The 143,026-nt window shown below is 50.3% G+C and overlaps 6 protein-coding genes and 2 long non-coding RNA genes across 8 annotated transcripts; 5 read left to right on the forward strand and 3 right to left on the reverse strand.

Annotated features, from left to right (window-relative positions):
- Nucleotides 1–6,399: 6,399 nt before the first annotated feature.
- On the reverse strand, nt 6,400–17,853 carry LOC144950410 (intelectin-1a-like). Its single transcript, XM_078880522.1, has 7 exons — nt 17,775–17,853; nt 16,378–16,506; nt 14,376–14,629; nt 13,584–13,742; nt 10,776–10,899; nt 8,533–8,639; nt 6,400–6,552 (listed from the first exon to the last, which is right to left on the reverse strand). Exons 1-7 carry the CDS (start codon nt 17,851–17,853, stop codon nt 6,400–6,402), a joined length of 1,005 nt encoding a protein of 334 aa, XP_078736648.1.
- A 4,638-nt stretch (nt 17,854–22,491) lies between these two features.
- NDUFV2 (NADH:ubiquinone oxidoreductase core subunit V2) lies at nt 22,492–32,885 on the reverse strand. Its single transcript, XM_078880419.1, has 8 exons — nt 32,690–32,885; nt 31,067–31,129; nt 30,352–30,414; nt 28,922–29,038; nt 27,733–27,901; nt 25,869–25,978; nt 24,772–24,848; nt 22,492–23,042 (listed from the first exon to the last, which is right to left on the reverse strand). The coding sequence occupies exons 1-8, from the start codon at nt 32,732–32,734 to the stop codon at nt 22,949–22,951; spliced, it is 738 nt and encodes a 245-aa protein (XP_078736545.1). The 5' UTR covers nt 32,735–32,885; the 3' UTR covers nt 22,492–22,948.
- A 1,922-nt stretch (nt 32,886–34,807) lies between these two features.
- Nucleotides 34,808–47,956, forward strand: ANKRD60 (ankyrin repeat domain 60). The gene is made up of 5 exons (XM_078880495.1): nt 34,808–35,018; nt 35,190–35,317; nt 36,005–36,179; nt 37,328–37,759; nt 47,829–47,956. Exons 1-5 carry the CDS (start codon nt 34,808–34,810, stop codon nt 47,954–47,956), a joined length of 1,074 nt encoding a protein of 357 aa, XP_078736621.1.
- CYYR1 (cysteine and tyrosine rich 1) lies at nt 46,819–58,181 on the reverse strand. Its single transcript, XM_078880420.1, has 4 exons — nt 57,720–58,181; nt 51,172–51,283; nt 50,387–50,562; nt 46,819–48,414 (listed from the first exon to the last, which is right to left on the reverse strand). The coding sequence occupies exons 1-4, from the start codon at nt 57,778–57,780 to the stop codon at nt 48,287–48,289; spliced, it is 477 nt and encodes a 158-aa protein (XP_078736546.1). The 5' UTR covers nt 57,781–58,181; the 3' UTR covers nt 46,819–48,286.
- Nucleotides 58,182–70,461: 12,280 nt separating this feature from the next.
- LOC144950418 (uncharacterized) lies at nt 70,462–73,215 on the forward strand. Its single transcript, XR_013640376.1, has 3 exons — nt 70,462–70,559; nt 72,429–72,508; nt 73,101–73,215. It is a non-coding gene; the product is annotated as an uncharacterized LOC144950418 (long non-coding RNA).
- Nucleotides 73,216–73,368: 153 nt separating this feature from the next.
- LOC144950380 (alpha-tectorin-like) lies at nt 73,369–99,339 on the forward strand. The gene is made up of 25 exons (XM_078880496.1): nt 73,369–73,419; nt 73,930–74,206; nt 74,820–75,058; nt 75,890–76,007; nt 81,523–81,697; nt 81,994–82,373; nt 82,998–83,231; nt 83,744–83,896; nt 84,257–84,348; nt 85,167–85,313; nt 85,949–86,247; nt 86,816–87,096; nt 87,356–87,564; nt 88,142–88,280; nt 89,035–89,264; nt 90,234–90,496; nt 91,040–91,326; nt 91,826–92,019; nt 92,691–92,829; nt 94,220–94,404; nt 95,460–95,560; nt 97,346–97,651; nt 97,965–98,055; nt 98,382–98,596; nt 99,156–99,339. The coding sequence occupies exons 1-24, from the start codon at nt 73,369–73,371 to the stop codon at nt 98,496–98,498; spliced, it is 4,707 nt and encodes a 1,568-aa protein (XP_078736622.1). The 3' UTR covers nt 98,499–98,596; nt 99,156–99,339.
- A 28,031-nt stretch (nt 99,340–127,370) lies between these two features.
- LOC144950387 (uncharacterized) lies at nt 127,371–128,702 on the forward strand. Its single transcript, XR_013640372.1, has 3 exons — nt 127,371–127,425; nt 127,816–127,920; nt 128,653–128,702. It is a non-coding gene; the product is annotated as an uncharacterized LOC144950387 (long non-coding RNA).
- Nucleotides 128,703–132,512: 3,810 nt separating this feature from the next.
- On the forward strand, nt 132,513–134,659 carry LOC144950381 (glutamate receptor 1-like). The gene is made up of 2 exons (XM_078880497.1): nt 132,513–132,701; nt 133,344–134,659. The coding sequence occupies exons 1-2, from the start codon at nt 132,513–132,515 to the stop codon at nt 134,439–134,441; spliced, it is 1,287 nt and encodes a 428-aa protein (XP_078736623.1). The 3' UTR covers nt 134,442–134,659.
- Nucleotides 134,660–143,026: the final 8,367 nt, after the last annotated feature.

The following is a 143,026-nucleotide window of genomic DNA, read 5'->3' on the forward strand; positions in this document are numbered from 1 at the left end:
CGTCATCCTGCCAGCGGCTTCTAGCGAACCATCGAACCAAGACCTTCACCGCATCGCGTGGAACTTTCAGATGCGCTTCTGTGGCCGTCTGGAACGCGCTCTTCCTTCCGATACTAGGACTCTACTGGAGCTATGCACTTTTAAATCGAGGTTGAAAGCTAATTTCTTTAGAACTGCGTTTTTGTCTTCGGTTCATTGTCATTCCCCCACACCTCCGATTATCACGGTTGGCTACGTACGGTGCGAAAGAAGTTCAACACTCCTGAGAAACCAAATATTTCGGCAGTGACAGCTCAGTAAGATGACGTCATCCCCGCCGAGCCCACCTACCCAGCGGCATTTTATGATTTTAACTTTAATATAAATGCGTCTATTGAGTAATACTGTTTTGATTGTTGAAGGGTCTGTCTGTTATTCAGTCCATTCGGCCACTATTCCTATGCCTAATAAAAAAAAAAAACTGGTCTTCAGAAAATATTTCTAAATGTAGTTTACCACCAAGCATTGAACCCCTTCACGATCTGTCGTGCAGTGGGCTTTGATTCTTAAGAGCATTCATGAGGGCATTTAGCCCCCCCCCCCCCTCCATTGTTTCCCTACAGTGGCATCAGAGCTTAAGAAGACACCGGGGGCTTGTCGAGTTTATTGAAACGGTTTATTGAAACATGCGGTTTAAGACAGCAGGTCTTCATTGCACTATAATCCTCAATGTGTGTGTTGTGCTGGTGGTCACCCCCACCCATCCCCCTTTCACATCCTCTCTGGCATTATCTACCTGAATTTTCTTGTTAATAATAAAATACTTTAGTTTTTTATTAAATCTCATCAGGCCCATGGTGTTAAGTGCAATCTACAATTCCTATTGACCACCTCTCTCTATGTGCTATGAAGAAAGGCCGCTGCTGCCCACGTGATTAGCCGATGTCGTATCCCCTCCCCCCCCCCTTGAGATCCACGGAGAGCTATCGGTCAACGCGTCGAGGTGTTCGTCACCCAGCCCATGGTGAACGCGACTTTGATGTTTCAACTTCGATGTGTTTTATACGTGGTCGTCATCGGAGGGCAGTGCATCAAAATCCATTGGACTGTATATCTATCCTGGCCATGTGTATGACCCACCACTCCCTCACCTTTACCAACCCGTACTGACCAGCGTGATGAAGTATGGCCAATTAATGCCCATGACGCACACGGCGAAGGGATACCCTCATCTAGCAGTGCAATGTCAAAAGGGTTGCACATGCCCATGAACAAATGGCAGTCTTCCTGTTAACCGTGCAGTAATGTCTATTAGACAGAGGTTCTTTGCAAGCCATCTGGCTACCATGAGAGGTTCGTTCATGAGGCTATTCACATATACAAACACAGAGACAATTTCAACCGAGAAGATGGATTCTGGCTTAGTAATCATTGGAAGGATTTGATAAACCATTTCGGGTCTTAATTGATTGTGTTCACGCTTACGGCGACTTTCAGACCGCAGTCCATGTTCTGCTCCCCCCTCCTCTTTTCCGAACATAGATGGACTCGTCCATCTGGCAAACTGCCAAATCGCTGTCCGTGGTGCTGACGTGAGAAAAATCGTCACTTTTTTCAAATTTTCTTGCTGTGGATTTCACACCTGATGATGATTGCATGTGTTGCAGTCGAAACGTCGTGATAATTTTTATTTTTTATATTTATATTATTTTATTATCTCCCTTCTACGTGACTTTCCAGAAAGAACCAAGAATATAATGTCTATTACTTAACTAAACTTTTTTTTATTTTACCATGTCAGGGCCCACTGAGCTATAGAGTTATTTTTCAAGAGCGACCTGCCACAAATGATAGCTCAGCAAAGTGGCTTATCATGTGCAAATGTATAGCAGCCAACTACTCTAAAGGCATGGTATTTAATGTGTGGGGGGGAAACGGGAGGACCTGGATAACAATCCACGCGGCCACGAGGGAAGAGAGACACGCAAACTCCAAATATACAGCAGGCGTTGGGTTCTGGATGAAACCCATGACCTCCTGTATACCAGGCGAGGTCGTTAACATCTCCCCGCCACCGTGGCGCCCTCATTATACAAATGTCTTTATTGTAAATAAAAAATACAGGTTCGTTAATAACACTGACTTTAAAATAAATAAAATACATATTCAATAGGCAACGTTTCGGCCGGTAATCCTTCATCAGAGCATATTGCCAAACAAGTGTACTATACAAGTGTATTAGAAATTGTTTTATCTATGAAGACCACAGTCTTGTTCTTGGCTTTTTGTTGTTGATCATGCAGCAGCAGCATCAGCAGCGTCACCAATTAATGTGTTTAACCCTGACATCACGACCATTTATGAACGACGAGGGGTCATTCAGTAAAATCCGTTCATTCAGCAAACCCCCAGGATACGCGGGAAATATAGCGATGAGAGAAGTGGTATCGTTTAATAATATATCAATTTTATTCGCGCACATTTGCAACGTAAGCAACATAAACAGGTGGCAATGCTGTCACATAATGCTGAACCAGTGCCCCTTTCTGACAAATATCCCCCGAATAGCCTTAACAGACTGTGGGGCAAGTGCTGTTAGCGAGCACCTGTGAAGGCCAGCACGGCACACGAAGGGGTGGATGGCCAGTATCATGCCCAGTCGCCTTTGTCTCCCCAGCGGCGATGTATATACGCACCGCACCGGGTACTCATTTTCCTTAACCTAGGGAAGACCTAGGACCGGTTCAGATAATCGTCACTGGTGTCGGCCGTGAGCGGGAATCGAACTCGGGTCGCCGGGTTCGTAGCGCAGCGCGCTAACCGCTACACCACCGCTGCACGACACACACGTGCGTATTAAGCATCGTCCATCTCACACGTCAGTGGCACTGTCAATTATTTTTACATTTGATCCTCAGAGCCGCGGCAGGCCTCAGCACAGGCAAAGGAAGACGTGATACAAGAAACAACTAATATTATAAATACACCAGTTGTGTTTTTTGTGTAAGTTTCCATTATTTGCAAGCGAGGAAATGGTGAATCGATTTTTTTTATTATGGTTTACAATTTAACGTTTACAAATTGGCCGTAATTTTGCAAATAATGATGGCAATGTTACGAAGTCAAATCCTTCCCGAGTAACTTTCTGAAATTCCCCTTTGAGAGAACAAAGCAAACAAAAAAGCTCACCACCTTCATCACTGACGATGCCTTTCCACAGAAACATTTAGCACACAGACGAGGTTAACACTACAGGCAATGGCCATTCTTCAGCCGAGCTGAGTGACCTTGGCCGAGGTGACCTCGGGTGACCTCGGGTGACCTCTGCCAGCACGACCTCGACGGCCCACTCAGCGCAGGCCAGCACCGGGCAAGACCAAATGACCCTTCCGTCAAGGAAAGACCACGTGCGCCCGTCGTGGTGCGCAAACTCCAGCAGCAAATTGCGCTCACTCCGGGCGGCGGTCGACATCGTTCGAAGTGAGAGACTGCGACCCTCGTGATCCGCGGTGCATGGGCAGCAAGGGAAGTTTGTGCAAATGCTGTGGCAAGAGTTCGCACGCTAGGCGCAACGGCCGCTCGCTCGCTGGTTGTGCACGACGAATGAAGACCTTTGACGTGACTGACTTGGAGACGGAACTTCTTGGAGGCCATTCTTTAATGAAACACCGAGCACAATGGTACACACTTTCTACTGTTGCACAACGCTCCGTCTCTCGCCTACAACACGACGCTAGCCGTCTGACACCGACGGCGCTGAGCTAAGACAGCCAACTCCTGCCAGCAGCGCAATTATCAAGTGGACGACGACAGCGAGGAAGGCGACAGGAGCGACGACGACGAGGACGGGGGATCCTACTCCAAACGACGGCCCCGATCCCCCGCTCGGGGTCCCCTTTTACCCCGCCAGCGTGGCCTCGCTCCGCCCCGGCCACGTCCCCCCCTTCTGGAACCTACGAGCGGGGCTCTCGACGCCCCCCCCCGTCACCTTTACCCTCGATCCCTCTCGGGTCTGCCACGTGGCCTGCTGTCAATCAGCACTGCTTCCCTCTGCAGGTCCCCTTCTCTGCCAGCAGCCAGCGCTATGCTACGTAGTGACCAATTCTATGTCACTACACGTTGACTGATTTGCCTACAGAGTCCGCTGCCCCCCACCCCCACCACCCCCACGTAGCCCACAAAGGCCGTTGGGGCAATGTGCTTCTATACCACCGCGACACACGACGCAGTGTGTCCAGCACCATGCCCGGCCGTCTTTGTCTCCCTGGTGCTGATGTTTTAACACGTCAGCATCGGGTACTCGTTGAGGCCCGTGGTCAGTTCAGATATTCAGATGTGAGCGGGAGTGCAAGACGGTAAGCAGTCTTCACGCGGCCCACTCTGTCGGGTGAGAAATCACGACGATTGCCGTCAACGCGGCGACCGAGCATCGATCGTCGATCCCACGGTTCTCCGGAGCGACAACGCAGTGGGGTCGGCGGGTCCGTAGAGGATTGCGCTGACCACGGCACAAACACGCGCACACGCGCACACACACTCACTCATCCTGGGCAGCCATAAGGGTCATGATGACCCGACGCCGTGACCCCGGTCATCGTTGCAGCAGCAGCGGTGGATTTTGGCTGGCCATTAAACAAAGACGGTGGCGGTAACCGCATCGCGCGACGCTTTCAGATGCGCTTCTGCGGCCGTCTGGAACGCTCTTCCTTTCCGATATTAAGAAGCCACTGGGAGCTGCGCACTTTTAAATCGTCTGGATTGAAAACTGACTTCTTGAGAACTGCTTTTGGTGTTGAGTTTGTCGTCCTTCTCTCCCGCACCTCCGATTAGCAGGGTTGGCTACGTACGGTGCGAAAGAAGTTCAACGTATATGCTTAAGTCCTGCGCAATCATCCTATACGTATATCCGGTACACCGGTGTCGACATCAGACAGTCGTTGACGTTGCCGGGCACTACGCGTTGCCCGCAAGGTTAGCCGATGGTACGCCTGTGTTCAAAGGCGGCTTTGAAGAGAAAGTCGCAGAGTTTCGTTGATTCAAGCTTGGGCACCACTGTGAACGGAGATCCTTTATTTATTTCCATTTTTAAGAGGAGTTGCTATTGAGATAAGCTTTATTTATTAATTCATAACGGCGAGGTAAACATTTAATTGCCATTGTCATGGCTGTGTGCAGTTTTAAATAAAACAAAATCTGTTTTTTTTTCCTTTGCTAAATAATGTGACTGCCTCCAAAGTTTGCAATGTTCAAACCCAGGGTTAAGGCAAGACTGCAGTTTTCACCTCGATGACCAGGACAGTCCAGATGTTAACTATCTCGCCTGGTAAGCAGGAGGTCGTGGGCTCGATCGCGACCCTGACGCCTCTATATTTGGAGTTTGCGTGTCTCTCTTCCCAAGGTTGCGTGGATTTTCCTCCGCGTCCTCCAGTTTTTCCCTCCACATTTAGAATCAACGTGCGTTTCGAGTATTTGGCTTCTGCTAAAAATGTCCACGTGATAAGCCAATTCGTTGAGCTATCATTTGTGGCCAGGTAGCTTCTGAAAAAGATAACTACATAACTCAGTGGGCTTTACCTGGTAAAATAAAAAATATATAGATCAGTTTTAAATCTGTATTCGGGTGGCAGGATTGGATTCACAACCGAGATCTCGTACTGGTACTGTGTTAAACTTTATTACAGTTTACTAGACATTTCTGGTAGACCGAGACTTAGAAGTATGCCCTGCTTCGATAGACAGTGGAAATAGTGGTTATGTGTGTATGTATGTTGACCTTCTGCGCTAATTGAAGGACACAAATTTACGCAGGAGGGGGCGATGTTGCTTCTCCGTAATTTCAAGTGAGAAATTTGCAGGTATTTCATTGAGCTTTGGGATGCATAATTGGTTTAACACGTCGGCTTTCGCGACCAATATCATCCATAATACAGTTTTGTTCGCGATCTAACCCCAAAAACCTGTATTATGGACAAGTTACATTGCAAATTTGTTTGTTTTTTTAGCTGTGGGAAGAAACCCGAAGACTTCGAAAGAAACCCATGCCAGTACAAGGGGAGAACATGCAAACTCCAAATACAGAGAGGCACCAGAGTCAGGATTCCAACCCAGGAACTCCTCACTGTGAGGCCACAAGTGTAACCACTGTGCCACCCAATGACTCATCGTAAACCTGCTGAGAGAATGCCTCTCTGTCCTCTGGCCTCGAAGATATTAAGGAACTGTGGAACGGACAGTAGAGATGACCGCGAGCAGAGAGAAAGAGGAGCGGGGTAGGAAGGCAGACCCCAAAGATAAATGGGACAAATTTCACGCGCAAAAAATATGGGGGTCACGTGCGAGTGACGGCACACACCCCCTTGACTCTGGCCAATGGCATGGCACTGCGACCGATGGGAGGGCACGATCGGGCCTCCCGCCGGGTCAGCGGTAAAATATGAACACGGCGGCTTCGAGCAAACTCTTGGAGGCGCTCCATTCGACGTGCGTCCCGATGCCGCTCCAGTCGAAGGCGCTGAAGTCACCGCACTGTCTCGGAGTCTGCTCTGGGACGTAGCCCGCGCCGCCGATGCAGTACTGCAGACACGGGAGAGGCGGCAACGCGGGTCAAGAGTGCCGGCCTCTGTCTCGCCTCTCCAGGAAAGTCAGCCTCGCTCATAGGCTGATAGCAACGCATCATCGTTACCACGAGTCCTCTTTTTTTAAATCAGAAAACCGGTCACATGGCACAGATCCCAATTCTAGATTTGAAGCTGGCGTGACTGTAAGGATTCATACTCTTAGGTTTTTTTCGGTAAAGTCACGTAGATAAAAAAATAAATAATAATATTAGAAATAAAATAATAAATCACGACGTTTCGGAGGCAACACAAGTCTCCCTCCCCGCCACCCCCCGCCACTCCCCAGCAATCACATTCAGATAAGCCCCCCCCTCCCCCCCCTGACTTGTATTTAAGGGCTTGTCTCTTGGATTTTTCTTCACTTGTGTTGCCTCCGAAACGTCGTGATTTATGATTGTATTTCTATTATTATTTATTTTATTTTTATTATATATTTTTATTTTTTACCTACGTGGCTTTACCGAAAAAACCTAAGAGTACATATCCCAATGACGCCATTACTCGTGACGTCGTCTCGTGACGTCACGCGCCTTGTGACGTCGTTACCTGTACTCAAGAGCCACCGTCGTTCATTGTCAGCCACTATCCAATCCTCCCCGGATGAAAGCCTCCCCGCGACTCCACCATCCCTCGCCCTCCTGCGACGTGACAATCCGCCTAGCAGCTGCACAGCTGTTTTCATCGCCCAAATGTCCGTCTTCGGACGTGCTCCAAAGCACCCTTGCCTCCCTTGCCTGCCACTCCCTTTGCCATTCTCACCCAATCACCGTCGGTCCCTTCCAACGGCGACGTATCCGGCCCCCAACCCACTCACGTTTATGAACGGTGGCAACGGTGTTGACGTCCTTCAACAGCATACAGACAGTCTCCGGGTTACGGAAGGGTTAGGTTTCCAAGAAACGATCCGTAGCCCGAATTTTCCGTATGTCGATAACTTTACAATTTTCCCCCATAACCAACGATAAAACCCCATAGCCAAGTGCTAGCACTTGTTCGCTTTCCGGACATTATTGCAATGCAATTAAGGGTGACACTACACCGAAAGTTACGAGACGATGTGGCGGGTATACGCACGGTAACAATGTAACAGCGTGACTGTGAGTAGGTAAAGCGGCTATCTACCACCACCTTGGGGAAGATGCTGTTCGCCTTACGCCTCGCTCCGCGGTACTACTTGTGCTTACGTAACGAACGCAAAAATGTCTGCATGTTGACTTTTTTTTACATGATTTATGGGAGCATTTTCGGGTCTTATGCAACCTGGGGGTGGGGCACCTCTGATTTGCAGATCCAATGGCCCAATCGTTACACTACACAACTATGGCTGTCCGCCTGATGATGCTGGTTGTTGTATTTTGCCGGCGAAACGTCACGGTGCTCGAAGTGTAAATGTTGTAGTGGGTTTACTCTCCAACACACAACTGGTTAGTGCTGAACTAGTAACTACACTATACACTACACTATACCCTACACTATACACTACACTATAATTGTAAATGTTGTAGTGGGTTTACCCTCCAACACACAACCGCTTAGTGCTGAACTAGTAACTACACTATACACTACACTATACACTACACTACTATACACTACACTACTATACACTACACTATACACTACACTATAATTGTAAATGTTGTAGTTGGTTTACCCTCCAACTCACAACCGGTTAGTGCTGAACGAGTAACAAATTGGTGCGTTTTGTTCACGTGACGAACCTTACAAATTGGCTGTGTCGGGTGGTGGTGGCGGGTTTAACGGCACATTTATATTTATGCGATCTAACCACCCAAAAAAACCCCCCTCTATTATGGATAATATCGGTCGTGAAAGCCTACTACGTGTTAAACTGACTACACGAGATGTTCTGCATGGCACACGTGGTATAAATAACACGTGTGTAACGATGATGATCGAGTCTAACGTAAGTACTCACGTGTTCAGTGTTGCAATTGTCAAGCACCCTGAGGCCTGAGCAGAGGGCGAATGGTGCCCTCTCGTTGTTGAAGACCCTCAAGTGAACATAACCTTGAAGCGTCCCACCTGCAAAGAACACCGCTGCATGTGAGCTGAGGAACATCAACTACACAGCGTGTCTCAAATTGATGGACCCAAGTTCAAAGCAGTATATTTCACGATGTCAACATGTTGCAATTACACAAAAAGTTGCAAACGGTTTAATGAGTTATCAAGTTTTACAAACCATTTTATCATTTCTCTATGTGCCCTCCACCTGCTGTACGGACAACATCGAGACGATAGTTGAATTCGTCCCAAACGCCTCTCTTCTCACGTTTTCCTCTGAGGTGCGTGGTCACCCTGTGCTCTTCCCCTTACATCAACAGCAGCCTGCTTCCTCAAATTGTCGGTACCAACGACGAATGCTCTGACATTGGCGGATCAATGCCAAAACGCCGTTGAAACGCACGCTGCACCGCAATTACGGATTCAGTCTTGCTGAACTGCAGAACGCAAAACGCCCCTTGTGTGTTGCGGGGTCACCGTCTCGCGAGTGACTGAGGCTAGGGGCTGTTTGTGCGCTGGGAGAGGCATCTCGCGGTCATCATTTGAAACTCTATACCCCGCCCTCTCTATGCCCCGCCCTCTCTATGCCCCGCCCTCTCTATGCCCCGCCCTCTCTATGCCCCGCCCTTTCAAGTGGTAAGAGTTTCATTCATGGGCGGTTCGTGGTTGCAGAGATACTGTATAGCGATTTTAAATCGTGTCCATCTTTTTAAACACCCTGTAATTATAACAAAACTAAAAAAAAAATAGATTTGAACCAGAATAAACTCCTCCTCGTTCGAGAGACAAATATCATGGCACCATCTCTTCCTGGATTTGACATCCCTCCTTCTACTCCTCGAAGACACTTGTGGAGCCATCAACCGAATCACAATGTCCTTCGTGAATGGAAAATTAAAGACAAGCCTATGATTAAAACTATTAAAATTAACCTAAAACTGTATATATTTTTTTTATTTTACCAGGTAAGGCGCATGGACCTATATAGCACTTTTTCAGAAGCGACCTGGCCACGAATGATAGCTCAACGAAGTGGCTGATTACTGCGTGGAAATGTACATCAGCCAGATAGCCTCAAGGCACGTTTCTAAATGTGGAGGGAAGACAACCGGAGGACCCGGAGGAGAATCCACGCGACCACAGGGAGAGAGAGAGAGACTCAAACTCCACATATACGGCAGGCATCGTAGTCGGGATCGGACCCACAACCTCCTTGCATAGCGGACGAGGGACTTAGATGGAGAGTGGCGGTTGGTGAGTAAACATATTTGGGGTGGTATCGAAGCTCACGGGAGTATGGGAGACGTGACAAGTGGGTAGGTGGGAGAGAGGGAGGTAGGGTGGGGGGCACAACGAGGAGGGGTGGGATTTGTGCGGTATTATTTGAGCAGAATATTTATGCTGGAGGAATCCGATGAGCTATACAACTTTTCATAGACGTTCAGTCAGTGTCCGGGTCAGAAAGTTACAACAATAACAAAGAATAATGATAAAACACGACAGGGAAATACTGAGAGTGATGGTGAGAAAAAATATATATTACATAGAAATCGGGGGGAACGTAGACATAGAGTATGGAGAGGGGGGGGGTAGAAGGAGAGCGGGGGTAGAGAGAGAGGGGGTAGAGAGAGAGGGGGGGTAGAGAGAGAGGGGGGGTAGAGAGGGGGGGGTAGAGAGAGAGAGAGGAAAGGGGTAAGAAGGAGGAGAGCGTGAAATCTTTTGTGAAATTTTTCATTTGAAAAGGAGGGGGGGGGGCACATAAAGCAACGCATTGAAAAAAAAAAACGAAATGATGAACGAAGCAAAGTGCCAACTACACCGAGCATCTTCTTGTTTCCTCTGATCGTAAAGAATAAAAAGAGAGACAGGGGGAGAGATGGGGGGGGTTGGGAGGGGAGGGATGTGGATGAGATAGATTGGAGGAAAGTTGGGAGGGGGGATGGAGGGAGGGAGGGAGGGGGAGGGAGGTTCTGAAGAGGACACACGGATAGAGAAACGGAATGGACGGCGAGAAATCTAGACACACTGGGGATGTTGCAGCACAGGGAAGGGCAAGAGAAATGTGGAAGGGAGTCAGGGCTGCGTACAAGGTTTGTTTTTAAGCGAGACGTGTAAATGATTTGTCCGGAGCCGAAACGTAGGAATGCATTTTACCCAGACAAGCTGGGCAGACTTGAGAGGCGACGCTGATGGTGTTCCCAAAGTCGTAAACGATTGGGATGGCTGGCCCATTGCTTGCTGGACAGGTCCCTGAACCGTATACTAATGGGTAGAAGATCTGCAACAACATCAACAATCAACGTAGAAATGTTAGGCACACACGGAATAATTCCTGTTGTCGACAAGATTAAAAGTTTCAGATTGTATTGAATTTATATAGATACAAATTTCTCTACGTGAATACAAAACAAACTGTGTGTAAACCGGAAGGAGAGGGTAGGTGTTCACTAACTATCACAAATTTTCGCAAAAAATGTGAGCATAAGGTCGCTTTACCAAAATGAATTTACAACAGAGGTCGCAACCGGGTACCCAATACCCGTACCCTACCCGATACCCGGCTACCCGTACCCGGCTGGGTACGGGTACGGGTAGCCGTTTGCGACCCTGGTGCGGCCGGGTACGGGTACGGGTAAGGAATCAAAACCCGTTTGCGACCTCTGATTTACAATAACGTACTGGATTCTGAAATGATGCGAATTTGAAACAAAAGTGACTCGTTGTTGTTGATCGCAAGGGGAGAGGTCGGAGTTCACTCGTTTTCACAAACGTTCACTACAAGTGCGAGCAAAAGTCATCAAAGTGAAACGGCGCTGAGTTCAAATTAAAAGCGGATTCTGCTTCTTTATTTAAATTTCCATTCGCTGTGCAAAAATTAAAATATTGTCACGCACAAATGAACTGCATAGATAATTGATTATTATTCTGTAATGTCGTGAAAAACAAAGAGATAAAATTCAAAAAAACAGGCACGCACTTTGATCTCATCAAAAGCGGCGCTGTGATCTTTTTGGAGGAAATGTATTAATCTTGTAACAACAAACCAATAATTAAGTTACAATTTTAATAAGAAGTCTTTCGTGGCATTTAGGCACTCCCCCCTCCCTTCCCCTTCTCCTACAGGGGCATCGAAGCTTAGGAAGACGCCGGAGGCTTGTTTAAGCTTATTGAAACGGTTTATTGGAACATGCTATTTAGACAGGTTTGGATTGCACTGTAATCCGTAATGTGTGCCGTAATGTGTGTTTGTGCTGGTGGTCAACCCCCTGTCATATCCTCTCTGTGGCGTTTTGTACCTGAATCGTCTTGTTAATGAACCAAAACATACTTTTAACCCAATGTTTTTGTGGACGAGTGAGAGCGAGAGAGAGAGAAGTTCGCCAGCGAAATTTGAGGACATTTAAGCAAACGTGACGAGTCAGCCTAGAGACTAGAGACCGCTTGCAGCGGCGAAGAAAATCCGAGGCCACTGCGACAACTTCCGTGAAGCGATCGGTGGCCGCAGTGAAAATCGGTGCCGAAGGGGATTTGTGCTCTGCAGGCGAACCACGCGGTGGTGACCGGACGGGAGCGCGTGTTTTGGCGCTTCTGTCGCGAAGGCGCGCGGTTTGAGCCCAGCGTCCGCCTTGGTAAATACTGCGGGTGTAAGAACCTTTAAAAAAAAGTTGTTTTAAATGCCATCTGCTTCGCAGTGGGACATACAATATCCCGTCATGTAACGCTAAACTATAAACTGTAAAACTATGAACTTTTTTTTTATTTTACCGCGTAAGGCCCACTGAGCTTTCTAGCTCTTTTTCAAAAGCGACCTAGCCATCACAAATGATAGCCTAACGAAGTGGCTCATCATCGTGTGGGGAGTTATAGCAGTCGAATACTCTAAACGCACGTTGGTTCTAAAGGTGGATGGGAAAACCGGAGGACCCAGAGAAAAACACCACACGCCCACGGGGAGAGAGACATGCAAACTCCAAATATACAGCAGTCGGGGTCGAACCCACGAACGCCTGTATACCAGGCGAGGTAGTTAACATCTCGCCACCAACAACTCGCAAACGAATAGGCCACGTGTGCCAGCGTCACGGTCCCAAATCTTTGTCAAAATTAAAAATGACTCACAAATTGCATCATTACCATGAGTGCAACGATCTCTAAAATTAATTCGCAATATCGCCCTCCCCCCGTCTGCCATCCTATTGGCCGTCTGCGAAACATAGCACATCCTGAGAGCCTTGGTACGTTAAAGAGCGAGTGACACCTGGCGTCGTATGTACGTTGAAATTATTTCGCACCTGTGGATAACCACAAGCTGCTGAGCTTGTGGCTATCCACAGCGACAAGCGAGTGCCCTGTTCAGCTCGGAGCATTGGGTGTCGGGGAAAGCCAGCCTATGAGTAACTCTTTTTATATATAGATTGAAAACTAATTTCGTTCAAACTGCGTTTCGTTGGTTAGTTTGTTTAGTGCCTGCTCACGCCGCTGTCTGAGGAATGGCACTACCAAGGAACTTAAGCTACCACCGCTCGAAACTCTGGTCATCGTAAACCATCATCACGTCAACTCTGGCCATCATAAACGATCGTCTCGCAAACTCCGGTCATCATCCTCGCAGCAGAGCGGATTTTGGCTGTCCATCGAACAGAGATGGTCACCGCATCGCACGGCGCTTTCAGATGTGCTTCTGCGGCCGTCTGGAACGCTCTCCCTTACGATATTCGGAAGCCACTGGAACTTTGACTTTTAAATCATCTCGATTGAAAACTCAATTCTTTAAAACTTCTATTAGTGTTTAGTTGTCCTTCCCCCGCGCAACTCTGATTAGCATGGTTGGTTACGTACGGCGTGAAAGAACTCAACATGTATACATATCCACACTCCAGCCCCCGTGTCGGGGTCCTACTACAACGGTCTGGGTGCTGCTAACCCAACAGAATACCGGACGGCCGCAAGAGTGCTGCCTACCTTGTAGAGGAAGTAGAGATTGCCTCCCAAGGCGGTGAGAAACTCCGACGCGGTGTGGTAGCGGAAGATCGATGAGATCTTCCACTGGGCCAGCGGCGTCCCGTTGGGGACGTGCCACACGGAGATGTCTTCCGCGTCCACGTCGAAGTAGCCTGGGTTCTGCTCACGCACGGCAACACCACGACAGGGGAGCACGATTTTGAAAAAGAGATCGCTGGGCAGCGACCTCCTAGAGGTGGACGATATTTCTTGTTGGGCGGGCCAAGCTGACGACGACGTGCGTGGCTGGTGGCGTGTACATCATCAGTTTTACGTGTACGTCATCAGAACCGAATCAGTAGAAAACTAAAATTTAAAAAAAACTGTGCCACACACCCTCCTGCATGGCCTTGTGGGAGCCTCAGCACGTCTGCAGGTTAGAAGACGTCTTCAGGTCGGAAGACGTACCCGAGGCTCCCACAAGGCCGTGCGAGAGGGCACCTGGCACAGTTTAGCGCCAGCTATCGTAAAGCATGGCAGTTGTGTCTCCGCGGTTCTCTGCTGTGAGTAACAACGTCTTTAACAGCAGCGGCACTTGCGACTCTAAATGAAAATTAACGCTGAATCACTCATGCGTTACCGAGATTCCGCGGTGAATGGGGTGGGAACCCACCGCCCTGCAACTTGCAGACATCTCAGAGCGGGTAAACTCGACACCCATTATAAGCAGAGAAATGCTAAAAACGGGGCCGATCGGACTAAATTGGCCGCGACCGTCGGTGACGCCACCACCGGTGAACCGAGGCAGCGGACCTTGTAGTCGTCGTCAGTGGCAGACTCTATCCGCCCGAAGGTGTTCAGGTTGGCCCAGCTTCTGTCCCCATCTACGAAGCCGACGGCGGGGTTGCTGCCTTGCTGGCTGGACCAGCGGTCTCCAATGGCACACTTGGCCGCGATGTTGTTCTCGTGGACGCTGGCGACCAGGGTCCAGCCCCCTCCGTTGGTGTTCATGTCGCAGAACGCCTGGTAGAACTGCCCGCTCTTCGTCTGCAGGCAGTAGATCCCGTCTGTGCGTGCGTGCGTGCAGCAGTGGGGCGGTGTAAGCGTGTCAGCGCACTGCACTAGGAACCCGGCTACCCGAGTTCGATTCCCGCTCACGGCAACCAACACCAGTCACTATTATCTCAACCGGTCCTGGGCCTCTTTTAGGTCGACTCAGTCTCAAATTAGTACCTGGTGCGGTGTGTAAACATCGCCGACGGGGAGACAAAGGCGGCCGGGCGTGGTGCTGGCCACCCACCCCCTCGCGTGCCGTGCCGGTCTTCATAGGTGCTCGCTAGCAGCACTTGCCCCAACAGTCTGTTAAGGCTACACGGGGGATCTTTGTCTTGCGACAGTGTTAATGTCTTCCGCGGGTTTTCTTTGTTTCCAGTCACGTGGTGGTGACGCGGCCGAGCCGTGCCGCGTTACCCACTCTTTGGGAGAAGTTCGTGGTTCGATGCAGCGGCCGCCCTGGTTAATACTAAAACTCAACTATTTTATTTTACCAGGTAATGCCCAATGAGCTATATAGCTCTTTTTTCAGAAGCAACCTGGCTATCACAAATTATAGCTCAATGAGGTGCCTTATTATTGCGTGGACATTTACAGCAGCCAAATACTCTAAACGAATGACGTTGATTCTAAATGTGGAGGAGGAAAAACGGAAGACTTGGAAACAATCCACGTGACCACGGGAAGAGAGAGACATGCAAACTCCAAATCTACAGGTGTCAGAGTCGGGATCGAACAAGCGACCTCCTACTCTTAGGTGATTTCGGTAAAGTCACGTAGATAGTAAAATAAATAATAGATCACGACGTTTCGATCGCAAAAACAAGCGATCGTCCCCAGGTGAGAGAAAGAAACATGCCTCTGTGACGAGACATTAGATAGAAGGGAAGGGGGGGAGGCCGCAAATGGGCGAGAGGGTGGAGATAACATTCAAAGAGGGCTTGGGTGAGAGAGAGAAATGAAATGTGACACAGAGGCACTTTCTCTCTCTCACCTGAGGACGAGTGCTTGTTGCTGCGATCGAAACGTCGTGAATTATTATTTATTTTCCTATCTACGTGCCTTTACCGAAATAACCTAAGACTATGAAATCGTGCAGTCACGAAAGCTGATAATCAAAAGCGACCTCCTGTGTACCATGCGACGTCGTTAACATCTCGCCACCGTACTAAGGTGTGCATGAACCGTAAAGATACCACGACGCGCAGTCCACTTCACCCCATCGCGATATGTACAGAGACACGTGGAGATACATCAAAGACAAGCAACAGCAGTGCGACTGTGGCCACGTAACCCAAACAGTGGGGAAAAAGAGAGTTAGCCCAATGCAGTTTAACACTTAGGCTTTCGCGACCAATATTATTCATAATCAACGTTTTTGGGTTTAGATCGCGTTATTTATAAATGTGTCGTAACCCTCCACCACCCGACACGGCCAATCAGTAAAAAAAAAGTGTCACGTTGACTTTTTGTCTTTTGTCAACGTGACACTTTTTTACTGGTTGGCCGTGTCGGGTGGTGGAGGGTTACGACACATTTATAAATAACGCGATCTAAACCCAAAAAGTTGATTATGAAGCCCAATGCAGTCTGCGCTCTCCGTTCAACGGAGGAAGAGGAGCACATCTCTAGGAACTCTCTTTTCGTGAAGCCTTCTCGTGGCTTCTATCGTCAGCAGCAGCAACAGCGGCAGACTTCGACGCATCGAGAAGAGTCGCGGCGACGAGCAGAGGTCGTCGCGCGGTGGCTGCGAGGTCCGTACCTTCCTTCGTTTTCGTCTTCAATTTAATTTCCTTGCAGGAGCGCGGCAACTGCTTGGTTTCTTCCTCGTGCTTGCAGCCACATTTCGACTCGCTTTCCTTCGCGTCCGAGCACGACTTGGTGCAACTACCTGCAGACACGACAGAGGCGAATTTAGCCGTTCTGACAAACACGCGGTTATATATTTAGCACGCGCTAGGCTTTCGCGACCGATGTGATGGCTCATAATTGATTTGGTTTTGTTCTTTTAGGTGAGATCGCGTGAATAAGATGTGTGTCGTGAAACCCTCCTCCACCCGGCAGTCATAAGCTGAAGCAGGACTAAATCAGCCATGTACGTTTTGTTCATTAACATTACCACTTTATTAATTAGCTGTGTTAGGTTGAGGAGGGTCACACGACATAATAACATTTTATTTACGCGATCTGACCTAAAAAATGTTTTTTTTTTATATATATAAAGAAAAAAATTCTGACATCACATTATTATAATGTGTGATTGATGATTGTGAGGTTAGGCCACATAACCATCTCATAAATGTGTTATCATTAATACGCTTATTTGGGTGGTTGAACCTTTCATTGTGAGCGTAGCAGCCGTAGCTGCAGTGCATGTGTGTATGTACGTTGAACTTCTTTCTTACCGTACGTAGCCAACCGTGCTCATTGGAGGTGCAGGGAGAAGGACGACAAACTTAACACAAAAAAAGCAGTTCTAAAGAAATGAGGTTTCAATCTCGATTATTTAAAAGTGAATAGCCCCAGTGGCCTAATATCGGAAGAAAGAGCATTCCAGAAGGCCACAGAAGCGCATCTGCAAGCGCGCGATGCCGGTAACACAAAAGCCGCCGCTTGCGAGAATGAGCGGAGTTCGCGTGATGATGAGGGAGGGGGCATTTGAGAAACTTGCCACCGTCCTTTCAACTGCCGCGCATGGAGACGGCATCGAACTCGCATCCTACGGATCGCAAGTCTCGCGTGATGCCACTGTGGCAGCATCCCCTGCTCCCATGAGAACCGGAGGGTCAAGCCAAAAGGGTCTCTCGGCTCAAGCAAGCAACGGGACAGCGCTCATCTCTATCAGTGGGCTGCAACCAATGTTGCAAATTACACGTTCACATTTTGGGAGGCCAAGATTGACCTGAAGGTTTTTACGATTTCTACTGTGTAAGCTCTCCGGTTTTTGGTTTTCTGGGTTGTACCACGTGTCGTTCGGCCACGGTGCCCGACGTTTCGCTCCCGCGTGCTGGGACCTTCCTGAACAATCGGAATTTAGGACCTGAAACGAAACGTCGGACGCCGTGCCAAAACGCGCAACGTGTCAACGACCCGGACAAAAAAAAGCGCTTCGGAAGGCGCGATAACCAAAACGAGCGACTTGGCGGGGAAGTTACTCACACGTAGCCGCGACACTGTTGCAGAAGAGCAGCAGCAGCAGCGGTAGCAGCAGCAACAGCAGCAGTCTCGAAGCTTCCATGGTCTCAAGTCGTCCCACGGCTCTGTGATGAGATGCACTCGCCCCTCTGCGCATCCACCGAGTGTCCCTCTCTCTTTAAATAAGCGTCAGATGCCACCCGCTAAGACCATCCCTGGGGGTGGGGGGGGTGTCAGACGCAACGGGGACGTGCCATCGTCAGCGGGCGCCGTGCCAGCCAGGAGGCGCTCGCCCGCCCGCTCTCTCGCGGTTAAACAGTCAACGTGTGTATGTTGGCGATCCCTCGAATTAACTTGTGGGGTGTTTTTTGTTGTTGTTGCAAGGCATTCGTCTGCCCGTGGCGGGTTGTGGTGGAGTGGCGAGCGCGCTCGCACCGTGGACAAAACAAACTCGAGGTTGATTCCAGGCCACGGTCAACTTTGTCTGGATCCCACCACCTCGCACTTTCCAATAATTTGCACTGACCAGGTGGAATAATCACCACGGTGGCTAGGAGATGTTAACTACCTCGCCTGGTATGGAGGAGGTCGTGGGTTCGATCCCGACCCTGGCGCCTGCTGTATATTTGGAGTTTGCGTGTCTCTCTCTCATCATTATCACGGTGGCTAGGAGATGTTAACTACCTCGCCTCGTATACAGGAAGTTGTGGGTCCGATCCCGACCCTGGCTCCTGCTGTATATATTTGGAGTTTGCGTGTCTCTCTCTCATCATCATCATCACGGTGGCTAGATGTTCACTACCTCGCCTGGTATGCAGGAGGTCATGGGTTCAAAACCGACCCTGACGCCTGCTGCTGTATATTTGTAGTTTGCGTGTCTTTCTCTCTCCCCATGATCGCGTGGGTTATTGTCCGGTTTTCCCTCCACATTTAGAAACACGCATTTAGAATATTTGGCTGCGAGAAATGTCCACATGATAAGCCTTTTAATTGCTTCTGAACAGCCTTCATGCTGGCTAAGAAGGCTGTCTCTGGTGTAGAACAATCAGTTTGAAAGACAATGCATCTATTATCAGAGCATGTTTTTGTTTGCATGTTCACCACAAATACGTGTGGCTAATGCGGACTTGATTCATTGCAAAAGGTTTCTATTTGATGTTTGAACATCTTAAACACTCCCTGTTTTATTGCCAGAAAGGGTAAAACCTCTTCTTGTTTTTTCAACTAAGCGTTGATTGCACGCAACTGTGGCGATTTAAATATGATGCTTAAGGTTACACCGTCGTCTTCAACGTGAAGTGGATCGGTATGCGAGTGGAAGATAATGAGCTATTTAAAAAACAGGGAGAAGATATTATTTTGGAGACGCAACGACCAGAGTTAATGTTTGAAGGTGTGAGACTTCAACGACCAGAGCATATTGACCGATCCTTTCGTAAGCTAGAAAAGTTGACTCTCAAACTTTTATTGAATTTAGTTTCAACCGAGTAGTTAACTTACCATTGCCTGACCCGGCATACTTCTGAGAAATAAATTTTACGAATAACGAGCATCAATATTTCAACCCAATTGTCAATTTCGTGAGGCATCTCTAACTAGTGATTAACAACTAACAAGCGAATACATTGTTTACGATCAATGAAATCTAGATTTGAAGCTTTCGTGACTGCATGGATTCATATTCTTGGTTCTTTCGGTAAAGTCACGTAGAAGGGAAATAATAAAATATTTATTTTTATTTTGTATTTCCCTTCGACGTGACTTTACCGAAAGAACCAAGAATACGATCAATGAGTTTAGTAACGGTCCTTTTTATCGTTATCAGTAACCATGTGGATTTAAATTGTATCGTAGTTATTTTATATTGGCAAATTCCTACGTGATTATTCAGTCAATGACTCTCGTGGCACGATATAATTTCACTCATTTAAAAATCATCTCACGTAACCGCCAGGGAGAAGAACCACTGCCCTGTGCTTTTGAAATGTCGACGGCAATGATCGTAGACTCTCCAAAAGGGGTTCCAAGTCTTCAAAAGCTCCAAAATACGAGTCGCGTGAACACGTCCCGGTGAGGATTGTGCACTTTGACGGAATCTGCACCGATGATCACAAGAAACGACGGCTCTCAGGTGATGTTGATGAGGATAAGCCCGATCGATAGTTTTTTGACGAGATTCCATCACTTGCCATTGTCGGCGCAACAACACAAAAAGATAACACGCCCGAATACACGATTGCGGTATTTTTAAGACGGGCATCGCCGAAAGCAAACGACATGACGGGTTCAGCTGTACCAAAGACAAAGATCCCCCGTGTAGCCTGAACAGACTGTTGGGGCAAGTGCTGTTAGCACCTATGAAGGGCTACCGGCATGGAACACGAGTAGGTGGGTGGCCAGCACCACGCCCGGCCGCATTTGTCTCCCCAGAAGGCGATGCTCACACACCACGCCAGCTGCTCATTCGAGGGTGAGTCGACCTAGGGGAGGCCCGTGACCGGTTCAGATAATTGGTGGGAGAACTCAGGGCCACGGGGTTCACCAGCGCAGCGTAGCGCCGACCGCTCCACGCCACCGCGAAAGCTCCTCCGCCACAAACATTGACCGGGCTTGCTGGGTGCCAAAACAAGCGGCGCTTGCGACAGATGTTTGACCGAGCCTGCGGTAATCTCACGCAGGGAGGTCTACGGTGACTTTTGCTGGAGGTTAGAGTCACCTCGGGCCCGGCTGCAGCCCGTCGGCCGAACGTTGCTCGAACGTTAGTCCACGTATTGTTGTTGTTGTTGATATTATCTTGAGTCTTGCTGAAACGACTCCGGGAGAAATGTCAGTTTTGCGATGTGGAACGCGTCTCGTGGGATTCGGGTTTGTTGGTGCTTAAAAACAATGCACGCACGCGCACATCGTCATTTCGTTTAACAGCACAGCAGTTCAATGTCGCTGATTTAAGCGAAACGGAATCATCCAACTTCTTGCAACTATCGATCTGGGGGAAAAAAGCACGTGATCATCGGATTAGCCATGGTCAATCGACAGTGGGATGAAGTCATCCCAAAGCCGTCAACCATCTCTCACAAGCCCGTGATATGGCAATGATAATAATGATCATAAGCAATCCATCTAGCACCTGCACACCATAATACAGGTTTTTTTGGGTTAGATCGCGTAAATGTGTCGTTAAACCCGCCACCACCCAACACAGCCAATTAGTAAGGTGTGTGATGTAAACAAAACGTGTCAATTCGTTACTAGTACAGCACTAACCGGTGTGTTGGAGAGCAAATCCACAACATTTACAATCGGAGTACGGCGTTTCGCCAGTAATTACAACTAGCATCATCAGGCGGACAGCCACATCAGTGGATGATATTATGGATGATATTGGTGGCGAAAGCCTACGTGTTGAAGCTGCACACCAGCTGATGCGATCACTCCATCTCCACGGCGGATGCTCCTCGCGAATCGCATTCCTTTCTCTGGCTGCCACCACGACGTGAAGTGTTGAACCACCGACCTTCAATGACATCTCTTCGATCAACGTGTCCCACCGCAGCCCACGGAACTTTGTTTTTTAACAGTTAACATGGCAATCTTCTTGATGGCCTTGTCTCAGCGCCAGTGTTAGACCGGAGAAGGCCAAAAGGCGACCGGCACAAACGCAATGCCAGTATAACATTATTCATAGCTCGGGTTGAGCAGACATAAAGCCAATGCATATACTATCATATCAACTTTGTTTGCATGTTTTGCCACAAGTGTGTGATTAACGCACGTGTGATACCTTGTAATTGGTATCTATTTGGCGTGTGAACATCGTAACACCTCCTGTTGTATTGCCAGAAGGGATAAACGCCTATTCTTTTTTTCAATATTTTGATACTGGATTAAATCGCGTAAATGTGTCGTTAAACCCGCCAACACCCAACACAGCCAATTAGTAAGGTTTGTGACGTAAATAAAACATGTCAATTCGTTATGAGTACAGCACGACGGTGTGTTGGAGAGTAAACCCACAACATTTACAATACGAATTGTAAATTTTGGTGGTGGCAGGTTTAACGACACATTTATTTTAAGCGATCTAACTCAAAAACATCTATTATGGATATTGGTCACGAAAGCCTACGTGTTAAACCAAAGGTCCAGGTTGATTCGTCTTTTATCGTACGTTATCAAAAATAATTATCGAGTAAAACAGCTTCGCTGATTTACAACCAACGGCTCGTTCTGCTTCGACGAAGAGGTCCGAGTGTTTTTAACTTGCCAGGAGCGTTTCTCCGTTCCCGTACTGCAAAAGGGCGAGTGGCGAGTTTAAAAGTGTGCAACGTCCGAAACCACACGCAATATTTCCCGGCGGTATATGATTTAAATTGTTTTTGTTTGCTCTACGGATCTTCAAAGAATTCACCCACCAGGTTGCGAGATTCTATCATGCAGGCATCGGCTCTCCAAGTGCCACAATGTGGTTTTAACCAATAAACTTCCTTTTGGCTTTCATTCTCCTTGATTGACAATATTCACCTGCATTGTGCACCCCCCCCCCCCCGTAATCTCATTCTTTCCCAATGGTTTCACAATAGTTCTCTGTGTATCTCATCTTTGGTTTTACATTTTCATTATTTTTTCCAATGCTCTCATTTTATTCAACAGACGATTTGCATTTCATAAAAACACCCGTGTGTATAATTATCGAGAACTAAAAAAACACCCCATTAAGTCACGCGTACACCACGTCAACACTTACAAGGTTTTATTGAACGCTTTCCCGGTCCTCACTGCAAATGCACATTTGATTCCACTCATTCATTTAATGTGTTGATATATTCCAGGATAGGTGGACTTGTTAATTCAGGCAAATATTCTCCACAGCTGCAAAACAAATACGGGGGTTTGTGCTGAAGTATCTAATGTGTGTTCACATCAGATTGCACACACCTTGAGCATAGGGAGGGGGAACTGATGTTAATATATATTTAATAATTGTACCTTCTGAAGCAGTTGCTAAACGTCTTATCATACCAAGGACAGCGTTCGCGGTGGCCACAAAGGGCAACACGTCCTCGCGTGCGCAAGGATCGACCAACTTCGGTCACCTTTCCCGACAACTCTTCCCAAACTTGAGTTGACAGAATTGCTGACAGGTGGCAGAGGTCGAGGGAAGTTGATGAGACGACATCTCCCCCCACCCACCCCTCCAATCACAGGTCAGCCCGCACGCCGAACCCAGGCCCCGTGGGCGGCTCCGTGAGGGACGTGAGGCCTCCTGCCGGCTCGCACGAGAAGCGCTCGTTCCTGAAGAGACACGCGCAACGTTCACACTCTGTGCTGGGCAAAGTTGTCGCGGTTGTTGCCGCTCTACCAGCTCTTTAGATGTTGTACCGTGTGTTCTTCGGCTCCCACACCTCCGATTAGCGCGGTTGGCTGCGTATGGCAGGAAAGAAGTTCAACATACATACGATGGCGGAGGTTTTGTCCGTCTGTATGGACACTAACACTTCTTTCGCACCGTATGTAGCCAACCGTTGCTAATCGGAGGTGCGGGGGAAGGACAATAATCTAAACACAAAAAGCAGTTCTAAAGAAATGAGTTTTCAATCTCGTGCATAGCTCCAGTGGCTTCCTAATATCGAAAGAGAGCGCGTTCCAGACAGCCACAAAAGTGCATCCAATAGCACGCGATGCAGTGGAAAGGTTTTGCTCCACGTGCTAGGAGCTTATGCAGATGAGTTCTTGAACAATCTCAGGTTCAAGCTTCCAGCACGTGTAGTGAAACGTCAGACATCGTGCTGAACGGCATGCCGTACAACCAGAAAACACATTGGAGGGCAACATTTATATTCATTACTACAGCCAGAAGGGTGCTAATACTATTGCTGCTGTGCAAAAATAATGCTATTGCCGAACAGTATTTGGTTTTGGGGTCCACTGAGGTGAAATGGGTGGACCACACAGACACCCACAGGGAAAATGATGGATAGTGTTGACCATAATAGAGGTTTTTGGGTTGGATTGTGTAAATTTCAATAAGCCTACATGTAAAACGGATAATGTTTCACCTGAAGACGACTGCTTGTGTTGCGATCGAAACGTCGTGCTATTGTTATTATTTTGATTATTTTTTCTATCTACGTGGCTTTACGGAAAGATCCAAAGAATATGAATAGGATAATGTTAAGTTGGTACATGTACAGCCTCATCATCAATCCTAGCTGGATGAAGGTTTGCCCATTCCATGCACGTCGCGGGGTCTATTTGACCGTACGTCACCACGCTTATCAGCGGGGGCTGGTTGAGACAGGCAACATAGATGTGTGAGAGTATAAAATGCACATTAGATTTGTTGCACTGCCCCCTGCTGATAGCATATCCCCTGCAGCCCGTAACATCGACAACTGCAAGCAAATAAAACGATAAAAGGTCGTGTATTCGTCAACTAACCGCCACCAACCTGCACCGAGCAGCGAGGTGAAGTCTAGTCAAACAAGCCCCATGACTGATGGACATATGAGGCCTTCATCGGTGGACTCACAAAGGGCTGTAGGTTTTTTTCATATCCCTCTTGCAAGTGATGGGTTGTCACGTGACCAATAAAATTTGAAAGTACCATCCGATTTCAATGTGTCATGCGTGCCAATCCGTTCCGATCGTCACTAAAAATAGAACTGGATTTGATTGTCCATCATATGACCCCCTTTTGAAATCCATAATAGACTCCTTAAACTATTGTCGAAAAAATACGACACGTGATCCACAATGCTACTTAAAAGATAACAATACCAAAACCACTCAAACACGTTTTGTCAATAACACTAACCCCAAAAAGAAAAAGAGCACACACAAGAGGTAACGTCTCGGGCACGAAAGCCTCCAATTCTACTTTAAAAATACGTCTATTAAGATAATGATACACATTTTTATTGAGTTTGTCCATTTTTTTAAAATATATATTTCATTTTCTCTAATCTTCTTTTACTACTCCCAAAAGTTCTAAATCCTGGACACGCAATACCATCACACTCACCTTGGGCCCGGCTTTGGAACTTTCCCAGCCTTCAAATCATCAATGATGTCATCCATATCCTTTGCAGTCAGATCCTCCTGCAATAGATTAGTGCAACATTTCAGCAGCCCCACAGAATTAACCTGAAACCCCTTCAACGTTAGGCATGGGATAAATTATTACAGGGTGGATCTTTTAAAATGTACCCAATTAACGTTTTATTGAATATAGTGTATACTTTTAAAAGACGCGCCCTGCATTAATAGTCATACAGTAATGTCAATTGAGTGCTCCTGAAAGTCACATTAGTACTTTTTTCCCCACTCACAATGCTTCAAATTAATGCCATACATTCCCGTGTACATATCTACAAGAACTATGCTCATTTGAGAAACTATATCACTTTCACTCACAGCCACATCTTACTTAGAATTTGTTTTTTACTGGATATTATTTTTTATTGTCATGCTTTATGATGTAATTGCACTTTGGGGTGGCACAACATGTTAATCAAATATAAATTAACTTAACATACTTCAATTTTGTGTTGTCTTGTCCTTTAAATCAGGGGTTTAGAACCATTTAATTCCCGAGGGCCAAGTAGGACATCCAAACGCGTTTCGTTGGGGCCGCACAATTAGCACACACCTCAGTCGCTTCTGTCACTGCGAGAGGGCCCTTCAAAGTTTTAAATGTACTTCGCTGAACCAGGTGAGAACTCAAAGACACCAGGATAGTATCATTTGCAAGAGTGTCCTTGCAGTGGAAAAACGTGGCCATTTAGTGTGGCTAAGATGCCCACAGTGATTGATGAATATCGTTCACGGACCATTAAAAAAAATTAACCAGCATATGCCTCATGTGACCGCTAGCCACGTGACGTGAACTCACAGACCAGATCTGGTCCTTTGGCTGCAGGTTCCTCACCCCTACTTTAGAATTTTCCCACGCACCGCTGCAAAGGTGAAAAGACCGCACAAACTTAAGGAGGCGTCACTGTACGTACGCGTGTGTGTTGAACTTATTTCGCCACCGTACGTAGCCAACCGTGCTAATCGGAGGTGCGCGGGTGGGGGGGGAGAAGGACGACAAACTAAACACAACAACTGCTCACTTACGAAGTAGTTATCGTTGATCTGCACCATGGGGGCATTCACGCATGCGCCCAGACATTCAACCTCGGTGATGGTGAACATCTTGTCCGGCGTCGTCTCTCCCAGCTTAATCCCTGAAAGCATTCAGAGCGAAGATGAAGAAACGCACGGAGCCAGGAACGACAGCGCTGCTCAAGAGACGCACTAATTGGCATGGGTTACTTATATCTACAGTAGACTCTCGTTATCCGCGTGCGGTCTATCCGAAATTGCGGATTAACCGCACACCTGAGATTTTGACGTAAATTAATAGCTCATGATTTTTTCCTTTAGCCTAAATTAATCATCTAAAACAGTTACACCTGTTAATCTTGGAAATGTTTATTACAATTAACGTGCTTAAACCGAACAAATATGTGCTCCGGTTAATCCGAAATCCACGTGATCGCCTTTACAGTACAGTAGTTGCATATCTTTGCAACAGTGGGCGGAGTTTGATTGATGTTGATTGGCGTGGCTCTGCTATCACCCACTTAGTGGGCCGAGTCTTCTGCGCGGGAGCAGGAAAGGATTTTGAAACCTGTTTAAGTGAATTATTGTTTTTTTGTATGGACATTTGTAATAAAACAAGACCAATATATTCTTTACTACAAATGTTGTTTTGTTCATTAACGAAATTTTCTTAATATAAATAATATCTACCTATATTAGTGGTTTTGGCATAGAGATCTGCAGAAAATGGTTATATTTTTTAATTGTTTGCGATTTTTAATTATCCGCGGCCGTCCAACCCGTAATTTTTGTGGATAATCGAGAGCATACTGTGTATATAAAATGCTTTCCAGCACACGTTTGCATTCGGAATAATTAAATGAGCAGTATGGAAGCTGATGCGTAGCTGCCAGGGCTTAAAACACGTTTGAAAACTTACAAGTAATACTTTTTTGCTTTGGTTTGTGTCTTAAGTTTTGGGCAACCCTTTAACCGATATTGCCAGTTTTCAATAGTCCCGAACAGCAACACAACATTATCCTACAGATCGGTGCATTTCGGAATCATCTTAACGAGAATTATAGTTTTCGGGTTCAAGGTGCAATGCTGCAAAAATGTATTTGGATGCACAGTCGTATACAAACTGTCAAACCCATAACTGATTATGTCTCAATGCAACACAATGTATATGTAGATGTTTCAAATAACAGCAATTAAATTATATAACAACATTACATAACTTAGAGAATGGTAAACACAACTTACCGGTTATTTTCAATACTTAAAAGTGTGTAATTATTTTTTCTATTTTACTCAGGAAAGAATCGCCGAGCCCAGTCATTAGGCGCAGCGTAAAGTAGTAACATCTCTCCTCAATTCACTCCACTGCCCAATAAATCAATGCAGCTGGGCGCTCTTGAGCACCGTGCTCGATCGTCTGCAATGCAGCATGTAAACCATCGCCTTGCGAACTCCAATAACCCTCGCAGCAGCAGCAGCGGCTTTTGGCTGGTCACCGAACAAAGATGGGTCACCGTATCTCACACTTTCAGATGCGGTTCTGCTACCGTTAGGAATGCGCTCTTCCTTCCGATATTAGGAAGCCACTGGAGCTATGCATTTTTAAATCATCTACATTTAAAACGAATATATTGAGAATAGCTTTTGTGTTTAGTTTGTTGTCCTTCCCTCACACCTCTGATTAGTACGGTTGGCTACGTACGGTGCAAAAGAAGTTCAACATAATACATCCTACACAATAATCCTATACGTACGACTGGTACGCCAGTGTCGACATCACAGTCGCTCACGTTGCCAGGCGCTACGCATTGCCCGCAAGGTTAGCCGACGGTGCATCTGAGGGTTTGCGTGTATGTTCGTTTGTTTTTTCTCGTACCCAGCTTCTTCTTGAGGGCCTCCACGATGCTGTCCGAGTTGCACAGCATGCAGGGAGTGGTGGTGCACACCTGGATGTGGTACTTCCCCATGGGCTGGCGATTGTACATGGTGTAGAAGGTGGCCACCTCATACACGCGCATCTTGGGTATCTTGAGGATCTCTGCCACCTAACGGCCACACCACAAGGGGATCTCAACTCAACATTCCAAAGAACGATCACGATTTGCAGCCATTTGTCAAACCACCGCTGCACGAGGCTCTCCCCCACGCCACGTGGGTTTGTCTCTGGAGGTCGTTTAATCATTTGCCGAGTTGCGGAGCAGCTATGCACGCCTGTAATCCAGCACTGTTGAGGTGAGGGTTGGTGGATCGTGCAAATGTTGTGAAACTTCCTACCCGTGGGCGTCGAGGTGTCACCAATACCCTGGATTACCAGGTGAAGGCAGTACAGCAAAATTCCGACTTATATCTGTTTGTCCCTCCCCATATAGCAGTTTTGTCAACTCACAAGCGTGGGTTTTCTCAGGGTACTCGCCACTGATGTTAACCGTGACCGGGAATTGAACTCAGGTAACCGGGTAGAGTGCAATGTGGCTAAAGAGGGCACACATACACTGATGACAACAGAAATATAAGCTGATGCATGGACTGTATTGCGAGCATGAACAAATGATTTCATCAGTAATTTGATGTTCCATTCATGGTTAATAAATGACAAATGACAGTTAAATTTTTAAACAAGTGCATCTTTATGCGAATAGGTTTTCCCCTTTTTTCTGGTGTGGACCAATCAGTTTCAAAGACAATGCAAATATTATCAGAGTATGTTTATTGTTAACATTCTGACCACAAGTATTACGGTTAATGCACACACGATTCCTTGTACAAGGTTTCAGTTTGGTGTTTTAACATCTTAACACCTGTTTTGTTGCCAGAAAAAAGGGGAAAACCTATTCTCATATTTTGGTACTGTCAAAGGAGGTCCCATGATGCATCTTTATACTTCAAACTTATATTGATCCATCTTACTTTTTTGTTTCAAAATACAACACGTAAGAAGAAGGCAAAGCTCAATCTTACAATATTTCATCAATGTATTACAGAATGCGCATGCCACTGGAATGAAACTCTCCTGTCGGTGTCTTCAGCCAGCCGTAACTAAAGCGAGACAAACCTGACATGCCTACCTTGTTCATCGCGGAGATGGGCAGCCAACCATGCTGCCTCTGGGCCAGGTCGAGAACTGGGATGACAGCAGCTGCCTTGTGCTCAGCAGGGTAATTGCCAACGATCACCTCAATTCGCTGCACGACACAATTACATAAACACTTTATACGTCAAGAAAAATGGTACGGTTACAACTGTGACTATTTTGAGAATCGGTCGGCCATTAACATGGTTGTACACGCAATTTGGTGGCCATGCCACGAGACTGAACCAACGGTGACAATCACTCGTTTGAATGTCTAGAAATAACCTTTTGTATGAGAGCTCCTACTCATTTCTATCCTGCACTCACGTTTCTGTCCGATGCGTTTCTCATCATTGACAGCAAGTGTTAGAAGTTGATTCTAAGTAATATGTGTATTTCAGATACATTTCTATAAAATACTAAATTATGGGCCCATTAACCATCCACTTCCCCCCCTCCCCCACTCCTACCCCCGTGATTACATGAATTTGTATGACTTGATTAAAAACCCAAATACTTTTTTATTTAGTTTGTATTGTCCTCTTGTTTTCTGTATCGTTAATTGCATCTCATTTGTTTCGTTTCATACAATTATTCGAAATGTAACATGAGCATATCACTTTTAGAAATCAGAAGCCATTCTTAAACGCAGGATTTGATTCACTGATCGTTACATGCGTACAATACAGCAAATATTTGTGAATATTTTTCTCCATCGTAATTCCATTCCATTTGTATAATCTCATATGGCAACAGAAAAAAAACAACTGCAAATCCTTAAGAGCAATCAGTGCACCACCTTGTGTCTGAACGGCCCAAAAAGATGACAATGCAAAACTATTTCAGAAATATTTTCAATGGGTCTGTTCAGCCACACTCATGAAATGCATTTTACATGTTAAACCATTTGTTTTTCAATCAAAGCAAGACTTTAACCTATTTAACCTAAACTATTTTTCTTTCATCAGGTAAGGCCCACCGATCTATACAGATCTTTTTCCCAAGCAACCTAGCCACAATGATAGATATCCCAATGAAGTGGCTTACCATGTGGAAATTTATAGCAGTTGCCAAATATTCAAAACCAGTAGTTCTTAGCCTAGGGTGCACGCATCCCCTGGGGGTGCAAGAGGCCCTTTCTGAGAACCAATGGGGTGCAGGCTGCAGTAAAGGTGAAAAACCACCACTCTAAACGCGCGTTTCTAAATTTGGAGGGAAAACTGGAGGGCCCGGAGAAAAATCCACGCGACTACGGGGGGAGGGGGGTGGCGGGGGAAGAGACATGCAAACTCCAAATATGCAAACTCCAAATATACAGGTGTCAGGGTCGGGATCAAACCCATGCACTCCTGTTTACCAGGTGAGGTAGTTAACATCTCGCCACCGTGGCACAACTCAGAGCAGCCACCAATTAACTTGGTTCACCTTGTAGTTTTCAGAGGTGAAGTCAAAGGGCGTGTTGAGGTTGTTCTCGGCGGAGTCCCTGTGCTGGATGGATAACAATTAAGTGGAAATCACATGTTAGCATTATGTCAACGACGTTAATAAAACACAAATCCTAGCAACTGCACTGTGTACAAAATGCATAAAAGACACTGCACTGTGCCACAATTCTGATGAAAAACATTAACTTCTACCTGAATATAACAACAGAGTATTGAGAGCTCGGGGTAAGCATTTACACTATGAGACATCTCCTTTACCAGTGGCTATTACTATATTTTGCCACTGGTAAAGGAGATGTCTCATAGAGTAATGGTCGACCTGATGCAACCACGAGGCTTGGTTTGTTGTCCTTCACCCACACCGCCGATTAGCACAGTTGGTTCGGTAGGGTGCGAAAGAAGTTCAACATACACTACATAAATCGTGGCTGACACCTCGGCCTCTTCCACTCACGAGATTCACAAACGTAAAACTAGTGGCCACTGAGAAACAGGTATCAACGTTGGCATGATACATTTTCATTTATATTGCAAGAGTGTCATCGATATGTGGTTGTGCATTTTTGCATAGCAATTGTACACCACTGCCAATGGAAACCTTTCTATTTTATTTAAAGAGAAAATTGTTAGACGTTTCTTGACACCGAATTCCAGCGAATGCATTTGCGGCCATCGCACTGCAGCGTTTCGCTCACCACGAAGAGACTTCCGCCACTCTGGACAGCAGCCGAGCGGCAGATCCCTCGCACCTGCTGGATCTGCCCACCACATACACAGCGCGGGAGTTAAGATCCAACTCCCCGAGGCATCGGGGGTTATTGGGCGAGATTGGTGGCCCACATAACACAAAAACACACAAAATGCAAAACAAATATAAATCCCGGTTTTTTTTGTTTACATGACATAGAATGGAGATGAAGGCGTAGAACACGTGCAATGTTTTTTATTGGTTCGTAAATTAATCGGTTTACTTGCCGAAATACGTGAGGTTACAGAGCAATTGTGACACGGACCCTGACGAGTGAGGTGCAGCTAATCATGAATTTGACAACCGTGCGTGTGAAAGGTGAGACTAATGAGCATGGTTATCCTGCAACCCTGACAAACCACCCAAAGGTATTCATCATTGTGATATTTATTTGCATTTGCTTACGTTCCAAAATTATATTCCAAATGGGGCCTCTGATCAAATCAGCAGGAATGCGCCCGAACCCGTCAATTCTCGGAAGCTAAGCAAGTTTGAGCCTGGATTTTGCTTGGATGGGTGGCCCACACATCACACAGGTGTCAAATTCTGGGGCTACGCTGTGGGCAATAAACGGCAGTGCGTTAAATCATATGTTGTACTGTACTGTGAGTCTATACTTTCATGTCTATGCTCTCCACTGCCAACCCGCAGACCAGCATGAAGTATGGTCAAATCACTCCTACAATCTGTGCACACATCGTGGGGAGGATCTAATCCAGAAGTGTTAATTAAAGGCTTTCAAAAATAATGTGAACGATTTACACAACAGAATGCATCATCACCTGCCCCTACCGGACATCTGTGAAAAAGAGCTTTATTGCTCATCGGATTCCTCCAGTGTAAATGAAGACTGCGATTCTAATTTCTGAGCAGATTTACAAAAGGCTGTATCGTACATGCACACAGTCCAATTGTACTCCCGGTAGCGTATCATACGATGACGAGATATAATTTAGGAAATCTGTCAATGAGTCGTGTGAAATGTCTGAATGGTCCCAGTGTGTGTGTGGTGGTGGAACGGTGGCGCAGTGGTTAGCGCACTCCGCTACGCACCCGGGGCGACCCGAGTTTCAATTCGAGACCACGGCTAACAACAGTGTCGAGTGAAATCGATAACCGAGCCGTAACGACCAGCGTGGTGAAGTATGGACGTCGATTACACAAGACCTACAGGGCGTGGGCAGGTCTTCATCAACCAGTGTATTGACGAGTGGCACATTAATCTTATTTGTATTTGAGTATCGTATCACTGGGCAGTCTAACCAAAGCGACGCTTGTGTGTTCAATCAGCGCAGCACTCAAAGAGTGTCAATTCCACATTTACATGGGCGGGTGCCAGTCCATCCAATATTATGAGCTAAGACGCCCAATGTTACACTCGTTATAGACACATATATACGTGTGAATTAATGCTTTTACAATGCGTGATATTGTAGTAGTAGTCGTAGTTATTGTAGTCAGTTTTATGATTATCAGTAGTAAGTTAATATTGTACACTGTTAAAGCTGTCTTCACTGTCCCGGTCACCCTGTCAACAGCAAGGTCAAACAACACAACGCATTTCAGTCACCGTTCGCGCTGCCAGACACCGCGCGGAGAACGCCGCCAATGGCATCTTGACGGCCGTGGGCGGTATTCGTTGTATGATAAAAGAAAACTAAAAAGTTGTTTAAATCTTCTTCGCTGAAGTTGTCACTTAAACGCCGCCCGCTCTAGCTGAGCGCGCAGGCCGCAGGGGGAGGGAGGGGTCCTCGCGGGGGTCCTCGTGGTCGCCCTCCTTTAGGCGCCCTGCGCGCTTCTCAGCTGCGCCTGCGCGCCTGCCTCGCGCTCTTCACGCGCTTATGATCGCATTTGTGAACGCTTTATGATATGCTAATTTTATCATAATTGAGTACCTTTTTTTATAAATCACATAGCTTTTGAGCTAATTATAAACTATTTTTAAAGTATGTGAATGGTTGCCGTGGCAACGGTCTGTGTGTGTGTCTGTGCGGACAGCTGTCAAAGGTGATGCTGCTCACTCCGTGTTCCAATCGCTAACATTATTTTTTTTAAAGCCTTTTAAGTTAACAAAGTACAACTTTTACACATTCACATTCAAAACACACACCGCGGTGTCCGCTATTGCCGTTCGAAGTGTCACTTTTGGCCAGTGTGGCATTTAAATATCCCTGTAAGTATACAATACTCAATCTTGATTTGTTTTTTTCGGTAAAGTCACGTCGGTAGTGTGCAGCTCGCATGAGTTGGGGTAAAGTGTGGGTGCTGCCTGCCAACATCTCCCAGAATGGGCGCCGCGGTAGCTAGGAGATGTTGACTATCTCGCCTGGTATGCAGGAGGTCGTGGATTTGATACCGACCCTGACGCCTGCTGCTGTATATTTGGAGTTTGTGTCTCTCTCTCATCACTCTCTCATCATCATCACGGTGGCCAGGAGATGTTGACTACCTAGCCTGGTATATAGGAGGTCGTGGGTTCGATCCCGACCCTGACGCCTGCTGTATATATTTGGAGTGTGTATCTTTCTCATCATCATCACGGTGGCTAGGAGATGTTGACTACCTCGCCTGGTATACAGGAGGTCGTGGGTTCGATCCCGACCCTGACGCCTGCTGGAAATTTGTAGTTTGCGTGTTCGTTCTCCCCGTGGTCGCGTGGATTCTTCTCCGGGCCCTCCGGTTTTTCTCTCCACATTCAGAATCAACATCACGCGTTTAGAATATTTGGCTGCTGCTATAAATTTCAATACGACAAGCCGCTTCATTTAGCTGTAATTTATGACCAGGTCGCTTCTGAAAAAGAGCTGTATAGCTCAGGGGGCTTTACCTGGTAAAATACAAATAAATTGTTTTGTTTTATAACCTCTAGAGTGCATAACTCCAAGTGGTTACCTTATATCGGAAGAGCGTTCCAGACGGCCACAGAAGCGCATCTGAAAGCGTGCGATGCGGTGACCGTTTTTGTTCGATGGCCAGCCAAATCCGCTGCTGCGAGGATTACCGGAATTCGCGTGATGGCTTATGCTCCTTAACGAGATGAGCAAGAAGGTATTGTGGTTCATTTGTGGCAAACATTTTGTGTAAAGAATGCAACCTTATTATATATTATTTTGGCAAACGAAAGCTAATGTAGCTCGGCGACCACTTGAAGGACATGGCCGGATCTGGCTGTCTCCGTCACGACACGTGCCAAAGAATGTTGTACACCCTGCAGCTTGGTAATCGTTTTTGCCAGACGTCCCGTAGAGTAGTGAGCTACAATAATCGAGCCTTGTCGATACTGTGCTGCACGAGGTGAGCTGGGAAAGCCAGGCAAGTGCAAGTCTGAATATGACTTCTTCCTTTTGGTCTTATACAAAGGCAATTCAAGTATACAAGCATTCATAGCTCGGTTTGAGCGGTTATAAAGACAATACATCTATTATCAGAGCATGTTTGTTTGCATGTTTTGCCACAAGTACGTGTGGTGAATGCAGTCTTGATGCCTTGGCGTTTGAACATCTTGACACCTGTTTTATTACCATGAAGGGTAAAAAAAAAAAGCTACTCTTATTATTGTCATACTTTGATACCGACAAAAAAAATGTCCCATAGATGCAAATGTGAAGGATCCACGAGGCTTTCAACTCTGCACTGTGCGGCAGCAGCACTCATGCAGTGGATCTGTAGCAAGGACCGCCAGCGCTGCATGATCAGCCTGAGGCCACCGCCACCGCACGGCCGTTGCTCGAAAACTCGTCGGCAAGCGTCGGAGCCGCGCGCCCTCCTGGTTGACTCCGGGGAGCTGGTCGACCTGCCGGGCTGTCACCGCGACACTCGCGTGCGGCAGGTGAAGGAGCTCCTGGAGATCACAGCCGGAATCCCGAGTGACCTCCAGCGGCTGAGCTACCTGGACGAAGGTGATTGATACTGCGCGTATCAAAGGAGAGAATTCGTGGTGGCACGGTGGCTCGGAAGACTGACATTGTTTATCTGCTTACCCACCTACGCGTATACCCACTTAATCTACCTCCTCGTTCATCACTACCCACTCATCCCTATTTGCAGCCGTTTTTTCTCATTCCTCACAGGAGACCTGGCAGATGAGGCCACCCTGTGCTCCCTGGACACGGTGGCAGGGGCAACGCTGGGCGTGCGCGTGTGGCAGCATGACGGCTGGCACCGGCTGGTGGCGGCTGCCCTCCGGGGAGACCCAGAGGTAGGAATCCACTTCCGTGGTGCGTCACCACCTGATGCACCTCGATCTTACCCGTGGACAAAGAAGAGGCGTCAATGAGGCAGTTAAGCTCTAATTATAATAACAACCAATCTCTAGCCCTACCTCGAAGCCTAACTAGCACGAATCCTACAACTGACACGAACTTGAACCCTATCCCATCCCTTATCACTTTACCCAGCCGCCATTAAAATTTTTGTACGGTTTTTTTTCTGAACCCGCGTAAAACGAGAAAAAATTTTACTGGACCAAGTCAGGGGTGGTGTGCCCTGGTATATATATAACAAACAAAACCATTGAGACAACCAAATGTCACAAGCTAATTCTTTGACGCACAATCCAATGCTATAGTAGTCTAGTTACTGCACTATACAGAACGGAATTGGGACTGCCTGGCACGTGACATTCCTGTGCAGCATGGAAAGGCAGCCAGCAGAAAGTCAGCATTGCTTTGCATGATGCGAGAAAAAAATTCCTTTGGGAGTGCGAATTATTTTTTTCTTTCGGTCCCCCATAAAAAAATAAACACCCCAGTTATGCGTGGGGACTGCATCCACCGACGTAAAATTCCGACGACACACTCGATAGCGGCACCCGCGTTTCTTTGAATACCAGCTCACTCGGCCTGCGCGCACACATTCCCCCCCCCTAATCGCCTCCCGGCCCTAGGTGCTGCGTCTGGGAGTGACGGACGACCTCAGCTACGGCGACTTCCGCACCCCGCAAGCCGCTCGTCTGGCAGCCGCCGACCTCTCGGCGTGGCGCTCTCGGCGCGCGTTCGTGGCGCTCTTCGCCGCCGCGCACCGTAACCACGCCGGCCTCGTGGGGCTCTTGCTCCGGCACGGTGAATGTCACACGCCGGCGGGGGGAGGTACAGCAAAAACCCGCGACTCCCATTCGCGCAGTTGGCTACGTACGGTGCGACAGAAAGTTCAACATACGTACGTACGTACAAGCCGCCACGCTCTGGGAAGCATAATGAGACCTGTCAAGGTGGCAAGATGATATCTCCCTCGCCTGATATCCAGGAGGTTATGGGTTCATTCCTGACCCAGACTTGTGTTTATTTGGAGTCCGCATGTTCTCTCGCCCGGTGGTCGTGTGGACTTTTCTTTGGGTCCTCCCGTTTTGCCCTCCACATATAGAAACATGCGTTGAGATTAGTTGGCCAGTATAAATATTCCACGTATGATATAAGCCACTTTGATGCGTGGCCAGGTCGCCTCTGAAAAAGAGCCAATAGCTCAGTGGGCGTTACCTGGTAATTAGTAGAAATAGTTTTTCTGAGAGGTTAACACAAACTCTGCTAGTATATCAAACATCTACATGTACAGGCTGTTGTCAATCCACTGCTGGATGAGGGCCTCCTTATGCCTTGTGGCTTGTGGAGATAATTGGACCATTCTTCCCTCTGCTGGTCTGTATGGATTGGTGAGGTGGGGTGCATAGACATTGAAGCATGGTACTTTAAAACTGTATTGTGATGCATTGCCTTCTATTGAAAACGTATATATATATGTGGACATAGCAGCGAGATAGGCAATGACATGGCCAAGCGGTAGCCCATTCGCCGCTTTTTGACTCGCGGTTGGAATCCAGCGGCCGCCCTGATTATTACGGGGGGTGTAATAACCATAATATGCACCTCGTGCCTTTGAATGGATGTTAAAGATCCTGTGATGCAACTCGCAAGAGTATGCCATTGCGTCAGGGTCCACATTATCCTCAATCGAAAATGACACGCAATGAATTAATCAATTGGGATTATCCGTAACAACCATTGCCCCCCCCCCCCTGGCCCGATTGCAGGCCAGGTGCTGAGTCATCTTGTGCCCACAGAAACATCTGTCACTTGGAGTGCCCTATTAATGTTTGAGATATGACGATGATGATGATGATGATTTGAAGGTCTGTGAGACGCTATATCAAACAAAAATAACTATAATCATTCCACAAATGCCCTTCGCCCGTCACTCCCCATCGTGCATGCAGGCGCAAGCGCGAGTGCCACCACCCCTTGCGGCCGCACGGCGCTGCACGCGGCGGCCGCCAGCGGCAGCCTCGAGGCCTTGCACAAGCTCCTGCGGCACGGCGCCCCCGCGGACGCACGCGATGCCGCGGGGCTGACGGCGCTGGAGCTCGCGCGCCGCTGGGCCCCCCGCAGCGCCGGCGCGGACCACGCGATCTTCCGCTTCGCGTGGCACGAACGGGCGCAGGCGATGCGGCCGCCACCGACGTGGCTCGACCCCGAGGAGCTCATGGCGCACCAGCGCTTCGACTCGGTGCTGCGCACCACCTTGGACGGACGGCGGGCGCAGAGGTACCAGGCCTGCCTGCCGCCAGTGTGTCCCGCCAGGGGGCCGGCGGGACAGGGACGGGGTCGCGGGGGCAGGAGGATGGGGAGGCCCACGGGGAAGAGTTCACGTCGGTGAGAAGAGCTATCGTGGGCAGGCGCGGCGAGCGTGGCTGTAACTGCACCGACTGTGTGTGGGTGTGCGTACGTTGGACTTCTTTCGCACCATACGTAGCCAACCGTGCTTATCGGCGGTGCAGGGGAAGCAGAGCAACCTAAACACAAACAGCAGTTCTCAAGAAATTAGTTTTCAATCTATATTTAAAAGTGAATTGATCCAGTCAGTGGCTTCCTAATGGCGGAAAGGAAGAGCTTTCAGATGCGCAGAAGTACATCTGAAAGCACGTGATGCAGTGACGGTGTCTCTGATTTGGCAGTGCGGTCAGCTGCACCACAACACAATTTGGAATGACACGTGGCCGCAGGTTTGCCCACCACTAGTGTAGGCCGTTAAACTCCCAAACACAGAGAAAACCCTCTTTAGAAAGGACCCTGCCAGAACATTGCAATGCAGAACGCGGCTGACCGATTTGGGCTTGAGACTTATTAAGGCCTATCAGAATGGCATATTATTGTTATACAGGTGATACATAAAATGTACCTTTCACGATTATAGAATAATTATAATGAGACAGCAGTTGGAGCTGGAGTGATACAACATGCACGTATCTCTCTTACTTTATTTTATTTTTAAAGCATGTTGTTATGTTTTGTAACTTGCGCTTGTACACACACTTGTTCGAATGATTTGTTTTCCAATTCGTTGCATTCCTCCAAACCCACAAAGCATTGTGGCGAGATGTAATTGTTTTGGGAAGTTCTGTTGTATGTTGTTAAAGATCCCTGGGGCTTTTTGGTTTGAAACAACCTGCGTATCTAAGGAACGTGTTTTCAACATTTTAAGTATGATTACCCCTTTCAAAATGCTGTCTAATGACAACTCTATAACAATCTATGATACATGTATGGACACCCTGTACGATCTAATGTTCTCAAAATGTTCGTGATATTTTTGTTTAAGAACTCAAAAGGCGCGTTACCCTTTCTCCCACAGTTTATAATCTGACAGACCAATGTGTTACAGTGGTTTGTAGATGATTGAATGAGACGACTGGCATCTCATTCGGCACACCAACACATACCTGTCAACCCCTTATCAGTGCCTACCTTATTACAGACCAATTTATGCCCTTATAAATCTCAACGTTCATCCTGCAAAGTCCCATCACAAGGGAGAAACACAAACATACTTTGAGCCTTCACATGGACACTCCCCACACCACAGAGACCTCACCAGTTTCGATCAATCTGTCTGGAATCTTGGATAATGTATCACGTGCCCCTTGTGGAGGTGGTGATACAAGTCACTTTGGGCAAGACACTGTCCCATGCTTCGACGTCAGGGGTCGCTATGCGTCTACTATAACAGCGATCGTGACGATCACGTCTCAGTGGTTCTGCTGGGCAGTAGCGGAGCAAGCATGGGGGACACGAGGTGCCTTTGCAACCCCCACCGCCCCCTAGTGGCCAAAGCTACGAGTTGGGGCCCCCGGTGTTAAATGTAAGAGACTGTGAGAGTAATGATGAGCGACTGGGCGAGACAAATCAAATATTGGGGGCCCCCACCTGACCGATTGACGCACCCCGAGCTGGTAATGTAGTCACGACGCCACTGATAATGTAGTTACATCGCCACTGATAATGTAGTTACTACGCCACTGATAGTGTAGTCACTACACCACTGATAATGTAGTTACATCGCCACTGATAATGTAGTTACTACGCCACTGATAATGTAGTTACTACACCACTGATAATGTAGTTACTACACTACTGATAATGTAGTTACATCGCCACTGATAATGTAGTTACTACACTACTGATAATGTAGTTACTACGCCACTGATAATGTAGTTACTACGCCACTGATAATGTAGTTACTACACCACTGATAATGTAGTTACTACACTACTGATAATGTAGTTACATCGCCACTGATAATGTAGTTACTACACTACTGATAATGTAGTTACTACGCCACTGATAATGTAGTTACTACGCCACTGATAATGTAGTTACTACGCCACTGATAATGTAGTTACTACACTACTGATAATGTAGTTACTACGCCACTGATAATGTAGTTACTACGCCACTGATAATGTAGTTACTACACTACTGATAATGTAGTTACTACGCCACTGATAATGTAGTTACTACGCCACTGATAATGCAGTTACTACACCACTGATAATGTCGTTACTACGCCACTGATAATGTAGTTACTACGCCACTGATGATGTAGTTACTACGCCACTGATAATGTAGTTACTACGCCACTGATAATGCAGTTACTACACCACTGATAATGTCGTTACTACGCCACTGATAATGTAGTTACTACACCACTGATGATGTAGTTACTACGCCACTGATAATGTAGTTACTACGCCACTGATAATGTAGTTACTACGCCACTGATAATGTAGTTACTACACCACTGATAATGTAGTTACTACGCCACTGATAATGTAGTTACATCGCCACTGATAATGTAGTTACTACACCACTGATAATGTAGTTACTACGCCACTGATAATGTAGTTACATCGCCACTGATAATGTAGTTACTACACCACTGATAATGTAGTTACTACGCCACTGATAATGTAGTTACATCGCCACTGATAATGTAGTTACTACACCACTGATAATGTAGTTACTACACTACTGATAGTGTAGTTACTACGCCACTGATAATGTAGTTACTACGCCACTGATAATGTAGTTACTACACTACTAATAATGGAGTTACTACGTCACTGATAATGTAGTTACTACACCACTGATAATGTAGTTACTACACTACTGATAATGTAGTTACTACGCCACTGATAATGTAGTTACTACACCACTGATAATGTAGTTACTACATCACTGATAATGTAGTTACTACGCCACTGATAATGTAGTTACTACACCACTGATAATGTAGTTACTACATCACTGATAATGTAGTTACTACACCACTGATAATGTAGTTACTACATCACTGATAATGTAGTTACTACGCCACTGATAATGTAGTTACTACGCCACTGATAGTGTAGTCACTACACCACTGATAATGTAGTTACTACGCCACTGATAATGTAGTTACTACGCCACTGATAATGTAGTTACTACACCACTGATAATGTAGTTACTACACTACTGATAATGTAGTTACTACGCCACTGATAATGTAGTTACTACACCACTGATAATGCAGTTACTACACCACTGATGATGTAGTTACTACACCACTGATAATGTAGTTACTACACCACTGATAATGTAGTTACTACGCCACTGATAATGTAGTTACTACACCACTGATAATGTAGTTACTACACCACTGATAATGTAGTTACTACACCACTGATAATGCAGTTACTACACCACTGATGATGTAGTTACTACACCACTGATAATGTAGTTACTACACCACTGATGATGTAGTTACTACACCACTGATAATGTAGTTACTACGCCACTGATAATGTCATTACTTCGCCACTGATAATGTCGTTACTACACCACTGATAATGTAGTTACTACGCCACTGATAATGTAGTTACTACGCCACTGATAATGTCGTTACTACACCGCTGGTGCTGGATAGACAACCTCATCACATCGTAACAGCACTGCAGGGACTTTCAGGACTTTCAGGACCGTGATCGCACAAAGCAACTCGTGGTAACGGCTCGAGTGGCTCAGCGGTAAAGCCAGCCGCTCGCCATCGGAAGGTTGCGAGTTCAAAATCCCGGTCGATAAAAATGATCTACCAATTTTGTGGGGAATTTGGCGGAGGTGGATTTGTGGAGAGTCTCCGGCACGTCAACCATACGAATGTGCCATTTCCACCGCTTGATCAGGGCTGTAACAACAAAGAGCTTCAATGCTAATTTAAGCAATAAAGCACTTTTGAATAAAAACACATTTTGGTGTACATGGTCATTCATGGTATTATTTGATTTGGGATCGATTGGCCTGTAGTAGTTAGGTCTTCAACAGCACAGCCAATCCAAGAATAATTTATATTTCACGTTAAATATTGTGTATCATCACAGCCTGTGCAGCGTTTGGTGGATTCTCACGCGATGGGAAATATGTCTCGGCTCGTAACTTTATGAATGCGACTGGTTACAATTTTGATGTTCGTAATTACAGGCGCATGCACGAAGATATGGCACTTGAAATCGTTTTTTTTTTTCAAAAGAATTCCGGAAAGAAAAAATACTTCATTCTGGTGTCATAATGTGTTGCATCTCATTACATAACAACAAGACGAAAAGACAAAGATCCCCCGTATAGCCTTAACAGACTAATGGGGCAAGTTCTGTTAGCAAGCACCTTTGAAGGCCGGCATGGCACACGAGGGGGTGGGTGGCCAGCAACCACGCCCGGCCGCCTTTGTCTCCCCAGTGGCGGTGTTTACACATTGCACCAGGTACTCATTTAAGGTTGAGTCGACCTAGGGGAGGCCCAGGACCGGTTACAATCGTCACTGGTGATGGCCATGAGCAGGAATCGAACCCGGGTGACCAGGTTCGTAGCGCAGCACGCTAACACACACACACAACACACTCTTAACACCAATATATATATTTTTTAATGCCAACATTTTAATGGCATCAAGGAGTGCTGCCTTAATGAATCCCAGACATCAGTAATGACATTTGACTGGTTTCGGCATTTTAGAAGTTTTCGAACTCTTTCCGCAGCGAACTCTACTCCCCACTAACTCCGGGGAAGGAAAACCCAATGTTTCATGGGCTGTATGCAAACCGCAACTTCATTTCAAAGGGTCTGCGGTCACATAAAGCCTACCGATTCGAAAGGGCCCCACAAATAATATGTATCCATCACTGCAAACATCCGAGCCACACTCAGGGGAACCTTTTCAACCTGGCAACAACCTTCTTCACGTGAACTCGGTCATCCTCCCAGCAGCTTTTGGGCCGTCTGGAATGCTCTTCCTTCTCGTGTTAGAACGTCACTTGGAGCTATGCACTTTAAAATTATCAAGTTGGAAAACTAATTTCTTTAAAACTCCTTTTGGTGTTCAGTTTGTTGTCCTTCCCCCGACACACTCCCATTAGCAACGGTTGGCTACGTACGGTGCGAAAGAAGTTCAACATAAATGCACAGAGGATGGCCAGCGCACCTTTCAGTGTTTAAGTCTAAACATTCCAACACGTTGGTGTTTACACAACTGCATCTTAGCAACACGTGGGTGAGTACATTCTTCATTTGTATTCTTAATTGTATTGCACTCCGGGCCTCCTGCAGTGAGTAAAGTGGCCGAGGTGTGTGTGTTTAAATGTATTGCCGTCAAAGGTATCCAAAAGATAAGGATCAGCCCTGCTGGAAACTCTTCACCAAAATACACAACGAGCAAAAGGCTGTAGAATCACAAGGGGAAGTGAAATACAACCAACTGGAAAAAACCTGCAATGTTATTGACCACATTTGAGGTCATTGCCACACATTTTCCATACACTAAGATTTGACTGTGGTGTCTTCTAGGCTTTGCTATGTTTTGCTTATATTATGATGCAACGTAATTTTCCAAGCCGTTATTGGTAACGCAGAACGCCACCAAGAGATAGCATTGTAATGCTGAACGCCACACTTCAATGTTGTGAGTCCAACCCTGTGCTGGTTTTTACAAGGTCCTGGGTGTTGCTGTGAAAGCAGTGACATGTGACCACACAGACAAAGATCACCCTTAAAGCCTGAATAAACGTTAGCGGTAAGTTCTGCTCGTGAGCACCTAATGAAAGCCGGCACTATACACGATGAGGTGGGTGGCCAGCACCACGCCCGACTGCCTTTGTTCCCGCAGTGCCAATGTTTACACACTGCACCAGGTACTCATTTAAAGCTGAGTCAACCTAGGCGCGGCCCATGACCGGTTCAGATAATCGTTACGGGTGTTGGTGGCCGTGAGTGGGAATCGAACTTGGGTCGCCGGGTTCGTAGCGCAGCGAATTAACCACTGCACCACTGCTCCCCACGTTACACGTGATCAAAACGCACACACTTGACCAGTTGGACATTTTTCAGGACCCGTGACATACCCACAACTCAAAGAGCAATTTTTTTTTGAGGCAGCATTCCAACACGTAGTCCATATTTTTGCTCAAGTTTGTGTTGTATTCAAAATGCAAACACCACATGGCATTTGCTAAAACCGTCAAGCAAGAGTTTGGTAGGCATATTAATAATATGATGCACACATTCTAATGGGACAATAAAACATAGTATATGTACAACAGCCAAAGCGAACCATGGCAAACACAAACATACTGAACACAATTTACAAAAGGTTCATTACGCACTTGTAAAATAACCTTTTGCAAGCGTGGAAAAATTTCGCCGCACATATGATGCCGGCTTCCCCACAAACAAACCTCATCTATTTACCCACGCGTTAGTTTGTTTCACAATTCTCTCACTCCCGCAGCAAACCTGACTGCCAACAAACAAAACAAGACTCCGTTCACTGCCCCAATCAACGAGCAACACGCAGTCCGATGACGCCAGAGCTCTCTCGTGTCCGAGCGAAAAATGTCTCGCAAAAGCTGAATATTCACGGGGCATCGGTAGGACAACTCCGTGCCGCATATCTCAATTTGAAAAAGCCACAACGCCGCTCACGTGAATGCAGGTGTCGGTTGCAGCTAGTCACGCGTTTTCAACAAACGTCAATGGAGTGCAATATTCAATGTTTTTACGAAAAATCTGCCAAGACTCCTATGAGATATAACTGTGCTTTTCAGAGGGCCGAGTATATGACCGGTGTGTCCAAGGCATATACTTTGAGTGGGCTTTGAGACACTAAAAAGATTCATTCAACTGTGGGTAGGTATAGATATTTTAATATTGATAAGGGAACGTCACGTGCCAAGCGTGTTGTTTTTTTACTATTCCAGTATAGTCTTCATAAAGTAAATCACATCGCAAGCTGTACATGGGCTTAGGTTGGTCTTCGTGGAAATAACAGCATTTGGTTGAAGAGAATGGATACAGCGGGTTACATCCCAAGCCCCTAAATTAACCAAATGCGCATTTTCTTGTACGCAGCCGCGCGTACCGTAGCTCCTTCATAGTTTGGCAGAGGGTGTTCACGTCAACGGTGGCCCCGTTACACACGCAGTGCATGCGCTTATTGCCCCGCAATGTTTCTCTTTCTGAGCCCGCCACCCGCCACCTCCCACGATCCACAAACTTGTGGGGAGGAGGAGGAGGCGGGGGTGATGGCCTTTAGTGCCACGTGTGTTACAAATGTGAGGTCCGGGTTTAAAAAAAACCACATTTTTGTAACTTCTACCCACATTTTTTGCATTCCAAGTTGGCTAGTGGGCTGCACGGCCACAAACGTGTTTTTCGGAGCCGCTTCGAACATGCCTGTATGTACACACACAAAGACAAAGATCCCCCGTATAGTCTGAACAGACTGTTGGGGCAAGTGCTGTACCTGTGAAGGCCGGCACGGCACACGAGGTGGTTGGTGGCCAGCACCACGAGCGGCCGCCTTTGTCTCCCCAATGGCGATGTTTACTACACACCGCACCGGGTACTCATTTGAGGCCGAGTCGACCTAGGGGAGGCCTAGGACCGGTTAAGACAATCGTCACCGGTGTTAGCCGTGAGCTGGAATGGAACCCGGGTCGCCAGGTTCGAAGCGAAGCGCGCTAACCGCTACACCACCGCTCCCCGCTACGCACACGCGCACACACACGTGGGTTTGTGCGACACGCGCTTAAATCACAAGGCTTGCCACGAGTGTTTCTCGCGATCCTTAAGCCCGCCGAGCGTTTCTGTTCGTGTCGTAGCAACCCAAGTACAACAGCGACTCGTCACACGCGCGTCCGGATCTACATGGAGTCGTGACCAGCACCCAGTTGTGATGTACGAATAACATTCAGAAGAATAAATATTTACGTTTCCACTGCTAAGGTTGGCCGGAATTTCATCACTCACGGTTGTGCGCATGATGAGTCACGTGAAGAAACACAACTCGCTTATTCAAGGACACATTGAGTGACCCCCCCACCCTTTAAAGTTGCTCATTTTCTGTCTGCCACTCCGTTCATCGTCTGTGACGTTACGCACACTCACAGGCGGCTCTACCTCTACGGCCTTGATGTGCCGTCGAAGAACCGTTGCCCGAAACGTCGTCCACTATATACGTTCCTTTCAACGCAGTGTCATCGATGAATGCGTTGAAGTTTTTGTTGTTGTTTATTCGTTGTGCGATAATACACCGCGTGTCAACACGGTATCGGGAAAAAAATCAAACGTTTCACTTTACATAGGCTGGGTTCATGTTTTTGATTTGACAGTTCAGTATCAACAAACACTTCCCTCTGCACGACCAACAGTTTAATTTCGCTCGCGTTTTTGGAACCTCGGTAACGTTGGCACGTCCACATGGGGAGTCACGGCGTCTCGGACAACAGCCGTCGACTCATCCCCTCTTGTTCCATTTGACAAAGACTGCCCCCCCCCCGCCTGCCTGTCCCCCCACAACAGGGCAAAGCAACAATAAGAGCAGGCTTAATGCGGCCAGCCAGCGCTGTTATCAATGCATCTCCACGCCTGAACTCCACTCTCAGCGATTAAATGACCAAAGCCAGCCGCAAGACTGTAACACTATTTAAACTATTTTCTTTTCTTTTTTACCAGGTGTAAGTCCCACTGAGCTAAGTAGCTCTTTGCTGGAAGCAACTTGGTCATCACCAATGATAGCTTCAGCGAAGCGGCTCATCGTCACGCGGAAATACATCGCAGCCAAATGTTCTAAACGCGTGATGTTGATTCTCAACGTGGAGGGGAAACACCGGAGGACCCGGAGCAAAATCCACGCGACCATGGGGAGAAAAAAACGCAAACTCCAAATGTACAGCAGCAGCAGGCGTCAGGGTCAGGATCGAACCCACGACCTCCTGTGTACCGGGCGAGGGAGTTAACATCTCTACACCGGTCATCACCACGTGGTGGATAAGCGGCAGCTTGTGCCTCAAACCAAAATGTCACCCTGGAATTGGGGCAGGGAGGATCAGTTTAGATTTTAAAAAAAAAATTTAGAACTGCTTTTCGTATTTATTCATAATAAAAAAGGGTTTGTTTTTTGGTTAGAGTAAATATAACTGTGTCGTTAGCCCACCACCATCCGACACAGCCAATTAGTGAGGTTTGTCAAGTAAACGAAACGTGTCAAATTAGGTACAACAAGCTGCTGGAGTGGTCACTAATTGGGCTCGTTTTGCTTACGTGACAAACCTTACTGATTGGCAGTGTCGGGTGGCGGTGTGTTAACGACGCATTTATATTGACGCGATCTCACGTGAAAAAAAAACCTTTATAACATCAGTTCCGAAAGCGTACGTGTTAAACTTTGTGTTTCATTTGTTGTCTTGCCCCCGCACCTCCGGCTAGCGCGGTTGGCTACGTACGGTGCGAAAGAAGTTCAACATAAATACACGCAGGATAGCCAGCGCACCTTTCAGTGTTTAAGTCTAAACATTCCAACACGTTGGTGTTAAAACAACTGCATCTTAGCAACACGTGGGTGCCATAGTGGTTGTTTTGTCAGGAGCGGGTGCGTAGATGGGTGGAGGCGCGCTTGCCGATCTCGGTCAACAATGACCGTGACCAGCTCACGTGCCGAGTCGTCTCCAGCCATCACGTGACAGCCTCCAGTTCACTCGCCGAGTCGTCTCCAGCCATCACGTGACAGCTTCCAGTTCACTTGCCGAGTCGTCTCCAGCCATCACGTGACAGCCTCCAGTTCACTTGCCGAGTCGTCTCCAGCCATCACGTGACAGCCTCCAGTTCACTTGCTGAGTCATCTCCAGCCATCACGTGACAGCCTCCATCCACTTTATAAACCACTCAGAAAATCTTAAGCACATAGACCGTGTTCCAAATCTGCATTGGGCAAACAACTTGGTTCTGCATTTCAGCATCATCATCATTAGCCACTGTCTGGATAAAGGTCACCCATTACCATGGTACCCCCTCTCCAGCGTACCCCCTCTCCAGCGTACCCCCTCTCCCACGTACCCCCTCTCTTCGTACCCCCAGCACCTTCGCACCCCTCCTGCTCCAGCTTGTCGACCCCGGTGCAGTTGCACCGCCTGCACCCTCGACAGCGGAGTCACCGCGCGCCGCCGCCGCCGCACTGCCCACCTCCTTCCTGCACGCCCACGTGACCCCCATCTCACCGCTCCATCTCCGCGGCCGTCGGCCCTCCCGGGCGCATTCTCTCTCTCCGTTGAGCCATCACGTCAGAGCGGTCTTGCCCATCAGCCATGATGCCCCTTGCAGTAGATGCAAGTCTTCTCAATCCCTCATTTTTTTATATTTGTTTGTTTAAACAGTGAAGATGAAGATTCTGATTTACATTTAACAAGTGGGGGGGGGGGGAGATGATTTTCTTTTTTTACATTAAGTACAAAAAGAGAGTTTTAAAAAAACACGTCGCTTTGGTCTTGAGCATGGTAGAGAGGAGACCGTTCCGCTTCTCTTCCGTCCCCCGTCCGCTACTTTCCCGGGTACGGTGGAGGAGGGTAGCCAGGCCCGGGGCCCGTGCTTTGGGCCGCGTAGGGAGGCGGCAGGTCGGCTCCCACTGTCGGACTGTACGGACTGTACGGCGGTGGCGGGGGGAAGCCTGCACAGGCCGGACACAGGGTCATGGGTAAGGAAGGGGCAAGTCAGGGACGGGAGGGGTTCTGCCAAAGATCCGCCCCGGGTAGCCTGGGACAGGCTGTTGGGGCGAGTGCCGTTAGCGAGCGGCGCCGACGAGGCACCGGCACGGCACGCGAGGGGGGTGGGTGGCCAGCAACCACGCCCGGCCGCCTTTGTCTCCCCCCAGTGGCGATGTTTTTTTTACACACACCGCACCAGGTACTCAGAGGCCGAATCGACCCTAGGGCAGGCCCAGGACCGGTTCAGATAATCGTTGCCTGGCGTTGGCCGCGAGCGGGAATCGAGCCCGGGTCACCGGCTCCGTCGCATCGCGCGCTCACCGGCTCCGTCGCATCGCGCGCTCACCGGCTCCGTCGCATCGCGCGCTCACTGGCTCCGTCGCATCGCGCGCTCACCGCTACGTTCACCGCTCACCGCTACGTTCACCGCTCACCGCTACGTTCACCGCTCACCGCTACGGTCACCGCTCACCGCTACGTTCACCGCTCACCGCTACGTTCACCGCTCACCGCTACGTTCACCGCTCACCGCTACGTTCACCGCTCACCGCTACGTTCACCGCTCACCGCTACGTTCACCGCTCACCGCTACGTTCACCGCTCACCGCTACGTTCACCGCTCACCGCTACGCTCACCGCTCACCGCTACGCTCACCGCTACGCTCACCGCTACGCTACCGCTCCCCCAGGGAGACGGACGGGGGTGGGGAACTCCCAGGGCACGTGCACGGAGAGAGCAGCTTTGCAACACCAGCTGCGTAGCCCCACACACCGCACCGCCACTGCACACAGACGCGAGCAAACGCCAACAGTGCAAAGGGGATCTCTGGTGAGGTTCCAGCGGGAGCGGAAGGGCTTATGGCCATGGGTTGTAAGGCCAAGACGACGGGACAGGGGTTACTTGATTAGTTGGGGTTTGGAGTAATGGTGCAGTTTGCTTGACTAACGTGGTTAGGGGTAGGGGTAGCGTTTACTTGGCTATTGTGGTTGGGGCTCTCTGTCCTCTATGCGCTGTGAAGAAGGCCCATTGCCCAACACGCTGCCTATCATACGCCTTTTCTTTTTAAGGCAGTGTTGTTGCCGAATGAGTCGGGTATTTTTTTTTCTTTGTTATTGGACGGTTGAGTAATTTGTTTACGTTGGGAGTAATGCTGAACCCTACTTGGGGTAGGCGTTTGGTTGGCTGGGGAGGTAAATATTCGGGCTACAGATTGGTTGTATGGCGTGGCTGTGGGTATGGGCAGGGTGAGCGACTGGGCCGGTTTGTTAGTTTGTTGTGGTTAGGGGTAGCTGCCGAGGAGCATTTAATAATTAAACCAGCGCACGCGTGCGCCGGATCGTGAAAGGTGCGAATGAGCACTGTTAATCGCCAATGAGGATAATCCGCCCGTAGATAAACGAGAGTCACCTGCAGAAGCAACCCAACAGAATTTCGTATAATTCGTCTTCAACTGGCCGTCGACGGAGCAGCTGATGATTAGAGCGAGCGTGTGCCTTCGAAACATTCCATTAACTCTTTAACAAGCACGCTTTATCCGCAGCCCAGATGACCTGGCTCCAAATTGCCAAAGCGTCGCTAAATTCCACGCGGTCTGCGCAAGACCCATCCGTTGCGACTTGCCTTCCCATAAAATTTAAAATGAGAAAAAAAACGCGATCTTTATTTATTATTTGTTTCATTTACTCCGTCGATTTTTTTTTTGCGCGTCCTAAATATTCGCTGCGCACGGTCGCACTTAATCTTGCCCGGTCGATGTTAGCCGCCGAGGTCGTGACAGGCTTAACTCATTCCTGTTGCTCCGTGCCCCCTGTATCCTTTCCAGTCCTGCTGCGACGTGCACCCGATGCCTACTTAATATTCGCTCCGATATCGGCACGTAAATTAAACACCGACGGACCGACCGACGCGCCGACCCGCCGACCCACCGTACTTACTATAACCCTCGCCGGCCGCCACGGTGACGGTGCTGAGCGCGTTGGAGCGCGACGGCGTCGCCATGCCCACCCTGCGCTGGCTCGACTTGAGGCAGGAGCAGATGCACACGGCCACGGCCGCGATGATCCCCAGCAGGAAGACGAGGCCCAGCACGATGCCGGCGATCGCCGCCCCCCTGCACAGCGCACGCAACCACACGGACGCGACGCGCGAGACGCTCCGCTGGAGGTCTGCGAAAAAGAGCTTTGTCGCTCGTCGGATTTCCTCCAGTGTCATGTTAATGTTTCCGGTTGCGATTCTGAAATGCTCGGGGGATTTGTCACGCCCTGCATTGTTTGTTGCCCCCCCCCCAACCCACCCCCCACACCTTTCTAGCAAATGATATTGATCCGGCTGCTCGGTCATACAAAAGACGTGGATCTGAAAAACGAAGTTCGACTGGCTGGAGGAGTTTATTCACAAACTCGTCTAACGACAAAAATGCGATTTTACATTTCATATCCGGCCCTCTACACTGCATCGCACCGCCATGCTCTCCTCTCTGCAGTTTGAACTTCTTTCGCACCCTACGTAGGCAACCGTGCTTTGCGGGGGATTAGCTTGGGCAATACTGCAGGGGGTGGAGGGGGGGTTATGGGAAAGTGGCGGTGAGGCTAAACGCATTCGGCGGAGACCTGCCCCTGCAGATGGATGCCAACTCTGAGTGGACCCTTCAGAGCGAGGCTAGAAGAATGAATGAATGGAGGGGACAAGGAGGGGACTGGCGCCGCAGGCGTGCACTCACGTCAGCACGTTGCCCACGTAGGAGAGGTACGAGCAGCAGTAGGCCGTGTCGTCGGAGCTGCAGCAGTACTTCTCCTGGTCGCACACGTCGTAGCACTGCGCCAGCGCCACGTCTGCCAAATACAGGCGCAGCGCGAGCACACCAATTAAAACGCATCGTGAGATGCGGCGCGCGTGTGTGTGTAGATATAGTGGGGGAGCGGGAGTGTAGCGGTTAGTGTACGCTGCGCTACAAACACAGCGACCCGAGTTCGATTCCCATTCACGGCTAACACCAGTGACGATTATCAAAACCGGTCCTGGACCTCCACTAGGTCGACTCAGCCTCAAATGACTACCTGGTGCGATGTGTAAACTTCGCCACTGTTGATAACGCAGCCCCGCAGCACTGTGCGTGAGCACTATCCAGGCACAATCCCGTTTTCGCCGCGAGATCCGATGAGATAGCGGGTGTGCGTTCCGTGCGATTTGGTCGCGGGAGAAAAAAACGCATTAACATGCGAATACAATTTTTTTTTTGGACAGGAACGCGTTTGCAGTGGTGTACAGGTAGACATTAAAAACACCCTTCTATACACTTTCGATTCATACGGTTCGTAAATGTGACCGCGTCTCAAGGACCGCTGTGCAAATTAAGGAAAACGCGCGCATCTAAATAGTCTGAAGAAGAGGGGGGGGGGTCCCTCCGTTTGGAGGGGCGCGGAATGCCAGACGGCAGAGAGGTACAGTTGAGATAGATACAAACGAGATGACTTCACGGCAGAAGCGTGTATGGAGACGCTTAAAAAAAAAGGGACAGAGGCGATCATAGGCGAAGAAGATAAATTCTCAAGGCCGCACTTGACCAGGGCAAGGGGTTTCAGCCACGTACACTGTCAGAGGGAGGGAAAAACACATTCACACATCCTAAACTGCGTTGTATACTGGATACACCGCACTGCCAAAGAGGCTTCATTTGGGAAATAACCCTTAAAAATTGAAATTAATAAAAGTAAAAATTAAAATAAAATAAAAATCACGACGTTTCGGAGGCAACACAAGCTTCCGTCTTCAGGTGGAACCGTCACAGCACGCTTGCTGTATCAAAGAATATGAATCCTTGCAGTCACGAAAGCTTCAAATCTAGAATTAAATAACCCTTTCTTGAATACGGAGGGCAGATAACAAGCACAACAACAGCAGCAGCAGCACACGATACACCATGGCTTTGTGCGAGTATCGTCCGAATGCGACCGTTATCTCAAGACGCTGCACAGACAAACACAGTTGGGCGTGTTTACTCTGCAGAGAGACAGGGGGCTGAGTGGGGGAGGCGGACAGTCCGCATGAAGGACGGAAAGTCTTTTTGCTCGAGCCTGGACTTGGAACAGGGCTGGGGGGGCTGGTGTTGGGCTAAGGGGGGGGGGAGGGGAAGGAGTCGAGGGCAGATGGGTGGAAGGTGCACTTCAGACACGCCGGCACGCGAAGGAGGGACACGTGAAAACGGTCCCCGCGTGGAAAACTGTTGCACGATCTTTCGCGTGTGACCTGTAGTTGAAGAAATCAGTCGATGGCTCAGCCCGCAAGCAATTGTAGGGCTGCACCTTCACCGCGGTTAGTTTTTAGCGCATTTCACCGTGACACGAGGTGCTCACACCGCACGCAAGTGTTGTAAATGCACGCGAACAACTCACGTGAATTTCGGTGACCCACTTAAAAGCGACACACGACCCGTTCCTGCTGCCAACGGCACAACGTGTGGCTCTGGTTGACGCATCCGTACGTGTAAAATGTATCAGATTAGGGAACGTTATAGCCGACTAAACTTTGACAAGACGCGATTATGGCTAAAGAGGGCGGCGATGCGTGAGAAAGCTTTGACTTTACAAAAACGGACTCCCGCTCAGTTACGCGACATTTTCAAACGATTTGTGTAAATGCGCAGGCCCTTTTTTGCCGACCCACTGCTAGATGAGGGCCTTGTCAATCCACTGCTGGATGAGGCCTTGTCAATCCACTGCTGGATGAGGGCCTTGTCAATCCACTGCTGGATGAGGGCCTTGTCAACCCACTGCTGGATGAGGGCCTTGTCAACCCACTGCTGGATGAGGGCCTTGTCAATCCACTGCTGGATGAGGCCTTGTCAACCCACTGCTGGATGAGGGCCTTGTCAACCCACTGCTGGATGAGGCCTTGTCAATCCACTGCTGGATGAGGCCTTGTCAACCCACTGCTGGATGAGGGCCTTGTCAACCCACTGCTGGATGAGGGCCTTGTCAACCCACTGCTGGATGAGGCCTTGTCAATCCACTGCTGGATGAGGGCCTTGTCAATCCACTGCTGGATGAGGCCTTGTCAATCCACTGCTGGATGAGGGCCTTGTCAACCCACTGCTAGATGAGGGCCTTGTCAACCCACTGCTGGATGAGGCCTTGTCAATCCACTGCTGGATGAGGGCCTTGTCAACCCACTGCTGGATGAGGCCTTGTCAATCCACTGCTGGATGGGGGCCTTGTCAATCCACTGCTGGATGAGAGCCTTGTCAATCCACTGCTGAATGAGGGCCTTGTCAACCCACTGCTGGATGAGGGCCTTGTCAATCCACTGCTGGATGAGAGCCTTGTCAATCCACTGCTGGATGTGCGGGCTGGCACGATACTTTGTGCGCCACACCGGTCAGTCAGCTGTTGGTGAAGGGCTAGAGTAGACCATGGAGCCATAGGGCTCCGCGGGTGGCTAGGAGATGTTAACTTCCTCGCCTGGTATACAGGAGGTCAGTGGCGAGATGTTAACTCCCTTGCCTGGTATACAGGAGGTCAGTGGCGAGATGTTAACTCCCTTGCCTGGTATACAGGAGGTCGTGGATTCGATCCCGACCCTGGCGACTGCTGTATATTTGGAGTTTGCGTGTCTCTCTCTCACTCTCCCCGTGGTCGCGTGGATTTTTCTCCGGGTCCTCCGGTTTTTCCCCTCCACGTTTAGAATCAACGCCACGCGTTTATGGAGTATTTGGCTGCTGCAATTTTCCACGTGATGAAGCCACGATTGTTGAGCTATTATTGGCAATAGCTAGGTCGCTACTGAAAAATAGGTGTAGAGCTTAGTAAGCCTTACCTGGTAAATTAAAAAAGTTTAGTTTATTTCAGCACAGAAGTACAGAAGTTTTACAATGGATTTCACTAAAACTATTTAGACTATTTTTTATTTTACCAGGTAGGACCCACTGAGCTATATAGCTTTTTTTCAGAAGAGACCTGACCACAGATGGTAGCTCAACGAAGCGGCTTATCGTCGCGTGGAAATTCATAGCAGACAAATACTCTTAAACGCTCGATGTTGATTCTGCATGTGGAGGGAAAAACCGGAGCACCTGGAGAGAAATTCACGTGACCACAGGGAGAACGAACTCACAAACTCCAAATATACAGCAGCAGGTGCCAGGGTCGAGATCGAACCCACGACCTCTGGCATACCAGGCGAGGTAGTTAACATATCCTAGCTACCTTGATGTTGATGAGAGACACACACAAACTCCAAATATATACAGCCGGCATCAGGGTCAAGATCGAACCCACGACCTCCTGCATACTAGGCGAGGTAGTTAACATCTCCTACCTACCTTGATGTTGATGAGAGAGAGACACACACAAACTCCAAATATATACAGCAGGCGTCAGGTCGGGATCGATCCCACGACCTCCTGCATACCAGGCGAGGTAGTTAACATCTCCTAGCCACCCTGATGTTGATGAGAGAGACACGCAAACTCCAAATAAACACAGCAGGCGTCTGGGTCGGGATCGAACCCACGACCTCCTGTATACCAGGCGAAGGTAGTTAACACCTCGCCACCGTGGCACCCACGACGTAATCCCCACGGCAGTCGAGAGCAGCAACCTGCTTGTGCACGTATTGGGTCACCCATCCATCGCGAGCATTCACCAGGCTCACCCCCCCCCTCCTGCTTAAGCTTCCAAGATGTAGGAAGTTCGTGCGCGTTTCTCGCGAGTTGGTCATCGAGCTGTTTATGTAGCCTCGTGAGGTCACCACGATTGAACATTCCTGATTGACACGCTCCGTAAAACGATGCACGGAACAGCCCTTTGCCGTCAAGCCACCGGTCGTACGAGGGCCTTCCCCACGCCGTGCTGGTTCCCGTCGGTGGTGTTTGAGCATACTTCACCACGCCGGTCGGTTCGAGATGAAGTCCCCGGCGTGTGCCTTGTAACCGATCTTTCACCTCGTGAATCTTACTCCTGGCACAGCGTGGTACCGCACGCGTTTGTGAGCGAGTTTTCTTTTTTGAAACGTTTCGTGGCGAGCCCCAGAGTGCGCACCAGGCGAGAGATTGGGTGCACGAGACAATTGTCAGTGAATCTAATATGGTCTCGAGTTCAAAAGTTAGTTTAAGACAATAGCAAGCTAATTCAGTAACACACAACACTAGCAAATTAATCTGCTTCTAAAGCGAATCAGTCTCGCAATGTTGTCCTTGTTTCTGTTGGGATCTCGTCTCACCACATCTCCCACACCACACCACAACTGCGTATCTTGTCTGTGAGTCCCACACCTCACCACAACTGTGTATCTTGTCTGTGTGTTCCACGCCTCACTACATCCCTTGTCCACATACTGTCGTCCATTCAATCGTCTCTCGTCGCAGGGCGGTGTCAAAGTTGAAAAGGTCCCCCAACAAATGATTCTCTGTTTCGGGGCCCCAAAGAAGACATTGGGACCGACCCAACAACCACAGTAGCTAGGAGATGTTAACTACCTCGCCTGGTATACAGAAGGTCGTGGGTTCGTTCCCAACCCTGACGACTGCTCTATATTTGGAGTTTGCGTCTTTATTTCTCTCTCTCTCTCCCCATGGTCACGTGGATTTTTTTTAGAATCAACATCACGCGTTCAGAGTATTTGGCCGCTGTTATAAATTCCTACGTCGTGAAGATAAGCAACTTCGTTCGAGTTATGATTTGTGATAGCCAGGTCGCTTATGCAAAAAAACTACTATATAGATTATAGTCTGTTTTAGTTTTTAACCACGATGACTCCCCTACACCATCCACCCCAACCACGTGGGTCATGCAGACAACCCACGTGGGTCATGCAGACAACCACGCGGGCACGGCTCTGTGACCGTGGGAACAAAAAACACAATGCAGGCAACAACTCGCAGACGTTGTCGGACAAAAAAACCCCGCGACATGGACATTTCCCAACCACGATCGGGCACAAAACAGGGACAACCAAATAGTCTTAGGTTTTTTCGGTAAAGTCACGTAGGTAAAAAAATAAAATTAATAAAATAAAAATAAAAAATATATAGTATATTTACAAGGAGTATTTACAAGGACTGTTTTCTTGGAATTTCTCTTACTTGAAATAGCAATCGTGCTGTGACGGTTCCACCTGAAGACGGAAGCTTGTGTTGCCTCCGAAACGTCGTGATTTTTATTTTATTTAACTTTTATTAATTTTAATTTTTTACCTACGTGACTTTACCGAAAAAAACTAAGAATATGAATCCTTGCAGTCACGAAAGCTTCAAATCTAGGGACAACCAGGTCTGTCCAGGCCACGTGTGGGGGAGAGCAGACGACGACACATCGAGAGATATGAGTTCGGGACAAGAAGCACGCAGAAGACACGTGGGAGAAGGCGCGCGCTTGGAGTTATGCCGAAGAGACGGCAAGGGCGGACACGCAAGACGTGGGTTATCGAGTTCAGGGGTTCTGCGTCTTCTCGGCTTGGGGGGCACGCACATCGTGGGGGTGCGAGATGCCCTTTCTGGGGGGGGGGGATGAGAGACATGGGCCAGAATTTTTGAGAAGGTAAATAATCGACAACACAAATTAAGCACGGGAATGTAAGCTACAGCTTACTTTCATAATAGAGGTGTTTTGGGGTTAGATTGCGTAAATGTGCCGTTAAACCCTCCACCACCCGACACAGCCAAGTAGTGAGGGTTGTCGCGTAAACAGAACGTGCCAATTCGTCACTAGTACAGCAACACCTATACAATGGATGATATTGGTCGCCAAAGCCTGCGTGTTAAACTGACAACTTTGTTTCATCAAACCCTATGTATGAATTTAACGTTTCCACGTCGTGTACGATTGAAACCCAAAGGGGGTGTTGTGCAAGGCTGCAGTGAAAAGGGTCGAGGGCCCCACGCGGATCGAGAGGGACGAGACCCCAGGGCACGGAGACGGACCGACTTGCGGAGAAAAGTGATTGTACGAAAGTGGCCTTGGGCTCGGCGCGTCGGACCAAAGCGACTGCTGCGATGTGCGGCGTGCGGCGAAACTTCGCCGGAGGAGGCACCGCGAACGATCGAGGGAGCAGCGCGCGGAAGATGATGGAGCCGTGAAACGAGAAGCCCGCGGCGTGTCAGACGTTTCGCGGATTGTTCCATCGCATAGACCGCGAGAGATGGCGGTGGAGTTGGCTCGCCAACCAGCAGTGGATGTATCATGGCCGATGACAGCGAGAGATGATGCCGGCTTTGAGAGGCCTCCACCCAGCGGTGAATAAGACCGCGACCCGACGCGATGGGGAACAACTCACCGACAAAGGCGACCACTGCCAAGACGGCAGGCGGAGTGGCGCGCAGACGCGAAGTCATCATTGCGCATTCCTTCTTGCGAGACAAAAGGTCTCCCTCTCTCGCAGCAGCAGCAGCGGCGGCTGATAAATCCTGTTCCGTCTCTCCCCCCCCCTCTCTCTCTCGAGCTCTCGTCCCACGCAGGGATAGCGACACAAATCACGACAGATAAAAACCCTGACCCGAGTAGGGGTGGTGGGGGTGGGGGGGTGTAAGCGCAGGGTTTTGAGAACTTTTCGGCTGAGATGCTTGGGATCAACCCCCAAACTCTGTGGTGGCGTTCCCGTTCCCCTCTCCGCCACGGAGTAACAACAACGTCAGCTGCTGATGCTCGCCTCGCTCTCTCTCTCTCGCACGGCACGGCACGCGGGCAGGAAGACTGGGTGGGTGGCTCTGCTGCTTGCTGCCTTCTCTCCACAACCACCTCCCCCCCCTTCCCCCTCCTCTGCCCCCTCTTTCTCTGCTACCCCCCACCCTCTGCCATCCCTCCCCTGCCCCTTCCCTCCCCTGCCCCTTCCCTCCTCTGCCCCTTCCCTCCTCTGCCCCCTCCCTCCCCTGCCCCCTCCCTCCCTCCCCTGCCCCCTCCCTCCCCTGCCCCTTCCCTCCCCTGCCCCCACCTCCTCTGCCCCCTCTTTCTCTGCTACCCCCCTCCCTCCCCTGCGCCCTCCTCCTCTGCCACCCCCCCCTCCTCCCTCTCTACCCCCCGACTCGCGTCACATTTGTTGGAAGAAGAAGAAACAATCGCGCACGCTTCCCCCGCCACCCCACCACCAAAGACAAAGATGCCCCGGATAGGCTTTTAACAGACAGTTGGGGGGCAAGTGCTGCACTACGCCCAACCGCCTTTGTCTCCCCAGTGACGATGATTTTACACAGCGCACCAGGAAACTCGTTTGAGGCTGAGTGGACCTAGGGGAGGACCGATTCAGAAAGCGGGAATCGAACTCGGGTGGCTGGGTTCGTCGCGGCGGCCCGCTAACCGCTGCACCACCGCTCGCCCACCATCACCACCCCCATCATCCCCCCACCCCAGACCGTCACTTTCCTCCCATGCTATGCGCCATCTCGTGGGCTGGCTCGCGTAAGAGCATCAATTGGGAGGCAGCCTTGGCTTGCACGACCAATATTGTGGTTCGGAATTGATTTCCAGTGGGTTACAATGTTCCATAGATCGCGTTGGTGAACTTCCATTCTCGAGCTACATAACCCTCCGTCACCGGACAGAGCCACTTAAATTAAATCAAGCTGTCGCCGCCCTGTAAAGTTATCGTGACACATACTCTTTGGTTCTTTCGGTAAAGTCACGAAGGTGTAAAAATTAAAATAAATAAATTAAATCACGACGTTTCGATTGCAACACAAGCAATCATCATCAGCTGTGACAACCACAGCAAGAAATTTTTTTTTTAATTTTTTTTGTAAAAAAAATTATTGCTGTGGTTGTCACACCTGATGATGATTGCTTGTGTTGCAATCGAAACGTGGTGATTTAATGTATTAATTTTTACACCTTCGTGACTTTACCGAATAAACCAAAGAGTATGGGATCCTTGCAGTCACGAAAACTTCAAATCTAGAATTATCCTGACACATTTACGCTGTCTACTCAACCTTCGGCTGTCAATCGCGAACGATGGTGGCTTGCGGAGAACACCGAGTGGCTTGGCAGCTGCTCCAGCAGCTACAGCAGCTTCAGCAGCTCCAGCAGCTACAGCAGCTACAGCAGCTCCAGCAGCTACAGCAGCTCCAGCAGCTACAGCAGCTCCAGCAGCTACAGCAGCTAGAGCAGCTACAGCAGCTCCAGCAGCTAGAGCAGCGTTATCTCCTGGGTGGGATGAGAGGGCACCAGCCCCTTGCGCAGAAGCATCGGCCACACTGTGGTCAGATGGCCGCTCCTCGTCTGCTGGATGGGATTGGTGATGTTCCCCTGCTGCTGCTCTTGCTTTTTGTTACCCGTTAAAAGTGATCGTCGTCAGGAGAAAAAATATGACGATAACTTGTGTTGTGATCGAAACGTCGTAGTTTTTTGTTATGTTTGTTATCTTCTTTGAACCTATCTACGTGACTTTACCGAAAGACCCAAAGAATATGAATTCCTGCAGTCACGAAAGCTTTAAGTCAAGATCTCAGTCTTACTCGTGTTGTTTCTTGGCCGCAAATTGGTTCGCAGCAGCAGCAGCAGCACTTGGGTTTCGCGATTTCTTGAATGTCATTCCGCCTGCGTCATCGGCAAAAAAAAACACAAGTTCTCGAACACAATGTTCTCTCACTGTGGTTTGAGCACGTTGCCTGGCCAGATTAAACACCGTGCCGTCGCTCTGGGGTTCGTGTCTATAGCTGCCGGTGTGAAGATTGACACTCGTGGCTGTGAGCACTGCTGCGAGGAAGAGAGTGAGGAGGATGGGGGGCAGCACACAAATCCCTCTTTCACTCCATGACCAAATATTAAAAAAGGGGTCTACCCAAATTTCCCGCGACCAATACCCCTGCCAATCGTGTTGTCGTGAAACTGTCCGCTGACGTTTTTGCAAAGTGCTCTGGACATCCTATAAACTCTTAGAACTTTCCAGAGTGTGTGTGTTTATTTTTTAGGCCACCCTGTCCAAGTCCTTCGAGAAATCGACAACAACAAAACCCCACAAACAGATCTTGATGCTGCCCGGCCGCTTTTTCGTGTATTTGTCTAAAGGGTGAAAAAAAATCACGTCGTTTGTTGATCTTCCTGCACGAAACCCACACTGGCTCTCGGGTAGGACTCGCTCCGCTAGGACTTTCAGCCTACTCAGGAGCATCTTGGCAAGGATCTTCAAAAGCCGTGGGCGGGAATCGAACTCGGGTCGCCGGGTTCGTAGCGCAGCGCACTAACCACGACACTCCAATGCGTTACGCTTCCACATGCGCGGGTCACGTGACAGATTTGACGTCACAGCTCACTTGCCGTGCAAAAAATAAATGCATTATTGAGCTCCCACCCCAAAAAAAAACCCAAAAGTGTATTTTTCTAATTTTTGCATGGTGTACAGTCTGGAAAGTACCCAAATGGCAAATTTCAAGTTTGTTGCATGTCGGGAAGTACGCTAAACATTTTGAACAGACACACATAATCACAACTTTGTCTTTTTTATATACATGGAGGTAATCCTGTGAGCCATGCGGCTCTTAACTCGGGTGCAACCGCAACAAAACAAAAACATCAACATATGAGCCGGAATTTCATATACCTGGGGCCCCTTGAGCTATTTGGGGGCACTACGCCTTGTCCTTTGTTTCGCTTATACCTCGTGTTCCGAGATTAGTGGGAGACGCGGTAAGGCATTGAAATAAAAACATCTAAAAAATCTCCCTCTCCCCATGTATTGGGGTATCTATAAATGGATCGTCCTGCTCGTACATTAAACGGCGCGCGTGCCATCGTGATGAATCATTAACAGCTCTCCGTTGACATGGCGACAGAGTGATCGCTATCATCTCCGTGCGCTAATTTGTTTGTCGGAGGGGGGGTTGGGGGGCGTCCTTCGCGGGTTGTAATTCGCGTTGTTCCCCCACCCACCACCACCAACCCAAATCGAAATGAGAATCGCGCGAACAAACCGCGTGCGTTGCGTTCGAGTGAGAGAAATGGGGGCAGATGAAAGTTGTAGATTACGGCAGGTGAGACCAATCACCCAAACTCTACATAAGGACCCGCCGATGGCAAATCGGGAACTCACATCCCCCTCCCTCCACGCCTTGTGGAGGCTCGGACGGCCATGGGATTCCGCGAGACATTCGCGAAGTCGGGCAGACGCTTTGTGCCTCTCTCCGTGGTTCTAGAACTGCTCGTGCTCGGGCTGCTGGTGGCTCCGAGTTGTCCCGAAGTGTCGGCGGTCCGCAAAGTTGTTTGCCCAAGCGCCGTGGGAGCCGACGCAAGCGCAGGTGTTCTTGGGGAGACCTTGCGATGGACGGTGCTGCAGGTACCCGCTGGTGCGCAGCCTCCTCCTTGTCGTGGTGATGATGATGCTGCGAGTTTGCAGGCAAGTTCGTGAAGTTTGTGGCGATTATGATGATGACTTTTGTCGTCCTGATTAATCGAATTGATGATTGTATGATGACGCCTGTCTTGCTGGTGGTGATGATTAGTCGATGGAGGTCTGTGTAAGCATTCTGATTTTAACACGAAGGCTTTCGTGACCAATATTATCCTTGATAGGTTTTACCACTAGGATGTGCATTAACAATATCCCCAACCAGTTTATTTTGCATTATTTATTTTGGTATAATATTGCAATTTTTGCTTAATTTTTTCAACGTTCCGGTTTGCTTTAGAGGGGATGGGGAGACCATTAAAAGTGTTTGCGCACGTGACAATTTAATTAATTGCCCGCCTGGCGGTGGAGGATTTTCGGTGCTAATTTATGTTATACCTGTTCGTGGTGGTGATGTGACTGGAGTGGGGAGAGGTGGTGCAGTGATTGGCACACGGCGACCCGAGGTTCGGAATAATGTATCCGAACCGGTGCTACTTCTGCTCGAACCTTTAAATGAGTAACTTGTGCGGTGTGAAAACGGCACTTTGGTGGCCACAACGGCGGCCCGGGCGGGTGAGCGCGGTGGTGACCCCACACGACCCCAGAGCTCGCTTGTGCCGGCTTCAGACGCTCGATTACAGCCCTTTGCCCCCCCCCCCCCCAGTCTGTTTTAAAGGCTACACGGCGGGGGTAGAATCTTTGGCTTTGTAAAATGTAGCGGTAATGTAGTCATTGGTGATTCTACCATCCTTCCTCAAGTTTCGACTTGCGCTTTTGGTGGCGATTTTTTGTGTAAACTGTGGTGCTGGAATTCTGATTCCACGATATTCACAGGAGGTGGATGTGTGATGGCTGAGCTGCTCGATGCGGTGTGCGAATGGCGATATGTTAACTACCTCGCCTGGTATACAGGAGGACGTGGATTCTGACACTTGCTGTATATTTGGAATTTGCATGTTATAGCTCTACCCTTTAGTGGCGTGGATTTTTCTCCGGGTCCTCTGGTTTTTCCCTCCCTTTACAAACCTGCGTTTTGGAGTATTTGTGGCTGCTATACATTCCCACGTGACAAGCCACGTAGTTGAGCTATCCTTTGTGGCCAGGCCAATTCTGAACAAGAGCTACACATTTCGATGGGCCTTTGTAAAATTAAAAACGGGGGGGTGAGGGTGGGTGGCGGCGGTGTTTGTCCGGACAGCCGTAGTGACCGCCGCTCCCCTTGAGCCCCACTCCCCAGCCGCTCGGCCTCGCTAACCCCGCAACTCCCACCGGTGACCCCCAGGTCCTCGTTGAGGCCACCGTGGCCGTCGCGGGCCCCGGCACCTGCGAGTGGACCGCCTCGTGGCAGTGCTCGCCGGGCTGCGAGCGGCCCCCCGCGGTGGTGCGGGGGCGGACCGTGATCGCGTCCGGGCCGAGATGTTGGACCTTGGCTGTGGCTTCCTTCACGATGCCGGTGTGGTCCTGCGTGGGGTGCACGCTACAGTAAGGCCATTCGCTCCCCCCCCCCCGCCTCTCTCTCTGTCTGTCTGGAAACGGTTGCAAAATGGATTTAAAGCTTTCGTGACTGCAGGGATTCATCTTCTTGGTTCTTTCGGTAAAGTCACGTAGAATGGAAATAATAAAATAAAATAAATAAACCATAATAAAATAATATAATAAAATAATTATTTTATTATGTTGTATTTTTTTTATTTTATTATTTCCATTCTACGTGACTTTACCGAAAGAACCAAGAAGAAGGGTTGCAAAATGGTTAACTAGTTTGTAATTGCCAGCGAAATGTCACGATACTCGAATTGTACATGTTGTGGGTTTACTGTCCAATACACCGGTGTGCTGAACTAGTTAATAATTAGCACGTTTTGTTTGCGTTAAAAACCCGATTCAAGAGCTGCTTGGTCTCCACAGGGCAATTCTAAAGTCAGCTGTTCACCTGTGCCCGCAGGCACGAGTGTCTGTGCAGCCCGGACGGGGCGCCAGGCGCACCAGCAATGAAGGCCCAAGGGCAGCCCGTTGCCATGGTGGCGCACCTCGACGTCCGTCGCCGTAGCGATTCCGGGAGGCCCAACACCCCACCGTGGGCAGCCTTGCCGCTGGTCCTCAGGTGGGTTGGGGCCAGAGGTCGCAAACGGGTTTTGATTCCTTACCCGGACCCGGCCGCACCAGGGTCGCAAATGGGTACCCGTACCCGGCCGTACCATACCCGTACCCGGCATCGGGTACCCGATTGCGACCTCTGGGATGAAGCCATGTTGCAGGCGCGGGTGGGTCGATTCTAGGAACTTGAATTGTGAGAGACAAGACGTTGGGAAATGAGTGACAAACGGTGACTCACCAGTGACTCACGGCCTACCCGTACCCGGCCGCGCCACCAGGGTCGCAAACGGCTACCCGTACCTGTACCCGGCGGTACAGGTAGCCGGGTATCGGGTACCCGGTTTGCGTCCTCTGGTTGGGGAATCTCTTGTTGGTGATGTTGAGGCCACCTGGGATAGAGATTTGTGGCAGGTGCAAGCTTTGAGTGATCTGCCAGCCTCCCTCCCATCTCGGTGCTGGCTTACCAGTGTGGACCACTTATCACATCTCTGGAGTCCTCTGTTTGGGTTGCTTTTTTATTTTGCCATGCTATTTTACATTTTCAAGATTATGGCGATGTTCGTTTCCTCTAGTTTCCAATATGTATTTCGTGTGATCGTCTTGTCGCACCTTTACTGGACTTGCAGTGCGAGTGCAGATTAGTTGCGTTTCTCGACCACCTCGATATAAGCCTGCCAAAACAATCCTAATCGTTGCAACTTTTTTGGCCTAGAACTCTTGTACCACGCATGCCGTTGGTTACACCCTCCAATTAAATTCACTACCAAAATAATCGGCTTCTGCAGCTGCTGTTCTGTCAATTACTCCAGAAATAGTTTTGCAATGCACTTAATAATTGCTAATCATTATTCATTTCACACTTTTTTAATCTTGCCATATTTGTTTTTTATAATTATAAGACAGAAATAAAATTTTACGTACAAGCCACGACATGAGCTTTTTCAAAATGCACTAAGATTATATACATTGCATCGTACGACATATCAGCATCGCCATATCCCAGCAACTAAATCTTTTAAGAGACGTCTGATCTCGTACGGCCTAATAAAGGGCGAGCAACCGACCTATTGGAGACGCCTTTGCCAGCGTTTCATACCCTCTGCTTTGCATTGCCCCGCGCTTGTGATTTGTCGATAAGATCGCCGCCTTCAATTTTGTACACATCTTTTTGGGCAGTGTGACGTTGACTGCTTTCTGTGGTTTGTTTATTCATAGCCACGGTCTCATACAAGTGGCAGCTGTTGCATGGACCGCTGTATAAAGTATTTCTAGTTGCACGTGTGATTAGGGCTACACCTTTATGAAATGGGGAGCGGTAGTGCAGCAATTGCTGCCCTACGAATCCAGCCACCCGCCCCCCGGGTTCGATTCCTGCTCACGGCCGACAGCCGTGACTATTATCTGACCCGGTCCTGGGCCTCCCCTAGGTCGACTCGGCCTCAAATGAGTATCTGGTGCGGTGTGTGAATATCGCCATTAGGGACTCGAAGCACGGCCGGGTGTGCCGCCCCTGGCCTTCAGGTGCTCAAACAGCACTTGCCCCCAACAGTCTAAAGGCTATACGGGGGATCTTTGTCGTTAAAACGAAGGGTTTTTTTCAAAGGGAGGGCATCTGTTTTTTCTTTGGCGACCAGAATTCCTGTGCTAAAAAGGCCCATGGCTCCATTCCAACTTCGTAATGAAAAATCTGACGTTTTGCTTGTTGGGAGATTATTTTACAAATTCTCTTGTTGGTGGTGGTGAGCGACCCACACTTGAAACTGTTGTGCAATGCAAGAATAATTCTGTAATGTTACCGACTTCGAACTGGCAACTGATCAAAAGTTGTTGGGGGGTGGGGAGTTGGTTCTGCAACCGGTCACACGACTAATCTAATAGCTTTTAATGTTTTGATGAGAAATGGGGTTTGAGCACTTCATTATGCACTCTTTGCTATACTGTTTTTTAAATGTGTCCCATAACATTTGCACATTTTTCTGTGCTTTGTCACGATAAAAACATTTTAATTGTAAGTCACGCATGATTTATAAAGCAAATTCATATGAAAAATACCGGTTCCATGTTGACATTTTATCCCACATAGCTAAATCTAGATTGGACGTTTCCTCTTTGGGCGATTTTATTCCATTATAATTGCATCGTTACCCATGACCAAATTGCCTGAAACGCACCCGGTTTTCATATCTCGGAAGCCAAGCAGCAATGAGCCTGGCAAGCTTGTGCATGGGTGTCCAACGTGCACGAAGAGCTTATAGGTTGCAGGGCTCCATGGTAGGCAAGCGGATGGGTGATGCGGGAAAAATCTGTACTTGACGTCCACGCTGCTTTGTCATCGCCAACCCACACTGACCAGCATGGTGAAGCAGAGCCGAATAAATCCCTTCGACACCACGTGGGGGGGGGGGCCTCGTCCAGCAAGTGGATTGACTGACACAAGGGTTGACGCTTGAACCGTTGTGATCTATGAGATCGTTTTCAAGTTGCCTTTTATTTTGTGCAACCCAGGGAGAGCACCTCGACAGCCAGGCATATAGGTGAAGCAAAACAAATTTTAAGGACCATGATCAAGCAAATAGAAATTGGCACAAGTGGGTTCGCATGGGGAAAATTAACCGTATCGCAGTCTGCCAGTGGCGATAGATTTTAATTGGTGGGTGGGGGCGACGATTTTGATGTAATCCCAATTGTGTACTTTTCTCAAGTTTGGTTAATGTGGGCCCTGAATGGTGGCTTACAATGGCCTGCCCTTGCTAGTGGCATCGGTGGGGGAGGGGGGAGGGAGCTTTAAAGGTTTACCATGGCAGGTAGAATGGTGATTATACACCCGCACGAATAATCAAAGCGGGTGGCCATTGGATTTGACCCACAAACCGTTGCAATTGAGGGCGAACTCTGCCGCTGGGTCATTTTTACACCCTTTTGTGGGTTTTTTTGGCAGTGGCGCTAATAACGTTTCTGGGGGGGGCGGCAAATTCTGAGAAATAAAGTGAAACGGAGTTTCGCTCGTACTACCAGTTACTGAATTTGTCAGATCGGGGATTCTTAACCTTTTTACTGCAGCCTTAGAGACCTTTGATTCTCAAAGGGCAACTCGCACCCCGAGTTAGGAACTACTGTTAGATGGATAAACAAGTAAACCCGTAACAACAAAGTTTTTTACTATAAATCCTTTATATGCGTGGCATCGGGGCGGCTAGAGTCCTCTCGTCCTTTGGCTTGAGATGGCTGCCACCTATGGGTCAGATGATTTTCTGGCAGCATTAAACAATTGGTAATTAAATATTTAATTTTTTTCCCCTAAACGGTGTGAAATTTAGGAAAAAAAATTTCACAAATGCATTGTCACGCACAACGAGTGTGCAAAATGTCAGCTCTATTGGATCACGGGAAGTGGGTTAAAAAACGACCGAAAGATTTGCACGGTTGCAAGCAAGCGAACTTAATATAAAGGATTTAAAAATTAAATACACCTCCCCAACAATAATTAATGGTTTGTAATATAACTTGATGTGCGTGTTTTTTCAGAAGGTTTGACCCTAAACGGCTATCGATCTCCTGGGTAACATGTTGAGAGTGCGGGAACAAGTTAAGGGGGGTGGGGCAACTTCTCCCTCTGTCCCCAACCTCCAAATGTCCTCGGGTTGTCGGCACCTTCCCACGACCAGGCTTTGTTTTTGTCTCCGTGCCGGTGTCCGTCCCGCGCGTCAGGATAAGCAGCCGGTGCCTTCGGCCGCTGAGGGTCTCCACGTGGGACGAGGACGGGGATCTCGTGCGGTGCCGCTACGCCACGCAAGAGGAGTGCGGAGCGTGCGACGCCGCCGTGCCCGGCATTACGCTGCACGAGGTTAGCGGGCTCAACCCACATCTATGAACCATTAAACTAGACGTACTCTTTGGTTGTTTCGGTAAAGTCACATAGACAGAACAAATTGTACATCCTGACGTTTCGATCGCAACAACAAGAATCATTAAAGTAGATTTGTTGTTTTATCAGTTGTAGCCCACTGAGCTGTGTATCGCTTTTTCTTTCCAAAAGCGACGTGGCTGTCATAAATGATGGCTCCAACGAAGTGGTTTATCACGTGGAAATTTGTAGCAGCAAAATAATCTTAAATGTACGTTCATTCTAAATGTGGGGAGAAACCGGAGGGACCCGCTGGGGGGGGGAAAGGAAAAAAAATCCACGGAGGGAGAACCTGCAGACTCTCAGATATGTACAGCAGGTGTCGGGGTCTGGATTGAACCCACCACGACCTCCTGCTTAGCAGGGGAGGCGGTTAACGTCTCGCCACCGCGGCGCCCTAAAATTGTTAGTTTGACTGCTACGCTCCCGGTTTTGGGAACTGTCCTGCTGCAGTATGAATTTTGCGCAGTACATGGCCAACCTTGCTCAATGGAGGTGCGGTGGGTGAAGCACAACAAACTGAACGCAACTAGTGTCTTTAGAACTGCTTTTTTTCATCCTAGATTTAAAAGTGCCATGCCTCTCGGTGGCTTCCTAATATCAGCAGGAAGAGAATTTCAGCCACTTTGACACGTACTAGTGGACTTCCACAACCAATATTTCTAAGAGGTTTTTGTGTTAGATCGTATAAATGTGTCGTTAAAACCGCCACCACCCGACACGGCCAATTGGTAAGGCGTGTCACGTAAACAAAACGTGCCAACTGGTTACGACTGCAGCACACAGGTGTGTTGGAGAGTTAAAACCACAACATTTACAATTCGAGTACGTTTTGCTGGTGATTAGAACTACCATCGTCTGTCGATTATCCAGCATTGTGGTGAAGTCGTCCTGTTTTGTGGCACTGTCCATGGCCACTATAGCAAAAGGGTGGATGTCGTCTCTGCTCCTAACGGTTGCCCGCTTGGTGGTGTTGGTGCAGGAGGAGTGCGCGTTCACGTTTGGCAGTTCGCGGCACGCCGTCCCTGGGAAGTTCGTCGTCTCTGTGGTGGTGGAAGATTTCCCCACGTCCTCCTCCGTGGGCCCGAATGGCCCCGCGAAGGCTCGAGCCTTGTCGTCCGTGCCGTTGCAGTTTACGCTGATAGGTAAATGAAACGTCGGACATTGGACCGGGGCCACGTTTATCCTCGGTTGTGAAGTGGTGCGCTAACGCAGTGTGGGTCTCCACTGCGCCGTTATCCAGGGTTGGGCTCGCGTTTGTGATGCGTGTTGGTGGTGAGTGGCATCTCAAATCTTCTGGGCCCCATCTACAAAACTGTCAACTCGTACGGTTTACCCCGTATACTTGTAAAGGGAAATTTGGTTTTCAGGTCCATCTGGTGTGCAGCCGTCTCAATACGGGCAAAACTAAACAAATATTTAAGTTTTTCCTTGTGATGAGACTTTGTAGGATGAACGTTGAGATTTATAAGGGCACGGCGTGACTAATAACGTGTGAATTGGTCTAAGGTAGGCACTGATACAAGGGGTTGACAGGTATACTGTGATGTTGAGTTGAACTTTAATTGAGTATCTGGTGCAGCGTGTAAAATAAATGTCTATTGGCACGTGACAAGAATGGGCAGGCCTGATGCCGTGACCTTGCCACCACATTGGCTGTGCTTGCTCTCCTAGCAATTAGTCCTAAAAGGCCAAGGCGCCAGTGCCTTGTGTGCCTTGGCTGACCTGGAAAGCCTTGTATTTGCCAACCAACTTTGTAGCTCATCGGCTTCCTCTCCAGTTATAAATAATCTGATAGTTTTCTCGTAATAACCAAAATGTCATGTAGCTTTCGGCCCTTTGCGATTGTCCGCCTCTCTCCCAAGTCGTCTCCCAGGCGGACGGCGACTGCTTTGTGGAGCCAGCGTTCACCGGGAGGACTCCCAAGCACGGCGCAGTCTTCCGCGTGGTCGCCGGCACGCGGCTGGACGTCCTCGTCGACGTCTCGGTGTCCCGGCATTCACAGGGCGGCAGGTGAGTGGCGGCGTCGAATTACAGCAGCTGCCCATTCGGGAGGGCTGTACGACCGATGCGTGGGTTACCTGACCCCCCCCCCCAAAAAAAATAAATTGCCAATCGCGATATTGGTCGGTCGTGACCGCCCCTACCACGGTTTTGTTTATTGTTGCGAATTACAACTTTGTGTGGCTGTTGATTTTGTGAGTGACGTCTCTCGCGGGCCACTGACCCCCACCCCCCCGTATGGAAATGAAGTCGCGGATCACCTGTGGCTCATCCCCCCCCCCCATCCATATGGTGGTGCAATACGCGCAAGTGTCGGAGCAAGCGGCATAACGGTTAGCGCGCTGTGAACCCAGCGACCCCTGCCACCCCGAGTTTGATTCCCGCTCATGGACAAACACCGGTGACGATTCTCTGAACCCGTCCTGGGCCTCTCCCCTAGGTAGATTCGGCCTTAAATGACTACTTGGTGTGACTAAATATAGCCACCTGGGGAGACTTGGGCGGCTGGGGGTGTGGTGCTGGCCACCCACCCCCTCGTGCCGTGCTGCCCTTAAAGTGCCAAGCTCTTGAACAGCACTTGTCCTCCCATGGCCGGTTCTTCGCCCCACCACCCCCAGCAGGTGGCCGTCAGCGGAGCTGTTGGTGGTGTGCGGCGGGGCACTCGCCGGCGATGTGGTCTCCGACCCCGCCACCCCAGGCCTCCTCCGCGCGAGCCTGCTGTGGGTTCCGCCCGCGGGGGACGGTGGCGGCAGCTCGAGAAGGATTTGCTTTTACGCGGAGGACTCTGCCGGGTTGGTTTGCTACCCCCCCCCCCACATCGTCTCAAACCAGCAGGAGTGGAACTTCTACATTCCTCCTTCCCTTGGGGGGCTGGCTGAGGTGGGAGGCAGTGCAATCTCCTCGGTGCAATTGTGGATGTACAGTGGCCCCTGCATTGTTGTGTAGAGGGAGTTTTTCCTTTGGGAGGTACCTGAAACTAAAAAAAATTCTCAACGGAATGACGTCATTGACTTCGGGCTTCACTCTGCAGACGCGTCACATCCCAGACAGGCCCCACGTATGGAACGGTAGCGACCGATGGAATTTGATTTTGGCTTCGTAATTGGCTCTTCGAGTCTCGGTTTCCTAGGCTGTACTTGTTGTAGTTATTTTTCAAGTTCATAATTGGTGTCCGTTTTTGGTTTGGCGCCATGTCGCTGTAATGCCATGTTTTTATTCTCCAGCCCTCCACTGCCCAACGGACGGTTTTTTTATGCAGTTGTCACCATGGGTGAAGTGATTTGGTTTGTCCAGCAAAAAATGCAATGTTACTAAGCGCTCGCAACATTTTTACACGTAGGCTTTTGCGACCATGTTATCCGTAGAGGTTTTTGGGATGGATCACGTAAATATTAACACGACCAAGCCTTACTAATTGGCTGTGGTCAGGTGGTGATGGGTTTCACGACGCATTTATATTTACGCGATTTAACCCAAAAAACTCTATGCTCAAGCAAAATGTACAATCCTACATTAATTTTACTTCCTTATTTACAGTACAATGTATTATTTTAAAATGGAATAAGGCTTGTACAACATTATGTGCTGTAAATGGGCTAAAGCTTGCTCTTAATGGAAATCGTGGGGGTTTTGTCCGCAACTGACTTCAATGGGGCATTTCACTCCGGCAATTGGCCCAGTAATGTTTAACGTCACGATCTTAAAAGCACAACTGGTGACCGATTTTTTTATTGCCTTCGGTATCGTAGCATTTTGAGACCGAGGGGTGTCTTTTTTTATTACGTGGGTGACCCCGGTTCAAAATAAATACCTCTTCCCCAAAACGTATGCTGGAAATGGCGAAACTCTTTGCTCGTGAGGTGCGCACGTGGAACTTCTTGAGCACCGCAAGTAGCTAACCGTGCTGATCGGAGATGTGGGGGGACAAATCAGAAATACTGATTGCAAAAAAGTACAAAACGATTCAAACCCCAATTAAATAAAAACAAGCATACTGATGTAACAATTATGAAATGGGGGGGTGGGGGGGGGGGCTTTAAATTGACCTGTGCGTGACTAACCGCTCCACTATGAGGTCTTAATATAAAACCGATGCAGCATTTTTCTATGTGGGTGGAGCTTTGCTGTATTTGAACTGTGCAGCTTGGTTTAGTACACCTGGTCGTAGCCGTGGTGCGTGCAATGACGAGTCTACACGTAGGTCCAAGCCTTATTATGGCCTCTGAGATCTGGTGAGGTCATTTCGCGTGCAACTTGGGCCAAAGGCAAATCACGAATGCACTTTGCATGAATGAGAATTTACATTTAACAGCCCTTCTGTCAATCCACTGCAGGAGGAGGGCCTCCATATCGCGTGAGATCACCACCGTGATCGGTGCGGATGGGTGAAGGCAGAGAGCATAGATGTGGGATTGTAATGCAAGTACAACGATGGGTATTGATGCATGCCCTAATGCGTGACGATGGAAACAAAAACTCCTGGTTGTGCTCGAGCCACAGCGGAAGTTTCACCGTTTATGGCTTTATAAAGTTTTTTTTGGGGGGGGGGGGGAGGGTTAGGAGATTATATTTTGGTCGTGAAAAGCCTAGGTGTGAAACTTCATGGCTTCGTGTTTATTTTTTAAGAGTGTATCCCTAATGGGACGGTGCCTTCGTTTCAGGCGACAGAGCGAGGTGAGGTGTTTTACCGTGGTCGTCACGGCAAAGAAGTGGCTCTCGTTCAAAGGTGCAAGACTCCCGGGTACGGCCTTTAAACTGGACCAGTGATTGTACCTAAACGGGCGAGGGGTGGGGGGGGGTGGAACATGAGATCTCCCAGCGATGTCCCTCGCCAAAACGTGGCTCTCGCTCCACCATTGTCAATGACCATCCTGGTTGGCCCTCATCCATTCCAGTGATTTTAGTTTATGTTTTGGTGTTGTGCTTGTTTACCTCGAAGCTTTGAGTGACTCCCTGTCAGAAGGGTACTGCCAAAAGATTTCCGGGGGGGGGGGGGTGATTGTGTAAAATTCCGATCAAAATAATTTTGCCGTGTAATTTCTCTAATTTACAAAAAATTTACCACGACGCTGCCACACAAGTGGCCTATGCTTTGCGAATGATGCCACCCGGAATCTGTGAATGTCCGCTATGGAGCATACTCTGTTCAAGTAGTCCTAGTCGTATGACAGTTGTTACACCAAATAATAACCAAGGTGGCCACTGACATTGAATCTTGAACCACCAGCAAGTGGCCAACGTGCCTTGCCCGCATTGCGAGTTCCCAGCACGTGCACTTGTCGCGTCGGGAGCGTTCATCGTGCAATTCCGCCTGTATCTGTCCCACAATGCAGGCGGAGGGCATCACAGCGGCCGTCCCCGCCGTGGATTGATGCTGCCTGGAGAGCTCCGGGCCACGGGGTTCACCGTGGCGGGCGCTCGCAGCAACGCGGAGACCGTCAACTTCACCGTCACGTTCAACCAGGAGGTGAGGGTCGTCTGCTTCCGGCCGCGGGCAGTGGCCTCTAGTTTCTAACGAGGATGTTTTCTGGGTCAGGAATGGAATGGCGTGGGCTGGGGGGGGGGGTAGGGTGGGGAGGTTTTGCGTACGACTTTGCCCACATGTGTGGAGACGGGTTCCATGCTGGGGATGTGCAAGATCCCACCGTGTCGGTCCAGTGCCCTCGGAGCTGCATTGGCTTGAGGTTGCTAAACAAATGCATTGTATGCGTGCCACAAATTAACCACAATACCTTGCGGATCTCGTCAAGGAACATAAACCATCGCACAACTCCGGTCACCCTCATAGCAGCAGCTTTTGGATATCCATCAAATAAAGACGGTCACCACATCACGTGCGATCGGATGCGCTTCTGCGGCCGTCTGGAACGCTCTTCCTTCCAATATTAGAAAGCCACTGGAGCGATGCAATTTTAAATCGTATAGATTGAAAACTCGTTTTTTAGAACCGCTTTTTGTTCGAGTTGGCCTTCCCCCGCACCTCCCGATTTTAACACGGTTGGCTACATACAGTGCGAAAATAAGTCTGTAGCGGGACGATGGGATAGAAAGTTGCAGAAGAACAAGGCTACCAAGTTAGCTGCTGTGCTTTCTGGCAAGCAAACAGAAGATCATCATCGGATCATCATCGGATCATCTCCCCCCACCGCTTCTCCCGCACAGTTCTCGCCGACGCGCGTCGCGGCCTTCGTGCGCCTGGTCTCGGTGCGCAGCGGCCACGAGGCCTTGCGGCTGGACGCTCGCACCGCGGCCGTGCGAGCGTCGCCCGCCCCGCGCACCGTCGCCTTCGCGGCACCGCCGTTCTCGTTGCGCGGCGGCGAGCGCTACTGCGTGACCCTCGACGAGGGCGTGGTGCAGCTGAAGGCCAGCAACGTCCGCATCAACTCCCAGCCGCACCCGGCCTGCGACTGGGTCTTCGCCCTGCCGCGCAAGGTGTACGGTAAGGGCGGTGCACGGACCCAAAGGTGGCCGGGCGCTATCGGCCATTTGTTGTGTTTATATTGGACTTTCTTTTTCCTCTTGCACTCTTGTCGGTTTTTGTATGTTTGTGGTTGCAACTTGTTGACTCTGCCCATACTTGACATCTGTGAAAGAGCTTCATAGCTCCATTAGATTCCTTCAGTCGAAATAGATGCTGATGCTGAACAAATGGCGCAGGGGCTTTGGGTAAGGAGCTGGCCAGAGATGGCATCTCCCTCTTGCACAGGAGGTTGTGGGTTTGATCCCGGCCCTGGCGATGCCCGCTCTTGTATATTTGGAGTCTATCCTTTCACTGATGGTTGCGTGGATTTTTCTCTGGGTTTTGGCCCCTGCACGTTTTTAGAATCGACATTGCGTTTCAGAATATTTGTCCGCTATAAATGTTCAGTGATAAGCCGCTTCATAGAGCTGTCATTTGTGAAAGCCCAGGGTTGCTTTTGAAAAATAACTCTAGCTCAGGTGGACCTTACCTGGTAATATAAAAACAGTACAAATAGTGTTTGACCATTGACTTCTTAAACCTTTCCCACTTGATTCCCGTCTCCGGCGCATCGCACTGCTGCCCCCTGCAGCGTCGTGCTACGCGCAGTGCGACCCGCACTTCAAGTCGTTTGACGGGCGCCTCTTCGACTACATGGGCACCAAGCCCGTGCTGCTCGCCGGCCTCTGCGAGCCCACGGGGACGGACGACGAGGGCTGGGCCGTGTACGGCAAGAGCGAGCACTGGGGCAGCCGCCGCGTAAGCTGGATGGAGTCGGTGGTGGTCGAGGTGCACGGCTACAGGGTCACCCTGGAGCAGGGCTACGTCAAGGTGATGCTGCAGAGGTTGGGGGGGGGGGGATGGGGGGCTTGCGCAACATTGGCTTAATTTAACCCTTTCCTGTTCCGATAAGGTCGTCACTACGTCGGTCTGGTTTGTTGTTTGTTTTCCTTCCAATTTGGTTCCGGAATCTGAAAGGGGGGAAACTAAAAATAAACCGACTTTATCGGTATCTTCACAAGGCCATGTGGGAAGGCGTGTGGCACAGTTTTGGCACCAGCTGTCGTAGAGCACAGTCGTGTCACTACGGTTCTCTGCCGTGGGCAACAACGTCTTTTTAAAAACAACGGCACCAGCACCTCAATAAAATTAAACGCTGGGCCACTAGTGCATTCCGAGATTCGGCCGTGAACGGAGACGCCCACACACCCTGCAACTTGCAGACATCTCGGAACGAGAAGGGGTTAAGGGGACGAGACTTCTGCGTCTTGAGCACTCCAAATGTCGCCTTGTCACACTCCACGCACGCCTGCACTCGGCCACCGCTGAGCCCTGGCTTGGATAGCCAATTCGCTTGTTTTGTGTACAGGGTCTCGCAGTGCCGGGAGAAACTTGGTCTAAATGTCCTTCTGGGTTTCTAGTGTGGTAAGGGTGGGGTGGAGGCAGGAACGCGAGTTTGTTTATGACAGTTGAGGACGTCCTATACCAAATGTTCTTGTTGAACGTTCAAGATTTGTACGTTTCCCCGCGCTCAAAGTTAGTCTTGGCCACTGCTTTGTGAAAACCGCAAGGACCCATTTCACGAAGCTGGGGTGGCAAGGGTCGCCCTGCGGTTGTGACGTCGCATTGTTAACACGTGCGATGCATTTTGTTTTTTTTCAGGTGGACGGTGCCTTCGTTAACATGCCGTACATGGAACCGGACTTCAAGTTCAAGATCTACAGCTCCAATCACTACTTCGTGCTACGCACCAACCTCCACTTCTCCGTCAAGTTTGGCGGTGAGAATGGGGCCGTTTTTTAAGCACAACACCGCTGTCCCATGGCGGCACAGTAAGTGTCAAGGCAGAACACGGGGGGTGGTGGGGTCCACCTGTATTAGAGAAAGCGGGTGATGAAAACTACATACCTTGAACACGCAAGGTGTCAATCGCCGTCCGTGCGACCAGCTTCCCATAAATAGGGACCACCCACCTCCACCAGGAGATAGCAGAGGTTGAATGGAGGTTAACCCCCAGCTCTCTGCTCTCGAGCTCCAGCCAGCAGGGAACGAGAGCGGTCCCCGAAAACTTCCCAAGCGTCCAGCTTGGAGCGACGTCGAGCATCGCCTCGTCTCCGTGTGAATGTAGCCCAAAAGTGGGTGATAAATGTGCCTGTTTAAGTGTGTGTGTGTGGGGAGCGGTGGTGTAACGGTTAGCGCGCTGCACTATGAACCTGGCGACCCGGGTTTGATTCGCGCTCACGTCCAACACCAGTGACGATTGTAACCAGTCGTGGGCCTCCCCTAGGTCGACTCGGCCTCAGATGAGTACCTGGTACGGTGTGTAAACATCGCCACTGGGGAGACAAAGTCAGGCGTGGTGCTGGCCACCCACCCCCTCGTGTACCGTTCCGTCCTTCATAGGTGCTCGCTAACAGCACTTTCCCCCACAGTCTGTTAAGGCTATACGGGGGATCTTTGTGTGTGTGCGGGAACGCGTAGCCTCAGGTGCAAGGTGGGGACAATGGGGTCGTCCTGGGGTATAGTATCAGCGCACCGTGTTTGTACAGAAATACGCTACGATGTGAAAGCAGACAGGGGAAGCTTGTCTAAAAATTAAAGATGAACCAACCCTCTTAAATGGCCTCGGTTTTGATATACATTACTCGTTAGACTCGACCCACACTATACACGAGAGTGACTTGGCTGACCAAATATTAGGAAGGTGGTGAGCCTTGAAAGGATGCTACAACCAAAAGTGCCACAACCGCAAGGAAGAAAAACCGTGCGTGTATTGCATGGGGCTGCAAAACTTCACCATGGGGCCAATTTGCCTTTGCATTTGCGTGACTTATTAAAGGCCACAGGACATGGCAATCTTTTGATCGCTTTTGACTTTTTTTGATGGGCAAAGTTCCAAGTGGCACCAACTTGGTAATCAAATGGTGTTCATTCTGCATCGCCATAGCAAGAGTTGTCATGCTCCCCTTTGTCGCCATGGCCAAGGCACGAATGCCTCCATAATAGAGGTTTTTGGGGTTGGATCACATAAATATAAATATCCCAGATTTGGGCCTAGATCTAACCCAAAACTTATATTATTGATGGAAGTGGTCGCAAAAGCCGAGGTGTTAAACACACAAATGCTGCAATTCCAGTTACCTACTCGGGCAAGCAGAAATAGTTTTTTCTCCCAGATTTGATCCTTTTTTTTTCCAAAATGGTGTGGCAACAATCATCTTAAACTTTTCTGACCATGTAATCGTCACTTCGAGGGCGGGGGGGAGGGTGGTGGATGATCTGTGCGGCTGCCTCGCGCACAAAGCTTGCGAGGGAACACAAGTTTTAACAGAACTTTGGAGGTTTTTTCATCCGCTTTTGGATGCATCCCAAGGTGCATGCGCGTGTAACGCTCGAACGCAAGTCGCGTGCCGGATACAAACAAATTATGACGAATGTCGGGCTATTTTTAGAGTGGGACTGGCGGAGGAGGGGGCACCTCCACAGCTGAAGGAGCCCGGTGTTGGGTGAGTTTGGCACTCGACGATTGAATTGGCAGCAAGGGGGGAGTGAGAGCAGCGGAGTATTTTGGATGGAGGGATGTTGAACTTTGCACTGTACGTAGACAACTCTGCTAATTGTGGTTGGGGAGGTGGATAATCTAAACACAAAGCAGGATTGAGGTCGAAGGTCACAGGTGTGAGCGTGCTGGTTTTGGAGACTGCAACCGAGCGCCGCGGCTCTACGCTCCACCACCACCACCCCCAACGTTACTTTTCTCCTTTCCCTGCTTGTAGCTCCAATGCCACGTTTGTGCCAACTTCTACCAGACAGTTGGCCAGAAGCCCCAGAGTGGTTGGGAGGAGGGGGGGGTGTTTGTGTTTTGGGGGAAGGGGAGTCGATCGCAATGCAGGTCGAATGCAGGATGTTGCCGAACGCAAGCTACGGGTTTGTGAATGTGGACACGTGTGTGGGCACTGCCAGTCAAGGTTACGAAGATAAACAAAAGAGAAGTTTCTCGGTTGTTTGCAGTGTTCCGGTGTGGGTCTACGTTGGTGTGATATGGGCCCCGTGGTCTAATAACAACAAACCTATGTTTAGTTTGATTTGTACATGCCGTGTTGTGCGGTCACCTTAACACGCAAGGCATGATGGGAGGACCGATGCATTGACGGCAGTTGCTGCTTTTTCTATCGAATTGCATTTGGTGTTATTATTAATCTGATCTATTTCCAATCTGTAAGTAGTCTTATTTGTCCAAGTTTATCTTCAATTCAAACCTTTCGCAGCGTTAGAATTGGCTTTCTGTTTCACGTGTGCTTTGCATGTGGGAGGAAATGCCCAATGTATGAGGGATTGCATTTCCTTCTGGATCTAACCTTTTAACTTTTAAAGGCTGACATTTGTAAAACAAACTTAACTCTAAGCAAAAACCCGAAGTTGGAAACTTTTTAGAATGGAGAGCCGGCTCGGTGGTAAAAATCGTGCCTCCCACGGGAGGCAGCTCCTGTGCTCAGTTCCTGACTCGTCTGCCTTGCGCTGTGGCGTTTTGCTCACCCCATGCCGATCTTGGGGAATCTTCCCATCGCTTAAATGGACAGAAGGTGGATCCCTTGTACAGCCTTACAAGACTGGGGCAAGTTCCATTTGGCGAGTAGCACCGGTTAAATGCCAGCATGGCAAACGGAGGTCACGTGATTTCTCCTCCGCGCTCCAAATCCCAATAGATCCCGAGGTAAAGACTATGTTTTTGTATGGACTACCTACGATGCGTGTGCCATTTCTCACGTTGTTGAAAGTTGCCTTTTCATACCTGTCGACCCCTTTATCAGTGCCCTACCTTAAAACAGACCAATTCGGACCTTATTGCTCGCCCCATACCCCCTATAAATCTCAACGTTCATCCTACAAAGTCCCATCACAAGGGAGAAACAGAATTTTGTTGCCCGTATTTGAAACGGTTTTATGCCATATGGACCTGAACTCGATTTCCCTGTACAAGAATTTGGGGCTGACAGTTTTTTTTGCAGCTGCTGCAACCTGAGGTTTTGCCAAATGAGACTTTAACGACGTCACGATTTGGAACGCGACGTTCTGTTCCTGTGGTTTTATTTGTCTCGCAGAAGTGTCTAGACTGAGGTCCTTTTCATGCCAATCCAAAATTAGTGGTCTCAGGATTTGGGGTTTGCCATGGACTATGCTCCCGCAGTGGCGTGTAATGGTTATTATACGTGACCTTGCAAGCCAGAAGCTGTTGGTTCTGTGCCCTGGAACCTTGGATTTTGATGTCCCCTAAAAAGATTAATGTTTCAAATACAATACTGTTGCAGCTGATACATCCCATAACGTAGTTTAATAACCAAGCCATTGCCCTACCGGTGTAAAAAAGTTTACTTCCAGTTTTGTGCTGAAATGAAAATGGTTAGGTTTTAAATTTTTACCTTTACAATTCGCGTAATCGCATTCTAAAAACTGGGAACTAAAATAACAGTGACACGAATGTCCATAGCATTGGGCATGGGCAGTGGGGGAGAAACGGTCAAAGGGAGGGTGTTATGCTGCAGGCCCCTCAACCATAACAGTGCTGGGACCCTTCCTTGCGTGTCATCAGACCCTCTTGGCAGCAGCTTTGGTTACGCGACTTCGTGCCAATGAGTCCGAGCAAAGATAACTGCATTTACAGATGCGTCTTCAGTCCTAGGATAATTGATGGTTGGGTGTATGGGGGGGGGGGTTCAAATATCTCGCGTTCAAACAAAACGCTGAGTGTTTCCATGAAGACCAAATGCAGCATGAGCTTGTCGTGTCAATCACCAATGGGGACATTTTGCATCGTCATGGCTGGTAACATTAATATAGCGCAAAACTAGGGTGCCTGTTCCCCCATTAAATCCTGACCGCGGTTGTCGTGGCCCCTGGTAGTGCCCAGAGTTTCAGAAATGGAATGTTTATTTGTACCGGAGCAATCCAATGCGCTATAAAGCTCTTTTCACATGATGTCCAGTAGGGGGGTGTTGGGACGTTACGAGAAGCAGTGTAAAAACGCGACAGGAGTGCGGTGTATAGTAGAAAATAAATAAAGCGCTGATCTACAAAAAGTACTATATTTCTTACCAGGTACAGCCCACCTTAGCTATAAGCTTCTCTTTTCAGAAATGGCTGTTGCTGAATATTCTGTGGGATCTCTGGTGTCGTTTTACTTCGAAGGTAATTTCAGTTTAAGCCTTTCTGTTTCTCCATTTTGAAATGTGATATCAGAGTTATGTTATTGCGTTTACAATCCAAGCGGTAGTTCTTCACAATGGGGCTGTTGCAGGCAAAGCAGGTGCATGGTGTGTGTGTGTGCGTCTACAAATGGCAACTGTTTAAAGTTTGCGGCCAAACGCTGGTTTGTGTCGGTGACAGCTTCCCTTAATTTATAAATTTATGCACGAATCCGACAATTGTGGACGAGTACAGTAATCGGCCATGGCTGCAATCCACTGCTGGATGGAAGGCCCCCGTCACCAAGCCGTTGGTCCTCCCCGCGGCTTGCCGACACGGCGATCCGCCCGGCCTCCGGCGCAAGGAGCCGAAGCTCGTGAACTCCTTGCGTTTTCCCTGCTTGCCGTTTACGAACACGCGATTTTTACTGCCGCAAGGGTGGCGGGGATACCCTGCCGCTGCTGTAGCGGCGCACTGGAAGATTGAACCGGCGACCTTCCTGGATGGCGAGTCTCTCCAATGTGACCGCTTGATACAATCCATAAAAGGTTTTTTTGGGTTACAGCGCATAAATATAAAGGTCTTGAACCCATCGCCACCCAACACGGCCAAGTTTTGTCACATGAACAGAACATGCCAATTCGTTACGTGACAAACCTAATTAATTGGCTGTCGTAGTGGTGGGTTTAACGACACATTTATAATTGGTTTTTTTTACCCTTTTTATCTGGCAACAAAACTGACACCTTTGTTACAAGGAGTCATGTTTGCATTGACCACTATACCTGCGGTCGGAATGCAAACAAAAAACACAACTCTGATAATGTATGCACTGTCCTTGAAATTGATTTGTCCACACCCAAGACGGCTTTCTTTAGAGCCTAGTCTCACATGGGTTGGACCAGATGACGCCAAAAGGCGCACAACTCAAAGACAATGCACCATCAGAGTTTGAGAGCTCGGGTTAAGCATTTACACCATTAGAACCTCCTTTGCCAGTAGCAAAATATGATAATTGCTTTTTTACCCTTATCTGACAACGAAACTGACACCTTTTTTACAAGAAGTCATGTGCATTGTCTTTTATTCTCGCCCCACCTACCCCACTGCAGCTTCTCGTGTGGTGGTAGAGCTGGAGAACGCTGCCCTCTACCGGGGTGCCCTCTGCGGGCTCTGCGGGAACTACAACGGGAGGAAGGACGACGACTGGCAGCTGCCTGTGCAGGGTGCCACCCTCACGGCGCACGACTTCGGCAACTACTGGATCAGCGGCAGCATCCGCATGAGGTAAAGGGATGCTTGCTACATGGTGCAGTTGTAGTCGTTGCTCTGCATCCACGTTGGCCGTAAGGAAGTAGAATGAAGACTGCGCCAAGTTGACCGTCGCAGGCCCCTTAAAGTTTATTTTTGTTTTGCTGCAACCGGTGCAATGGTTCATGGACTGGACTTGGGAATGCCGGTTTTTTTAGATCTCCCCAGCATGGCAGTGGAATATAACTGGGGGCAGGTTTCTGAGACGTCCACCCGGTAATGAACAAGTGGGGTAGGCAAGGTTGCTTAAACGTGCACGTTGACTGGTCAAGCGTGCGCATGTACGCGCGTCAACCGCCCCCCAACTTGTCCGTTTTGCCTCCTCCGCATCTCCCCCCTCCGCCCACGGCACGCTCGAGCGGCGTCCCCGACGACGGCTCCTCGTCGCTGCTGCAGCTCAACGCGAGCCTGGTGGCCGTGGCCTCCGAGGGGCGGCGGTGCGGCCTGCTGACTGACCCGCGGGGCCCGCTGGCCGCGTGCGCCGGCACGGTGAGCCCGGCGCCGTACTTCTCGGACTGCGTGTACGACATGTCGGCGGAGGAGGGCGTGCAGGCCTACGTGGCGCTCTGCCTCGCGCTGCAGGCCTACTCGGACGACTGCTACGCCGCCGGCGTGCCCGTCGACCCGCGGTGGCGCACCGTCACCGGCTGTGGTGAGGATGGCAGCGATGGCGCGGCGAAAGCTTAAACAGTTTATATTTAAGCTGGTTCAGGCCTGCCTACGGGCTAATATAGCTTGTTTTCAGAGGCGATGTAGCCACAAATGGATAGCGCAACGAAGCGGCAGATCATGTGGAAAGGTATGGCAACCAAATTATCTTATCGCATGTCTCTGAAATGTGGAGCGAGGTGGTGGGGAGAACATGCAAGCTCCAAATAGAGGCGTGTTCAGGGTTGGGATCGAACCTGTGTGAGGTAGTTAACATTTCGCCACCATGACGCACCTAAAGCTACCACATTTCTGGGAGACTCAACCGTGTCACATGACGAATTGGCAGAAAGTCCCTGACATCCATCCAGCCCCTTGAGACTGCAATTTGTGTATTTGCTGCACCTGCGTGATCACCCGTGCAAGCGATAACCAAACTATCAGTCGTGTATGATATGAGGAGTTCGTATGCAGGCACTGGATGAATTGTTACCTTTTGCAGGATTATGAGAAAGTGACGTGGATTGGAGGCCTTTATCCCACAGTGGAGGGGGGCCGGGTGGTGTGTAGGCGAGCGATGCAGCGTTCTTGACCAACTGGTGCCGCTTCCTGCCGTTGCCACCCAGAGCTGAGCTGCGGGCCGATGCCGCGGTCGGTGCTGTCGCTTGCCGCCTCCTCGTGCCCGGCGACTTGCGCCGACCCCGACGCGGGCCTGGACTGCGGCGACCCGTGGTGGAGGACTGCGTGTGCGTGCCCGGGCACCTCTGGGACAAGACGCGCTGCGTGGAGCCGGCCGCCTGCGGCTGCGTCGTCGACGGGAAGTACTACTCGGTAACAAAGTGCTGCCAGTCGGTGGCGAGGGGTTGGGTATTGGCAACGTAAGCTTTTAACTTTTTTATTTTCTACCAAGCAAGCCCAACGAAGGTGTAAATGGCTTATGTGACAAATGTATAGCAGCGCAATGCTCTAAACCAGTGGTTCTTAGACTGGTGCACGCACCCCCTGGGCATGCGAGACGTGGCCAGATTTTTTTTTTAAAGGTAAATCATCAAAACGAATTGAGCATGGTCACCCGAGTACATGAGATAAAAACAAAATTTACAATTTGATCACCAAAGGGGGTGCAAGGCTGCAGTAAAGGTGAAGAACCACTGCTCCAAACGCACGTTGATTCGAAATGTGGAGAGAAACTGGAGGACCCGGCGAAAAAATCTATGCGACCACAGGATGAGAGATGCGCAAACTCCAAATATACAGCAGCAGGCGTCGGGGTTTGGATCGAATCCACGACCTGTATACCAGGCGAGGTAGTTAACATCTCCTAGCCACTGCAGCGGCGCTCCCTCTTGACCCTCGCTGGCGGCGGCTTTGCAGATTGGCGAGAAGTTCTTCAACGAGGACTGCAGCGAGCACTGCGCCTGCCTGGAGCGGGAGCGGGTCGACTGCAAGCCCGTGTCCTGCGAGCCCGCCGCTGCAACACTGCGGCGTCAACGAGTACGGCACCCCACGGCTGCCTGCACAGCTGGAGTAAGTCTCTCTCTCCCCACGTGTTGTGCTCCTATCGGTTTTGTTTTGCTCTCGTAACTTCACTTGCTAGTTTACTGTGGTGGCAGGTTTAACGACACTTTACGTAATCCAACCCAAAAAACCTCGATTCTGAAGTCTGGTGACGCGCCCCCCTCCTCCACTTGTGTTTCCATCCTCTAGAGTCGTGATTCACACTCCACAACGGTGGGGGGTTGCACTCGTGGAAAAGTCTGCATGTCCCTGCAGCCTGAACGACACTCCCCCCCCCCCCCCCCCCCCCCCCCCCCCCCCCCCCCCCGTGAGGTGTCTCACGCTGCTGACCACGGCCCCCTGTTGCTGCTGCTGCTTTTGTTGCGACAGTGATCTGCTCGAGCGGTGGAAGCCAGCACTACGCCACGTTTGATGGGCGGGCGTACGAGTTCTATGGGACGTACACGTACACGCTGGCCATGGTGAGCGGCAGTGGGGGAGATACTACGGCGTGAACCGCATGCCTTGCTAACCCCACAATGCACTGGTACACAAGGGGGAGTGGGGTGGGGATCGTAGGTGGGGGGGGGGCGGACTGGTGGTCTTGATTTTAGAGGGTGGATTGGATGCCTGAAACTGGATTCATATCTTGCGCATGAATTGCCCCAGATGTCACATGGCACTGTGACTGCATTAGCTTGCGCCCACTCGCATAACATCCACCTACATATGTGTTTAGTCATTTACTTGAGTATCTGGTGCACCAACTGCGTAAACACAATTTGCTAAATGCTGCCCTTTATTAAAAAGTTCATTTCTGATTATACTCCTTTACCCAGGGAAGCCTCGCTGAGTCTCGACTTTTTTTTAGGAAAGTTCTGCCAAGTTGGGAAAACATTTTGGTCAGCATTAGGATGTTAGGCCAATGGGACACCACGTTGTCATTAGAAAAGACAACCTCGTTTGGAAAACTTACACAACTGACGGCACGAGTGGAACTGAACAGAGATGGTTATTGCTGCGAGAGACCACACGACAAGAGTTGCCACGAGTGTTTTACGACGCCATTGCCAACGTAGATTGTTTTTAAAGTCTCCCTTAACGGCGCTTCCAACCTCGTGTTGACGGCGATTGCTGTTTTCGTCGCAGCCTCAGTTTTCAAAACCACGTCCCGTTTTTTTTTACATTTACTAATTGTAATAACACATTCCGGTTCGTTTATGCCCGCCTCTCCCATTTGTTTAGTTTTTTCTTTCTCTCCCCCCCCCCCCTCCATTCCCGACCATTCTTCCTGAGGAAGACGCGCAATGTCTCGTCGTCTGGCGCATGGCGTGTCTTGCTGAAGAACTCCCCCGTGCCAGGCTCCTTCATCCAGTCTCGGCCCAAGGCGGTGTACATTGAAATTGCCGGCCTCGAAATCTCCTTCCTCACCGGCAAACGAGTCCTGGTAATGATGGTGTCACTTTGTGTTTCTGTCGCAAACTGTTTGGTTTTTCGGGTGTCTCTCCATAGGCCGACCCCCCCCCCCACCACCCCGTCTAGTTGCACCGCCTACACACTGCGGCGAGGGTGGGAGGGGGCTTTAAATTAAACCTGAAATTTGCCTCGTGATTAATGCAGTTATCCGTGCGCAAAAAGTATTTCGTACAATTTTTTATATGTTAGGCTCTTACAATGATTGACATGGGATGAATGACGCCGACTTATTTATCTAGGAAAGCCACGACTCTTTGAGCAGGGTTCTGCATTGCCTTTATTGTTTTCTGCCAACTTATGAGCTTGTAAACTTGTGGTGCACTTGGCGGCACTGTATATGTCCATTGAACTTCTTTCACACCCTACGTAGCCAACCGTGCTAATCTGGAGCTTTGGCATTATCCAGAATATTTCAAGGCGATATGACTCTAGTTGATGAACTCTTGGACGAAAACAATATTTGACTGCCTAAAAGCCCTCGCAACAACCTCCCCACTAGCCAATCGCTGCTCCTCGTAGGCCGCACACGAGACTACGAGCGTGTAATGTGCCCACCGGGTGCGCCGCCAATTTTGTCGGCGGTTTGGACTGCGTGGTGCCTTGCAGGTGAACGGCCGGTCGGCCCAGATTCCCTTCTACCACCCGGACACGGGCAGCGATCCCGAGGTGGTGCTCTCGTACGCGGGGAACCACCTCCTGCTGGAGGCTCGCGTCGGCCTGCGCGTGCTCTTCGACGGGCGGCACGTGCTGGTGGCGGCGCTGGCGACGCACGCCGGGCTCGTGGAGGGCCTCTGCGGCAACTTGGACGGCGACGCCTCCAACGACATGAGGCTGCCGAGCGGCGTGCCCACCAGCCACGCCGGGACGTTCGGAGACTCGTGGAGGGTGTCGTGGCCGTGGGATAGGTGAGGGTTGGTGGGTTAGAGACGCGTTTTATCCACGAGGTTTTTTTGGGTTGGATCGCATAAATGTGTCAAACCCACCACCACCCGACACGGCCAATTGGTAAAGTTTTTCACGTAAACAAGGCATGCCAATTCGTTACTAGTACAGCACACCACCGGTGTTGGAGAGACAGCCTTTATCTCTATATATAAGGGAAATTTGTGAAATGTGTTCGAAATGTTTAGCATACTTCTCAACATGCAACAAACTTGAAATTTGGCATGTGGGTAGCTTCCAGACTGTAATAATGGATATTTTGCAAGGCAAGTGAGTGGTGACATCACATCTGATGTCACCAACCCTCTGCGTAGGCCGTGTATTAATCCAAGACAAGAATCCAAGTCTCGGGCGAAGCCGAGGTCGTAAAGCTAGTCTCTTAATGTGTATTGACAAGGGGGGGGGGGGTGAGCAACACTACAACAATACAAGCTCTCAATTCCCAAATTTGAATTGGAACCGCCAGTGATCTCTCCTCGAGCAATCCCAGTTGTCCTGCTTCTTGACCGCTGCCCCCCTCACCCCACCCAGCGGCTTTGAGCAGGGCCAGGCCAAGCTGCCCAGCGTCGTAAACCAGGAGCTGGCGACCCGTCCCCTGTGGTGCGGCCGCCTGCTGGACGCAAAGCTGTTCGGCGTGTGCCACGAGCAGGTGGCGGTGCAGCCGTACTGGCAGCGCTGCGTGTGGCACGTGCGCCACTCTGCAAAGCCGGCGGCGATGCGCGCCGCGCTCTGCGCGTCGCTCGACCTCTACTCCGTGGCGTGCGCCCTGCGGAGCGTCGCGCTGCCCGACTGGAGGACCGCGGCCAGCTGCGGTGAGCGCCGCGGCCGTCGGGAGACTCGTGACGTCGGGCACCGCGCTGTGGTGGCAGTGGCTTTGCGCGTGGAATGTTGATCCAGAACCTGGTGGAGGTGGCGAGGGTGGTTGGCGGATCGCGCGAGCGTTGTCCAAACGGCCTTCCCGGCTCGCCAGGAGAATGCCATACAGAAATTTGTGAACTCCACTCGTTGCACCTGGTGGGATCGCGTTCTTCCTTGACCCTACCCCGCTGCCATCTCCTCGCCCGCGCGCAGCCCTGCCCAGGTGCCCGCCTGGCAGCCACTACGAAGCGTGTGCCCCCGGCTGCCCCAGCACGTGCGCCGTTCCCACGGCGGACGGCCTGTGCCCCGTGCGGCCGCCCTGCCTCGACGGCTGCGTCTGCAACTTCGGGCGCGTGTGGAGCGGCGACCGCTGCATCCTCCCCGCGCAGTGCGGCTGCGTGGCCGGAAGCTCCTACTACCAGGCGAGTGGTGTGTGTGTGTGCACGTGGGTGGTTGCGTTGTTGGGTCCCCCTTTATTTGCATCTGCTGGGTTGAAAATAAAAAAAAATGCAACCTACGCAGTCAACGTCGTCGGTGCGTTGGTTTTTCAGCAGGTTTCTTTGTACACCGTTTTTCTCTTTTTTTGGAATGCATCTACTACCACATGGACGTATCGGCAGTGCAGTATATAACGCACCACCGGTCCTCGTCAAACGGTCTCAAAATCAAAATGTCAGTTGACATTCGACTTCTGACTGCTTCGACATTGCAGGGAACATTTTGATGCACCACCAACCCCACAAGATTTTCTGACCGGGGTTGCAAATTACGGGAAAATAATTTTTGCAAAAATGTTTCTTTCATAACGTACACCACCGGTGTACATGAAGAAACTGGATACCTTTTTACTTATTTTTTTTCCTTAAGGCTACACTTTTCTTGACATTCTGTTATGCTTTGCTAGTTTGAGGGGAAGGTGTTGGGTTTTATCTTTATCTCCCCGGATAATGCAAACATTGACCTCGTTCCTCCGGCCCTTCCTCCTGCCCCACCGCTCAGGCTGGCAGTCTCTTCCTGAACCGTAACTGCACGGAGTTGTGCTCGTGCCGGACGGGAGGTGCCGTCGTGTGCTCGGCGTTCCGCTGCTCTGGGCAGTGCGTGCTCGAGGACGGGGAGTACCTGTGCTCCCAGCGCATCAGTGAGCAGCCGTAGAAGGCTAATGGGTCGTGCTGCCCCCTCCTGCGGCTGCCGCCTAAACTCCTGCCCATTGTGTCTTGTGGTCGCCCATCCACGCGCTATGCAGCCTCCACCACCCCTCCTGAGCTTCCCAAATCTGGTCTCGGCATTTCGTGTGGTTTTGGTCTTGGGACGGTTTGACGTTTTACGGTACAAATTGGTCTCGCGTGACGGTTACTCGATAAATTTCGATTTAAAGCTTTCGTGACTGCAGGGATTCACCTTCTTGGTTCTTTCGGTAAAGTCACGTAGAAGGGAAATAATAAAAATTAAATTATTCTCACGACGTTTCGGCCACAACGCAAGCAGCCGTCCTCGGGTGAAGAACAGGTCTGTCTGTCCCTTCTACGTGACTTTACCGAAAGAACCAAGAAAAGGTTACTTGATACTTATTGGAAAAGGGCCCGATGGCAACATTGCCTGCTTCTGGCTGACCTAGGCCCACTTTGAGCTGACACTGTCCCCTTGGCCAGACTGCAACGAGGTATTGGAAGGGTTGATGTGATGCATGGTGGTTTAGATTTTATGCTATAAATTTCCACACGACAAGCTACTTTGAGCAATCATTTGTGGTCTGGTAGCTTCGGATGATAAGCTAATAGCCATGTAGGTTTTACCGAGATTCCTCCCCAGTACAAAATATACTTTCTGCTTTCTAATCAATCCGAATCGTTAACCCATGGGTTCCTACCTACCCAATCTCGTCTGTGGGGCAGAGCGCTGCCAGGTGACGGGAGACGCTCACTACAGCACATTCGACGGCACTGCACTGGATGTGGACGGCACCTGCAGCTACGCGCTCGTGAGCGTCGCGCAGAGGCCGGACTTCTCGGTGTACGCGCGGCACGAGCGCAGCGCCCTGCCGCCCCACGCCACCGTCGTGGTCGGGGTCTACGTCCGCGTCCAGTCGACCACCATCGCGCTGGAGAGGGGATTCAACGTTTACGTACGGATGTGCCCCGCGCGGGGCCAGGAGAGCGAAAAGCTTTGGGGGTGGGCACGGGCAGGCACAAGCGGGCGCAGAATAGTGGTGCATTGGGATATCGGCTTTTTTGTGGGCTGTCATACCCTCCCTCTACCTGTCAGCCGACTTAATGTTTTTTATGAAGTTGTCGCGTGAATGAACGTGCCAATTGTATTACTGCTATGTGGCACTACCAATATGATGGACAGCAATTCACAAATTTTTACTAAGGTTCGACATGCAGTTGCCACATTGAATTTTAAATTCTAACATGCATAACACGCTAATAAATTCAAGGGCTTTTACCCCCGTTCTTTGTACAGCACCATACTTTATCAAAGCCTATTTGTTCGTGCCACCAGGTGCGATGTTAACTCCCTCGCTTGATATGCAGGAGGTCGTGGGTTCTATCCCGACTGATGCCTCCTCCCTGTGGTCGTGTGACAGTTTCTCTGGGTCCCTCGGTTTTCCACTCCACATTTTAAACTCGACACGCATTTTTAAGAGTATTCAGCTGCCATTTTTGAATGTCCACGTAATAGGCCCACCTTCGTTGAGCTATCATTTCTGATGGCCAGGTCGCTTCTGAAACTGAGCTACGTAGCTCATTGGGCGGTACGTGGTAAATATATTTTATAGATCGCACGTCTGAAGTCGTGGTTAGCGCACTACCACCTTGGCGACCCGCATTCGATTTCAGCTCGTGGCCAAAACCGGTGACGATTATGTAAACCGGTCCTGGGCCGCCTCTCGGTAATCAAATGATTGTAGTGCGATGTGTAAAACTATTGGCCCTGCGGAGACCAAGGCGGTTGAGTGTGGTGCTGGCCACCCAACCCTTTGTGTGCCGTGCCGGCCTTCAAAGGTGCTCACTAACAGCACCTTGCCCCAACAGTCTAAGGCTATGCTGGGGTGTCTTTGTTTTTTTTTGGTACGGGGGGGTGACCACAGCTGAACGGAGTGCGCCAGAACCTGCCGCTCTTCAGGATACCCTTCACCGCTTTCGAGAACGCACGCGACATCGTCGTGCTCGGCCACGACCTTGACTTCTTGGTGCGCTACAACGGCTGGGCGTCCTTCTCCATCGAGGTGGGACCGGGCCTGGCTGGCGCCACTGCGGGGCTGTGCGGCGACAACGACGGGCAGCCGGACAACGTCACGAACGCCGTGGGCTCCTCGTCGCCGTGGCTCATCCGCCCCGTCGACTCCGCCGCGCAAGTTTTAGTTTTTTTGCTTTGGCTCTTTTTGTCTTGCCATGCGGTGCTCCCAAGTTGGTTGGGCGGTGACTCTATAGCCCAGCGGTAGTCGAGTCCCAATAGAATTAATTTGCTTAAACGCGCGTCTCCTTTGTCGCAAATTTTCCTCGCTCGAAGCACCATCGCATTTTAATGCTCGTTAAACGTAAACATAGCCGTAGTGCATTCACGCGTATTTTGGCGTTGCGGAGGCTCACTTCAAATATAGCAGCCGCCCTGATTTTAATCCTGCGGTGTGTAATGACAGCTGTGAACTACTACCGTGCGCCGTCAGCTTTGGTGTACTTTAAATAATCCGGTAACGGCATTTGCAAAGAGGTCGTGGTGTGGGGAGGGAATCAAAATGTAAAAGATTCCCTTTAAGATCACTCTGGGTATTTCACATGGCAATCCTCGTATCATGGTTCATTTGCAACGAGCGCTGTGTGCATGGTAAACGAGTGAACTAACGCTCCGCTTGCCCTTTGGCCTCCCGCGCGCCCCGTTCCTCGTGCCGCGCAGCTGCGTCCCCTTGGCTCCTCCGGCCCCGGTCCCTCGGCTTCCCCCTCCTCCGTCACTGCGGCTGATGGCGGCGGCGCAGGCGGCGTGCGCGGTGCTGAGCGACCCCGCGGGGCCCTTCGCGGTGTGCCACGTCGCCGTGTCGCCCGCCTGGTGGGCCGGCGTCTGCGCGTCGGCGCCGACGGGCGGTGACGGGCAGGAGGCGCGGTGCCGCGTGATGCACGCGTACCACACGCGCTGCCGGCTGCGGCGCGTCTTCGTCGGGGAGTGGAGGACCGTGACGGGCTGCGGTGAGGCCACTGCCACCGTGGGTTTTGTTGTTGTGTCTAGCATGGAGGAGACTTATTTTTGGTCGTCCTAATAATTGGCCTATTTACCCAGGGAAAAGCTGCACCTGAGGTCCCATAGGACTTTAATTTCCGGAGGGTCCTGCTGCCGCATTGGGTTTTTTGGATGCTTTCAGCCAATTAACCCTTTGCCGTTCCGATGACGTACGTGTGATCAGTCTTCCCACCCTGCAAGTTGCAGGGTGGGTCCCTGATTGGAGAGACTCCAACTATATCTGGTGAGGTGGTCCCTTATAGGAAGCAGTCCGCACTAATGGTGACTGACGCCTTGTTTCCCTACTACAGGTGGACCCCACCACCCCTCCATCGTGTTCGGCCTTGACATATTGGTGGTGCCATATGACAGGCCCTTACACTGGTAAAGTAAAAATGGTTTCATGTTTTAAACTGGACGGTGTTGATGATTGGAGGTGGTGGTGCTGCGCATTGTCGCCCAACCCAGACGAGGCCTGCCCGGTGAACAGCCGCCTCGAGACGTGCACGTCTGTGTGCCCGCCGTCGTGCGCGATGACCACCTCCGACTGCGAGTGGCCGTGCATATCGGGCTGCCAGTGCAAGCGCGGCTTCTTCCGCCAGGGCGGCACCTGCGTGCCCCCGGAGGGTTGCGGATGTTTCGACGGCAGCTCCTACTACGCGGTGGGTCCCCCAGCATCGGTTGGGGGTGGGTGGGGACGACTGCCCTTCTTGGGCACGCCCTACCCATGGGAAGGTATGGGTAGCCAAATCGTTGGTAGTGGAGAGATTGGCATTCGGTATTTTTTTTGGTAAATGACGATGAGATGGACATTGCTGAGGTGACGATGACTCGCTCCGAAGTGACCCACCAAGGACTAATATTGACATGGCTTGGTGGTCCCGTGTGTGCCACTTCTTGTGGGGGTTTACAGTTCAAATTCAGCCACCACCCTGGTTAATACTCTGGGCGCATTAACCAGAACATTACGTGCAGGGGATATTCTAGATCCCCCTGACGTCATTTTCAAGAGTAGGCCACATTGGGTCGGTACCAGTATCCACTCTCCCAAATTTGGAAGATGACCTGAAAATGTATTACATTGGGATTACACATGGCAGACAATTGTTGGGAGCCCCCTAATTCCCATTTGCAGGCCAGTTGCGCAGTCTCGTTGTGCCGCACAAGGACCGTTGCCACTTGGTAGGACGGGGAGAGGGCCTGCTAATTGTTTGATGGCGAAACGTCGTTCCTATCGCGTGCATGGGGATTAGAGTTGCCTCCCCGAACGAATCGCTGCCATTTTTTTACGGTGACGCGGAGCCCTGGCTCGCCCGTGCGTCCCTCTGCCCAGGTGGGGCGTCAGTTCCGGGAGTCTGACTGCTCCACGCTCTACACCTGCCATGGCAACCGCTCGCTGACCCAGCGCCGCGACCCCTGCGCGCCCGGCCACAAGTGCCAGTTGCAGGACGGCGACTACGGCTGTGTGGCGGGTGGGTGGGGGTGGGGTGGCGTGGGGGTGTGGGTGGGGTGGGGGTGGGGGTGGCGGGTGGGTGGGGTGGGGGGTGGCGGCTGTGTGGCGGGTGGGTGGGGGTGGCGGGTGGGTGGGTGGGGTGGGGGTGGCGGGTGGGTGGGGGTGGCTTCCTTCGTCGTGGCTTTTCGCTGGAAGTGCAGCAGACGGAGGGGGGCGGGGGGGGGGGGTTTGCTCGTGAATTTCTTAAAATTCGTGCCACTGCTGGCGTGAAATAAGGTCCGAGGGAGGGATGGTACTTCAGAAACTTGCAGCAGTTGATACAAACTGGGCACGCCAGGAGATCGAATGTATCTACGGACCTCCGATATTACAAGTCCCAGTCAGCATACTTGGGGATGTAGTAATGAATGATGACGAGCCATAATCCACTTCTGGGTGAAGGCTACCGCCATTTCCCACCCCCAAGCCGTACAAAAATTTCGGTGAAAATGGGTGTCGCTCTATTTCACCGTGATGGTCTTTATAAATTGAAGTTTCTGTTCTATCTCTACTTTTGGAGTACCAAAGATACGCAAGTTGAGTTTTTTGTTTTCATATACGATTCAGGTCCCGTTTGTTACCTTGGTGTTTAGCAACCCAGCGATTCTACAGCCTTGACAGACTTTTATATTTGCACCACCCAGAGGGCGTAAGCGTTGTGGTTTCACACTACCCTCCTGAACGTTGCCCACCCCCGTTGAAGACTCGGGCTTAACGACTGCATCAGTGGGGACTGTCTACTCTGGCACTCGGTGGCTGGTGTGAAGGACACGTACATGATGTGCGAAATGGATATGTTGACTTTACATTTCCCCACTTGAAATATTAATCATAAGCCGATACAAATTGTGATCTTGATGCTCCCCTGGTGGCGTCGGGCCTGTCATAGCTGAGTGGTACATTGTGAGTGAGAGGTCTGTGTCCTGAGTGGGTGAGGATTGGGGTGAGGGTGGGCTACTCTGCGGTGAGTGTGGTGGCGATGATTCCTCTTCGCAGTGACGCAAGAGGCAGAATTTTTTCATTATTATTTTTTGCTTGTTCTCCCAATTGTATACAATTTTTTGCTGTCCATTTTTTTATAAACAGAAATGTCCCATCCACAACTCTGTTCTGACAACCTAAATGCCAATGCGCGCTCCTGAGACATTCATTTTAAATGCTCCTCCTACATGAGAAGTGAGAATTTGTTCTGTAGCAGTACCGAGACCAACTTGCCACGCTTGAAGTTGTATTTTAGTCGTGGGGGCGGCCTAAACCCAGATTTAAACTTTGAATCTCTGGCATGGCATGAGGCCAATTGAGCGACGCCGTGTTTGTCACTTTCTACGCCTTCACGACACTATGCTGATTGCCCCTCCCCCCCCCCGCAGTCGATGAGATGACCGTGGGGTGCTTTAACGAGCGGATGATGGTGTCCATCTCGAAGCGCCTGGTCCTGGGCCAGAATGTCTCCTCCCTCGCGCTCATCTCCTCTGCTCCAGGCTGCGAGCTCCGTGACACGGGGCCGATCATCTCCTTCAACATCTCCCTGCGCGAGTGTGGCACCATCTTCAGGGTGCGACTCCTCATCTTCCCAAAGAACACCCCCCCCTCCCCATCGATTTTTTTTTTTGTTAGTGGATCGTTGCAGGCACCACGGTGGTGGGATGTTTACAACCTTGCCTGGTATGCAAGAGGTCGTCTGTTCGATCCTAACATTGAACGCCTGTATATTTGGAGTTTGAATGTTTTCGTGTCCTCCTCCACCCCCCCCCCCCCCCCAATACATTTCCACTTGGTCAAGCTCTCCATTTGTGGCCAGGTCCCCTCTGAAAACGAGCTATTATTAGCCCTCGAGTAGGCCTGAGGGCTAATGAAAGTCATCTCCACCAACTCGCCGGTGACTGTGCGCCACCGCAGGTTGACGAGCACGCTGGCGGTGTAGCAGTCGTCGCAGCAGTCATCGCAGTAGGGCCTGCACACCGTGGTTATGTCGTACACGCAGTCTGAGGAAGTATGGTGCTCGGCTCACCGTGCCGTTGCACGCGGCCGCGTGTCCATCGGCAGGCCACGCCACGGACCCTGGAGGCCACGGCCCAACATTTTATCAACGTGCGTTTTCGAATATTTGGCTGCTATAAAATGTCTCACTACTTGGCTGAGCGATCATTTGTGGTCAGGTCACTACTGAAAAAGCACTACACGGCTCCGTGGTCGGCAAAGTAAGAATGTGTTTAGCAATAGTTTATTTTTAACACTTAACCAGCAAGGCCCTTTTTGCATTGGCTCCATCTCTAATGCAGGGGGCTCAAAACTCATGGTCCATTTTGAGTAAACCTTTATGTTATGCCCTTCTCTTGCACCGCACGTAACCAGCCGTGCTAATCGGAGGTGCGATGTGTTGCATATTCCGCGTGTGACTAAAATCAAGGACCGATGTGGGGATCGAGCAGTTAATGCTGGGGTCTTTGGCTATTGATTTGACCTGAAGTCAAAAGCGACTTTAATTTACCTTGGCATCGTTTGTTCCCGTGCTGCGTAGAACTGCACGGTGGATAAGCAAGGCAACTGGGAATCGCGTTTCGAGCACCTGGGATAAGGGGCGGGGGGTGTGTTTTAATCTCTCCGCAGCAAATGAAGGACTACTTTGTGTTCAAGCAAACGGTGACGTTGAAAAACATCTCTGCGAACATCATCACCTACGAGTGGCTGACCGTCATCATCACTGCCGTGTGAGTGCTTATCCTCTCGACTTCCTCCACCCTTGCCCCCCCCCCCCATGCCTCCCCTGGCCTCGGTGGGTCACACCGCCGACTTTGCCATGTGAACGAGAGACCTGTAGGAGGCAGTGGCGTACAGCAAGTGGGCTGTGGGGTAGTCGCCGTTTAGTGATCTGAAGATTCGAATTTTTTTTTGTGCTGGTCTCCACTTTCTCAGCCCCAGGCCCTTGCCCCATCTTGAAATCAAGATTTGTTTTCCATTTGAAATGAATAATACTATCTTGATTCTGGCTTCAACATGTTGGGTGCTGCCTGTGACAACTCTCCTGCCACCTTTTTAGGATGCGTTTTGTTCATGCATTCTCATGGCGACTCTGGCTATCAAAATTTACATTTTTGTACAAGTTTTGTTGCACCTCCCCGATTTTTTTTGCATGGTTGGCTACATTGCAGAAAGAAGTTCTACATACACATGCATTACTACCAATGTTTCAAGAAAAATAAGTAATTCCCGAACGAGACTTTGTTTTAATGTCTGCTATTCCTCTTGCCCCCCTCACCCCGGGAGTCTACCTTGAGCCACTTCTCCAGCTCCATGGCCCTACCCTGGGGCATGCGGCAATAAAACAATTAAATTGTTGGGCAAGTGAGGTGAAAGTGAATTATTTTGTGAATTCCCACTTTCATATGAATTAATACTAGAGACGCAGATAAAGATTGCAGTTTTCCAACTCGATCGTCTGTTCAGACGCAGAGTGGATCTCGTCCATTCCTCTTCAAGGAGTGGAGATGTCGGCCAGCGGTGGAGTTTGCGATGCGCTCGATTTTGGTTTGGGATTCGTGGCCGCACTCGCAGGCCGCCGAATCTTCGGCCGTGCGGCCCCGTTCCTGATTTTCGGTTGCTGGTTGACCCATTGGCGGTGGACGTGGAAGGTTGAAACTGGAGGGGTTCGAAGGTCGGGGGGGGGGGGGGGAGGTCGTCCCCTAATGAGGCTTATTTTTCACCTCGGCTACAGTCCCAGACTCTTGCTTCCGTCTCTCTCCGTCAATTGTATTCGTGGCGTGAGGCGTCTGCTGTGAATCCAGAAGGGAGGTGGTGTGATTGTGGGCAGTCGGCGCTGGGTTTGTCCCGATTTTGTTATCGGAAGCTGCCGGTTGACTTTTTAGTACGCTCACTCCAACAAGTAAAGGGAAAGGTGCCGTTTTGATCAACTTTTTAGAGACCTGAGCCAGTGATGGGGAAAATCTCTCCTTCCTATTTCGCGTGACATTTGACTTCCACGAGAAGTTGCATCTCTCCAGGCTCAACCTTCTGCTTGAGGTCATGTCTAACCACGAAGCCACCCAGCCAGATTGCGTGCGTACTGTACAGCAAGTACTCGCTTAACGCGCTTTTTTCCAATGCGTTTGCCATAATGCCGTGTTTGAACCATCTGACAAATTACTTTTGGCTGTGGCCGAGTGGTATGATGCTGTACGTGGCATTCCCTCATCTCGGTTGTCCTGCCATGGGGATGACTGCGTGCTGATTTTTTAAGTGCAAATGTGATTCTGGTACAGTTATATTCCCTCCAACGTGGACCTTTGAGTACACGACTCCCTATTTTCTCATGGCTTTTACTTAAACCGTATTTTGTCTTTGCGTTTTATTTTAGTACAATGTTTGATACCCCCTTGAATGGAAGTGATATTACTTTTTTTTTTAATACGGTTTATACAGTACCACGTTTTTAAACGATTGGCTTGTTGTAACGCCGATACTGTTACCATTTTCACCGTCTTCCGATCCTTTTTTAGTTGCAAGATCCCAAGGAGGAAGCTCCCCCTGAACGGAGACCCGTTCCGTGTCAACACGACCAGCATAGCGCTGAGCCAAGTGGTGTACAGCGACCTGCACCTCCGGATGGATCTGTTCCAGAAGCCGGACTTCGCGAGGCGCTACGAGCCGCTCGAGTATCCCGTCGCCGTGCGGCTCCGACAGCCCCTATACCTGCAGGTGTCGATCCGCACCGGCCTGGAGCTCGCCGCCTTCACGGTGGACTGCTTCGCCACGCCGGGCAGCAGCCCCCAGGATCCCTACAAGGCCTACCTCGTCCGCGACGGGTGAGGTGGGGGAAGGGGGGGGGGGATCTCTGACCACGCTGCTGCTGCTGGGTGAGATGAGACCAACACGTGTTTCCGTGACGGTGTTTTTTTTTTTCGTAGGACCTAGAAACAGATTTACCGCGAAGTTGGCAATCCTTGTAGTGGTCCTGAATGGACGATTTGGTTCACTTTTACTCCCACCCCCGATCCTTGCATTACCAACTGGTGCTTGGCAAACAACGCTTGCTTGAGAAAGAAAACCTGCTGGCCTGAGGTTGGCGTTTCGCACCGAAGCTGATCCTCGACCTGCTGCCCCCCCCCCCCCCCACAGTTGCCTCCAGATGGATACCGTCAACCTGACGCTGAGCGACGTCGTCCGTCGCTTCTCCTTCAAGGCGTTTGGATTCGCCGGCTCTAAGACGGTGAGCGCCGTTGTGACCTTGCAGGGAAGACCGACGGTTACTCGCACCTTCTTTTCAGCTGGCAAGGCCCACATTTTGAACTAAACGGGCTCTTATGTCCATTGAACTTCATTCGCACGCTGTATGTAGCTTGATTTAATCGGAGGCGCGGAACGGATGACCACAGCCCTGGAGACTGTCAACGGACACTTGCACCATCATGCAGGTGCCATAGCACGTGCTTGGCAACTATGTAAAAAAATTCGCCTCCAGTCTGCTGTGAGCACCTCGAAGCCCATTGCCTTCTCCACCTGTTTCTCCCCCCCCCCCCCCCTGCCCTCGCCCAGCTGTACGTCCACTGCTCGACCATCGTGTGCGGGAGGACCAAGGCGGCGTCGCGGTGCCGGCAAGGGCTGCCTGTCGCAGAGGCGGCGGAAGGAGGCGGCGGAGGCGGTCGACGGTGACGAGGAGACGACGGTGTTCCTCCTGACGCGGGGGCCCTTCTTGTGGGAGGGGCATGATGACGACAAAGTGGCGGCGGTGGAGACCGAGGACACGGACTGTACGTGTCCAACCCCCTCCTCCTCCACGCCAGCAGTGCCTGTTCTTTATCGCATCGACTCCCTGATTCTTCCCCCCGCATGCACAGCTACCGTGTGGTTATCGTTGGTGGCCGAGCACCACCCCACCACAAGTGTCTGGAAACGCCACTGTCCGTCCAAAATGCTGTTGCCACATCTCTAGGTCCTCCGTTCGTGGTGCCGTAAAACACCTGCTTCATGCTGATGCCAGAATCTATGAAATGGCTGTGCACGGGGCAATCGGCTCTGTACATAGTCGCTAGCCAGTACGTATGTTGAACCTCTTCTTTTTGCACCGTACGTAGCCAACCGTGCTCATCGGAAGTGCAGGTAGTTGTGTTGTAGATTTAATGTAATTGGCAGTTCAGTTGAACTCCTATCTGGTGCAAAAATGCTTGAATATTATTTGGTCTGCGCTCCCTCCCCAAGTAACGACCGGGGGAACCGTTTGCGACATGGGACGCCTGCAACTTGCACACGAGGCAAGGCGCGTGGCCTTGCTCCCCCAGTGATTTGTGACCGTTTTCACTTCATTTGCAGCCCAAGGAACTTTTGCAGCCGTCGCTGGGATCTTCGCGGCCCTGCTTCTGTTCCTCGTCCTCCTCGGCGGAGTCCTGTGCATCATCGAGGCCCTCTGCAGCGGGGACGCTGGACCGCCTGGCGGGTTGGGGGATTTGATGAAAGTGGTGCAAGACGGCAAGGAATCGTGTGCGAAACATTGAAACGAGAGCCAATAAAGAAATGCGCAAAAGGGCCTTCCCGTGTGCATTAATGGTGTGGATGAGGCACTCTCTATGGAATCATGACCTTGGGCCCCAAGATCATACCGGTGGGGCGGTTACTCTGCAAAGGTTGTAGCTTGGCCAATCCTCACGACTTGGAGCGTGGAGGAGCCCTGCCATTGTAATGCAGTCGCAACTAAAACACTGCAGCCAAAGGTGTCCTCTCCCCTGCCTTGTTTTTTATAAATCTTAGAGACAGTGCTAGATGGGTGATCGTTTGCCATCAGTGCTGCGTCGTGTGCATTTTCGTAAATCGACACGCGTCCTCGTGATAGTTTATATATTTATATTTTTCCATTTTTAAGTGGGCCTTTTTAAGTGCTGCTATGGTTTATGCAGCCACGGAATGCCCATGAGGGTTGTTGATAGCTCCCCGTGCTGCCCTCTCTATCTCCTTCCCGTGTCTCTTGCCGATCCCATCACGCTCCGTTCATTACAACTTCCCAGTCCCTAGAAATCTAAAGCTGGGTGGAGGGGAGCGGGCGGGAGAGTTGATGTCTTTTGTACCGTTTTTTCAGTTTGAACAATTCGCTAAAATAGTTGGTGGGGATTGGAAATGCTTGCACCTTTTAATCTTGTGAACATTTTCCAACGTGCGGTTTGTCCTTGGCTATCATGGAAACTGTCGGGAGGAGTAGGGAGGAAATGTGGTTTTGCATGTTTACTAAGTCTTTTGCTTGCTCCATCTCCTGAGTTTTCAGGAGTAGACTCGTCAAATTGGCTCGCTTTCAGTTTCAATACTGCTAACGGCAACACCACTACTGCAGGTTGGTTCTTATTTAGGGGGCATCCTTCCCCCTCCCCCCCCCCTGTTCCCCATTTTCGGGTAGATGCACCGAGGCGCTGTCGTTTCAAACTTTTAACCTTCGTGGAAATAATTGATCAACTCGATGCTGGACGTTCCCGGACGCCGGCAAGGTTCTAAAAAACCAACCAACGCACATCTTTGCCCCACGTTTACTGGGAAAGCCCTGTATCAAATTTTAAGTCGTGTTTTAGAATTTTGGTAGTTTCTTTTAATTCTTTAGCGAGTTAAGTTTTTTTAAATCGGCCGTCTCAATGTTTTTGTTTTAATCGGCAACGCGTGTTTTTGGTACGGGGGGGGGGGGGGGAAGCGTGGGGGTGTTGGCGTTTGAATGCGGGAGAGGGGAGCCGGAATCATCGTCCACGCGATAATTTGTTCACGCCGAGATGTGTGGCTCTCCAAAGCAAATATCGGCGTCCGATTCCCCCCGTGGGTGAAGTTCATCAGATGGTTATTAATACGAGAAGATTTCGGCCCCTCTTCTCCTGTAGGTCCTGCGGAGGGATGTGAGGGAGGGGCCAGTGCCTTTGGGCTTAAATTCGAACCTTCATGGGTTGAAATAGGTCAAATCTAAACTACTTAAGCAATACATAATAGAAAACATTTTAAGGTATGTTTTTCGGTATTGTGGAAATACAGGGTGAAAAACATACGGTACAATATAGGATGATCATGGGTAGGCAAAGTTGCCAACCATAACCCCAAACTCCTAACCCAACCGAGCGGCGTTTGTGGAGGGTGGGAACATGGTGAGAAACGAAGCCGTGCCTAGGAGAATCCTTGCACAACTCCGCTCTCCCAGACATAACCCGCCCCACCATGCCCCCCTACATGACAAAATCGATCCATAATAGAGGGTTTATTTTTTTTGGGTTGATCGCATAAAAATATAAATGTATAGTTAGTCACGCAAACAGAACGTGCCAATTCGTTACCAGTAGAGCACACCGGTGTGTTGGAGAGCCAAGAAGCCACGACATTTACAATTAGAGTACGCCGTTTCGCCAGTAATTGCAACTAGCTTCATCAGGCGACAGCCAGATGTGTGGACAAGCCCACCCGATTCGTTCCTTAGAGGCGTAGATGTGGTGACGTCACTTGTGCGCTATTCTTACGCGAAGTGGGGGGGAGATTAATAAATGACTGGCCAGACTGGGTATCCAGAATGGTATTGCTCGCGAAAAGGTTACGCGTTTTAAAATAACAAAGATCCACCGCCAACGGCATTGCACACGATGCGGGGTGCCTGGCTTTTGTTGTGGGACGTTTTCGTGATCCGCGGGGTGCCACGTGGTTATTGGAGTCGACGTCCACAACAAACCTTTGGCTCTTGGGCTGTGTCTGCTCCAATGTCTGTGGAGAGTGGCTCATTGAGATGAATTGCTCATTAAACATTCACCGATGTGGGGGGGGGGCTTGCAGATCCGCGCGTGTGTTTTGCGATCGCGTGTTTTTGTACCTCCAACACAATTTGTCGACGGCAACCTTGCATAACAGGCCCGTCCCAGTCGGATTGGGTTATCGTGTCCATCGGCCAGGATTGATCCACTGCTGGATGAAGGTCCCCCGCCCAAACGCCTGAAATCTCATGGCGCTCTGAAGCAATGCACTTGGCACCTCCACTGGGAGCCAATGGAAAGTCCAGCAGTAAGACTGTCGTTTAGTTTCGTATGTAGAGCTTCCTTCGCACTGTACGTAGCCTACCGTGCAAATCTAAGGTTGGTGACACCAGAAGCGCGGTTTCTAATGTGTCAACCTTCATGTCCAGTTACTGGAAGAGTCCTCTCGCCGCACGCTGTGGGGGTAATTGACCATGCTTCACGGCTCATGCTCTTAGGTTTTTTCGGTAAAGTCACGTAGGTAAAAAAAAAATCAAAGATAAATAATAAAAATAGAAGAAATAATAGAAATAAAAGAATAAATCACGTCGTTTCGGAGGCAACACAAGCTTGCTTCTTCAGGTGGAACCGTCACAGCACGATATTACTTGATACAGCGATCGTGCTGTTGTCATGCCGCCGCCACGAAGCCGTTCAGCAGGCGCCCCATCTAAGACCTCGCCACCACCAAGCGACGGAGCCGACCCCGCGTCCCCCTCACCTCACCTCGCACGAACACACCCGCACGCATTCCCCCCCCCCCCATAGAGCTCGTGGGGAGGTCACCTGGCCGACCGGTTTTTATCCGAGAAGCCCTTATCGGGATTAAACTTTCACGGTTTCCGGCGATCAGGGAATTGGACGACCTCCCCCGTGCTACGTGGCGCCGCGGCGCTGCGACCAGCCTTAATATGGTGGGGTCGCGGCATGGGGCATTCGGCCACCGCGGTGGAGGCGCATTTTCCCCCCACACACACCCCCACGGGTCGACGAGACAGGCGGAGGAGGGAGGGGACAGCATGAATAGCGGGACCGCATGGACTCTTGCGCATAGTCATGGAGGGTTGGGAACATTATGCTTGAGCGCACAGGCCCCATTGTTAGGAAGGGTAAGGGAGTAATTAGGATGTACGCCGCCAACGCCGCTCACTGATTAGCATATCAAAAGCGCCGGAACCGCCGTGCGCGGGCTCGAGGTGCACGAGCCCATTGTTCAGCGCAGCCTCCCTTTGATGTAGGGAGGATAAATAGTGGGGCAAAAAGGGGAAATCGCTCTCTTGCTCCGAGAAGCCAACGTCCAGGACTGCCCCAGCTCTGCCCTCCGGACGTCCGTGCGACGTGTCGAGGCAAGCAGCGAGGAAAACCCACGGAACGTCGAGTGCCTCAAACCGTGAGTAAGGAGGTAAGAGTGTTGCGTGAACGATAAATAGGGAATAGGTTCCGGGTTAGTAGAGTAGGCAGCCTCGTCGATTCATACTGACTCAACAACCAGTCCCACGTAGCAGACAATAAATCATTAATAGCTGATCGTGGCCTCGTGTGATCTCGTGTTATAAGTGTGAACGCGTGTGGTACTGTGTATGCGTAAGCTCGCGGCGTGCGTGATCAGCGTACCCCAGGTGCGCGATCATAACGTGAGCGGCGAGCGCGGCGCAGAGCGGCGCAAGAGTGGGTATCGCGTGTGGAGCTGTATGCGTGTGTGCGCGCACGTTCACGACGTGTATAATACAGGTGCGCGATCCTAGCGTGAGTGGTCAGGGTTGAGTGAGTGCCGTGCAGAGCTGTGTGTGGGTGTGCGCGTACGTAATTAAACATGCCTACTACGCGGACCCGCGGGGGAGGGGAATCCTGGAGCGACGGCTCTCACCCCATGGGTGAAGAACGCAGCAGCGGTTCGCCTAGCAGCGAGGGGGCGCGTAATGAGGTTAACCCGGCCGTTAGGGGTACCGAGGGAGGGATCTCGGGGGCTAGCGACCCTCACATATTGGTGTCAGAAACGGGACGATCCCCCGCACCCCCAAGGGAAAGAGGCCCCCCAACCCAGATTAAAATCAAATGCACATTTACGGGCAAAGGAATTCCATCATGGAAATCGTTTGCCCGCAGCATCAGAGGGGCTAAAAAAGTTAATGGGTGGTCAGATGAGGAGGCGTTGCAGCAGTTAGAGTTACATTTAGATGGGCGGGCAGCTGACTTTGTGGAAGCTTTGCCCGCAAGCGCACAAACTCAGTGGGAAATAGTAATGTGCGAACTCGAACGGCGCTTCGGCGCCTATGACGAGGAGGATGCGCAGGCGGCCTTAGAGGCACGCCGTCGCCAAGCCGGCGAGGATCTGCGAGATTACGCCGAGGATGTACGCATGTTGACCCAGCTCGCGTACCCAGAGTACGAGGCCAAAATAATTGAGGGCCTCGCCGCCGGTAAAATCCAACGATATTTGGCACACACCTCGTGGTGGCAGCCAAATGTAGACGGTGCACGCCTCTCCTTTAACACCCTCGTCGAGCGCGCGCGCAAATGCGAAAAACTCTCGGGTGAGCGCGCACAGCCTCGAGGGAGGGGACGAGAGTGCGCCGTGGCGAGCCTACTCTCCGACGAGGAGGAAGAGATCGCCGTCGCAGTAAGGGGACGGGCAAGGGAGCCCCAGAGACCCAGCGAGAAAACCCCGGGGTGGGTAGCTGGGTTACAGGCTGGCATAGGAGAAATACGCGAGGAAGCGAATACAAATATGACCAAACTGCAATCCTCCGTTGAGACCATCCGATCAGAGATGGGGGAACTAGACTCCACGGTAGGAGGGCTAACTGGAAGGATAGCCCGACTAGAAGCAGAGTATGAGCAGCAGCGCACTGGGGGAGGAGGGAGTGGGAAGAGAGCCCACTACGGAGCCGCCACCCCTCCCCGGGCGTGTTATGTGTGCGATCGGCGAGGGCATCTCAGGAGAGACTGTCCTCAGGTCGCCCGAGCTAGACAAGAGCTAAGGTCAAACACTAAGGCCCCCCTAGAGAGGGGACCACCGGGGGGTGAAATCGACGTAGCCCCAACACAAACAAGCTGTAGTGATAATGGCGAGCAAGTGATCTCCACACAGGTTCCAGCAACAACGCCCACGGAAACGGTGACTCCTGGCGGCTGGCTACGGGAGCTGGTGGCGGGGATCACGGGGGCCACGTCGCTGGTGGAAGGGGAGGTAAACGGAGTGCGTACCCGAATTCTGCTGGACACGGGGGCGGTGGCCTCGCTCGTGAGCGCAGCGCACTGCAGCGCGATCGGGGTTGACGTGCGTCACCTGCAGGCACCGGACCGCGCGCTGCACACGGCGAGCGGAGCCGGAATGGGGCTGCTGGGGAGAGCCACCCTAGAGGTCCGCATAGGCAGTCAGGTGTGCACCCAGGAGTTCTACGTGTCGAGTGCGTTGTGTCACGAGTGTATCGCAGGTACCGACCTCTTAGAACGGCTAGGACTCAACGTGCAACCCCGCCAGCGATGCGCCACCATGGAGAGCAACGGCGAGCGGATACCGTTCTTGGGACGAGAACCGACGCGCCCCCGCTTCGCACCTGTGGCCGCTATCCTGGCGACGGCAGTCACCATCGGCCCGCTCACCGAGATGCTGGTGCCGGTGGCAACATCCCCCACCGACCCCACGCTCCGACCATCAGGAGAGGTAATGCTAACTCCTCACCCGGAGTTGGCAAAACGGTATGGGGTCGTGGGATCCGCCACGTTGGTAAACGCAGATGGGGACCGATTGTTTATGCGGATGTTTAACCCCCACAGTACCCCAGCGATACTGCGGCGGCGCACCCCGATAGCCACCGTACACCCCCTGCACGCACGCCACTCTAACGACTCGGTGTTCGCACTCTGGGCTGAGGACCCCGGTCGTTCTGAGGGTGACCAGGACCTGGCCTGGCGAGTCGGCCCGACTCCCCGAGCCGAGGTCATTCCCCTGCTCGACGCGTTACATGTACCATGGGCGGATTTACCTAAGGGAGAGGCCGATCGGCTGCGCGAGTTACTGCGGGAGTATGCCGACGTATTCAGTGAGCACGACTCGGACGTGGGTCGGACCGATCTTGTTAAGCACCAAATTGACACCGGTGCAGCCCGACCCATCAAACTCCCTTCGTACCGAGTGGGCGCACCCGAACGCGCCCAAATCAAAGAGGCAGTTGGGGACATGCTTCGCGATAACATAATTCAGCCCTCGGCGAGCCCCTGGTCAGCCCCAGTGGTACTAGTTACGAAAAAGGATGGGTCAACCCGGTTCTGCGTCGATTACCGTAAACTAAATGCAGTCACGCTCGGCGATGCCTTCCCCATACCCCGCATCGATGACACCTTCGACAGCCTCGCCGGAGCGCGATATTTTTCCACCCTCGATCTCGCGTCCGGGTACTGGCAGGTGGAGATGGCGGAGGAGGATCGGCCGAAAACCGCATTCACCACCCCGATGGGACTATTCGAGTTTCGAGTACTCCCGTTCGGACTCACCAATGCGCCTGCGACGTTCCAGCGGCTGATGGAGTTGGTGATGCGGGGCTTGCAATGGGAACAGTGCCTGATTTACTTGGACGATGTGATAGTGTTCAGTAGATCTTTGTCTGAGCATTGGTCCAGGCTACGAGAGGTGTTCCAGCGATTGCGAGCGGCTCATCTCAAGCTCAAGCCACGTAAGTGTTACATCGCACAACGCGAGGTGGGGTACCTCGGGCATCGCGTCAGCGAGGCAGGCGTGCACACTGATCCGGAGAAGGTACGCGCCGTAGTGGAGTGGCCACGGCCAAGGAATCTGACGGAGATCAGATCATTTTTGGGGCTCGCCACCTATTATCGTCGATTTGTAAAGGGATTCAGCGAGATTGCACGCCCCCTCACCCAACTCACCTCCCCTAAGCACCCCTACCAGTGGACGGGGGCCTGCCAGACGGCCTTCACCACTCTCAAAGACCACCTCACCCACGCCCCCACCCTCGCTTTCCCCGATTTTACCACCGATTTTATTTTGGACACCGACGCCTGCAGCAGCGGGCTGGGCGCGGTGTTGTCACAGGTACAGGATGGGACGGAACGAGTCATCGCGTACGCCAGCCGGACCTTGAGTGGGGCCGAGCTGAACTATTGCGTGACCCGCCAAGAGTTGTACGCCGTGATTTTCGCATGTAAGCAGTTCCGGCCGTATTTGTACGGCAGGAAATGTCGCGTACGCACTGACCATTATGCTCTGCAGTTCCTTCTCACATTCAAGGAGCCGCGGGGGCAGATGGCCCGGTGGTTGGCGCAGTTGCAGGAGTACAACCTGCAAATCGAGTATCGGGCTGGCCGGACGCATGCAAACGCGGACGCCTTGTCGAGGCGACCCACGGTGGACGCTGAGACAAGGGCGGAGGAGGCCTGCCCGTGCTTCACGGGGGGACGCTGCCGGCAGGCAACGGACCCCCGAGCGGCCGCGGCCACTGACCCCCCCCCAGCGAGAGAGAGTGCAGTGTGCGCCACAGAGGCCCTCACAGGTGGCACCGAGGATCCCGTCGACCGCACGGCAAGCGCGGGACCCGCGGCTCGGGACCCGATCGGACGGATCCAGGAGGACGTCGGCTGCGCCTTCCCGGGCCTGAACGACGAGCAGCTGAGACAGACCCAGCAGCGAGATCCCGATCTGGCGGCAGTGGAGGCGGCACTGCGGGAGGAAAAGAGCGCCCTGCCAGGACCCTGGAGCGGTTTGTATGCCCGGTTGTGTGTGCAGAACGGAGTGGTACGGGAGTTAACCGAGGCCGGCCAGCCGGGGTGCATCTGTGTTCCTGCCCAGGTGCGACCCCAGCTGCTTCGGCTGGTGCATGACCACCCACTCGGGGGCCACGATGGGGAACGACGCACTCGAGAGACCCTGCGTCGCCAGTATCTCTGGCCCAAATTGGCACAAGACGTGGCGGCCTGGGTACAGGGCTGCCGCGCCTGTCAGCAGTGCGGGCCGAAACCGGCACGATACCAGGTACCCCTAAGGCCGTTCCGCGTCAGCCGCACGAATCAGCTGGTCGGGATTGACCTACAGGGGCCATTCCCGCGATCCCATCGAGGCAACCGATATATCCTAGTCGCAGTAGAGTATTTCACCCGCTACCCCGTGGCAGTGGCCATCCCTGATAAAACGGCCTTGGTGGTGGCCCGGGCATTCGTGGAACACTACGTACTTAAGCACGGGATCCCAGAACGAGTCCTCACCGACCAGGGTAGCGAGTTCGAGGCCGAGTTGTTCCAGGCACTGTGCCGAGAGTTCGGAATCCAGAAGGACCGAACCACAGCGTACCACCCCCAAGCGAACGGTATGGTGGAGCGCATGAATCAGACCCTGGCGGGGAAACTCAAACGTATGGCGGCCGCAAATCAACGGGATTGGGACGAACACCTCCCCTACGCCCTTTTCGCCTACGCCACCACCGTACACACGTCGACGGGACAAACCCCGTTTTTAATGATGTTCGGCCGTGAGTCTCGTTTACCCGCAGATCTGCTATTCGGCGTCCCTTCCCCCCAGCCGGAGGAAGGAAGCCGCCCCGTGGAACACCTGTTGGAGACCCTGCGAGAAGCCCGAGGTCGAGCATACCCGCAAGGGGAAGCCGCGCATCGGCGGCAGGAACAGGGCACCCGACCCCGCATGGAACCCCCCTTATTCCTGACAGGCGCTAAGGTGTGGCTACACACCCCTCGCGTCGGGGCCGGGCAGGTGGGGAAACTGACGACCTACTGGCGGGGACCCTGGACCGTGGTGCGACAGATCTCCCCCTGGACGGTACTAATTTATGGCGGGGAGAGGGATCGAGAGACGGTGGTCAACGTCCGCCGCTTAAAACCGTGGAAAGCGGCCCCGGCGAGAGAGAACCCCGTCACTCGAAGGCCCCGTAATCCCGGAGTACCCGCACCCCTCGTGTTGGGGGGCCTCGCACCCTACATGGGCCCCGCCGGGCCCCCGAGACGCCCCGACCCCGCCAGGGGACGGCGCGGACGACGGCCCCTAAACCCCTCCGCTTCTGAGTTTGTACCCCAGCCCGCAGGTACCGAGGTACAGGGAGAGCCGCTGGAGTGGAGGAGGAGGCCGCCGCAGGAGCTGCAGAGGACGGAGCCACCCACCCCGAGACCAGCCACGAGGGCCGGACGGACCCCCCGGATCCCGCAGCGTTTCCTCGTGGGCGCGGCTCAAGCAAGGTGCTCCAGTCAACCCGGGACGGGGACCAGCACCTCGGGGGGCTATGTCATGCCGCCGCCACGAAGCCGTTCAGCAGGCGCCCCATCTAAGACCTCGCCACCACCAAGCGACGGAGCCGACCCCGCGTCCCCCTCACCTCACCTCGCACGAACACACCCGCACGCATTCCCCCCCCCCCCATAGAGCTCGTGGGGAGGTCACCTGGCCGACCGGTTTTTATCCGAGAAGCCCTTATCGGGATTAAACTTTCACGGTTTCCGGCGATCAGGGAATTGGACGACCTCCCCCGTGCTACGTGGCGCCGCGGCGCTGCGACCAGCCTTAATATGGTGGGGTCGCGGCATGGGGCATTCGGCCACCGCGGTGGAGGCGCATTTTCCCCCCACACACACCCCCACGGGTCGACGAGACAGGCGGAGGAGGGAGGGGACAGCATGAATAGCGGGACCGCATGGACTCTTGCGCATAGTCATGGAGGGTTGGGAACATTATGCTTGAGCGCACAGGCCCCATTGTTAGGAAGGGTAAGGGAGTAATTAGGATGTACGCCGCCAACGCCGCTCACTGATTAGCATATCAAAAGCGCCGGAACCGCCGTGCGCGGGCTCGAGGTGCACGAGCCCATTGTTCAGCGCAGCCTCCCTTTGATGTAGGGAGGATAAATAGTGGGGCAAAAAGGGGAAATCGCTCTCTTGCTCCGAGAAGCCAACGTCCAGGACTGCCCCAGCTCTGCCCTCCGGACGTCCGTGCGACGTGTCGAGGCAAGCAGCGAGGAAAACCCACGGAACGTCGAGTGCCTCAAACCGTGAGTAAGGAGGTAAGAGTGTTGCGTGAACGATAAATAGGGAATAGGTTCCGGGTTAGTAGAGTAGGCAGCCTCGTCGATTCATACTGACTCAACAACCAGTCCCACGTAGCAGACAATAAATCATTAATAGCTGATCGTGGCCTCGTGTGATCTCGTGTTATAAGTGTGAACGCGTGTGGTACTGTGTATGCGTAAGCTCGCGGCGTGCGTGATCAGCGTACCCCAGGTGCGCGATCATAACGTGAGCGGCGAGCGCGGCGCAGAGCGGCGCAAGAGTGGGTATCGCGTGTGGAGCTGTATGCGTGTGTGCGCGCACGTTCACGACGTGTATAATACAGGTGCGCGATCCTAGCGTGAGTGGTCAGGGTTGAGTGAGTGCCGTGCAGAGCTGTGTGTGGGTGTGCGCGTACGTAATTAAACATGCCTACTACGCGGACCCGCGGGGGAGGGGAATCCTGGAGCGACGGCTCTCACCCCATGGGTGAAGAACGCAGCAGCGGTTCGCCTAGCAGCGAGGGGGCGCGTAATGAGGTTAACCCGGCCGTTAGGGGTACCGAGGGAGGGATCTCGGGGGCTAGCGACCCTCACACTGTGACGATTCCACCTGAAGACGGAAGCTTGTGTTGCCTCCGAAACGTCGTGATTTATTATATTATTTCCATTATTTCTTCTATTTTTATTATTATTTATCTTTTATTTTTTTTTACCTACGTGACTTTACCGAAAAAACCTAAGGGTATGAATCCTTGCAGTCACGAAAGCGTCAAATCTAGAATGCTTCACGACCTTTATTTTAGCATGGGTTTGCGAAGGCAGGGGAGCGTTGACTTGCAAGCGTAGATGTACAAAACGATGGATTTCGCTGCACTGCCGTCTACTGCCCACCACGTAGCCCGATTGAACCCGCTGTGTGCATTGCTGGTCACCCGCCCAAGCTCTCGAGACCTCCTTACAGCGTCGAGCCCCGTCACAACCTCCAGGTGCACTCCACGCGATTCGCTCACTTGCTAACTAACGAGGGGGCGGGGGGTCCCTCAAATGGAATTGCAGAGGAAGAGACCAAGGGGCTGAGCCAAGAACGAGATGGAGTGGAATGTTTCGGGAAGGAGGTGAGAGGTGGATGAAGAGATGGAAAGGACGAGAGCGCGTAGAGACATGTACGATGACTGGGGGCGATGGTTGGTGGTGGTGGTGGTATGCTCTTTAAAGTTTTATTTTTTTAACCAGGCAAGTTCCACCGGAGCTGCTATATAGCACCTGGCTATCGCAAAGTATAGCGCAACGAAGTGGCTTGTGGAAAGTTTATATTCGCCAAAAACTCTAAAAGCATGTTTCTAAATTTAGAGGGAAAACCGGGGGACTCTGAGAAAAATCCACGCGACCACGGGGTGAGACAAATACACAGTCAGGGCTGGGATCGAACCCACAACCACCTGCATACCAGGCGAAGTAGGTGACGTCAAATACAATAGCGGAGTGGCAGCCAAGGAACGGAACGAGTCGGAGCACGACCACTGTGGAGACGGAGCGATTCTGGATGAATTGCTACATCGCAGGATTGCGAAAGATGACCGGCGGCTGGGAAGAATCCTTCATCGAGCAGTGGATCGAGCATGTCAGAAATCATGACGACGTTCTTCCAGTTATTAAGTCTCCGATGTAGTTTATCGCTCCCGCATCCCACAGTCGGAATAATTAAGACTTGGAGGACCGGGCGGCCGAGTGTGGCACGGCAGATACTTTAATGCCTCGCCGGTGGCCTCCACCTAATCCGGCCGTGGCCGCGCGGTGCTCTGCGTGGATTAAATAAAAACACTGAATAATTAATGCGCAATATTTTCAGGGGGCTCGTGAATTATGCAAGGAGTTGGAGGGGGGGGCAGGCAGGGTGCATGCGCGCGGTGCAATGCAGGCCGGGTGGGCGGGTGGACACGACGAAGCGTGGGGGGGGGGTGGTGATCGTCGCTTCTGTCTCATCGTGTCGAGCAAAGTGGCACCGACTCGTGTGAGAAAGTCGAACATGAAGCCGTGCGTCCGTGACGCTTACCTGCCCGCACGGAGGCTGCTGCTGCCGTGTGCCACGTGGCTACTGGTCATCATCGGCCATCGAGGTACGTGGTCGTGCTTGGGGGGGGGGGGGGTAAGACAGACGTGGAGATGCCGTGCAAAGACGAACAAAAAATCCTCTGTGTAGCCTGTCACAGACTGTTGGGGCAAGTGCTGTTAGCGAGCAGCACCTGTGAAGGCCGGCACGGCACGCGAGGGGGTGGGTGGCCAGCACCACGACCGGCCGCCTTTGTCTCCCCGGTGGCGATGTTTACACTCCGCACCAGGTACTCATTCGAGGCTGAGTCGACCTATGGGAGGCCCCGGACCGGTTCAGATAATCGTTGCCGGGATTGAGTTGAAATCGAACTCTGGTGGTCGGGTTCGTAGCGCGCTCACCGCTACGCCACCGCACCCCACCGCGAGACCGGGCACGCAACCTCGCAAAGGACGCGGCAACGAGGACGTCGTTCTTGGTGGTGGAGGGTGGTGGTGATGGTGATGTTGGTAGTGGTGGAGGGTGGTGGTGGAGGGTGGTGGTGGAGGGTGATGTTGGTAGTGGTGGAGGGTGATGTTGGTAGTGGTGGAGGGTGGTGATGTTGGTGGTGATGTTGGTGGTGATGTTGGTGGTGGTGGAGGGTGGTGGTGGTTTCTCTGTTTCGTTAACGTCGCCGCGACTTCCCGCTGGTACCCGGGTAGGGGAGTGGGGTTGGCAAAGCGACTTCCCCAGCCTTGTGCTTCCATTCCTTCCGTCGTCGTCCCCTGCTGGGTAGTGGCCTCCGAACTTTGGTTTCCAGATCGCTGCCATTCTCGTCGTTAATCTTGACCAACCCCCCCTCTCCGCTGGTCATCCTTGACACCACGATTCGCCTTGCGTTTGGGGGACCAAGACCGGGGCACCGGTGACGGCTTGGAGCTGTTTACTCCAATCTAGATTGATGTTAACGCCCTCGCCTGGTATGCAGGAGGTTGCTGATTCTATCTCGACCCCGACGCCTGCTGCTGTATATTTCGAGTTTGCGTGTTTCCCTCTCTCCCCGTGGGCGCGTGGGTTTGTTTAGGGGTCCTCCCGTTTTTCCCCTCCACATTTTAGAACTGCGACTTTAAATTCGCTGCGATAAATTTCCGCGCGATGCGCCACTACTGTTGTTGAGCCGTCATTTGTGAGGGTCCAGGTCGTTTCTGAAAAAAATCACTGCGTAGCTCAGTGCGCCTTACACCCGATGAAAACTAAAATCTCGAGAGAGTTTCGTTCGTAGTTTAATGTGTACGTGTAAAAAGAAATGCGTACCTGCTGTCTTGTGCCCTGTACCCATCTGTGACACAGCACTGACTGATTGTCCCTACGCCAGACCAAGACGCGTGTGTGTTTGCATGTTCAGCAGAAGCACCGTGTGTGGTTGATGCAGTCACTTGATTCCACGCAGAATGTTTCTATTTGGTGTTTGAACGTCTTAACACCTGTTGTGTTGCCAGAAAGAGTCAAATCTATTCTTGTTTTTCATACTTTGATGCTGGCAAAAAAAAAGGTCCAATTTAAACAAACAAAAAAGACATCGGAATTTCATGAAGCGCATTGTGGTTCCTCGTCTTAGTTCACCATTCAAATTAAGTGAAGTCCTTTTTTGTTACTTATATTCTCTCCACAAGAACGCCAATTGATATTTTGAGTAAAGTCACGTAAAACGAAAATAAATTAAATAATAGAATACGACATTTCGATTGCAAAACAAGCAATCGTCATCATGTAGAATTTAATTTGTGTGTCTCCGTGTCTGTTTTGTCTCTCTCTCAAATTCAGTTCTACCTGGTCACGGTTGCTTGTGTTGCAATCGAAACGTCGTATTCTATTATTTAATGTATTTTCTTTCTACGTGACTTTACCGAAAGAACCAAAGAGTAATTCCTGCATCACGAAAGCTTCAAATCAAGTTTAATATTTTGAGTTTCATAGAATATTCTGTAAAACAGCTCCCCCCCCCTCCACATCGCAATGTGCCGCGGAATTTTTGGGAATCGCACGTCCCAAGCTGGGTTCGGACGGAACTCTCCGTGCCGTTCAGCGCGTTGATTCAAGCCGGCCTGACTCTGCTGCTGCTGAGACCGCCGTGGTGTCGAAACCGGTGGAGAGGTTTTAGTCTGTTTTTGCTCCTCTTTGGACCAATGCTGCCCAAATGACGCACACTCTCAGAAGGCCGGTGCAGCTGATTGTGGGTTGTGTAAGAAATAACCTTACATTTGTTTTTGTATTTTGTTGGAGAGACGGTTATATGTGAACGAGCCATTGTCCGCTTATTTGATATCATCAAAGTAAAAATGTGGGCGAGCGTGACCGCCTGGTAGCGGTGGCGGGCGCGATGATGTCCGGTTGACGCTCGGTCTGTGTTGACTTGTTTGGGGGTCTTTATGGGAACGACAACATGGCTTGCCTGGCTAATTTCAGCGCTTAAGAATGCCTTGTTAATTCTGTGTGTGTCCTATAGGTTTATTTTCCGTGCTTTGTTTGCCTGCGTGTTGTAAAACGAACGTCGCTGCCGTTATCTATTTTGTCTTGTTGCGCGCTCTTCAAACACGTTTCCGACAATTTTAGACATCGGCTCTCACGACAAACATCACGATGCGTTCACGAGAGTTGAGCTTTTTTTGTTGTTGCGAAGACCCGATGATGCTGCCTGCGATCTCCGGCGAAACGTCGGACACATTTTTTAAAACACATTTTGTTTGGGCTTTTCAGCATTCATCCATCGGTCTTGAAATTAAAACAATCAGCATATTTTCCCCACACGTGACACAACTTACTTTCATTGTTTTTGTCGGGTGGTGGAGGGTTATGGTAAAAAATAAAATTACATGATACACTACACGACGACCTAAGCCAAGAGATTCCAAATATGAATCAAATGTGCGGTGATATTCATAGGGTTGACTGTCAAGAACCCGCCCGTGTATTGTACCCTTCGTGCGGAATTTGCACGAGGGTACCGGTAGCATTGCTGTAGTTGTCGATAACGCTGCGTCCTTAAAATAACACAGGCAACGTTTCGGGCGATAATCCTTCTTGATAGCACATACATTACTAATAAGTGGTCGTCGTGGTAGTACGATATTAAAGTAATGACCTTGCCAAAAGTCACTTCCATTTATTTGTATAAACGTTTGGAGAGTGTTAAAGTGAATGTAAAGTAATCTACAGTTCTGTGAAATTCCCTGTTGGAGCAAGGCATCCCACAGCAGCCATTGCTGTTGTCTGACCATACTGCACCACCGATCACCAATTTGTCACTGATGTTAGCCGTGGCTGTGATTCGAACTCTGGTCGCCAGGTTCATAGCGCACTGCATGAACCACGGCGCCATCGCTCCCTCGTTGTCAGTATTACTTGGCTATAATGAATGTTGGATAATAATGTCGATATAATGTAACACGTTCGTTATGAGGCAGGACGGTGAGAGATCGCGATCATTTGGGGTGGGGAGGGAGGCCTTCATCCAGCAGTGTATTGATTTCGACTGATGATGAACGTAGCATATTCACAAGCGCTTTAATATCATCATCGTACTTTATTTTTAAATACAGCAACAAACCCAAACGGCAACAAATCCGTAAATCTATAAACGTCAAAGTCTGCAGTCGGAATGCCGTTAGAGCATCGTAAGCTATACCAGCAACGCTTTATTGGAGCAGTAAATAGCAGCGCATTCATATTCTCCGAATATTCCCCCGAGGTTAAACTTTGCGCTGAGCCAAGCAACGGGCATCTCGTGGCAGCGTTGACACTAATGAGGCTAACAAATGGGCATTAGAAACGCTCTCTTGTCATGCGGCAGGACAGATCTCCTCCTCCGGTCCGATGATAAGTGGCTAAACGATGACTAGGAACAGGGACGATGTGCTCTTTGCATGCACATGTGCGCAGTGTGTAACATGACAATCCAATTTTGCTTTGCCGTTAAAAAATAATAATACAAATAACCGAACGAGGATTCACGATTATTTTATTTTGGGTTAGATCGTCGCGCAGATTCAATGTCAAATCGTTTTGCCTGTAAACCCTCCTCTACCGACAGAGCCAATCAAATCAAGTTGTTACGTCATGGGGTAAATATGCCAATTCATTGGGCAAATACCATGTGCAATTAATTTTACCCAATTAAAATATCAGCAACACCAGGAATGTTGAAAAACCCAAGCAAATGTTGACAATTTGGTATAAAATGTGACAATTTGGTACGAGATGTGACAATTTGGTACAAAATTGTCAAAATTGTCAAATTTTGTATGTCAAATCAATCGGCACATTTGCCCATGATGTAATAACCTGATTTGGTTGGCCCCGTCGCTGGGTGGTGGAAGTTTATAGTTTTTTTGTTAAGTGACATTATACCCACACTATGATCTAACAAAAAAAGCGAATTTGCTACCCTAACTAGTTTTAAAAACCTTCCAAAGCACCAGTGTTGTTTGTTTGTTCATTTATTTATGTTCGGGTTTATTTATGTTGGGGCTGTGCTAGGTTAAGTGGATTTAAGTGGCTGTATACATATTAATAAACAAAGACAGAATACCGCCCTTTCAGACCGCATGAAATGTTAGGGCGAGTACATTGAAGCGAGCACCTATTAGGTCTGTTCACAGCCCACCAGGGGATGATGCTTGGGGCAGGCACTAACAGTACCCTCGTCTAACGCTCGTCTCTCCCTCGTCTCTCCAAACACTGACGCCTTCAGCTTTCCACACCAGACATGGTCATCATCTCAACCAACGCCATTAAAGCACCACGCTTTTTTTTGCTATTGTCGCTCGAGTCCGACTCAGATGCCACCGTTGTTTTTTGGAAATCTGACAAACAGGTTCCACCTTTAACCGTGTCCCGTCGTCTCGCTTCGGGTCGTTGCTCGAGTCACCGACGCGATGCCACCACAACCTCACCATCGCGTGATTTCTGCTCGATCCCTTCAGGCGTTGCACCGTCAACACCCGTTCCTACAGCCTCATCATCACCACCAGCCTCTGGGCTTTAGGTCGTCCGCTTGGTAGCTGACCTCTGAACGCCACTCCAAGCCTGCCTTGGTAGCCTGCCCTGCTCACTTGTCCCACCCATCACAACCTCCTCCCTCTGCCTAATTACACCTCCATCACTTTCCTGCCACGTTCTATTCCCAACCTCCAAGTTGCTTGCCATATCCTCCTCCACCCTGCTCGCTTGTCCCACCCGTCACAACCTCCTCTTCCTGATTGTATCTCTACAGCGCTCTCCTGCCATAGTCTATTCCCAACCTCCCACGTTGTTTACCCCACTGGGTTGGTCTGAAATGATCGCCCAAAGAAAGGAGGTGACGTCATGCGTCGTCTGACATTGGAACGGAACGTGACGCTCTCATCGCTCATTAAGACGCGTCGTGGAAAGCGTTGGTCAGCTCGGCGCGAGTACATCTTGAGTTCTGGTCATGCGCACCAGCGCAAAGCTATCACGAAGCTCACCGTCAGTTCACGTACGAGTCTATAGTCTGCCGATGCTACGACAGTATGTGGGTTTTACGCACTTTAACTTAACTTGCCCTGTTGTCTGTTTATATTATTTCAATTGTTTGACGCTTAAATATCGTCGGGTCTACGAAGCCGAACGAGCTGAATTTGTGTACACAGACTCGTAGTCGTTTCGCGTGACAATTAGAGATTTCATTCAAAGAACCGGTCCAGGTCCCACCGATCCTGGGCCTGTTTGTGTGATTTTACTTGAAAATGTTTTACACTATTTAAAATATATGATAATTATGCAGACAATACTTAACTATTGTTATTTTCTAGATTGAGATCTTAGGGTGAATATATACATATACATATTATTTTGCAAGATTAACATAAAAAGGTAAAAAAAATTCAATGCACACACTTTTATTTGCGCTCAAACGTTGACCATACATTATTTTGACCCAAGAATTAATCAAATTTGATGTGCTGAATAAAAGTGGGTGGCTTGCATAAAGTAAATTAAACATATTGAAAGGAAACTAACCCCTTTAATTCAGCACATAAAATTAGATTAATTCTGGATTTAAACTACGTAATTTTCTACTTTTGAGTGCAAATAAAAATGTGTGCATTAAAAAATATTTTGTTTACTACCTAATTCAATAATTGCCAAGTAATTATTTCAAACGTTGGACGGGTGACGGCCGACGCACAGCGGCATGCTGCTCCTTTTCTTTCGAGTAGCGTCACGGGATCTTAAGCGGTCCGCTGTTAAACGCTGACGACGCGCAGTCGATAATGACAATGTCAAAGTCGTAACGCCGCCGCCGCTGACGCCACCGCTGACGCCATCAAGCCATCGAACAGCTTTCTTGGCTCAGCCATCGAACAAAGACGGCCCCAACTGCATCGCACGGCGCTTTCAGTCGCTCTCCTGTGGCCGTCTGGAACGCTCTTCCTTTCGATATCAAGAAGCCACTGAGAGCTGTGCACTTTTAAATCATCGTCATCTAGGTTGAGTACTCATTACTTTCGAACTGCTTTTTGTGTTTAGTTTTGTTGTCCGTCCCCCGCACCTCCGATTAGCGCGGTTGGCTACGTACGGTGCGAAAGAAGTTCAACATACATACAGTGTTCGCTTACTTTCGTAAGAGAGGGAATAACTCAAGAGGCGGGAGGAGTATCCAGGAAGGCAGCAACCAGGTGGTGCGCCAAGGCTACCCAAATTTCCCAAGCTCTGCGGTCCTCTATATATATCAAAATGCTATCGGCCAATTAATGCGTGTTTGTACACGTGGGAGGAAACCCGAGCGGCCAGAGAAACTCCACGCGTGCGAGGGAGCAACACTCTACCCCATACTAATGGAACAGGTGGAGTCCGCATTTGTTGTATACCACCTTCTCCTGGCGTACCAGGCTTTGACACCTCGACGCCCACGGCAATGGAGCTTCTCAACATCTGTGCGGTGATCCGCCAACCCTCGCTGCCTCCACACAGTGCTGGATTACAGGCAGCCACGTGCATAGCCGGCACCGCTCAGCTATAATCAATACACCCGCAGTAATAACCAGGGCGGCCAATGGCCTCGAACTGTGAACCTCTCGGATAATTTTTCTTCCTCGTATCCCCCCCCCACCGCCGGGGCCAACGCTAACCCGTGGCGTGTGTGGGCATGCGTGGGCACGACTGCAGCGGCTCCGTGCTATGGAGCGGTGCTGTGCGACGCCTCCTCGCGCAGGGCGACCTGGGAGAGCGGCGCGGGCACCCAGTGTCCCACGGACAACTTCAGAGGTATCTCCTCATCCTCCTCATTCTCCCCCCACCCACCCACCCACTCAATCGCTGCTCATCATCACGACGTGGTGGTGCACGTGCACAATTAGAACAACAACAAGAACGACAACAGATTCATCAATAACACTGTGTGTGGCCTTTAAAGGGAAAAAAATAGAGAGAATAGGTTACTCCGTTTAACACGTGGTAGGCGTTCGCGACCAATATTATCCATAGTAGAGAGTTTTTTTGGTTAGATCGCGTAAATATGAATGTGTCGTTAAACCAGCCACCACCGAAACAGCCAAATTAGTAAGGTTTGTCACGTAAACAAAACATGCCAATTCGTTATTAGTCCAGCGCACCGGTGTGTTGGAGAGTATTGTAATGTTATGGGTTTACTCTCCAACACAAACAACATGCTCTGATTATATATGATGCATTATCTTTGAAACTGAGTGGCCTACACTAGAGACAGCCTTCTTTATGGCCTTGTCTCACCGCCAGTGTTAGACCGGAGAACGCCAAAATGCGAACAGCACGAAGCCAATGCAGGTATCAGAGCGTTTATAGCTCAGGTTGAGCAGCTATATAATGGGACATCCTTCTCGCCAGGATCAAAGTATGAAAAATAAGAGGATATTGCATGATGCCGAGTCTATTGAATTATGGACACTTGATTCCTCGCAAAAGTTTTCTATTTGGTGTTTGAAGATCGTAACGCCTCCTGTTTTATTTCCTAAAAGGGTAAAACCTATTCTTGTTATTATTTTTCACAGCAGGTTATTTGGTGACGCTGCTGTTGCGTTGGCAGTGGTGCACCAAATCAACAACTCGACACATTCATCACTTACACAGTTGTGGCCTTGAAAGGAAGGAAAACATAGAGATCTAATAGGGGACGTTTCAGGCGATGTTCCTTCTTCATAGCTTGTGCACGCCGTGACGTTTCTCAGCAGCAACATCACCCAGCAGCAGCGTAACCACCATCATCATCATTTAGCGTTTGTACGTACCGCACGTACCGCACCAGCTTGCCACGTGAGAACGTTTACAATCTATTGCTCAATCATGATTATTACGTCTGTTTAAGCAGGAAAGCTTCATTTAGTCTCAAGAGGCTATTGCAGGAGGGTCCTGCCAAGTGTTTTTCAGTCAGGGGCGATGCTGCTTCTGCTGCTGCTGCTGTGTGCAATGCTGATTGTATCACGTGCGGGCAATATTCCAGGACTGGGACGTTTGACCAATTCCAGTTGCAAAACAGGGGGGAGAAATACAAAAAATGATACCAGATCATATATGTTGAATGTCGCCTACAATATATTTATTATTTTAAGAGTGTTGGTGACAAATTCCTTTTTTTAATTGTGCTTGCGCACCTACCCGAGTAGCAGTGGGCCTACCAGGGTGCCACGGTGGCTAGGAGATGTTAACTACCTCGCCTGGTGTACAGGAGGTTGTGGGTACGATCCCCGACCCTGACGCCTGCTGCTGTATATGTGAAGTTTGCGTTTTTCTCTCCCCGTGGTCGAGTAGATTTTTCTACGGACCCTCCGGTTTTTCCCTCCCACATTTTAGAATCAAAATCACACGTTTAGATAATTTGACTGCTATAAATGTCCACGTGATAAGCCACTTCGTTGGGCTATCATTTGTGGCCAGGTCGCTTCTGAAAAAGAGCTACATAGCTCAGTGACCCTAACCTGTTCAAATAAACATAGTTTATTGTTAGTAGCTGAGCAGTTATTGGTGCTAGTAGTGGAGTGCGCGTGGCTACGTAAAAGAGGGCGGGGTTCAAGATCACCACGTGTCCTGGTTGAGACAAATCCGTGATTATGGTGACCCGGGGTCACTCTTGCGAATGAGACTTCATCCTGGTCTCTTGAATCCTCCGCTGGTTAAACACAACCATCCCTTGAGCCACCCAGACACGTGGTGGCCTACACAGTGGTCGGTGGGCAGCTTTGACGGGAACGTGGAAAGTGCTGCCCACCTCACCTCGCCCGCCCCCGCCCCCAGGGGAAGCGGAGCGTCCACTTGCGCCCGAATGCGGAGTCATCGTTTCGGACCCCGATCGAGACGGCGGCGGCGAGGGCGGTGCCGCCGGTGCCGCCGCTGCCGCCGCTGCCGGTGCTGGAGGGACGTCGCCGCCACGATCGGCGCTCGCCGCCGAGGGCCCCGTGTTCTACGTGGGCAGTGGCAGCACCGTGGGCTGGAGGCGCCGCGCCTTCTCGCTGTACCCGGGAGGGCGCTCCGTGCTGAGCGCCGCTCACTGGCTGGCCCGCGCGGGCAACTGGACGGCGTGCGAGGTGGTGTACGACCCTGGTACGCGTGCCTCCTCTTGTGACGTGTGCACTGGGGGGGGGGGGGAGTGGTGGCGCAGCGGTTAGCGCGTTGCGTCGCGAACCCAGCAAGAGCCGAGCTTGATTCCCGCTCGAGGTAAACGTCAGTGGCGATTATTTTTTTCACCGCTCCTTGGCCTCCCCTAGGTCGACTCGGCCTTAAATGAGTACCCGCTGCTGTGTGAACGTCGGCACTGTGGAGTCGAAGGCAGCCGGGCGTGATGCTGTGATCGGGTGGCTGGGGATGAGGTGACGGGGATGCGGGGAGCGGGGGGGAGAGAATGGGAGAGGGGACTGTGGAGATGGGAGGACACATCGGCGGCGGGATGAGCGGCGAGAGCGGTGCACGAAGGAGGGAGCTGTGTGTGTGACGGAGGAGGAATAAACGGACAGGACCGCTTGCCCGCTGCATGTGCGTTTTATCTCTGCTCACCGGCTCGTCTGTTCATTTGGCCGTCAACGTAACCGTCTCTTTGCGAACTCGTGCCGTGGCCTCTCCAGGTCTGCACGTGTCCTTGACCGACACGGAGAGGTTCCTCACTGACCCCGGCCTCCAGTTCTACCTCAACAGCATGCCCCTGACCCCCGACGGACTCCTCGACGGCCTGGCGCTCTCCTCCACCCTGCAGCGCATCCGCCGGCGCGGCGTGAGTATTAATGGGCGTGGTGACATTCGTGGATGATGATGATGATGATCGTGATATTTGTATATCCTAAACCTTGATTTAGGATATTTGAACGCGGGAGGGACTTTGCGATCACCAGCCGGCGTCGCGGCTCTACTCCGCACGGCGCGAGACGTGGGTGCGTGCGTGTTTCTCTGCGACCCCTCTCTCTGTGTCCACTCCTCCCCATTCAGACGTTCACCCTGATCCTTCACTGCCGCCAGTCGCTCATCCTCCCCCTGCTCGAGAAGGTGGGTGGGGGACCGCATTTTCCACCGAAAGTCAGTAAGTCAGTACGCCGCCGCACGTTGGGTCGGGATCTGCGCCCAGGCCCAGGGAGGTGATTTTGAAGCCGCGTGCGGTGGCTGGTAGCCAGAGGGGCAGCCACTGTCTGGTAACATCCCCAACAAACGAGATATTACGAGCAGAAATCGTGGTATTTCAGAGTCCCTGTCACAAAGTGATATGGGCGTCGCTGTGGCGAGATGTTAACTACCTCGCCTGGTATACGGAAGGCCGTGGGTTCAATCTCGACCCTGATGCCTGTATATTTGGAGTTTGCATGTCTCTCTCCCCGTGGTCATGTGGATTTTTCTCAAAGTCCTCCAGGTTTTCCCTCCACATTTCGAATCAACGTCACGCATTTAAGAGTATTTGGCTGCTATAAATTTCCACATGATAAGCCTCTTCGTTGAGCTATTACAGCTATAAAGCTCAGTCGGCCTTACCGGGTAAAAGTTAAATAAAAATGCTCATTGTTTAGACATGAATGCAGGAGTAGGCTCACTTACCCAGTCAAAATACTGCTGTACTATTTAGTTTTCTTGCAAACTAATGCTCTGCTTTGGTATGAGTGTATAGTAGTAATAATGTTTTACAGCCCCCCTTTGTTAAACCACTTCTGGTCTCCCCACTCCGTGTACGGGTTGAGGAAATTATTTACCCATACCTCACCACGCCCGTCAGTTCGAGGTTAGCGAAGGCGGGGGGCATAGAAGTGCGGTACAACGATGGATTTTGCCGCACCACCGCTCGAAGCAGCTCCCACAGCGGTCCGTGACGACCTGGCGTACACGGTCGCCGCCTATCCAAGCCCTCTGCAGACTCCACGAGCTTGCTCGGCTTCCAAGAGCTGATGAGATGAGTGGGCATTGCGGGCAATCTGGTCGCAGGGAGGGCCACGTTAACAATAACGTGTTATTAACTAATAGGGTTTTTCCCCTTTTTTCTGGCAACAAAACTGACACCTTTTGCAAGGAATCATGCTTACATTAACCACAATACTTGCAGTCAAATGCAAACTAAAAACAATACTCTGATAATTTATGCATTGTCTTTGAAACTGATTGGTCCACACCAGAGACATCTTTCTTTAGAGCCTAGTCTATGGTGTTCGACCAGATGACGCCAAAAGGCGCACAACTCAAAGACAACGCACTACTAGATAAAATAACGTGTTACTCAGCTCGGTGTGTGTCACCGTGTGTGTGTGTGTGTTCAGGCGGTAGTGTGGCGGTTAGCGCTGCGCTGCGCTACGGAGCCTTGCGACCCGAGTTCGATTCCCGCTCACGGCCAACACCGGTGACGATTATCTGAACCGGTCCCGGGCCTCCCCTAGGTCGACTCAGCCCCAAATAAGTACCTGGCGCGGTGTATAAACATTACCACTGGGGAGACAAAGGCGGTCGGGCGTGGTGCTGGCCACCCAACCCCTCGTGTGCCATGCCGGCCTTCATAGGTGCTCGCGAACAGCATTTTCCCCAAAAGTCTGTTAAGGCTATATAGCGGATCTGTGTCTTTGCCTTTGTTTTGTTCAGGCGCTGTACTTTGGGATGATCGCGAGTCCTTACAACTGGATCATATCCCTCAAGGTGCGTGGCTTTGCGCAAGAGGAAGTAATGTCACGGAGAAAAACGCAAACATCAACACTGACGTGCAGGGTTTCCAGATCTGCAGTCATCACGACCCACCACGGTTACCAATTTACTCCCACATTCACCACCGGTTCCGCACCACACCTCGCCTCGCTACTCTCACCTTGCACTGAAGTTCACGGTAGAACCCTACGCAGCAGCGTCACTCAAAATCTGCTTTGGACATCAAGGTCTCGAACTGTTACAGCCTAATGTCGATATACACTACACTATACACTACGCTACTATACACTACACTATACAGGACTCTACACTACACTATACACTACTGTACACTACACTACTATACACTACACTATACAGGACTCTACACTACACTATACACTACTGTACACTATACACTACGCCACTATACACTACACTATACAGGACTCTACACTACACTATACACTACTGTACACCACACTGTACACTACACTATACACTACACTATACACTACACTATACACTACACTATACACTACGCTATATAGGACTCTACACTACACTATGCACTACACTATACACTATTGTACACTACACTATACACTACACTATACACTACTGTACACTACACTATACACTACTGTACACTACACTATACACTACACTATACACTACTGTACACTACACTATACACTACACTATACACTACACTATACACTACACTATACACTATTGTACACTATACTACACTATACATTACTGTACACTACACTATACACTACACTATACACTACACTATACGCTACTGTACACTACACTATACACTACACTATACACTACACTATACGCTACTGTACACTACACTATACACTACACTACTGTTACAGCCTCACGTTGGTTCTCTGCCATCGCCCAGTCGGTGTGGTACTCACTATATCCCTTTGCTCATCTGCAACATCAAGTTCACTCTGACTTTCATGAAACATGGAAAGGCCTCTCTCTATCTGTTTCATCGGGTCTTTCGAGCAGCCCTGAGCATGGCTCCACGCCTCTCAGTTATTGACTTGTCTGCAAAATCTAGCGCGTTATAAATGTCATCATTATTATTCGTATACAAATGAACTCGTTTCACGCTGCACGCGCCCGATGCTTGTTAAACACACCCGATGTGACACTCTGAACGATCCATGGTGTTGCACGCGCACACCGGGGATCTAAATCTTCTATCAATTCAGCTCCATGAACTCAGACGGGGTTAAATGCTAAGCACGCCACGTGGGGCATTATGAAACGCCGAGGGTTACACTGCCCCGCGAGAGAGACCGGAATGGATTATCCGACTAAACACGTCGCGCACAGAGCACAATTGTGATAAAACTGGATTTAACAAACAAACAAAAACATTGGCGAATCGATCTCGGCGCCTTGCTACATGACATCCCGCATCTGTTCGCAAACACCTGCGACACGGTTGCCATAGAGAACTTCCGCTCAAGTGAACGAGTGTGACTCTGTCCATGCAACCCATACCGTGGTTCACATCGTAATCCCACACGGAGTCTGTAGCTCCTTCAACGGAGGAGGATGAGCAAAACGACACCAACTCTCTCTGCTGAAGCCCTCCCATCGCGGCTAACAGCAGCAGCAGCAGACCTCGATATTGGCATTCAGATCCTCAACACAACGCTGCTGCCATTATGCGCAAGAATAGAATCGCTTTGAGTGAAACTGCAAATGGGAAATCAATAACCACTCATGCTTGAGATGAAACAAACGTGTACTCTCACAAAAATAAACTACAATTTACTTGAAAAATATATATATACACATGAAGGTGTGTAAAAAAATATATATATTTCTCGGCCAAAATTCATTGCAAATAAAGTGAAACCTTACCCATAGAATTGGCAGATTTATCAGTTACACGCCCATTACTTGTCAACATGATCCCCTTTCACCTCAATGGCTTCACACCATCGAGAAGCGAGAGCGGTGTTTTCCTCGCCAGTGGGGCGTTACTTTTTGGGCGATCCCCCTCGTAACACGGCAACTGCTCGCGAACGCGGTGGTGTTCACACGTTTTCGAGATAAACGCGGTTCTTCCACCGTTATAACACGCACCGTTATAGCGCATAACACGCAGTTATAACGCGGGACGCGGAAACGTTACAATGCGGCTTCCGAGCCGTCGACGACGAGCTACTTTCTTGAGCTGCGCGGCTGAGCTGTACGATAACAGTACGCGGCATGACACAGTACCACGGCGTGACACAGTACGCGGCGTGACACAGTACGTGGAATGACACAGTACCACGGCGTGCCCTCGAGTTATTTGTCCCGCCATCACACTGCGTTGCGCGTACGGTTCACCGTACCTCGCCAAACGTTACCGTCACTTTATTTGTTGGGGGGGGGAATCTGTTTCGCCGAGAACGCAGCACTCATTGCAGTAACGTACACTCCTGTCACGTCGTGTCATCGGCTATCCCTCGCACATCGATACGTTGGATTATCTGTGGGTCCGAAGATGGCTGAAGAGACCGATCTGGGATCGACAAGATTCTGCCTCAGCGCGGGCACATGCACGCGTGTGCCTCTTAGAAAGAGTGGTGTGGGTGGAACTGGATCAGTAAGTGAGCTGCAGCCTGCCGTTTCCACCGGCCCCGGCCATTCCTCTTCCTTCAACTCCTCCTTCATCGGTTGCGTAACGCTGTGTGGAAGCTACCTGGTCTGTCGCTCCGCACGAAGCATCAGGTCTTCTCGGCCACGGTCATGCCCTCCCTTCTCTACGCTTGTGAAACTTGGACGCCCCTTAATGGAACATCTTAGAAACATTTAGGCTGGCCTGCCTACGATCCATCCTGGGTTTAACCAGGCTGGATTGTGTGAGGAGCTCACAAATAATTGTAAAATCTGGACAAAGTACCATCTCCTCCGGCAGGCAAGGCTGCGTTGGCTGGGTCATGTAGCCCGCATGCCCAGCCACCTCATGCCTAAACAGCTTTTGTTCGGCCGGATAGAAGGGGCTAAACAGGCGCAGCACGGGCTAGAGAGGAGATGGAGTGATGTGGTACAGGAGGATATGGAGCTGAGTGGACTTGCCAAGAACTGGTACCAGCGGTGTCAGGATCGGCCTCAGTGGAGGAGGCTCGTGAAGGACGCTGCTACTGTGCAGTTGGAGGCAATCGCCCTCCAACAACAACGGAGGGCAGAGGAGGAATGCTCACAACAACGCGTAAAGTGCCAGGCGGAAAAAACACAGCAAGTTGGCATAGTAGGAGGCCCAGGTGTTGCATCTGCCAGTCATCTCAGTCAGTCAGCCAATGACACCTGCTGGGTCTATCCCTTGACCTTCTGCCAGCGGGCGTTCGACACTTCACGTGGCCGCCGCGTTCAACGAGTCACTCTGCTGCGCGTAAGTTCTCTTCGCGGCTGCGGCGTCTCTCTTCCCGGCGCGCGCGGCTCAGATGCTGCCGCCGAGTCACCTGGGCGTGTTCGGCCTGACGGGCGTGCGCTTCTGGCTGCTGGAGCTGCTCACGAGCCGGGGCGCGTGCGGCGCCGGTGCGCCCTGCAGCGCCCTCAACACGTTCCGCGCGCTCCAGTACGACGCCGCCAACTTCGGGCGGCGGGTGGCGCACGCCGGCGGAGCCTGCTCGGCCGGAGCGGTCCTCAACGTGAGCACCCCCACCCCCCGCCCCCACCTCCCAATCACCTTCCCCTTTTTCTAACCGATTCCAACCGTCCTCCCTGTCAATCATCCTCCGTTTCCCGCTCTTTCCATTTTTGAATTTCTCCTCCAGTCCCTTAAATTCCCTGCCTCTAACCAATCCCCCCTTTGAGGCCCGTTAAGTACTAATCAGAGGGCTTGTTTTTACTCTGTCCGTGTCATGCACGCCGTGTCCATAACGTCGGGTGAGTATTTTTGTTTGCGATTGAATCACTACGTATGTTGAGCTTCTTTCGCACCGTACCGTAGCCCCTCATGCTAACCGGAGGTGGCAGCCTGTAGGGTCCTGACAGCCACCTCTGAGCTGCTGCTGCTGTTGTCGCTGTCGTTGTTGCAGACGAGCGCCGTCGGCTTGAGCGGTCTCATCGGCTTTGACAGGCAAGGCTTCCGTAGAAATGGGACCTTGGTCGCGTCCGAGATGCACCACGACGGCCTGCAGCAGGTGAGCGTGGCACCAGGCCTAGAAAACACCGCGCCATCCACAGCCGCCACCGATCCACCGCTGTTGGCCACGCCACCCCCTTGCGCGCTGTCGACCTTCGTAGGTGCTGCTCGCTACCAGCACTTTTCCCCAACAGTCTGTTAAGGCTATACGGGGGGGTGGGGGGGGCTGGGTCTTTTGAGAAGTGGTGGCAGTGTTTAGCGCACTGCGGTATGATCCCTGCGACCCGAGTTCGATTTCCTGCTCGCGGCCGGATAATTATCATTGCCAATTGATCCGTATGGCGGTATCCCGGGGTAACCAATAATACAAAATGGCCGAGGCAATTAAATATAAATACTTTATTTCTCGGACACTTTTTTCCAGGCGTGTACTTCACTCTGCGACTGAGGTACCAATCAATCCGCGATGTCGAAACGCCAAACATCAGCTCGTCGAGATGAGTCGATGGCCGCATCGCCGACCATCAACAGACTAAAAATTACTGTTTCATGGACATTATGCGATAGCCGGGGTACTATGGTACCCCCGGGTACCGCCATAAGGTTCAATGATCCGAGCCAATCCTGGGCCTTCCCTAGGTCGACCTCGCCTCAAGTGAGTGCCTGGTGCAGTGTGTGAAGGCCACCACAAGGGAGACGCGAAGGTTGCCAGGAGTGGTGCTACACAGCACTTTCCCCAACGGTCTGTGAAGGCGACATGAGGGACCTTTGCCTGTTTGTGTGCCTGCAGGTGGGTACATGGTCTCTGAGCGAGGACAAAGGCTCCCGGACAGAAATGAAATCATCCAAGTTTTTCTTCCCACGAGATACCCTCTATATCCTAGCTCCAGAGGTAGGGTTGCCACCTGTCCTGCTTTTCCCAGGGAGTGTCCTCTTTGTTAATGAGGCTGCGCGTGTGAAATCTGCAAGTCTTCCCGGTCCGTGAAAATTTACAGATCTTGTCAGTTGTGCAATAACACCACACTCAACGCAGCGCCTTTACATCCAGTCCTCCACTATTCCAGTATTTTGAGATATTCCCCTTCCCATGATACGTCCTGGTTATTTGTACCTTCGAAGGTGGTAACCCGATCCAGAGGTCAGGAGTCAACGGTCACTTTGTGGTTAAAGACCTCTTGGAGATGCAAGCATTCCTCATGCAACCGCTTGATAGAAAAGGGTTTTATTTTTCACTGTGGCTGAAATTAGATAATCGACACAAGTTTCACGTTTCAATCACTCCCTCGTCAAGCGGGGGTGGACCAGCAGGTCACCTCCTTTGGCGGGCCCTGAATCAGAGGTTAAATTTGGACATTCCTATGACAGGGCCCATGCTATCCATAGGACAACCAGGGCCATATTATCCAATAGGCACTGTGCCTATGGCACAGAAGATATCTTCTTGAAGAGATATATTTACATTTCGATTTAAATTTCGATTTAAAGCTTTCGTGACTGCAGGGATTCATCTTCTTGGTTCTTTCGGTAAAGTCACGTAGAAGGGAGATAATAAAATAATAAAAAAAAACATAATAAAATAATACAATTCTCACGACGTTTCGGCCACAACGCAAGCAGCCGTCCTCAGGTGAAGAACAGGTGAAGAATGGGCACAGAGAAGCGTTGTTGTGCTACGCGCGAAACAAGCGAGTGATAGCGGCGGCAGTAACATGGGCAGTACCAACTGTCGAACATTATCACTGTAGGCCTATGAAACAGATGTGCCTAGGGCCTACAAGAACCTTAATCCAGCACCTGATGATGCTAGATGTAATCTCCAGTGATAAGTCATGCAAATTTGTCAAAATGTTAGCATGGGCTTTTCAACGTTCTCACTCTGGTTGGCTGATAAATCTGACTAATTTTCATATTTTCCCATGACGTAACAACTTTATTTGGTTGGCTCTGTCAGGTGGTGGAAGTTTTATAAAATGTTAATTATACCTGCACGACGATCTGACACAAAATGACTAATTGTGAACCCTTAATTACAAGAGATTGAAAAGGCAATTTAAGGGTTTCATGAATTGGTGAACTGACAAAACTCACAAACTCTACGTTTTTTTATACTTTTTGGTTCTTTCGGTAAAGTCACGTAGGTACAAAATATAAAATAAAATAAATAACGACGTTTCGATTGCGACACAAGCAATCATCATCATGTGTTGCAATCGAAATGTCGTGATTTATTTTATTTGATATTTTATACCTACGTGACTTTACCGAAAGAACCAAAGAGTATGGATCCCTGCAGTCACGAAAATTTCAAATCTAGAATCTACGTTATTTTCTTTCACAAGGCCGACTCTGATGAGACCCAGAAGGCTGAAGCCACCCCAGAGTTTCTTTCAACAGGTTTTAATGGATAACATTGGTACGGAACGCCAATAGGCTGATGGACAAAAAAAAAATCTTTATATTTAGAGACTTGGAGCAGAGTTCTGCCTATGAATGATTTGGAGGTTGTTGGGCAGTTTCTGAGGTCAGGGTGCTAAGTCAGTGTCCTGGGTTCGAATCCATTTAAAGGCCAACAGCAGTGATATTCGAGTTACTTTGTTTCACTACATTTCTCTGACCTTGGCTATAACGGACCACTCCCAGCGGTCTGGAGTGGACACCAGTAGCCACAGTGGGTTTTTTTTCCTGGAAGTGGGCAATCACTGTTTGTGGAAATCAGACAGCGTTGCATCGGGTAGGATTACCGGCGGCTCAAAGATTACCGGGGGCTCAAGGGAGAGTGTGCAGAGCAGTGGCTTCACTCGCTCCGAAATGATGGAGAAAGCACTCAATTATTCCATTATCCCAAATCCCACACTGGTACCCTCACTCTCTCCACTGGCAATTAACTGGATTCGGGTTTACGTGAGCTTACGGCTGTCATGAACGCGGGAGCCGGAGAGGTATTTTTTGAAGGAGTGTCACATACTCGCTCACCGATCAGACTGGCGCACATATAATCCGACAAAATTAATCGTGCACTCCGAATGCCAGTTGAATTGCACTCCATGGGAAACACCGGTTGTTTTGATTAATGTCATCCTGTCTGCCTCTGACGACTGTTAAATTATAGGCGCGCGTCCATCATTCGTGGCACGCTTTAAGGATGAGGCGTTCAGTTATCCCGGGCCCGTGACAAGGCCACCGAGAATACTACCAGTCTCGTCAGATATCAGAAGCTAAGCAGGGTTGTTCACGTGGATTTTGTTCAACCCCAGTGAGAATTCCAGAGACCGGGATAGGAGTCTCATTTGCAAAAGTAACCTGGGGCATTTAGTCCTGCCAGGAGGGGGGCTATGCTTGCTGTGAATACAGCTGTCACAATTGAGGACATTTTCCGCAGTGCAATTTTCTTAGAATTTGGAAAATGTGTACCACGACGCTGGCACACAATGGCCGACTCATGTGACTTACATCAGGGGATACTTAACGCCCGCTGTGAAGCATACGGCACGCAGCGTTGTCATGGTTATTGCTCCCGCAGCGATTATGAGGGCAGCCGCTCGATTCTAAGCGTGAACCTCTACGAAGTCGAGTCCGCATAGCGCTTGGATAGTGGACCACTACGCGTTAGCAGGTTTTCATAAACTTGGCGGGGCCTACGTGGTGGGCAGCAGAGGGCAGTGCAGAATGAAAAAACAACATTGTTGCACTGTACCTCTGTGATGCCATGCCTATGCTTCCCGCATTCACCAACCCACACTGACCGGTGTGCTGAGGTGTGGTCTCATAACCCCCACGACCTGCACAGTGTGGGGAGACCCTCATCCAGCAGTGGAGTGACAGAAGAAGCTGTGCATGGACATGCACTGATGTATATTCTTGGTTCTTTCGGTAAAGTCACGTAGAAGGGAAATAATAAAATAATACAAATAAAACAATTAAATTCTCACGACCGTTTCGATTGCAACACAAGCAATCATCATCAGGTGTGAAAACCACAGCAAGAATGTTTTTCAAATTTTCTTGCTGTGGTTTTCACTCCTGATGATGATTGCTTGTGTTGCAATCGAAACGTCGTGATCATTTTATTGTTTAATTTTTATTATTTTATTATTTCCCTTCTACGTGACTTTACCGAAAGAACCAAGAATATTAATCCCTGCGGTCATGAAAGCTTTAAATCGAAAAAAAAATATGCACCGATGTGTTCACTCACAGCACCCGGTTCTAACTTGAGGCCAAATCGACCTAGTGGAGGCCCAGGACCGGTTCAGATATTTGCTGTTACCCGTGGCTGAGAATCAAACTTACATTTCCATATTTGTAGCACAGTCCACGACCACCATGCCACTGCTCCTGTACCATACAAGACAAAGATCCCCCATGTAGCCTTAACACATTATCGAGACAAGTCCTATGAACGAGCATTACCTATGAAGGTTTTAATGACATGAGGGGATGGGTGGCCAACACCACACCCGGCCACCTTTGTCTCCCCAGTGCTGACGTTTACACAGTGCACCAGGTACTCATTTGAGGCTGACTTGACCAAGGTGACGGACGCCATGGACTGGGTTCAGATATTTCTGACCGTGAGTGGGTTCGCACCAGTGTGCTAACCATTGCACGATCACTCCCCACGAACACACACGCACACACATCCACACACACATGCAGGTGGCAGGCTTCGTGTCCTATGGGCAGGCCAGCGTCTCCAAGGCGTCCGGGTTCCTGGTGAACCTACTGGAACTCATCGCCGAGAAGCTGGAGTTTGAGTACCAGCTGATTCCGTACGACCGCAGGCAGCTGAGCGACGCGGCGCTCATCGCAGACATCCGACGCAGACTCCTGCTGCACGAGGTGACGCTCGGGCTGACAAACTGCCTGGGAACACGTTGTTGCTCTTCTGAGGTCACGTGGGCTACTACTTGCGTGAAACCCCACACATCGAGCTCACGTAAAAACCCTCCTAGAACCCACGTAAAAACCCAACAGAAGCCAACATTTGTCAACTGTTGATGCAAAATTGAAAAATGCCTACGCCTAGAGCTGAACCACTTGTTAGCGAATTGTACGCTTGGAATGACATTGACTGAAGAACACGTGGTTTAGAGGATATGAACAGGTTAAAGAAAAACGTAGTGACTGTGTAGAAAAGTAAGCGGACTTGGACCGGGCATGTCGCTTAGGAGGAAGGGATGATGGCCGATGGTTGAGACTGTCGACAGAGTGGCAGCCAACGGAGTGCACCGCGGAGAGGGAGCGCTGAAATCAGCTGCCATGCAGGTGCTCGATGGATTGTTACACCGCGGGACCGGGAGAGATGGCAACGATTGCGGAGGCCTTCACCCTCGCAGTGGATTGATCATGGCCGACGACGATGACAACGACGATTATGACAACGATGATGACGATGACGATGACGACGATGATGATAACAATGATGATGTTGACGACGATGACGATGTTGACGGCCGCCCGACCGCCCGTGCGCGCGTGCAGGTGGACTTTGCCCTGTTCGGTTACCCGATAACGAACCAGCCGGAGGACGAGCGGCTGGCGCTGTCGCCGCCCATCCTCGAGAACGGCTACCACATCATCATGAAGGGCAAGGAGGTGAACGAGCCGCGCATCTTCCAGTTCCTGGAGCCGCTCAACACGCTGCTGTGGATCTCCATGCTGTCGGCGTGCGCAGGCATCAGCGTGGTGCTCTTCGTGCTGTCGTTGCTGCACCCCGACGAGTGGTACCACCTGGCCAAGCGCAAGCTCGTTAGCCGCGAGCAGGGCCAGAGCTTCAACCTGGTCAACAGCTTCTGGTTCGTCTTCTCGGCGATGGTGAAGCAGGGCAGCGACCCGCTGCCGCTCTCCATGGCCGGCAAGATCATCGTGTACACGTGGTGGTGCTTCGTGCTGGTCGTGTGCTCCACCTACACCGCCAACCTCGCCGCGTTCCTGACGGCCGAGGGGCAGACGAGCATCCGCTCGCTCAAGGACCTCACGAGGCAGATGGACGCTCGCTACGGCACCTACAGCGGCTACCGCATCGTGGGATTCCTCAACAGCTCGGCGCGAGACCCCTACATGACCGTGTGGCGCCACATCCGCGACAACAGGACCATGGTGGCGTCGCCTAAGAAGGGCCTCGAGCAGGCCGAGAAGGCGGGCTACATCTTCATCGGGGAGGCCTCGGCCGTCTTCACGGCCAAGAAGGACCACTGCGACCTCATCATCTCGGACCGGCGCTTCTTCCGCCACCGCCTCGCGCTGCCGTTCCCGCCAGGCTCGCGGCTCGCCGTCGAGGTGTCGCGCGCCGTCACGGAACTGGAGGACTCGGGCCAGCTGGCGGAGTTGGAGCGGCAGTGGTTCGCGCAGGAGGGTCAGGAGTGCGTGGGCCTCAGCAACGAGCACCAGATCGAGATGAAGGACTTCAAGGGCGTCTTCTACTTCCTCATGATGGGCATCGCGGCGGGCTGCGGCGTCTGCTTCGTCGAGTGTCTCTGGTTCAAGCGGCGGGACGAGGAGGGGGGGGCGGCGGCGGCGGGGGCCGCGCTGCACCAGGACGGAGGCACCATCACCATCGACCAGCTGCAGTTCAAGTGACGCCGGCCGAAGCGGAGCTCGGGTTGAAAGGTGAAAGGCAAAGGGGGCACGGGCCCTGCGATCGCCTGCTCGCGCCACTGCTGGCGAAAGGGCCTCCCCCCCTCCCCATTAGACGGGGCTTTGGAGGCCCCCCCTCCCCCTGCACGGGGTGTTTTTGGCCTCCTCTTCCACGCTCAGCAAGGACATCTCTTGGAGGAAGCGGGAGTTTCCCACGCTTTAACCCCACCGCACGCGGACCTGCCGATCGACTGACTGCCTGCGGCGGACCTATTTGACGCCGCTAGGTGGACAGAGGTGTGGAGGGGGAGCGGTCAGGATGGCGGTGGTGGTTCTAAGAAGCCCGCACCATTGTTTCAACTGTCGCGCCGGGAGATCCGGAGTGCTAACCATGACACCACGGTAGCAGTGTCCGGCGAGTCGCGGGGTGGGGGGGGGTGTGTGGAGGTGGTGTCAATTGGCAGACGACGAGGAATCGTCTGGCTCGAGTGGAGGAATGTAAATAGAGGAGCCGCGCTGGAGGTGTGAATGGCTCGCTCCGCGAACGCCGGGATGACACGTGGATGTTCTGACGTGCTGTTTGGGGATGGTTCCAGGATGCCGCACGGTTCAACGACGATTTTTTTTAGTGTTGCCAGATGTGGGGTTTGCTGTTAGTCGGAGAGTAAGATTCGCTAAGGAGGACTGACGGGGGAATGGTGGAATCTATTGCAAGGGAACGAGCGATGAGTGAGTGGGAGGAGGCCTGGGCACTGCCCAAACGTTTAAGAAACGGAACGGTTTGAGCGTCACACTCGCTTTGTGCGGTAGAAATAGGAGTTGATGCGTTCCAAGAAAATGGCTCGCAAAGCGGAACCGCACGAGACAGCTGATGCCGCGTAGTGCACGCAGTACACACAGTACACGCACACAATTTCGTCCCACATCCGACCGCATAGCCGCATGTGCATACCTGTCAACCCCTTATCAGTGCCCTACCTTATTACAGACCAACTCAGACCTTATTGGTCACCCCGTGCCCTTATAGATCTCACCGTTCATCCTACAAAGTCCCATCACAATGGAAAAACACAAATATATTTTTGCCCATATTGAAACGGCTGTATGCCGTATGGACCTGAAAACTCAATTTTCCTGTACAAGAATACGGGGTAAACCGTATGGGTTGCATGTGAGTGAATTCAAACCGCATAATATAGAGATTGTTGGGTATTAATAGGCTAGCCGCATATACGGCGCATAATAGCACAAAATGAACCCGCGCAGAGCGAGGGAAACCTGTAATTGGATTTACGAGGCTCCAACTCCCCATCATTAATGGTCACCTTGCGCTGGGGATTTCAATGATGAGATGCGTACGTAAAAGTGCAGCCCTGTAACGTCTTGTTCACGCCACTCATGGCAAAAGGGCATCCGCCAGAAGGGTGCGGAGGGGGGCGGAATTATCAAACCCAGTCCAGCAGCTGCGAAATCGAACTTGCGACCTCTGGATGCTAAGTCGAGTGCACCGGCCGTTGCATGCCGGAGTCCGAATGAATATTGCATTCACGTGTTGCATTTACAGGGCTTCGTTCCACCTCCGTTACCGGGAAATTTGCGGCGAGATGTCGATAAAGTGGTTTTATTTTTTAACTGGTCCATCACGGATCCTCCCTCTGGTCATTTGCGTTCCTTTTCCAGCGTAATGGTTTCAATGACGGCGGGGTGGTTGGGTTTCCTGCAAGGCCATTCTTGGGCGCCATCACAAACCCCTGAGGGCTCAGCATCGTCTCTGCTAGCGCTGGAGGGCTCTGGGGGAAATCGCGTTTGAAGGCCACGCCCGTCCTCGGCCCCAGCAGCGATGGTGGCGTTTTAACCCCCTGGACTCTCCCGACGTGATCGTGTCTCTCCAGACGTCCACTTCCGCGGGAGATCGCTCCGTCTCCTCTCTGCCGTTCCCCGGCTACATTCAGTGGCCTCACCCTGGCTGGCCAAAATGTACAACCGCCTGGCCCAGTAGCATTTAGCGTGGTTGTCACCGGTGGCGCCGCCACACTGTGTGGAAGTTCGCCATGTGGTTCTCAGTGGTTATTGGGTCGATTACAGACAGCATCCTCCTGAATTTCACCCAAACCAGCTCACCGCTGCACTACAATCGCCTTCGAAAATACCGGCTGCTGACTTGGTACGGAGCTCCCCCGGTTCATGCGCTATTGTGTATTTCTATGTATTTAAAGGTCTGCCGGTCGTCGGCATAATCGCCATGTACGTCACAAGGCGCCGACTCAAAAATACGGCAATACTCCGGTTTACGTCGAATATCGAATCGACGTCAAAGCGATTTTCTTTTTCCACGAGAGCTAAACGGAGACAACGGAGGGGCACGGCGAATCTGTGTGTTAACGCGCGCATCTTCATATTAAAAAAATACTGCACTCAACACTAGTGTATAGCAGTAAACTTAAACACAAATTATAAAGGGCACAATATGATACAGTACACTATCCAAAAAAATCACCAAAATACTGTACATAAATAATATACTGAACTCTAAAGTACATTTCTTTATGCGCGACGCAAAGTAGTTCGTGTACAGGGTAGGTGTAGGCGGAGTGCTGAAGCGAAGGATTCGAGCGATTTAAGTGTGGGTTGAGGCGACACAAATCAGGTAGCGGAGTTCATAATAAAGCGACGGCGTGTTTGCCGTAACGACGTAAAAGGGGGAGTCGTAAATCGTGGATATTGCCGTGCCGCTATTTTTTGTCCAAGATGTTTCGGGTGTCCAAAATGCTGTGGGCATCTCGTAGCCATTATCTAAAACTCCTGGCAGTATTATTTCTTGGCATGGGCCCTGGCTAAATAAAACGGGGGGCCCCCTGTCCAATTTGCCCCCTCCTTCCGTCGTAGCCCATCACCCGAGTCCCTCGGAGACAAATTGTACCCAGTTGCACACCGCCTGCACACTCCGTCGGTAGCTACACCACTGGCTGCTCATGGCCGTATTTAAATACAGGCAGTCCCCGCGCTACGGAAGGGTTATGTTCCCGAGAAACGATCCGTAACCGAATTTTCCGTATGTCGGAAACTGAACAATTTTCCCCCAAAATCAACGATAAAAATCCCATAGCCGCTAATAGTTGTGCCTCCCCTAACCGATTAAAAGTTATTTCCTGTCAGTCAGTCACGCTGTCATTCATATTCTATCGCGACCTGTATCGTATCGCTGTACATATGCTCTGCACTTCCTACGAGTTTTTAATTTCATCGAATATCTACCGTAACACTACCCATTATTGAACTAATGGAACATATACTGCATCCAATTGTTTATGAATGCCACGAAACATTTAAATATTTCTGCTGTTAACAGAAAGCTGTCACCTCCGAATGTTCGTTTACCGTGCATTAGGCTTAGGCCTTAGACTTGTCTGATCGCTGTTGGCTGAGACCATAGGCAATCGAAGTGTAATTGTGTTAAATAAACTAGCAATCGAAACGTGGGGGAACAAAGAGTTATAAGCATAGAAAACAAACAATGACGTAGTTCTATAAAAGGAAAATAATTACGTAACGCTACAAAAAATTATATTTATAAAGTCGAATTTCCGTAAGTCGGGTTTTCCGCAACCTGGGAACTTACTGCAAAAGATTTCCTCCCAAAGGCTTCTGCTGCATGTCGACGTGACGCTCAACGACAAAGAACTACTGAGATCAATTCAGTCATTCACCGATGCCGAGAGAGTAGCATCCACGCCTTCATTTCACCTCGACCGGACGACTGTGACGCTCCGGTTTTGCTGCGCTTACAAAGTCGTGCTTTACCACGGCTGCAGCTCGTGCAGCATTCAGCCACGAAGGGTTCTCAACATATCAAGACAACTCCTGTGCTGGCATCTCTGCACTGGCTTCCCTCGAAATACAGATCTGATTTTCATAAACTCACGTTACTCAATTTTAAAGCACTAAATGGAATGACGCCAGATTACTTTTTCAGAGTTCTTATCTCCCTATCGGCCTGCCTCAGCGTGCGCTGAGGTCAGCTGGTAGTGGTGACCCCTTGGTCTGCATCCCGAGGGTCAGGATCAGCAGGAGAAGACAGGAGGAGGCTCTGTGTCGGACTCGACGACTGTGGAACTCTGTGCCCCATTGCACCAGAGGTTCCTTGCCCACATTTGGCTACATTTCATTCAAGGCTTGAGGCCGATTTGAATCATTTAGCCTTTTTTATTTTATTTTCGCCTCTTGTGATCATTGTACTGTTTTATTAATGTTTTCTTCCCTCTGTATTTTTTATATTATGTATTATTACAAGCGAGTTTTGTACATTTGTATTTGCATTATTTGTTGTTTTTATCTTAACTTGTGTGAACTTTGGGGCACATAAGGCATTCTGTAAATAAAAATGATGATTATTATACGTGGCCTAAGAACATACGGGGCTTTGTTATCCAACCCGCATGTAAATTTCATGACCACGTACATATTAACGGAGATTCAGTTCGTATTTTTAGCTTGCGGCAGCAGCGAACAACCAGTGGATGCTGTCTAACCAACTTGTATAATAAATAATGTGCATAACATCACTTGCTGTGAATGATCGCTATCGATAATGTCATTAAATTCTGCAAACGTGTCGTTATTCTGGAAACGCAGAGCTCTCGCGTTATAGATTCCTCTGCAGTACCGCATTGCATTGTCTGTTCATTTCAATATCCCCATGTTTTACTGTCGGTCGATTTCATTATGATAAGTGCCGCTCATCCTGACCGTATAACTACACACGTTAGATCCAGAGCTTAATTTCAGCCAGGTCTGTCCATGTCAACCAGCCGGAAAATATTTCCACAACTGCAACACGATAACCGGTATATCCCTGGCTATGGTGTGGCCACTCGTGAGGTGCCACCCACGCTGGTCGACCGACGACCTGGGAAATATTCAGGAGGAATAAAAGCTCTGCTTACGGATGGTTATCTGTCAAAAACTGTAGTGAGATTCGTTTTAAAAAAACGTTATTAAGAAAATGCAGAGCTCTCGTTCTAAATACCTCTGCAATATCCGTAAATATCGCTGGCTCATTCTAATAGCCCCATTTATTTCTTACTCTCAGTCCTATTTCGTTTTGATAAACGCCACTAATTCCAACCATTGAATGTGAGCCAAGATGAATTCAGTCTCTTACGTCAAATAAAAGTGGCACTCGTTAAGACCAGCGTCTGTTTGCATCTTTTTCCATTTTAAAACGGCACAGCGTGCATGTGGCCGGGTGGCTCCGAGGTCAGAGCACCAGGCTGGCACCACTGAGGTCATGGGTTTGAATCCAGACAGCCCGCCACTGATTAATCCAGGTTCTCAAGCCTAGTGATTTCATGGTCTCAGCTCGGTCGCCGATGACTGTACACTAACAATACCCATCACGTTAACATTGGTCCTGCACTTGATTTAGATCAATTCCAACTCTAAAAATGTTAATTTTGGTACGACTGCCATGCAATGAGCATTACTCTCATGTGCAGAACATGTGGGAAAGTGCTGCCCCCTCCTATGTGGACCGCAGGTCACTGAATAGGATCTCGGCGGTAACTCTGTGATGTCCATTTCCCTGGTATGTTCTCACGTGAAGTGCTGCACTGTTCTGTGAGACATCTGAAAAGATACTTCAACCTCCGCACTGTTATTTTGTTCTTGAAATTAGTGATGAAAATATTCAACGAGATGGGTTTGTTTAGTCAACTCTGAATGGATAAAAATGACCAAGCATGATGATGATGATGATTGATTACCGAATTGCACTAACCACTGCGCCACCACTCCTCAACAACAACAACAGCAGGAAGTGGCGGTGACGTCACCACGGCGCTTGTGCCAGGTCAGGTGCACTTTGAGGCCAGGTGAAGTACCGAAGGCTCACTGACAGGAGGGCACGAGACAGACTCAGGTGCCATGGATTGACTGACTGAGATGAATGGCAGATGCACCACTTGTGCCCCCTACTATGCCAACAACTCCCAATATGCACACACGCATGTCAACACACTTGTATAAAGATATATTCATAGGCAAACCCATGCACATATGTACGCGCGCGTCCACTTGCAGACACGCATGTGCACACACATGCACAAAGACAGCGTTTTTGCGTGAACATTTCAGAAATAAGAGTGGACTACACCTTTGACTCCTTTGGTCAACTAGGCTAGGAGTCTTGACTAAATTTTCACAGGTTGTCCTTAACTATACTAAGCCTGGAACTAAACTGAGAAAAGATGGTGACAAGATAAACCACCGGTCTCATGGAATGCCGCCGGCGGCACAACCAGATCAAATGTAGAGAAAGATTTTTGAATGCCAAACAAAACCAGCCCAGCCACAGTGGCTCCTTTGGCACTCCTGCCTCGATGTCGGATACGCTTTTCAAAGACTGCATTATGATTAATGTTGAATGTAATGTCGTTACAACCCAACATCACACACGTATTTAAAGCTCATGGCTGTGTTGGCAGCGTTGGACCGCCGGCTAATGCAGTGCGCATTAGCGAGTTATGATTTCCGATCATTTGTTGCTAGCGGAATTGATGGGGCCTTTTGATTTAAACGCTAATTCCCACATTGATCCTTAAGTGACTGGCTGACGCAGGATAATTCCTGTAGCCCTATAAGACGTCCCAAGGACACCTTGTAAAGTGACGAATTAAAATAGCAGTAATTTGTTTAAACCAGGAAAGCCTGAAATGTACCAAAAATCGAATTCGCCTAAATTAAAAACAGTATGCTTGCACGCGCGATTTGATGTATGCATATATACTGAACCTTGAGGAATCTATATTAATTGATGCACTGATCATCATCAGCCATGAACAATCCACTGCTGGAATAAAAGTATCCCTCCCCAAGCCGTCGCGATGTAACAATCCACCATGTATCGGCATGAAGCAATATAATTAGAAAACGAATCAGGACATCGCAACAAGTACCTTATTGATGGCACCATAACGAGTAATGTAAGTATGACATCTGAAAAAATGTTGGTTTGCAATTCGCAACTGGTCGCCATTTTGTGAAGATACATTGGAACCATAACACATGTGCGTGTGTAACCCTTGTCTCAATCCCCTGCTAGATTGGGGGCTTCACCACACTATGGGTATCATGGGGGTATGTGACCATACTTCACCACGCTGCTCAAGGGGGAGGTGATGACGGGGTGGGGGGGGGCAAAGATGAATGGATGTTGCACCACTGCCCTCTGCTGACATCGTGGACCTGCAGAAGTTTACACCAGCTGTTCCAGTGGTCCCTCGGTTAACGATATTAATTGGTTCCACGATAAATCGTCGTTAATCGAAGTTATCGTTAATCGAGTGTGGGAAATGCATGTTCAAGGCTCAATTTGTTCAAAGACGATGGGAAGTTGAGCTTTTTCACCCTAAAAACACAGTTGATAATATTTAAACTCGCAATTTTAATCAATAAACGTGAAAGAATATTAAATCATTCATATGGTATGGGAACCTCATTTGCCAGTAAAAATATGATAATTGGTTTTTTACCCTTCTATCTGGCAACAAAACTGACACCTTTTTAGAAGGAGTCATGTTTGCATAGACCGCAATACCTGCAGTCATAAATACAAACAAAAGACATAACTCTGATAATGTGCACTGTCCTTGAAGTTGATTGGTCCACACCCGAGACAGCTTTCCTTAGAGCCTAGTCTCACATGGGTTGGACCAGATGACGCCAAAAGGCGCACAACTCAAAGACAATGCACCATCAGAGTATGAGAGCTCGGGGCAAGCATCTACACTATGGGAACCTCATTTGCCAGTAAAAATATGATAATTGGTTTTTTACCCTTCTATCTGGCAACAAAACTGACACCTTTTTAGAAGGAGTCATGTTTGCATAGACCGCAATACCTGCAGTCATAAATACAAACAAAAGACATAACTCTGATAATGTGCACTGTCCTTGAAGTTGATTGGTCCACACCCGAGACAGCTTTCCTTAGAGCCTAGTCTCACATGGGTTGGACCAGATGACGCCAAAAGGCGCACAACTCAAAGACAATGCACCATCAGAGTATGAGAGCTCGGGGCAAGCATCTACACTATGGGAACCTCATTTGCCAGTAAAAATATGATAATTGGTTTTTTACCCTTCTATCTGGCAACAAAACTGACACCTTTTTAGAAGGAGTCATGTTTGCATAGACCGCAATACCTGCAGTCATAAATACAAACAAAAGACATAACTCTGATAATGTGCACTGTCCTTGAAGTTGATTGGTCCACACCCGAGACAGCTTTCCTTAGAGCCTAGTCTCACATGGGTTGGACCAGATGACGCCAAAAGGCGCACCAATCAACTTCAAGGACAGTGCACATTATCAGAGTTATGTCTTTTGTTTGTATTTATGACTGCAGGTATTGCGGTCTATGCAAACATGACTCCTTCTAAAAAGGTGTCAGTTTTGTTGCCAGATAGAAGGGTAAAAAAACAATTATCATTCATATGGATAGAAACATGGATAAATTACTAATAAATAGAGCATTAAAAATGTGCATAAATAGAGCATAAAATAACAATTCTTACCTTAGGCTAAGAAG

This window comes from Lampetra fluviatilis, chromosome 57 (genome assembly GCF_964198595.1).
Source record: "Lampetra fluviatilis chromosome 57, kcLamFluv1.1, whole genome shotgun sequence".
In the NCBI taxonomy this organism is placed as follows: Eukaryota; Metazoa; Chordata; class Hyperoartia; order Petromyzontiformes; family Petromyzontidae; genus Lampetra; species Lampetra fluviatilis.

Bases quoted from the DNA above. Each gene is read 5' to 3' on its own strand.
- LOC144950410 (XM_078880522.1), bottom strand. From the start codon at position 17,853: ATGGAAGCTTCGAGACTGCTGCTGTTGCTGCTGCTACCGCTGCTGCTG. The intron at 16,507-17,774 runs GTGAGTAACTTC...TCGTGTCTGCAG, and splicing joins CAACAGTGTCGCGGCTACGT to GTAGTTGCACCAAGTCGTGC. The intron at 13,743-14,375 runs GTCCGCTGCCTC...GTGCGTGAGCAG, and splicing joins CCACTGACGACGACTACAAG to AACCCAGGCTACTTCGACGT.
- NDUFV2 (XM_078880419.1), bottom strand. From the start codon at position 32,734: ATGCCATTGGCGGCGTTCTCCGCGCGGTGTCTGGCAGCGCGAACG. The intron at 27,902-28,921 runs GTAGGCATGTCA...TGTGGCCGTTAG, and splicing joins CCATCTCCGCGATGAACAAG to GTGGCAGAGATCCTCAAGAT. The intron at 23,043-24,771 runs GTGAGTGTGATG...GTGTCTCTTCAG, and splicing joins GTTCCAAAGCCGGGCCCAAG to GAACGAGCGCTTCTCGTGCG.
- ANKRD60 (XM_078880495.1), top strand. From the start codon at position 34,808: ATGATCAGCCTGAGGCCACCGCCACCGCACGGCCGTTGCTCGAAAACT. The intron at 35,019-35,189 runs GTGATTGATACT...CATTCCTCACAG, and splicing joins GCTGAGCTACCTGGACGAAG to GAGACCTGGCAGATGAGGCC. The intron at 35,318-36,004 runs GTAGGAATCCAC...TCCCGGCCCTAG, and splicing joins CCCTCCGGGGAGACCCAGAG to GTGCTGCGTCTGGGAGTGAC.
- CYYR1 (XM_078880420.1), bottom strand. From the start codon at position 57,780: ATGATGACTTCGCGTCTGCGCGCCACTCCGCCTGCCGTCTTGGCAGTG. The intron at 51,284-57,719 runs GTGAGTTGTTCC...TGTATTTGGCAG, and splicing joins GGCAGTGGTCGCCTTTGTCG to ACGTGGCGCTGGCGCAGTGC. The intron at 48,415-50,386 runs GTAAGTACGGTG...CGGCCTGTGCAG, and splicing joins GGCGGCCGGCGAGGGTTATA to GCTTCCCCCCGCCACCGCCG.
- LOC144950380 (XM_078880496.1), top strand. From the start codon at position 73,369: ATGTGTGGAGACGGGTTCCATGCTGGGGATGTGCAAGATCCCACCGTG. The intron at 83,897-84,256 runs GTAAGTCTCTCT...TTGTTGCGACAG, and splicing joins CGGCTGCCTGCACAGCTGGA to TGATCTGCTCGAGCGGTGGA. The intron at 87,097-87,355 runs GTGAGCGCCGCG...GCCCGCGCGCAG, and splicing joins GAGGACCGCGGCCAGCTGCG to CCCTGCCCAGGTGCCCGCCT.
- LOC144950381 (XM_078880497.1), top strand. From the start codon at position 132,513: ATGCAGGTGGCAGGCTTCGTGTCCTATGGGCAGGCCAGCGTCTCCAAG. The intron at 132,702-133,343 runs GTGACGCTCGGG...GCGCGCGTGCAG, and splicing joins GCAGACTCCTGCTGCACGAG to GTGGACTTTGCCCTGTTCGG.